The 114,864-nt window shown below is 40.0% G+C and overlaps 1 protein-coding gene across 5 annotated transcripts; it reads right to left on the bottom strand.

Annotated features, from left to right (window-relative positions):
* Positions 1-5,199: 5,199 nt before the first annotated feature.
* On the bottom strand, positions 5,200-104,416 carry ANAPC1 (anaphase promoting complex subunit 1). 5 transcript variants are annotated; one of them, XM_036262476.1, is made up of 48 exons: positions 104,207-104,416; positions 102,100-102,336; positions 100,911-101,069; positions 96,066-96,117; positions 95,742-95,842; positions 95,097-95,179; positions 93,935-94,008; positions 91,330-91,475; positions 90,929-91,149; positions 90,067-90,276; positions 87,302-87,397; positions 85,261-85,351; positions 85,104-85,169; positions 81,915-82,049; positions 78,803-78,943; positions 77,829-77,889; positions 74,697-74,884; positions 69,898-69,972; positions 68,673-68,941; positions 67,298-67,389; positions 66,428-66,576; positions 62,636-62,714; positions 62,217-62,253; positions 62,051-62,121; positions 59,491-59,669; positions 57,059-57,273; positions 53,562-53,680; positions 49,598-49,869; positions 48,031-48,265; positions 45,250-45,341; positions 43,802-43,936; positions 43,575-43,657; positions 42,629-42,707; positions 41,846-41,920; positions 36,555-36,631; positions 35,926-36,016; positions 35,769-35,822; positions 33,430-33,623; positions 28,998-29,084; positions 26,789-26,906; positions 25,613-25,690; positions 24,494-24,561; positions 22,895-23,033; positions 20,558-20,644; positions 19,122-19,217; positions 17,624-17,822; positions 6,131-6,265; positions 5,200-5,558 (listed from the first exon to the last, which is right to left on the bottom strand). In XM_036262476.1, exons 2-48 carry the CDS (start codon positions 102,310-102,312, stop codon positions 5,443-5,445), a joined length of 5,832 nt encoding a protein of 1,943 aa, XP_036118369.1. In that variant the 5' UTR covers positions 102,313-102,336; positions 104,207-104,416; the 3' UTR covers positions 5,200-5,442. The 5 variants fall into 5 exon arrangements, with proteins under 5 accessions (XP_036118369.1, XP_036118368.1, XP_036118371.1 ...); XM_036262475.1 differs by lacking the exon at positions 104,207-104,416 and adding an exon at positions 103,595-103,710; XM_036262477.1 differs by lacking the exons at positions 78,803-78,943; positions 104,207-104,416 and adding an exon at positions 103,595-103,711 and having other exon boundaries at positions 5,262-5,558.
* Between the last annotated feature and the right edge of the window lie 10,448 nt (positions 104,417-114,864).

Genomic DNA, 114,864 nt, shown 5'->3' on the forward strand with positions numbered 1-114,864 from the left:
ACGCTTCTGACTTGAGGCAGACTTGCCCAGCTTTGAGTTGCGGGCCCACCTCTGCAGCAAGCAGTAACCACCTCCCACGTGTTGAAGATTAACAGTAGCGAGATCCCCTCGCCGTGCCAGTGGAAACGCTTCGCCCTGGGTGGAGGTGTGTCAGTGGAAGGCACAGCAGCTGTGTCTCCTGCTAAGGCTCACAGCCTCCGCTGCCACCACAGGACCCGGGGAAGGTTCTGGCTCCCCTTCCCCCAAAGTGCCCCACCGCCCATGCTCACACCCCACAGCCTCCCCAATTCCACTGCCCATGCCTGACGACCTCAGGGGGTGCTCCCCTTGGCCAGAGAGGACAGGGCTGTCTGGGGCTGCGGGGTCACGAGGCAGGCAGACCGCGAGGGAGGTCCTGCGATGAGGAAAGCAGCCAGGACCCCCTTGCTGCGCAGAGACCAGTGCCTGAGGGAGGACACCAGGGACGTGGTGGAGCTGGGAGCCTGGCCGGGGCCACGCACAGCACAGTCCCAGCAGGCTCGGCACTGAGGACAGTCCTGCTGCCCCTGGACCTGGGTCCCTACAGACAGGGCTCCCCAAAACCCTCTCTCCTGGACACACTGCCCCGGCACCGAGTGTCCCCGAGGCTGGGAGTCCTCACTGGGCCCGTCGGGCTCCCTTTTCCCGGGGCAGCTCATGGCCTCCGACAGGGAGGACGGCCGCACACTCCAGCGCAGCATGTCCGCTCCTGCTGGGTGGGCGCCGGCCAGAGCTCCACAAGGGGTCCTGAAGTGGACGGGGAGTCTTCTGTGTGATGGGGCCCAAGCCTGCGTCACCCCAGGTTTGCAAAAGTGTGTGCCTCAAGAGGCCAGGGCCACCGGGATGTGAGCGGGGCCCTTCCTCCAGGTGCTCACCCCTCTGCATCCCTTTCGGATCCAGCCCAACACCCTCACCGCTGGTTTGGAGCAGGAGCACCAGCGCACCCCGAGGCTCCTGGGGGTGAGAGGGGCTGCAGCGAGCCAGGTGAGTGCAGGTGGGGGGGGCCCTGCAGGGTCCGACAGCCGCCTCTGCCCTGGGCTGGCCAGGGCTCTGAGACCTGCCGCGACAGGACGAGAACCTGTGTTCACACCGATTCCCCAGATGACATGGCTGTGGAGCCATGTGCTACGCAACACACATCCCCGTTGGCACATCACTTTCTTCCTTCCAGAAGTCTTAGAAACGCTGATCTAAGTAATAAGATCTCTGCAGGCTTTTGATCTGAGTTGAACATCTTAAACATCAATACATGAGAACACTGAGGTCACCGTTTCTGGAAAAGGGATGTGACCACGGAGGCTCCTGAAGGAGAGGAAGACAGGCTCCAGCTCGTCATCGCACCGTGTGGTTCTTCACGTGAAGCCAGCTGCCCTGAGCCGGTCCTGAAGGACACGTGTCGGGACAGAGGAGCGAGCTGGGCTCCAGGCTGTGGAAAAAGAAGGTGCTGGGGAAGGAAGCTGTGCATGGCCGTGAGGGAGCCACGGGGCCACGCTTCCACAGAGGCCATGAGGGAGCCACGGGGCCACGCTTCCACAGAGGCCGTGAGAGCGCCAAAGGGCCACACTTCCACAGAGGCCGTGAGAGAGCCAAAGGGCCACGCTTCCACAGAGGCCGTGAGAGAGCCAAAGGGCCACGCTTCCACAGAGGCCGTGAGAGAGCCAAAGGGCCACGCTTCCACAGAGGCCGTGAGAGCGCCAAAGGGCCACGCTTCCACAGAGGCCGTGAGAGAGCCAAAGGGCCACGCTTCCACAGAGGCCGTGAGGGAGTCATGAGGCCACCCATTCAAAGAACTGCCACCTCTAGAATCATACTCTTCAGAGAATGCGTTTCCCTTGGTTTAAGCTTAGGTTTTATATCTGGATTTACTTCAGGTGGGGGAGACTGTCAGTGACATGCACAGAACCCTTCCCCTGGGCACAGGTGGCGCTGGAATACTGGGCATGGAGCTGCGGCCGCACCAGGGTGTGCTGGGGGCTCACTGCCTTGGAAAGGCAGGCCAGGTGCTGATGGGAACCAGACAGTTTAGTTCATCCACAGGCTCTTCACTGAGGGCCAAGAACTACTGTTTATGTCAGGACTCTCAAAATTCCAAGGAAATAGCCTTTCAGCACAATTAAAAGCAGCAGTGATGGGGGCCCACTGGGGTGGCATGGTGACGGCCGACTTCCCAAGCTCCTTCCCCACCTGCACCATGCGGCAGGGTCTGCCTTCCCCTCTGCTCCCATCTCACGTTCTCGCTTTTCCTGTAGCTCCGGCCACCCCGCCCTCCTTCCCAGGCTCCAGGCGGCACCGGCACGAGGGCTCCGCTTCCTCAGACCTGCAGGATGAACAGTGCAGGGGGCCCAAACCACAGCAGCCCGTGGCACAACGGCCCCAACCTTCAGTAGGTGTCAGCCAGCAAAGACCCTGACCCCTAATGTCCCGAAGGGTCGGCAGTAAGGTGGAAGGGCACCCGAGGGAACCAGAGATGGAAGCAGGAGCCTCTGTGGACTAAGGACTGGCAGAGGAAGGAGGGATGGAAAGTCTGGGAAGAGGCCGGAAACATGACTGGAAGATGGCGAGGAAAAGAGGAGGCAGAGGGGAACACACAGGAGAGAGAGGGACCGCCCGTTCCACACCATCGGCATCCGGGACAGGTGTGCGGGGAGCCCTCCTGACGGCCTGCAGAGCAGCCTTGTCCAGTGGAGAGAGGCAGGAATTTCAGCCACAGGACTAACAGATGTTTGAGCCCACTTACTGGTGTGTCCATCTGAGGCTGACTGAACAGTGGGGGTGAAGGGGATAAACTGCGTGCTATTGTACGCTCTGACGTTGTAGAAATAGCCCAACTTTCAACATGGGAGAAGGAAGAGAAAAAAGGAGGGATTGTGAATGGGTGCTGGGGAAAGCGGGGGGTCCCAGGAGCCATCAACGCTGGAACCAAGATGGTGAAAGCCGAGGTTAAAAACAAAAAAAGGGTCTCGAGGGGTCCTATGAAGGTATTAATGTTTAATGTATTAAAAAAACACCAGCCATCCTAAATGCTAAGAATAACGAATACCACAAATGTTTAAGAAGCAAAGAAAACACCAAAAAAAGACCCAGTAAATATAAAAAATACACTAAATAACATAAAAATCAGGACACAATTGAGATTGGTCATATTATTTGTATTGATAAATTTAAATGTGCTATTAAAAATTTTTTAGACAGACTCGCAAAGCAAAACCCAGCTGGATGTGGTTTGTGAGAGATGACCCTGAAACCATTCGAGGTGCTAATAAAATAAGGGACAACACAGAGAAGATGCCTCAATGAAAGCAGGACTTGTGGTCTTGACAATTCAGGCTCCAAGTTCTTCAGAGACCGGAAAGGACACCGGGTGGGGTGTGGGGGGCCAAGGATCGGCCCAATGTTAAAGGTGGCCCAGGGGTCACTGCAGTGCGATTTGCTCATTTCCGTGAGGGTCTGACAGACCCAGGAGCTGGGACATGCCTCTCACCGTAAGCTATGAAGTCAGGGGTTTCCATACACAGGGTGAGAAAGTGGCCTGTTCAAGTTTGATTAGGCAGCACCCAGGGAAGTTCTGTGGGCTGAACCGTGTGTCCTGCTCAGGCCTGGCCTCTGTGCCCGAGTGGCCACAAGTTCGTGCCTTCACGCAGAGGCCAGCATCCGTCAGGAAAGTCATCTCTGAGTGTCAGTGTGCTGCGTCTTTAGTTATGTCCATCGACGGAGGCGACTGTGCATTCCCATCTGCGTAGCAGTAGAGACGGATGTGGGGAACTGTTGAGCTGGGAGCCACTGCGTGTGACAGGCACTGCTGGCACCCACCAGCGCCTGGTCCTCCTCCCCTTCGAGGACAAGTGGAGGAGTCGGCACATGAGGTGGAGCAACGTGCCTACTTCCTGCCAACAGGCTGTGACTGGAAGTGACGTGGCCACTTCTGGGCTGAAGCACTTGAAAGCCAAGGGTGTTTACCCAGCTCTTCTGTCGCTATGGCTTCAGGAAGGCTGGATGGTGAGAGCTACACTCACGATTTGTAGAGAACTGTAAGTAGCTGAAATGGATTCTGACGACCCTAGCACGCCTGCCCAAGAGCACACGGCCCAGAACAGCCTCTCTGTCCTTGCCAACTGATCACTGGGCCCAACATACAAAGACATGCTATCTCCAGACCACCAGTCTTCTACAAGGCTCCCTCTTATGAAGCCCGATTTTTGCTTTTGTTAACATTCTAATCACCATTCTCCCTCAGACATAAGAGTTTATATGTGTGCAAGTAACTCAAGTCATTCTTCAATCAGAGAAAAGCATACAAATTATACACAACTGAGTGAAGACATAGCAAGAGTTGCCAAGACACTGAGTTCTTTAAATGTCTATAACCTACCATTTCAACTTTTTCCTTCCATTTTTAGTTAGAGGAGGAGAACTAAGTACGGGGGAAGCACACTTTGCCCTCCCAGCCAGCCGCATCTCGCCCGCCGTCCCACGCAGGAGCCAGTCCCTGGGGCCGTGAGCGGTGGGACCTTGAAAGTCCAGAGCAGAACTGCCCGGCCTCTGGGTGCAAGCCCGGGACGCGCCAGCCCCCGCTGCAAAAGCAAAGGCCACGTGTATTTTTGCCAAAATCTCAATGGAAATGTTTCTATTTGTGAACACCACAGTTCCGTGTGCACAAGGGACGTGACTATAGCCTCTGCCAGTTCATGGTTCCAGTGGCCGCTCAGGAAGCACCGAGCACATGTCGCAGTCTGGACAACACGGGGCTTGCTTCTTTCTGGGCCGGAAACCACGATGCTGGAGACCCCTGTACGGGAGCGCCATCACCATCTACTCCGCAGACCTTCTCTACATCTTGGGTGGAAACAATTTCTGAAGCTGGGTCTGTAGTGTTTCCTAGTCTCTCTATTTAGAGCAGGCTTTGGGTTGGGTAATTCTTCCTTAGGATATAAACCTCCCATTTAAGGTGATCAATCACACTTTCTGGTACAAACTAATGTTAAACAGGACAACTGACCTCCTGGAAATGCTGAAGGCCTTGTTGATGCAGAAAGCTTTAAGAGCTTCTTTAAAACTTCATTTCTGAGCATAAAGTCACTTCTCTTGAATCACCACAGATGAAGGACTTTAAAAACCAACGTCCGGCCCATCCCCCACTGCTCTAGTCTCTGGAACCCCAAACGAAATCATCAAGAGTTTTGAAAACAAACCAAAAAATTTTATTTAAAAAAGTAAATTTTAACTTACTTTTATAGATCATGTGTTAATGCTGACAGCAACAGTCTGGAATATTTAAAACACTCTGATTTTAAAATACATTGAGGTCTGTGCAGCTCATTTCCTCCTGAATATATTATAAAACTCACAAACGTTTCTTTAGCTGTGTTGTTTGGTCGTGTTTTGTGCAGAAGTCAGGTTGCAGGGCAGGCTCTCCACCAGACATGGTCACAGAGCCATTGGCTGCGGGTCTCCAAGAAGCAGCGGGGCCAATCTCAGCAAAGCCCGCACTGGCACGCTCAGCTGCTTGGATCTGAACAGGAGTTCGGCGAAGCTGGTGCTCCCTGGAGAAAGGCAACAGGGGAGAGGTCACGCCTCTGGGCAGATGCAGCCCCTCAGCCTCCTGCAAGGAGCTTCGGCCACACGAGCCATCATTCCCTTTAGAAACAACTACCCAAACACAAGGTTAACTATGAATTTCCCTGATGCCCTGTGAAATATAATTTGACATAAAAACTTAAATTCACCCATTCTGTACTTCAGAAAGTGACCTATAAACAACTATATGAAACTATTTTTATTTAATTACATGTATCATTTAAATACAATGAATAAAAAACAAAATAGCTTTAATAAAAATCAGTTAAGAGAGAAGAATATGAACATTTAGTTTATTAGTATATACAGATGTTTGGGCTCTGTGAAGAAAAATCCATCCTTTTCTGAATGCAAATAAAAGTTCATATATGTGTAAAGTTTAGGTTTTTTTTTTCCCAGAGAAGGTTCCAAAAAGTAACACCCACCCATGAATGAAGACAAAAACACCCTAAAGAAAATAACTCACTAGAAACGTCTCCTACCAAGAAAGTAAACAGAGAGGGAATAATGCAATGAAGAGGGTTCAGGACTGCAGTACCTTCCAGCCCCACGGAGGGCAGGTGCCGGGGAGCTGGAACGGCGTGGTAGACCAGGAAGCAGGCCAGCATGCTCAGCTGAGACTCCTCCCAGGGCCGCCCGCTGAGATAGGCATGCACACACACATCGCCCCCAGCTGCGAGAGAAACACCCGTGAGACCTCGTACTGGCAGGCAGAAGGAATGCCTTCTTTTCCTTCTTTTTCATCAAGAGCTCAATGAGCACATACCACACACTAGGCAGGCACTATGCTCGGCATTAAGGCTATTGTGGTCAACCTACAGAGTGCCTGTCACTGCAGAGTTTAGCGTTGTGGGGACAGATCACACAAACCAAGGCATAACTGCACACTGTGAGGAGTGCTATAAAAGGGCAGTGGCACACTGCAGCTGTCTCCCCAAACACCCACTTCACCACCCTTCCCTCCGCTGTGTAGCACTTGAGGGGACCAACTTCAGCTCCAAGACTAGATTCTGATTAGTCTCGACCAGATTCTCAAACTTGAACCAGGAGAACTGATTGAAACACATGCAGAATTTCTTGAATGGGGCCAGAAAACTTGCATTTCTAACAAGTTTCCAGGTGCTGCTGGTCTGGGGACCACTTACAGACCCAGCGGTCTGGGCATCGGCAGTCCCATTCTCCCGCCGGTGACTGCCCAGGGCTAGGCAGACCTGCGCACTCACTGAAGGACATTCTCTGCCACGGGACTGACTGAGGAACATGCAGGAGTTGCAATTCAAGTCCAAAGTGTGAGATGCTGAACAACGTGTTTGCTGGAGGCGCTGGGGAACAAAATACCCGGATTCCTATGCAAAGCTCAAAGCAGCCATTCTGTTCTCCCTCTGGGCAGCACGCTGAGCTTGAGGCAGGGAGCCGCTAGACTCACTAATCCAAGTTCTTGCTTCAAGAAACTGGAAAAAGGAAAGCTTGCTTTTGGTTTATTTTGCTTTTCTTTTTCCAGTTTCTTGAAGCAAGAACTTAGTGTCTTGAGACCGTTCCTTTCAAAGTGTAAGCATTCAGTGCTACAAATTTTCCTCGCAGCACGACTCCCGCTACCAGATCTCAGAATTTGCTCTGAACCTGCAGTAATTAGACAGTGTAGTCCTGGCATAGAGACAGACAAACCGACCAATTGAGTCCAGAAACAAATTCACATTGATTATTCAGGCAACTGATTTCCAACAAAGCCCCAAAGCAATTTTATTAGTCTTTTCCACAAATGGTCCTGTCCTGAAATAACTGGACATCTATTTAAAAACAAAAAATAAAGAACCAACCGACCAAAACCTCCACTCCTACCTCATACCATATAAAAGATTAATTTGAGATGAATTATATACCTAAATATCAAAGATAAAACTGTAAATCTTTTAATAGAAAACTTTAAAAAGTGTTTATGACCTGGAGTAGGAAAAACTTCTTGGACAGCTCTGAGGAAGCAATAACCATAAAATAAACTGATAAATTAAACCTCATCAAAACTTAAAACTTCTGTTCATCTAAATCACCCTTACGAAAAAGAACAGGCAAAAAGTAGAACATATCTTCAAGCCAGCTCACGAAGAACTTGTAGCCAGAACTTGTAGAAGCTCCTACAACTCTATAACCAAGACAGCAGATTTAAAATGGGTAAAGGTTAAACTTCACAAAGGTGCATGAATGACAAAAAAAAAGCACATGAAAAAGTAGTTAACACCATGAGTCACCAGGAAAATGCAAATTAAAACTAAATGAGAAACCACTACCTTCACCAGCCTGCCTAAAATTAAACCAACTGACAACGCAAAACTGCACTGCAGCCCCTGCTGGCGGGGGCGGGAAATGGCGCAATTTGAAAAGTAAGGGACTGTAGTGATGGAGCAGGCACAGATGACAGAAGGGCTGCAGAAAGCTGGTGACTGCTGAGGCTGGAGGATGAGGCTTATTGAATTACTCTGCTTACTTGTATTATGCTTTAAATTTTCCATAATAAAATATTAAGAAGTTAATAAGACTTCTCTAAGTTCCTAACTTAAAACCCATTTTCTTTGCTCAAGTTAAAATCTAATTAACCCTGGCTGGTGTGGCTCAGTGGTTAAACATTGACCCATGCACCAAGAGGTTGCTGGTTCGATTCTTGGTCAGGGCACATGCCCAGGTTGTGGGCCAAATCCCCAGTGGGGGGCAAGCAGGAAGCAGCCAATCAATGTTCTTTCATCGATGTTTCTATCTCTCTCTTCTTCTCTCTCTAAAATCAATAAAGAAAAAAAAAAAGTTAAGTAAATCTAATCAAGAAGACATACAAATCATCTACACAATATAATAAATCCAATGCATTTTTGGATGAATGACTGGCCTGGACTACTAGTGAGTGACCTAAAAGTCCATGTAGGCATTTGTGGCTTTAAGGTACAAACATGACATTTCCATGCTGATGCATAATACGTTCTATATCTTCACTGAATTTACTGTTCTCCATCCCAAAGCCAACAGCTGTCTCTTCTGAGAGTGGAGAGTATAGCTATGAGCTCTAGAACGTGGTGGTACCTAACCAGAAAATAAACACATTTGACATCAGGGCAGCACATCTGGTGGAGGCTCAGAGCGAGGCTATAACCACCCAGTGCCCTGAAGAGCAACAGGAAGGAAGTGGTTCGGTCCTGTTCTAGAGGACGCTCTAGACACTGCCAAGGTTTCACTGCGTTCTATGAAGTCTGCAAATCAGAGATTTAGGGACATCTTTCTTAACAATAGCAAAGGTCTGCTGTAGGTACTAAAACGCCAAATTGAATAGAAACAAGAAAAATCTATAAAATAACTTGTACTTCCCCCCAAAGTGAGAAAAAAAATTGTATTTAAAAAAAAGTTTAAACTGCGTAATCTCATGAATCCCAAGAAGAAACAATAGATGGATACGGATGTTGAATATAAACACTGGGAGTCTGAAATTGCTGTTTTCCAGAAATTTGTTTCCTAGTACTACAGGTAGATAGCTCTTAACTTAATTATATTCAAACTCTTAGGTTCTTGATTACTAATATGTTCAAGAATCAAGAATTGCTATTAATGTTACTAGGCTTAATATTTACCCAAACATGTATCAGAAGCATGTGAATGAACTAAAAAGAATAAAATCAAAGAGTTGACTATTAAAATCCAACTTCGGCCATGTCACACATCAGACAGTGTTCCATGAACCAAAGGCCCCATCGGCTGTCTCGGGGAAGTGGACTCACTTCGACATGTTAGGAGTGACGTCACAACTTCCCTGCAATCAGTCAGCACTTCCATGGACAGAAAGTCACTGCTACGTGATGTCCCAGGTTCTAATGGACTCAGAGTTGGTAAAACAAGCATTCATTCAATAAGCACACACCAAGTTTTCAGTGTATGGGGGCACATACAGAAGGGGAAGAAGACAGCTGCTGGCCTGAGGGCAGTGACAGCCCTCAGAAACGAAGACAGAGGCCAGAAAGAAAACACAACTTGAGCCCTGGCCAGTTTGGCTCAGCGGTTAGAGCGCTGGCCTGCGGTCCGGAGAGACCCGGGTTCGGTTCCCGCTAAGTGCACGTACTTCGGTTGCAGTTTGTCCCTGGCCCTGGTTGGTCGTGCGGGTGGCAGCCACTCGATGTGTCCCTTCACGTCGATGTTTCTCTCTCTCCCTCCCACTCTATCTGTACAAAAAATGGAAAAATATCCTCGGGTGAGGATAAAAAAAAACACAACTTGACACTAGAGAAGGTGAAACAGATTCTTAAGTGTCAAGTGCTATTTAAACTGCTATGTACTGGAAAAAAAAAAAAAAAAAATGGCGGCGGAGTGAATGGAAGCTACACAGACCATCTCCCAGATCCAAACTGGATTTACAACGAAAATAAAGACAAATCATCAGGAAGGGGCAACCGAAAGACACCTTGGAGGACCACATAACCAGGGACACCGACTCAATCCTGGTAGGCTTACGAGGACGCGAGAGGGGGCCAGGAGCCCACGGTCCGCAGCGGCCTGGGTGGGGACCAGGGGACTCGGCTGGAAGCTGCTGCCGACTCGGCTGCGTCCAGTGACCGCGGCTGGGTCCTGTGGCTTCAGCTGAGTACTACGCCCTTGGCTGAGTCCTACGAACTCGGCTGGAAGCAGCGTCCTCGGGTTAAAAGTCCCAGGCGGCTCCATGACGCAGAGTCTGGACAGAGGCTAAATTGGTAACAGCCACTCACCTTGGGCTCTGGCAGAGGAAAGGCAGACTGGACTGGAGCTGTGTGGGGACACTCGGGATTTGGAGGGTGCTCAGAGCGTTTGCTGAGTGCAGCCACGTAGGACTGTGGTCATCTTACTCCTTCCCAGGGCCCTGGGGAGAGGCGGTGGCCCCTCCCTCGGAGATTCAACCCCACCTGGTGGCCACTGAAATGCTAATTGAGGCCCATTAACAACCAGCATCTGCACCACCCTCGGGAAATCCTCTTACACTGAGCACCTGAAAAAGTTTTTCAGTCAACTCAGGTAACTACAGGTAACCTCTACTAATACCCTCCAAGCAAAAAAAGGTAGAGTATAACTACCATTCCCTGGGCTAGCAACTCTAACCAGGAAAGCTAAGACTTGACAGTGGTGTATAAAGTGGGTCCTCCCTGCCTCATCCAAACCCAGGAGAGGGAGCCACACACAGCAGAACACCAACACCCACAGGGAAAATTTGGCAGACTCCAAAGCCCACTGTGATACCCAAAAAGGTGAAAAACAGAAACAAAAGCCAAATCAAAGAACAAGAGACCTCTACCGAAGATAAGATAAATGAGGTGCAGTTAAGCAAGTTAACAGAACTAGAATTCAGAGCCATGATCTTGAGGAGCTCAACAGGATGTGTAAGGACATGAGCACCATGAGTAAAGACATAGAAATGTTAAAAATCAACCAGTTGGAAATTAAAAACCACCAAGAAGAAATGAAGAATGACATATCAGAAATGAAAAACACATTGGAAGGTCTAAAAAGCAGAGTAGAGGAAGCTAAGGACCGGATCAATGAATTAGAAGACAGGGTAGAAAAAAATCAACCAATCAGAAAACCAAAAGGAAAAACGATTAAAACACAAGAAGACAGCTTGAGAGAACCGTGGGACAACTGGAAACGTAGTAATATTCGCATCATAGGATTCTCCGAAGAAGAAGAAAATGAGCAAGGCTTAGAGAATATATTCAAAGAAACAGTGACAGAAAATTTCCCTAATTTGGTGAAGGAAGAAGACATTCAAGTTCAAGAAGCACAGAGAGCCCCAAGTAAGAAGAACCCAAACAGGCCCACAACAAGACACATAGTAATCAAACTGCCAAAAATTAAAGACAAAGAGAGAATCCTAAAAGCAGCAAGAGAGAAGCAACAGGTTACCTACAAAGGAAACCCCATAAGGCTCTCAGCTGACTTCTCACAAGAAACACTACAGGCCAGAAGGGAATGGCATGAAGTAATCAACGTCATGAAAAACAAGGATCTGAATCCAAGACTACTCTACCCAGCAAGGCTATCATTCAAAATAGAAGGTCAAATAAAGAGCTTCCCAGACAAAAAAAGGCTAAGGGAATACATTAGCACCAAACCAGCACTGCAAGAAATGTTAAAAGGATTGCTGTAATTAGCAGGAGAAATGGGAAGAAAAACAGAACCACACTAAACAAAAATGGCAATAAATAAGTACATATCAATAATCACCTTAAATGTAAATGGATTGAATGCTCCTATAAAAAGACACAGAGCCCTGGCCAGTTTGGCTCAGCGGTTAGAGCGTCGGCCTGCGGTCCAGAGAGACCCGGGTTCGGTTCCCGCTAAGGGCGCGTACTTCGGTTGCAGTTTGTCCCCGGCCCTGGTCGGTCGTGTGGGTGGCAGCCACTCGATGTGTCCCTTCATGTCGATGTTTCTCTCTCTCTCTCCCTTCCTCTCTCTCCCTCCCACTCTATCTGTACAAAAAATGGAAAAATATCCTCGGGTGAGGATAAAAAAAAAAAAAAAAAAGACACAGAGTAGCTGATTGGATAAGAAAGCATGACTCATCTATATGTTGTTTACAAGAGACCCACCTCACAACAAAAGACTCACATAGATTGAAAGTGAAGGGATGGAAAAAAATCTTCCAAGCAAACGGAAAGGGAAAAAAAGCTGGGGTAGCAATACTTGTATCTGATAAAATAGATTTCAAAATGAAGGCCATAACTAGAGACAAAGAAGGTCACTACATAATATTGAAAGGATCTATCCAACAGGAAGATATAACCTTGATAAACATATATGCACCCAATATAGGAGAACCAAAATATATTAAAAATCTTCTGGAAGACTTCAAAGGAGAAATCGATAGCAATACAATCACAGCAGGGGACTTCAACACCCCGCTGACATCACTGGATAGATCCTCTAGACAAAAAATTAGCAAGAAAACAGAGACTCTAAATGAAGAATGAGGCCAAATGGATTTAATAGATATCTACAGAGAATTACACCTCAAAACTACAGAATTCACATTCTTCTCAAGTGCACATGGCACATTATCAAAGAAAGACCACAGGTTAGGGTACAAACGAAGTCTCTACAAGTTCAAGAAGACTGAAATCATATCAAGCATTTTCTCAGATCACAATGACATGAAACTGGAAATCAATTGCAACAAAAACATGCAAAGACATTTGAACACATGAAGGCTAAATAGCATGTTATTAAACAATGAATGGGTTACCGAGGTGATCAAGGAAGAAATTAAAAACTTCCTGGAAAGCAATAAAAATGAACACACAACACAAAATCTACGGGATACAGCAAAAGCAGTTCTGAGAGGGAAGTTTATAGCACTACAGGCATACCTCAAGAAAAAAGAAAAATTTCTAACAGACTATCTAACCTAATAACAACTTAAAGAATTAGAAAGCAAACAAAAAGATAACCCCAGAGCAGGTAGAAGGAAGGAAACAGTAAAGATCAGAGCAGAAATGACATAGAGAACAAGAACAACAAAAATACAATTTAAAGGATCAATGAAACAAAGAGCTGGTTTTTCGAAAAGATAAACAAGATTGATGGACCCTTAGCTAGACTCAACAAGAAACAAAGAGAGAGAACCGAAATACACAAAATCAGAAATAAAAGAGAAGTAACAACTGACACCACAGAAATACAAAAGATCGTTAACAACTACTATGAACAATTATATGGCAACAAATTTGGCAATCTAAGTGAAATGAATGAATTTCTAGAAACACTTAGTCTCCCAAAACTGGACCAGGAAGACATAGAAAACTTGAACAGAGCAATAACGACAGAAGAAATTGAAGATGTAATCAAGACTCTCCCAGCAAACAAAAGCCCAGGCCCGGATGGCTTCACGGGGGAGTTTTACCGAACATTCAAAGAAGAACTAATACCCATTCTCATCAAACTATTTCAAAAAATTCAAGAAGGAAGACTTCCAAACTCGTTTTATGAAGCCAGCATAATTCTAATTCCAAAACCAGAAAAAGACACTACAAAGAAAGAAAACTACAGGCCAATATCCCTGATGAACATAGATGCCAAAATCCTGAACAAAATACTAGCAAATCGGATCCAGCAATGCACCAAAAAAATTATTCACCATGACCAAGTGGGATTCATCCCAGGGATGCAAGGCTAGTACAATATTCGCAAATCAATAAACGTGATACACCACATAAATAAAATGAAGAATAAAAACCACATGATTATATCAATAGATGCCGAAATAGCCTTTGACAAAAATCCAGCATCCATTTCTGATAAAAACGCTCAGCAATGTGGGAATAGAAGGATCATATCTAGACATAATAAAGGCCATATATGAAAGACCTACGGCCAACATCATACTCAATGGGCAAAAACTAAAAGCATTTCCCTTAAGAACAGGAACAAGACAGGGATGCCCACTTTCGCCACTCTTATTTAACATAGTACTGGAAGTCTTAGCCACAGCAATCAGACATGAAGAAAAAATAAAAGGGATCCAAATTGGAAAGGAGGAAGTGAAACTGTCATTATTTGCAGATGACATGATACTATACTTAGAAAACCCCAAAGACTCCATCAAAAGTTTACTAGACTTAATAAATGAATCTGGCAAAGTAGCAGGATACAAAATTAACGTCAAGAAATCAATGGCATTCCTATACACCAATGATGAACTCACAGAAAGAGAAACTAAGAATACAATCCCATTTACCATTGCGGCAAAAAAATTAAGATACCTAGGAATAAACTTAACCAAAGAAATAAAGGACCTATTTGCAGAAAATTACAGGTCATTGAAAAAAGAAAGAGAGGAAGATATAAAAAAGTGGAAGCACATACCCTGTTCATGGATTGGGAGAATTAACATCATTAAAATGTCCATATTACCCAAAGCAATCTATAGATTCAACACAATCCCCATCAAAATACCAACAGCATACTTCACAGAATTAGAACAAGTACTTCAAAAGTTCATATGGAACCAAAAAAGACCTCGAATAGCCACAGCAATCTTGAAAAGAAAGAACAAAGTTGGAGGGATCACATTACCAGATTTCAGGTTATACTACAAGCCACTGTAATCAAAATAGCCTGGTACTGGCACAATCACAGGCATATAGACCAGTGGAACAGAACAGAGAACCCAGAAATGGACACAAGGCAATATGCTCAATTAATATCTGACAAAGGTGACAAGAGCATACAGTGGAGTAAGGACAGCCTCTTTAATAAATGGTGGTGGGAAAATTGGACAGCTACATTCAGAAAAATGAAACTAGACCATCAACTTACACCCTACACAAGAATAAACTCAAAATGGATAAAAGACTTAAATGTGACTCATGAATCCATAAAAATCCTAGAAGAAACTGTAGGCAACAAAATTTCAGACATCATACGCAGCAGAATTTTCACTGATACATCACCTAAGGCAATAGAAACAAAGGAGAAAATGAACACATGGGACTACATCAAACTCAAAAGCTTCTGCACAGCGAAAGATACAATCATCAAAACGGAAAGGCTACCAACTGTATGGGAGAGCATAATTGCCAATGATATATCAGATAAGGGGTTAATTTCCAATATATATAGAGTGCTCATACAACTCAACAAAAGGAAGACAAAGAACCCAATTTAAAAATGGGCAGAGGAACTAAATAGACACCTCTCCAAACAGGACATACAAATGGCTACGAGACTTATGAAGAAATGCTCATCATCACTAATCATCAGAGAGATGCAAATTAAAACAACAATGAGGTATCACCTCACACCTGTCAGAATGGCCACCATCAACAAATCATCAAACAACAAGTGTTGGTGAGGGTGTGGAGAAAAGGGGACACTAGTGCACTACTGGTAGGAATGCAGACTGGTGCAGCCACTGTGGAAACCGATACGGTGTTACCTCAAAAAATTAAAAATGGAACGTCCATTTGACCCAGTGATCCCACTTCTAGGAATATACCCTAAGAAGCCTGAAACACCAATCAGAAAGAATATATGTACCCCCATGTTTGTAGCAGCATTATTTACAATAGCTAAGATCTGGAAAAAGCCCAAGTGTCCATCAGTAGACGAATGGATACAAAAGCAGTGGTACATATACACAATGGAGTACTATGCAGCGGTAAGAAAGAAAGATCTCTTATCCTTTGAGACTATATGGAGGGACCTGGAAAGTATCAACCTAAGTGAAACAAGCCAAGCAGAGAAAGACAAGTATCATATGATCTCACTTATTTGTGGAATATAATGAACATAACAGTCTGAGGAATGGGGTAGTCCCAGAGACGTGGAAGTGGGGTACAGACTGACAATCCCCAGAAGAGGGGGTGGTGGGGGAGAGATAAACCACAGAACTTATATGCATGTATGCATGAACAGTGGACATGGACAACAAACTGGGGACAGGGCAGGGAGGGAAGGGGAGGGGGGAAATCAGTGCGGGGAAAGGAGAAACGTCTTAACAAAAATTAATTAAAAAAAAAAAGTCATACTTATAAAACAGACCATAGAAAAATGGTTGCCAGGGAATGGGGGTGGGAGAGGCAGTGAGGAAAATAACTGTTTGGTAAAAGGGTTTAGTAAAAGGGTACAAAGTTTGACTATAAGATGAATAAGGGCTACGGATCTAATGTATAACATGGTGCCTATAGTTGATAACACTATTGTATAATTGAAATTTGCTAAAAGAGTAGAACGTAAATGTGTTCACACAAAACGGTAATTATGTGAGGTGATGGATGTGTTAATTAACTCAATGGGGGGAATCATTTCACAATGCATATGTATATCAAATCATCATATTTTATACTTTAAATATCTTACAATTTTATTTGCCAATTATACTTCCATAAAGATAAAAAAATAAATATTATCTCTGTTTTTCATAAAAAATAATTATAGTTCACATTTATTAAGTGCTATATGCCAGGAGTGTGCTTAAAATAACACATTTAATCCTAAAAACAATCTTCTGACGGTGATTAGCTCCACTTGATAGAATAAATAATCTATTCAAAGTCACATATTGTAAGAGACAGAATTTCAACCCAGGATTTCAAGCTCAAGCCTGACTGACCAGCAGCCCTATACTGTCTTTTTGGTCCAACAAAATAAATATTTAAAATATGTATTTTTATATGCTTAGAACATTTTTCAGGAAGGAGGCACTAGAAAGTATCAAAATAGTGGGTACCTTTAAGAAGAGCACCTAGGGATTAGGTACTTTCCTTTTTTATTTTATTCTATTTTTATTGTTGTTTATTTACTGGGAGTGGGGAGGGGGGGCTAAAAATTGGCCTTCATGTAATATTGGATGCATACGAATTAATATATGTAACATCCATATATACTGAGTGGGGCAAAAGTAAACTTACAGTTATTCATATGTTAAATAATACAATAATTAAAAATATAATAATAAATATAATACAAGAATAAAACACAAATTATAAAAATAAAAAAATAAGTAAAATGCTATGTACTGCTCTGGCCAGTTTGGCTCAGCAGTTACAGCGTTGGCCTGTGGGCCAGAGACCCGGGTTCAGTTCCCACTAAGGGCGTGTACCTCGGTTGCAGTTTGTCCCCAGCCCTGGTTGGGTTGTGCGGGTGGCAGCCACTCAATGTGTCCCTTTCACGTTGGTGTTTCTCTCTCTCTCTTCTTCTTCTCTCTCCCTCCCACTCTACCTGAACAAAAAATGGAAAAATGTCCTCAGGTAAGGATTAAGAAAAAAAAAGAAAAAATGTCCTCAGGTGAGGATAAAAATAAATAAATAAATAAAATGCTATGTACATTCTCTCCAGGGTTTACAGAGCAGAGTTAAATACGTTTTTAAAGAAGTTTAAGTAGATAATCAGTCTACTTCACCTAACGGGACAGGTTATATCCACAAGCATTCTGGCTTCTGCTCAGATGTGTCTTGCTTGCCAAAGAGGACATGTTAGAACAGAAAAGCTGAGTCCCACCATTATCTTGAAAGCGCAACAGCACAGGCTCTTATACCTTGTAGCCAGTGGTCCAGGGTGTTATCGATAGAGCATTTCACAACGGGTAGGAACTCAGAGTTCATGAAGAGCCCTCGCTTCGGGTGGTTCTGCAGCCGCTCCTGATGGCTTCTGGAGCTGAAAAACTCCAGCACCAACTTTATCTGCCAGAGTTCAGAGGTCTCAGACATTTCTCTTCTTCCCAGTCTTCTTACAGCCTTGAGGAGAGAAAAGGAATACCTCTTGGGTAAAAGACACAAGGGCAAATGATGTCATTCTTGGCTCAGTGGCGCTAAGAAAAAAGGAAAACCCAATAGGTCCATAGCCAGTCACCCCTGGGAACCCCGGTGGGTACCACGACATGGCAGGGGTCAGTCCAGGGATCCCAGGGTCAGAAGGCAAAAGTAACACCTCTGATAATATTGCTCTTGGGACCCATCTGAAAAACCACCGTGGTGGCAACCAGACAGGATGTTCCTCCATAGATACCTGCCCGTGATAGCAAAGGGTAAAGGTTCAGAGCCTTAGAGGACAGCACACTCCCAGCCAGCAATGGCAAACAGCTTGTGAGCTGGCTGCTGCAGGGACAGGCGCTATGGGAAGCAGTGACAGTGTGGATGTCACGCATTGACAACCAAACACTGAAGGCATTCTGGGCCTGTGTAACACTGCCTTTTAATTACTTAGCATGGTGTGATTTTCAGGTCTGGGGGATTGTCCCCTGACTAAATGTATTTCCCACTTAGCTTTTCAGTAGGGATAATTGTGCCATTAGATGATTTCCTGTGGCTTTAGGCACTGAGTCCCATATACTTATCTGTGAATTCATTGTATCATATTCACATGAAGAGCCACTTGAAACTATAAATTCTGGACCTCATCCCAGAAATTCTGATCTAGGAGCTACAAAATGGGCTTCTAGGATCTGTATTTTTAATATTTCCCAGATAAAATTAGTCAAGTTAGAAAACTACTGGCTTAGCTTAATTGCAAATTTAGGTCTGAAAAATTAAAAAGCCTTATGTGTTACTAATAACCTAGAGAGAATAAATTGATCCAGTCCTTTAGGAAAGCTGTCAAGTCCTGCATTGGCCCTTTTAGGCTCTTTTAAAACCGCAAAACACACACACACACACACACACACGCACGCGCGATTAAAAATGAATCCCAGCTCCCTAAACTACAAGCGGTGCCGTAGGTCTCTCGCTGCCATCCGCAGGGCGCGGTTTGCTCACGTCCTGCTCACTGGCACAGTCTCCTCCACAGACTGGCTCTCAGGAAGGCCAGCGCCACCGAGGAGGAGAATGGAACCCTAGCGTAAGAGAGCCCACAAAGGGCACTGCTGTCATCATAAATGCTGAGCTTTTCTGACATGCATGGAGCTTTCAACTTTGATAAAGCTTCATTTTCTGAATTTCTAAATGCAGAGGAGAAACTACACAGATGAACACTTGGGAACCTTATCTCCCTGTGCAGGAGAAGTCTCGTCAGCAGTGAGACAGGTTCCTGAGCCACACCTGATCCATTGCTATGTACGCAGGCAGCATCTCTGGCGTCTCCTGAGTAACACACTCGTAGAGGACTGAAGAAAACAGGTCCAGAATTTCCTGTTTCTGTGAAAAAGAAGAAGCTCTTTGTAGCACATCAATGTTCAGTCCAGACTCAATTAAAGAAATAACTGCAGAGCAACTACATGGCCCATTCTTAAGCTCTGCAGTGAATGACACAAAAGGGTAAAACCACTGGCTCTTTATAAAATCACAGCACAGGCAACATTAAACATCAGTAAAAATACAACCAAAATTAAGTCCCAAGAGACAGTTAAGAATTTAAATACTGTGGAGATAACCAGATCAAGACTTGGGTTGTGCTGGCAAGGGCAGGATCCAGAAAGGGGGCCAAAGATGTAGTAGATGTACCCAAAGATGGAGTAGAAACACTGAGCAGAACAAGTCTGGGGGAAGCAGCAAAGCCATGTCCAGCTGGGGCTAAGGGCAGGCACGCGCCTTCATCAGAGCCCTGTGGCCCTGGGCACAGTGCCCAGTCTTTACTAGCTGTGATCTTGGGCATGTGACATCTCTGAGTGGCAGCTTCCTCGTCTGTAAACCCAGAATGATAAGTACCTACCTCCAGGGTGAGAATTAAATGAGAAAAATGACATTAAGTATTGATCAAAGAGTCTAACACAGGTACCTCTCCTTTTCTTGTGTTTTGCCTTACTGCTCGTCACAAGTGTTGCGTTTTTATAAACTAAAGACCTTTTCCAGCAAAAATATTACGACCCTCATCACTGCGAGACCCACATTACCACGGTAAAATCAACCTGCAAAATCTCCAAGATATGTCTGTATATAGTAGAGATTCAATAAATTAGAGGGGAAAGATTATTCCACTTTACCCTCTAAACAAGAATGTATGCTAGGCTCTATTATAATCCCATTTTTAAAATGAGGAAACTGCCTTTGAGAGGGGTTAATAATTTTCTCAAGGCCACACACTGTTAGGCAACAGGTCATCGATCCCAAATCATGGCATCCCTATATCCAGTCTCTGCCATCCACAACGATGAATTAATCAGTGATCTGGGCAACCTCTGAATCCCGAAGAGAACAGTTTTATGACCAACAGTAAGAAGGGCTATAAAATACAGAGGAAACAAAACAAAATCACATAAATACAAGAAAAGGGTTGTAAACACTGAAAATATAAATCAGTACAAGAATGGACATAAAAAAGTTATCCCCTATTAAAACTAGTGTCTTAGAAAATTTAAGTTGCTTCTTCTATCAAGGTAGGAAATTACTGAATTTGATAGTTTTAGACTATGGAAAACTATTATTGCCAAGTAAAAATCTTCCAATGTGCCTGAGGCATGTCATCAATATCAAAGACAGACAAAGGTACTGTAGCCATAATTCCAGTCTTGGGGCTGAGCAAACCATGTAATACATACCTGCCCCATGTTCACAGTAGGTTTGCAGAAATATTCAGCAAATGACAGAAGTGCTGGATCTGAAGTAAATGCTGAAATCGTTTCAGGCTAAAAAAATAAACAGCAGCAGCAAATATAAGTAAGATATAAGGATTATTTTTTTTATGCTTCAAATGGTAACTTACGCAGTAGTAAGAAATCTACCTCATTTTCTTCAATGATCCCACAAAACCCAACTTTGTACAAACTTGCTGGAGCTTCATCAACCTGTCCTCAGAAGTTATAGGAAATCAAAAGGCCAATAATAAACAGGTTTTTCTTACACAAATCACACCCCCAGAAAATCTTTCCCCTCATTCACTGACAACTGAACAGCAAACTAGATTGTTACTCAAAAGATAAAGGAAAAAATTACCACTCAAAAAAAGACAAATACTGGATGATACCACTTACGTCATCAAAATCATAGAGACAGAAAGTAGAATGGAGTTGCCAAGGGCTGGGGATGGGGCGGAGAGTGGGGAGTTACTGTTTTTTGGGAACAAAGTTTCAGTTTTGCAAGATGAAAAGAGTTCTGGAGATGATGGCCATACAATACGAATGTACTCACACTACTGACCTGTACACTTAAAAAAGGTTAATGTAATAAACTGTATTTTATCCCAATAAAAAAATAAATGAATAAATAAATAAAAGAATATCACCCAAGGTTCAAGACTGAAAATGGAATATGAATATAAGTTAGCATTTTAACATTTCCCACTAAGGTTTATATTTTACTTCTGAACTCCTAGCACAACAGAAAATTGAGATGTCTTTTAATTTTTATATATTTTTCCCATTCAAACAAGCCTCAATTTACCTATTTTCTTTACAAACTGGATAGTTTGAGATGGGCTATCATTTATATAAGAAGCAACAGTGCTACTTTAAGTTAACTTTGTCCAAAAATCCTTCAAAAGTATTTCTTAGACAACCTATCAAATACTGCCCAATAATACTCACTGATGTTAACTACATCTATTTAAACTCTGGGGACTATTATAAAGACTCAGTCGTAAGCAACTGACCTAAAATGAAATATGAGTTGAATTAAAATAAACTGCTGTTTTGCCCTGGCTGGTTTTGCTCAGTGGTTAGAGCATCGGCTTGCAGACCAGAGTCCCGGGTTTGGTTTCCGCTAAGGGCACATAACTCGGTTGCAGTTTGTCCCTGCCCCGGTTGGGGTTGTGTGGGTGGTAACCACTCAATGTGTCTCTCTAACATTGATGTTTCTCTCTCTCTCTTCCCCCCCTTCTCTCCCGCTCTATCGGAAGATAAGTGCAAAAAAAATAAACTAAACTGCAGTCTCCTCACTTGGAAAAACAAAGACTGCCACTCAGTCCTCTGCTGCCACTGAGCCAGCCAGTCTGCGTGCCGTTTCTGTTCTGTGTAACTATCCTTAGGGGTCCTGACTACTTTACAGTGCTGCTAATGTATCTCCACTAGCAACACATTTGCTCATGGAATTCCTGAAAACTGGGGTTAAATTCTGAAATTCTGACAGTAGATCATGGAACACATTTCTATTGTTAAAGCTTATGTGAGTTCTGAAATGTAGAGCAAAATATGTACTGGCCCCATGGTAATGACACTGCTTCGTACGCTCTTTAACTATCTATTCATTCCATATACTAGTCTATTAGCATTCAGATACCTGGAGGATAAAGCCAATAAAATAAGGTTGACCCTGTCATTATTTTATCTTCACCAAGATTTAAGCAACAAATGGAAGTTTAAAAATGAAACTGTTACCTTGCAAAAATATTTTTCTATTTTTGCCATGAATTAAGTAAATTTTGACAGCTGAAGACAGAGCGTCGGCCCACGGACCATAGGGTCGTGGGTTCAATTCTGGGTCAAGGGCATGTACTTGGGTTGGAGGTTTGATCCCTGACCAGGCTGGAGTCATGCGGGAGGCAACCAATTGATGTATCTCTCTCACATTGATGTTTCAACCTCCCTCCCTCCCTCCCTCCCTCCCTCCCTCCCTCCCACTTTATCTAGAAATCAATACAAAAATATCCTCAGGTGAGGATTAACAAAAATAAATAAAAAAATAAAATTATTAAACCGAATATTTCTATAGCGTGAGGAGACACTGTGACTCTCCCTGCGCTAGAGGTGAATCCCCCTCAGGGTCCCGGCGCGGGGCCCACTTCACTACGGCTGCCCCTGAAAGCAGCGCAGGCCCAGGGCCCCTCAGTCTCCACGACCCACAGCCGAGAGGGAGATCCGCCCCAATAGTGCACCATAGACATGGAGAGCTAACGGGGTGCCACTCTCCCCTCGCCTTCCGTTTTCACCAACCCACACTACCTTGAAAGCCCGAGCTTCAGAGTTCCTATTAGCAACGGTCTGGGCCAACAGACTCTGCCACCCCATTGGGTCTTCCTTGTAGGAGAGCTGGCCTGCTCTGAGCTTCACATACAACACCCCATCCTTGGAGAGGATTGACCTGAAAGGAAACCAGAATGAATTTAACATGAGGCATTATTGGCGGTTCTTTCCGGAAACGTTCATATGAGATGTAGTCTTGACCATTTTCCACTAAGATAAATGATCATTTACTGTGTCTAAAATTAAATCAGTCCCTATGATAAAGCCAAAATAAATTTGTTTTCTTTGGTGTCTAGATTCATGGAACTTGTTAAATAACAAGGCATCCTGACTGCCTACTCATGTGTGAACTTCAGAGGCAGTATTTCATCTGACATGTCCTCATGTTCCCTGAATCCCCAAGTGCTATGAGTGGGGGACACAGAGGACCCGAACAGCTACTGATTGGTGTGCAGCAGGAAGAAAACGATGCTGCAAATCTACAGACAAAACAACACAGAATACAGCTACTATATAGGTAGTTCAGAGGAAGCAGAACGTGGGATTAAACTATAAAAACTTTTGCAAGCTTGTTAAATTTTCTGGAATTATAAAGACTTAATTTACATACCACCACAGGAATAAAATTATTATATTAACATTCTCTTTTCATTAACTTAGACATGACAATTTCTACCCAAACCAATGTAACAATCTTAATTTTATTTTTTTATCCTCGGCTGAGAACATTTTTCAATATTTTGTTCAGATAGAGTGGGAGGGCCCTGGCTGGTTTTGCTTAGCAGTTAGAGCATCGGCCTGTGGTCCAGAGAGACCCAAGTTCGGTTTCCGCTAAGGGCACGTACCTCGGTTGCAGTTTGTCCCCAGCCCTGGTTGGGTCGTGTGGGAGGCAGCCACTCGATGTGTCCCTTTCATGTCGATGTTTCCCTCTCTCTCTCTCTTCCTCTCTTTCCCTCCCACTCTATCTGAACAAAAAAATAGAAAAATGTCCTCGGGTGAGAATAAAAAACAAAAAAAACAAAAACAGAGTGGGAGGGAAAAAGAGAGAGAAACATTGACGTGAAAGGGACACATTGAGTGGTTGCCATCCACATGATCCAACCAGGGCCGGGGACAAACTGCAACCGAGGTATGTGCCCTTAGTGGGAACCGAACCCAGGTCTCTCCGGACTGCAGGTCAACGCTCTAACTGCTGAGCCAAACCGGCTAGGGCATAACCTTAATTTTATAATAATGATCTAACAAGAGAATGGTAAAGAGATGTGACAGAAGTTGTCTTCTAACAAAATCAACTCAGCTGTCATCAAGTTCCCTGGTGGGCATACACATCAGCCTTATTTCCTTAAACTAAGTCATTCGTTATTTCTTCAACATACAATTCCATTACTGTCCCAACTCAAGCACTTCAAATTTCTCAAGAAATAAACATACATATTTAGGGTTTTATTTCTAAATTAAAAATTTCACTTTCTAACACAACTGTTTCAAAGATATTATCCTGGGTGAGACTGAAGGATGACAAGAATCATATACTTCTATTCACTTCACTCATACCTCTGAGAAATTTAATATACTTACTTCAAGTGCTGCGTTCCCTTGCTTAAATCTATAAGCAGTTCCCAGTACCGTGGGCCTTTAACTTTAATCTGCCGAAATAAATGTAAATATCGTCAACCCAATGCTGAAAAAGTGCTTGTCTGACAAAATGATACCCATGCTCCACAGAGGAAATAAGAATAACTGAGCTGGAAAGAGACATGGAGAGGTTAACAAGTTCCATTTCCAGACAAAGGTGCGTGTGAGTCACTGAGGCCATCTGACCTATCAGGAAAGACTTCCCGACTGCCCATGACAAGTCCTGAGGCTGGCGTTCCTGTCTCCTGCAGACACTAAGACAGCGAGGAAGCGGCAGGCACCGTGTCCAGCTGTAAATGTGGCAAGAAGCGGCCCCTGAAGTAGGCCAAGGAGATGGATGAGGATGCTAAGGCATTCAAGCAGAAGCAAAAGAGGTGAAGAAACTTGAGGAGCTAAAAGCAAAGGCTACTGGGAAGGGCCTCCTGGCCACAGGAGGAATTAAGAAATCTGGCAAACCCTGGCCAGTGTGGCTCAGTGGCTTGAGCACCATCCTGTGCACCAAAAGGTCACCAGTTTGATTCCCAGTCAGAACACATACCCAGGTTGTGTGATCCCCGGTTGAAGTGCAGGAAACAACCAATTGATGTTTCTCACACTGATGTGTCTCTCTCTCTCTAAAAACATTCAATGAAAACATTAAAAAAAAAACCTGGCAAAAAAGTGAGCTGATCCTTGTGCCTAGGGCAATGGTGATCCTTCATTCTATTTGTTTTAACATCTGGATTCCCTGTCATAACATCTGTTTCCACCTATAGCTAGAATGAAGTGCTGTCTTGGATAAACTTTTGTAATAAATAATAATAACCATGCAGTGGCTCATCCCTTTAGTTCTCACTCAGCCCTTTCGACCTTAGCTGTGAGATCAGGGTACACCCAACCTGGAATCCTGCCAAAGTGTGTTCCCCAGTCTTTGTTCTTTCCTGAACTCTGTACTGCCTGGAACTAAAGAACTCATTTGAAAACATAAAATAAAAACCAGTGACAAAACAAGGGCTTTTGTTTAGCTACCTTTCATGCTATGCTGTTCTGGTTGAATTCATCCCTAAATCATATCCAACTTACCTGCTTTAAAAGGTGGAGCTCTGGAAGAAGGGTGGGGGCCATCAGTTCTTCTTTGGTTTGCTCATACCACTGAGTGCCCTTCACAAACATAAGAGAGTCACATTCACAGTGGAGTTAGGGCAGGGATTTTCAATTGTTTTCATCTTATGGCACACATAAACTAATTACTAAAGTTCTGCAGCACACCAAAAAATATATTTTTTGCCAACCTGACAAAAAATTAAAAAATAGGTATAATTTTGATTCATTCACACCAGACGGTTATTGTTGTGTTGGCTTTTGTCACTTTTTTATTTCACAATCTAAGGGACAACAGTGCCCCTGACCACAGTCAGATATTGGATGCTCTGAAAATTTCTATGGCACACCAGTTGAAAAATCACTGGGCTAGGGGAAGCTACAAAGAAGAAACATCTCCACTCTACACTTCCTTCCCGCAGTGTGGACACAGATTGTCCAACAGCATAAAATCTTCTCTGATACTCAAGTCTCAAAGGGCTCAAGCCTACAACCTTTTCTGGGTCCGCATCACCTTCTATCATTTCGAGCCCTGCACTCCAATGAATGCCAGCTGTACTGCCAACCTGCATTTGCCAGGCCTCATGTTGTCTTCTCTGCTGGAACCATGCCCCGCCCCCTCCCACTGGATGGAGCACTTCTCTGGTCCCCCTGCATTCAGTACATACCTCCGACTAGCCCTCTATTCTTATAGTACACATGCTAGACAAGGACTATGACAGTGTCATATTTTGAATACCAGAATTTTGATACATAGAAGGCACTCAGCTGTCTTCTGAAGAAAGGATACGTCATATGTAATCTGCTCATGCCTCTAAATCAAAGACCTGTCATCAAACACAGGGCCGCAGGCTTTAAAGCAAACAAATCTCAGAACAGTCCCACCTCAGCTCATTTCCACCAGCCACACAAAGTTAACAGGGACACTTTCAAACAAGTTCTGAGGATTAAAGAGCAGTGTGATCTCTAAGATCTCAGACCCTGTAAATGAGGAGCTGAATGGCCTGCAGGTATGCGAGAACTGTGGGGGCTTCAGTTTTCATGAGGGTTCAACTCATTACTATCATTGTTTAAAGGACAACACTGTTGAAATATTTTGACCTGCAAAGATGAATGAGTGGCAATAAAATTACAAATAAATGACAAAAAAAGAGTTACCTTATAGGTAACTTCGAGGAGGGCATAGCAGGGCGTGTTTGTGTCCACATCCACAGGCACCAGCAGCCGCGGCTCCGCAGCCAGCACGTACAGGTGTCGCAGGGCCTGCAGATGATACCTGTTCACAGAAAACAGATGGGGTAGCCAGCAGGTGAGACAACAGCTCAAGCTCCACACCCTGTTGTGGCTGACAAGCTGAACCAGACAGATGCTAGCGTGCTGTCTTCCAACAACAGCTATCTTGATGGAAGATGAGGAGATCCAATTAAAGAGTCGTGGAGAACCCTGGCTGGTTTGGCTCAGCAGCTCAATCCCAGGCAAGGGCACGTGCCTGGGTTGCAGGTTTCCCCAGCCCTGACAAGCAACCAATCGATGTGTTTCTCTTAAAACTGATGTCTGTCTCTCTCTCTCTCCCACTGTCTCTAAAAAAAAAAATCATGGGGAAATTCTTTAAAAAATTATAGACATTTGAAACTTTACCTAAGAATTCTTAACTTGAGTTTTCAGTTACAAGGTTTTACAGGGTGATAAACTTTATCTAACATAAAAAATATGTGGTTATAAACTGATCACTTATAAAATCAGTTCTCAAATTTCCTTCTCAACATGGGCATCTCTTTTCACCTCCTCAGGTCTTTACTTCATTCTTTCTATTTTTCTTAAACACTGGTAGGAAGAAGGGGGAGAAATATGCCAGTTTTCCTCAGATAAAAAGCTCTTCTACAAGGATGCACGCACACACACACACACACACACACACACACACACCAAAATACAGTGAGTGAGATTATCACAATAACTTTCTTTCTGTGTATGATTTCTGAGTTTCCAAAAAAATTTTTAAAGTTTAAAATTTGTATTTTAGAATTTAAACACACAAAAAAGTTTTTACATTGTAAGATCCCAGAAAATGATAAAACTTTACGTTATTTTTAAATTTTTAGTTATAACAATACCCTCCCCTCTTCCCACCAAAATCGACCCACCTCTATAAATCTATTAGAAACAAAATCAATAACGGCCAGAAAAAAACCTGGTATTTATCAGTTACATAAAAGTTCTTAGTTCTTAACACCAAATTGCTTTGTTTAAAATAACTAAACCAACTACTACTATGACCAGTAATCTATGTGGTTCTCCATTCTATCCTAACTAATAGCTGACCATAACACAAAAGATCCTTCCTAAATTACTATATTAATTTAACAATAATGGTTTTTTAAAATAATTACATTCTTTATTTTAAATTTATTTTTGTTACAGATGTTTCTCCTTTTGCCCCCATCGACACTTGTCTATGTCCATTGGTTATGCTTATAAGCATAAGTTCTTTGGTTTATCTCTTCCCTCCTCCCCGCCCCCTCCTCGGAGGTGTGTCAGTCTGTACCCCACTTCTAATGATAATGTTGTTATGTGACAACGACATTAAAGTGTGGGCTCCAGTCAAGCCACTTTTGTAAAAGAACTTTTGTTATGGGTTACAATGCAGTTTAAAGTGATGGCTTTGCTACCACAATGAGGCTTCATCCCTGGGAGCTGCTGGGGTGCCTGCAGCTGAGCACACTGGGATGCAAGCAGCTGTTTCCTTCCCCTGCTCCAAGCGGGGGAGATCTGCCGTAGCGTCTGGGGAAACGGCAGTGTGGCGGGTGCTGTGCTCTGCAGGCAGAGTGTGGTACTGTCAGATGCTGCTATGTGTTTGAGGTTCTACTGTTCACTGCCACTTCTAAACTGACTGATATTTTTGCTGCATTTTGCTTTTCTTGTTCTTTCCAGGTCATTTACACAAAACTTCTTGGCATTCATGTAAAAGAGAGAAAAAGGAATTCATATAGACACTGACACTAATTCAGACAAATTTCTCTCTCTTGGAATTACTCATAGCACAAAACGTATCACCTTCAGCTCTTCTTGGCTACTGTCTTTTGCCTGATCAAATTTTCCCTAAAGGTAACCCAGTTGGTCTACTTCCGGATTTAGAGCAGTTCTACTGACTGAAGCACAGTGAAAGACCAACCAGTAATCAGATGTCCAAAGTTCTCTTCTGGTCTAACACTTTGTGAGAGAAACTTTTAAAAATAGCCAGAAAGATAACCTAGTTTAAGAACATAATAAAGCTAATTTGGAAATGCGTCCATGAAACCAAAACACGACCGAAGTTTCCCCGTGGACAGCTTAGGAAGATCACATGAGGCAGCATGACTGGACTCACCGGTTGTCAGTGCTGTGGGCTGGAAAGTGCGGGTAGAGAGCACAGAGCAGAGCGGCGATGGAGGAGTTTGAGGTGCTCAAAGAGTACCTGTGAGACAGATTCGGGCGGTACAGAGAGAATTAATGACACTGTTGAACTTTCGAAAATCAGGCAATCGGGGCATTTACTGTGGCAGGGCCTTGAAAACGCGTGTTAGTGCTGAGAACGCCTGACCTCTCAGTCAGCTCACAGACCATCCACAATCATGCACAGCTTAAAGCAGAAGCAGAATCCCACAATTGCTAAATTACAAAATTTGAATAAGCCAAGCTTTAACCTAAGATAGCATAGTGAGAACCATGAATGCAATCCTAGAGAGACATTTAGCAAGTCATGTATAAAGTACACCTCCTCTTCTCCAGTTTTATATATACCACTTTATAAAATTATAAACATTACTTTTAAAAATATGAGTTTTTGGGTTTTTTTTAACTGAGTATCTCAAAAGTTCTATTTCTGTGAAGCAGGAGCATTTTCTTAGAATATTTAAGTGAAAAAAGCAGAAGTTATTAAAATGTTGCAATGATTGCATAAACTATTTCTCAAATTACAAGTAGCTTTTTGTTATCAATGATACCCTCACTTTATAAAAGTCACATACTCTTAGTAAAGTAAAATCTTCCAAATTAGCCATGGCTGGTTTGGCTCAGTGGTTAGTCTCAGCCCTTAGACCGAAGGGTCATGGGTTTGACTGCCGGTCAGGGGCACGTACCTAGGTTGCAGGTTCAATTCCTGGCCCCAGTGGGAGTTGTGCAGGAGGCAACCAATAGATGTGTTTCTCTTATATCAATGTCCGCCCCCCCCCACTTCCACTCTCTCTAAAAATCAATGGAAAAACATCCTCAGATGAGGATTAACAAAAAAAAATTAAAATTAAAACCTTCTAAATTATTTTAATGTTGCTCAAATTCAGCATGGCAAACAAGGAGCTTAATCTAAAGTTTGAGTTTTTCTTACAAATATTTTGAAATTAAGATGGTACAGGACATAATATAAAACCACTGGTGAAACTACTCAATATACATATTTTATTACACACACACACAAAAACCGCCCGCCCCCCCCACCCCACCTTTTGCCCTATCTTTTCACATAGGGTGTCAAGTAAGAAATTAGCATTTATCATACACACCTATTTAATGAATTTAGGAAGAAAAGATTTCAAAATTTAAGTAAGGAAATAGTTTGACATCTGCATAAAAGAGGCCACTTTCTCTTTACCATTATGATAAAACCAAAATCCAAAGACAAACATTAGCACCAATGTTAGTTCTGATGCTGAGGGTAAGGTGTGGCTGCGCCATGAGACGCGTAAGTGCTGTCACAGAGCACGCGACACGATCAGGAACGGCCAGAGCAGAGGCAGCATGGGAGAACCCACTCCACAGGAGAGCACGGAGAGGCCTAGTATGGGATGAGGAAAGATGGAGCTGAATACGAGAATACAATTAATGTAGGGGCTTACTCTGAAAGGAAAATAGAATTTCAAAAATCATAAAACAAGAAGAATTTTTATAGTAATACTTCTTTAGCCGTTCTTAATTCTAAATAATTAAAGAAAGAACCAGTGTATAAAACCTGTTAAAAGGGCATGCAACCTTTCTGACAACCTCTGTTTCCTATGCTCTGGAAAGGCGAGTTCCAATGTCTGGTTCAGTCTTCAAGAAGAGGGCAAATAAACCTACGTGAGTTTAGAAATCGTGTCAGTGGGCCAAGGTCACATACACTGGAGCTAAGAAAATGCTGGGTGCACCACATTCACAGACTAGAAGACTCAACACTGTAACAGATTCAATGCCTCCCAAACTCATGGAGACTCAGTGTAATTCTGATCAATGTTTTATCAGGCTATTTAGTGTGAAAGTCACAAATCAATTCCAAACTGATATGGAAATGCAAAGCACCAAGAACAGAAAAACACACCACTGAGAAAGAAATCCCCGTTTGGAGGGTTTCCTCTACCGCATATCAAGACTTATTATAAAACTATGGTAGTTACGACAATGTGCTACTGGTGCAAGTGCAGAAACACAGACCCACTGAACATAAAAGCCCAGAAATAAACACGTGTATACAAACACCTGATTTATAACAAAGGTGGTTCTGCAGCAGTGGATAAAAGATAAACTTCTCAATAACAGCAGGCCATCAATGGGGGAAAAAATCCAGAAAAATCAGTTCCAGGTAGGTTTTAAATCCTAATAAAAGAAAAGCTAAAAAACATCTGGGAGACAAACAGAGAATATCTTCATTTGGGGTAGGAGGGTAAAAAAATATTTCATCAGAAGGACAAACCAGAAAATAAAAATAATAATTCTGCTCATCAAAAGACATCATTAAGAGAGTTAAAAGGTAAGCCAAAGAGTATGAGAAAACAACTACAACTGCAAAACTGACAGAGCCTCAGGATCACAATGATAAACCAATATGGGGTGGACAAATGGACAGAAACAGAAAGGAGAAGAGAGGTTGACAGGGGCTTGGGAAAGGGGAAATAGAGGAGTTATTGTTTGAATATATGAGTTTCAGTTTTGCAAAAAAAAAAAAGTGAATATACTTAATGCTACTGAACAGTACATTTACAAATACTTAAGGTGTTAACATTTTATGGTATTTTACCATAATTAAAATTTAAAAACTAAATAAACCAACATGAAAATAGGTAGCAACAGATTTGGAAATCACACGAGATTTTTACTTGGTCATTATCATTATTCAAGGAAAAGGAAATTAAAACCACGAAATACTGAGCCCTGGCCGGTTTGGCTCAGCGGTTAGAGCGTCGGCCTGCGGTCCTGAGAGACCTGGGTTCGGTTCCCGCTAAGGGCATGTACCTCGGTTGCAGTTTGTCCCCAGCCCTGGTCGGTTGTGCGGGTGGCAGCCACTCGATGTGTCCCTTCACGTTGATGTTTTTCTCTCTCTCTCTCTCTGTTCCTCTCTCTGCCCCCCACTCTACCTGAACGAAGAATGGAAAAATGTCCTCGGGTGAGGATAAAAAACAAAAAACAAAACAATAAAACCACGAAATACTGATACCAGATGGTTAAAAATTTTTTTTTTATTCTCACCCGAGGACATTTTTCCACTTTTTTGTTCAGATAGAGTAGGAGGGAGAGAGGAAGAGAGAGAACAGAGAGAGAAACATTGACGTGAAAGGGACACATCAAGTGCTGCCTCCCGCAGGACCCAACCAGGGCCGGGACAAACTGCAACCAAAGTACGCGCCCTTAGCAGGAACCGAACCCGGGTCTCTCTGGACCGCAGGCCAACACTCTAACCACTGAGCCAAACCGACCAAGGTGGATGGCTAAAATTAAGATGACTAAAAATAAGTGTTGACAAGGATGGGGAGCAACTAGAACGTCATATGGTGCTGATGGACATGTAAAATGGTACGACCCCTTGGGAGCCCTGATGGCACTGTCTACAGAAACGGAACATACCTATACACCCATGACCCGATTGCACTCATTAGATCAACCTACAACAAATTAATGCAAGTACAAGAATATTCATAACAGGATTATTGACAAAAGCCCCAAACTTGAAATACCACATGTTCACCAATAGCAGAGTAAATCAGTAACTGTGGCTACTGACTCCTGTCATACAGTGGAATTCAACAGCACTGAAATATGACCAACAAGCAACATGGATGAATCTCATAAACACAGTGTTGAGCAAAAGAAGTTACAAAAAGATACACAGTGCACAATTCCATTTGAATTTCAAAAACAGGCAAAACCAATCTAAGGTGTTAGAAAACTATTTAGAGGTTATCTTTGGGCAGAAGTCAAGTACAAGTGATTGGGAGGGGCTCAGTGGAGTGAAAACAGGTGTCCTGAGCTATAACTTGATCTACGTTATACTATTGCAGGTAGTTCACAGAGCTGTGCTACTATGATTTGTACAATTTTCTTCTGTATGTGCATTTTTATTCAATGCAGATCATTAAAAGCCAGGGAAGTCTCATAAAAGGATAAGGGGGTAAGGAATGACAGATAATGGAGAGAGAGCAAGAAGTTGAAAACTAAGAATATCCCATACAGTTTGCTGGCTGTAGTGCTCATGACCTTTACGAGAAAGCACTTTAATAAAAGGGTAAAATCCTTAAATAATGGGGGACAAGAGGCTTAGCAATGAAGTGCTGAATTCATAGTCTTCTGAGAAATGCAGTCTTGCTAAGTGTTAGAGAGAGGATGGTAACTCTAAGTAGGGCATAAGTTCATGGTTCCACAATAAGAAATAGCCCTTTTAAAGTGTACTAATGCCTCAAGATGAGCTACCAGGCAGTCACAATAGAAAATGTTCATGCATCTTCAAATTCAAAATAAGTCACTCTTATAGATCTTGCTCATGAGACCTTTCATTGAAGAAATATATATTCACTTACCTTCCTCCTCCCAAAAATAGAATTCCAAGAGCCATGTGATGGGCTAAGTGGAAGCCATAGTTCATTTCACCACCTGTTTTCATGTGCAAGAAACGACAAAGCTGCAAAACCTTTAGGTTCCCCGAGCCAGCCATGACCATGGCCAGAGACAGAAGCACCACACTCAGGCACGTTTCCAGGTTGTAAGGACCTGTCTGGAAAAACAAAAAGAAGACTGCTGTATTGCATTTCTTTATTATCAACCATCATGTTACATTTCTTTATTAACTGTTGTGTTACATGTCTTCGTTATCAAAAACAAAATTGGTTGTCATTAGACTACAAATGTTTATAACTTAAAAACCACAAAAACAAATATTTTCTCTGATTATGAAATTTAAGTTCAACATAGAAAATAAAATACAGCCAGTCCTCAAAATGTCTACCATCTTGAACAATTCAGTTCTAGACCAAGTTGTTCACAAAAAATGTCTCCATTTTGGAAAAGAACTTCAGTTCTCCACCTGACAACCCTTTCAAGCTGGGACATCAGCATGACAAAAAGGATCTCTCAGGCCACAAACAAAGGAGAGAATGCAAGTCAGCTTACTGCTAAACCTCAAGGTGCTTCCTTGTTGTTGTTAACATCTCAGGAAATTGTGCAGTGATTTTTTTGCTGGTAAAATGGATGATTAGCACAATTTTATTATTTATTTTAATATGTATGTTTCTACTGATTTTTTAGAGAGCAGGGGAGGGAGAAAGAGAAACATCAATCGGCTACCTCCTGCACTTCCCCTTACTGGGATTAAGACCACAACCTGGGCATGTGCCCGCCCTGACCACGAATTGACCTGGGACCTCAGTCCATGGGACAATGCTCAATCCACTGAACCATACTGGCCAGGCTGATTAGCACAATTTTAAATATAAAGAGGACATCAAGTGTGCTGATGTTGCTGAAGGTGTAAAAGTGCTCAGAAAACAACCATCACAGGCAACTGAAGAGGTAGAAAAACTGTTGTTGATTTGGATAAATGGAAAGCAGTTGGCCGGTAATAGCATTTCAGCATTTTGGAGGCAATGATATGTGAAAAGGAAAGATGCTGCACCCCTGGAATAAGTGTTGAAAATGATTCCTTTAAGGCTAGTGGGGAGTAGTTAGATAAAGAAAAGAAATGTTAGTTCATAGATTAAACAGTACCTTGGACATGTATATATAAAAGGTTAAAACAGAATCATTTAGGAGTCTGGAACTAATTGATTCATTCAATTTACATTATTTCTTTTTTTTTTATCCTCACCTGAGGACATTTTCCCATTTTTTGTTCAGATAGAGTGGGAGGGAGAGAGAGGGAGGAAGGGGGCGGGGGAGGGAGAGAGAGAGAGAGAGAGAGAGAGAGATCGAGATCGACGTGAAAGGGACACATCAAGTGGCTGCCACACGCACGCGCCCTTAGCAGGAACCGAACCCGGTTCTCTCTGGACTGCAGGCCGATGCTCTAACCACTGAACAAACTGGCCAGGGCAATTTTTACATTATTTCTAATGGGAAAAAATGATTCCGTTTTCGAACAAATCACTTCTCAAACAGCCTTTCGGAACAAATTAAGTTCGAGAACTGAGGTTCCACTGTATCAAAAAGGTAATAACAATCACTTGGAACAGTAACACCAAAAGAGAACTCCTGTAAATATTTTGCCTTTTTTCTCCCTTTCAAAGCTTTTCCTGTATTTATATACATATTGTTTCAAAAATAATTGAGACATTACTATACATAACATTTTTAACCTTTTAAAATATATTATAAGCAATCTCACTCATAAAAATTCTTTTAGAACACAATATTGAGAGCTCCATTGTATAACAAGGTACAAATGTACCATAATCAAACTTATTTAACTACTTTTAGACTTTGATGTTTCCAATTTTCTCATATTATAAACAATGTTGCATAAATCTGTGTGGTTTTTAGCAGGAAATAAAATCTTGCAGTCTTCCTGCCACCAGAGCAGCAATGCCTCAAAAACAATTACATCTTTACTAAATACTAATTTTTTAAAAGGCAATTACCAATATTCAGTACTGAGGCAGAATGGGAGACAGTATGACAATCCATGAAGGATATGGCTTTTCTTATTTATTCTCTTGTCACAAGAATTAGAAACCTTAAGGGTAATGATATTCTCACCTAAATAATATCCCAGAACAAAAACACAAGGATAAGCCAAAACTTCAAATCTCCCATTCTAAATTCAAACAAACCGAAAAGATTAACAACATAAAAGTAACTGAATTATTAGTGAATGTTCTTTGAGTTTAATTTTATTCCCAAGAAGGCTCAACATAAAAAGACTTACCACAGAAGCATTGGGTGCAGACAAATAGGTCATAAAATCTTTTGCAAACTTATGCTGGAAAAAAAAAATTAAAGTTAAGAGGAAGCATATTAAGACTTTGTGCAAAAAAAAAAAAAAAAAAAAAAACCAGAACAGAATAAACTAAGCTATTGCTTACCAAACAGTTAAATGCTGATAAGTTTTCTGAGCCAGCAAATCGAAAACCCAGGGACAAACAGGCTCCTGCAATTATGTAGACATGTGCTTGCCTAGAGACAGATTACAAGAAATTTACTATTGTCATTATTCTGCCTGGATATTTATTATATCATCTTGGGATAAAAATTATAACTATTCCTGTCTCTAAACCAGTTTCTATTCTTCTGAGGATGCTTAATTGTGCCTCTACTCAATCAGCAGGCTCCTGTGCCATTTTCTGCAGCACAAACACCATGTGGTCCTTACTGATAAAATGTGCCTCTTGCCTGGCATGTTTCATGTGCAGGAAAAGAAAATAATTTTAGAAAACACTGCAGTGTTTTTAATGGAAAGGATAAAAGAGGAATATGTACAAGTTAAATCTCCAATATTGGTTTTTGAGGGCAAGAGAGCTAGACACTTCAGAGACCTAAACAAAAGCAAACAAAAAATTCATCTTTCTGAAAATCAAATCAGCAATGGTTAGAAACGCAGGGATTCAGAATTACTCATAAGTCAAGGGCAGTACTGCTCTTATAGAGTACTTTCCCATTATTTATCTGACAGATGCTAGGATAGCTCACTTGTATTCCACATTTCATAACTTACGACAGAGTTTCCAGATTCAAATCCTCTGAACAAGGCAATTCAATTTCACTGAGAGAGATACTATTTTCTCTTATAATCTGTGAATATACAAACCAAGAATACCTGAACATTAATATTCAAGTTATAAATATTTAATGATCTGAAAAATAACATACTGCTTTTCATGGCCAAGTTTATATTAAACAAGCTTTGCCAAACCATTTCATTCATTCAAAGACCTATATTTTAATCACATCCATGCAACCCAATTTCAAATCCAAGATGGCCCAATGAGAACAATAACTGAATAGGACTGAATGAACATAACTAGAAGACTTAAGCATATTCTGAATCACAAGCAGAGTAATAGCATTTTGCACCAGGGAGCTGAAATGAAGGATGGTAGCTGTCGAGGAGAGTTGGGGCAGGGGTGCAGGGAAGCAGTGGGAAGGAGGAAAACTTGCTGGGAGAGAACTCCACTCAGACACATACACATCTGCGTCATGGGACGTTTCTAGCACTAGGCGTAACGGAGGTGAGGTTAGTCACTAGATTAATTACCCAAGTTAAACTGAAATGTCAATGTGTTAATCTGTAACTACTATGTAGAAACACATCTCTTTCCTTTTAGTATAGGTACTGAACAAAGATTTATTTCAAAAGCAACAACAACAACAACAAAACAGAATTATCTAGCTTTAACAACCAAAAAGAGATCTGATCTGCTTTACTTAAAAAATACAAATAAAGAGAAGGTAAAAATGGCAACGGAGTGAATGGAAGCTACACAGACCATCTCCCAGGACCAAACTGGAATTACAACTAAAATAAAGACAAATTATCAGGAAAAAACAACTGAAAAGCAGCTGGAGAGAATCCGTATAACCAGGGACAAAAAGAGGACCCCAGATCGAGCCTGGTAAGAACTGGGGAGGCGTGAGAGGGTGGGTTGGGGGCCCATGAATAGCAGCTGAGGGCTGCTTAGGCTGTGGGCAGTTTCCTTGGGATTAAAATCCCAAACCTGCTCCACAGCGAAGAGTGCCGGGACAGAGCACTCAATTAGCTACAGCCACTCACCTTGGGCTCCAGCAGAGGGAGGGCAAAATAAGCCAATCAGAGAAAGACAAATACCACATGATATCACTTATTTGTGGAATATAATGAACAAAATAAGCTGATGAACAAAACTGACCCAGAGACATAGAAAGGAGTATGGTTCAGACTGACTAACCACAGAGGAGGAGGGAGGGGGAGGGATGAGATAAAGCAAAGAAAGTATATGCATGTATGCATAGCGACGGACATAGACAACAATCCTGGAGGTGGGGGGGGGATTGGGAGGAGTGTGTCTAGGGGGGAAAAAGGAGAAACATCTGTAACAAAAATAATTTAATTAATAAAATTTTTAAAAATACAAATAAAAAAGAAAAAGCTACATGTTTTCTAAACATATGAAAGCAAGTACACAAAACAGAGGAACTCTGATGATTTATTCTTATCATTCTTTTTAGAAGACTGCTCAGGAGTATAACATTTCAGGGTGCTTTCTATGATAAAACAATAAATCTTCAGAAATCACATATGACACAATCTTCTTATGTATTAAATATCACCAAATCAAAAAATTCCATCTACCTTTTTTTCTTTGATAATCTCAATAAGGTAAGCAATTAAGTTGGCTGTGTAATATAAACTGATAACTATGTCTACTATTCTTCCTCTCCAGTCTTTATTTTTAATTTTTAATGCTATTTCTTCAGAAATTGAGTGACATTCTGAAAAACTGATATAATGCCAAAGTGAGTAATATATATTTATGGATAACCTGGTTATAACATTCACATAAATTAAAAGTGTTTAACTACAATATCATACAGGAATGAAATGTTTCTATTTTGACAGCAGGCATTTGTAAACTCTTTTTGTCTTCAAAAGGAGCTTGAAGGCCTAGGTTTGAATCCCACAGAGCCACACACTAGCCCTGTGACCACAGGCAAGTTTCCTGACTGTTCTATGCCTTCCCTGTAAAATGAGCATAATAGGGGTTCCTACCTTCTAGGTTTCTGTGAGAACTAGAAGACTTAGTACACTCAAAGCTTTTACAATAAATGCCTAGCACTTGGTATGTCCTTTATAAGTGATAGCTATTATCATTGCTGATCGGAACCACCCTTATCATAATACCACATTGATCATAAACCATTTAAAAGGATCACTGAGAACCTAGGTTGTAAATAACTGTATGGGGAGGGGAACCCTCTTCGATCTGGACCTTGTCACCTTTCCTACGGTTTCCTGAAGGTGAGGCACAAAGGAAGTTAATAAGCCCACCACATCCACTGCCCAGTAAAAACCTCAAGATCTGAAGTCCTACAGCTAAGTTTCAGTTTGACCCCACCCCTTACTAGCCCAGTGATTTTGGACCAGTCTGTCCTCTTTCAATGTAACAATAATGTACTGAACTCTAGCCACTGTGTACTAGTTGCTAAAAAGAAAAGGATAGAAAAGAAACAGTAGCTGACTTTGTTCACAGTAATAAGGATGCAGACATTCAGAAAAGAGCTCACACGGGGGATAACACTTAAACAATGTACAACACAGCACTGTGCCAGACAGGCGGAATAAAGTCTTTTTGAAAAAAAAATGACAGTAAGGTATACCTAATATATTTATTGTTATAACTACTTACTTAACTAATATATGCATTAAATGCTGCAGGTTAAAAAGGTCGATATACAAGTGTCAATTTCATATTTTGTATCAATTTAATTGTATAGCAGCAAGCAACTGGAAAACAAAATTCTACAGAAAGATTCCACTTACTGTATACTAAAATAATATAAAATAGGAATAAACTCATTAAAAACTGTTCAAGACCCTTACCTTTCTGAGAGAAATTTAAAATGGCCTCAAAAAATGAAGAGATTCTATATTCTTGGATTACAAGACAATATTTAGCTATCTATTCTCCATACATATTTATCTACAGATTTAACACAATTTCCATTATAATCCACCAGATTTTTATATCGATACTGATGAGATGATTCTCAATTTTATATGGAAATGCAAAAGACCTAGAGTATTCAAAGAAATCACAAAAAAGAACAAAAATGGCAGCCATGTACTATTTGACTACAGGACTTACTATAAAGCAAGGGTAATGAAGAGTATGATAGTAGCACAAGGACTGACAAATGGATTAAAGGAACAGAATACAGAGCACAAAATAAACCCACACTTGCGTGCTCATCTCACTTTTGCCAAAAGAGCCACAGGAATTAAATAGAAAAAAGGTGTTTTCAACAAATGATGTTAGTATAATCTAATATCCATATTTAAAAAACAAAAACCTCAATGCCTACTTCACGTCATAAACAAAATTGCTCTGAGTTGGATGCCGTAATTATACACAAAAGCTATAATACTGGAGCATTTAGAAAAATAGAACAAGAAAAAAAAACACAAGAGAATATCTCCAGGACTTGGAGTTAGACAAGTATTTTTTTCATAGGACACAAAACACAATAACCATAAGATAAAAAACTGATAAACTAGTCATGATCAAACTTTGATAGCAAAAATATTACTAAGAAAACAGGCAAACCACAGACCGGGAGGAATATTTGCAAAACATGTATCTGAGAAAGAATAGGCTTCCAGAATATATTAAAAATTCTAGCAATTCTATAATAAAAAGACAAAAATACAATTTTTTTTTTTCCTAAATGGGCAAGAGATAGGGAACAGATGCTTCACACAAAAGGATATATGAGGGAACAATTAGCAAATGAAAAGTTCCCTTGTCATCACTCAGCAGGGAAATACAACGGAAACTATATACTAAATATCATTACATATTTACCAGCATAACTAAAATTAAAAAGACTAGCACTACCAAATATGGTGAGATGTGTAGCACCATCATTTTCAAACACTGTTGGCCAAAGTGTAAAATGGTACAAACTCTGGGAAAAGACTCACCAGTTCTTATAAAACCAAATACATCACCTACTCTATGCCTCAGTAATTCCAATCCTAAATATTTACTCAAAAGAAATTAAAACGTAAGTGCAGAAAAACATTTGTATAAGAATATTTATGGTAGCTTGATTCCTAATGGCTAAAACCTGGAACCAGTCCAGGTGCCCAACAAAAAGAGAATGGAAAAAGAAACTGGTGTATTCACACAATGAAATATGTCCTAGTTAACAATAAGTGGGATGAACCATTAACATCTCATAATCATGCCGAGTGAAAGAAGTCTTATACAAAGGGTTTACACTATATGTGATTTCATTAATATAAAGTTCTACATCAGGCAAACTAGTTTATTCTGGAAAAACATCAGAAAATTGGTTGCCTTGGGGGAGCGGGGAATTGAACAGACGGAGTGGGTAGGGGAAGGAAGGAACTGCTGGTGATTTTGATGGAGGTTTGTTTCCATAAACATATACATTAGTCAAATCTTATCAAGCAGTATACTTAAGATCTGTGCATTTCACTGCATATAAATTTTATCTTAAAAGGGAAAGAATGTAAATAAACACTGAATTCTAGTTATTGATACACATACTAAAATATTTAGGGAGAAGTATAAGTAGTCTGCATCTAACTGAAATATATTTAAAAAACGATGGATTGGATGGAGGAAAAATAGACAGATATGTGATTAAACAAGTTTATACAGTAAAATACTAATTGTAGAATCTAACTGGTGATATGGGTGTTTCTATAAAGTTTTCAACCTTTCTTTAGTCTGAACTTTTTCTTATTCAAATATTAGGAGAAATACACTTAAGCTTTCCCAAGGATAAACAGACTTATTTTATAAATAAAATGGAACTGACACCACCAGAAATGGACTGTTGATTAAAGGGCAATATTTATTCATAATATTTGATTTAGAGTTTTTATGTAGTCTGCTTATTTGTAACTATTTGGCTTACTGGATAAATGTGCCAAAAAGTAATTAAAATAATTTATTATATAAAAGATTTAAAGTGTCACAAAGTAATATAGCATCTTAGGTAAATGTGTACCTTATTAGGGTAAAAATGAGGAAAATAATTTTTTAGGGTACTTTGGTATATTTTTTAAAAACTACAATTCCTTGGGACCTTAGGCCAGAAAGAAAAGTTAATCTATGATAAGTACACAATCTTAAAAAGAAAGTTCCTATGTTTTCAAGAGATACTATAATCATCAATATTGCCTTCCTACGAAGTATTTTATAGAATTTTGGAATAGCCCACAAGAAATCATATTTTTATACCATTAAAGACATAACAATATTTATCATATGTACTTACTTGAGGAACATTGCTATCAACCCACTTGGAATTTGGTAAAATATCATCCCACAAAATGAGGCATCGAGCAAGTGTCTTTAAAATGTAATACAGATAAAATTAATTAGAGCAGGCAAAGTTCACAGATTTTATAAACAATGATAATGTTAAACAGAATAATTTAGAATCAGTTCCCAAATGATGGTAAATATGAAAACTAAAATAAGTATATAGTATCAACTTAAGCCAATCATTAAAGTAAACTGAAAATTTAGATTTTAACACAAAAAAGCTACAATTGAGTTGACTGTCATCAAAATTTGGAGAAGCCGGAGAGGCTGTTTTAAAACTTTTCTATAAAAGAAAAAAAAAAAAATCATGGCCCTGTCTACAAAATTTCAAGGCTTTCATAGGCTGAAAACAGACAAGTTTAAACATTATAGAGGGAATAATTTAGGTAATTATGTCAAAAAGTTACTGTCATTAATTATACCCTTAATAGTAATACTATACCCTTACTAAACCTGAAAGCATTCATGAAGCCGTAGTCACTTGCTGCTTCACAGGAGACTTTAAATAATAATGTGATAAGCTGAAATGTTAACTCCAAGTATTACATGTCAATGTGGCTGCTTTTCCAGCATTCCTACAGCTAAATATGGGGAACTTCAAAAGAACACTACCAATTACATGTACACGATGAATTAACAGTAATAGGTTCATTTGAAGAAACGTACATTTGCAACTAAACCTGAGAACCACATAGACTCCTCAATTGGAATGAAAAAGTGCTAAGTACAGTACCCTAAGCAAGAGAAACTCTGGTTTCACAAAGTCCAGCAAATACATGGTGTCAGGAGCTCGAAGCCAATCGGCAATGGACCTGTTAGTGGAAGATATCAATAAGCACACTGCTCAGGAAGAGGCAAAATAATCAAGAAGCCCAAGATAGATTTCGCATTTCTTACCACTCCATCCACTGTCCTAGTTTCTTTGCATACATAGTACTTTACACCCTCAAGCACAACATTTATTACATATGTCTTATAATAACATAAGCTCCATGAGGGCAGATGTCTAGTTTTGTCTTGTTCCAGTGCCAAGAAAGCACTGACATACACATTCATCCAAATAGTAGACGAACAAATAAATGCCTGTTCTTATCCACTTTGTTAATTTTGCAAACATTCACTTTTTCTAAGAGGAAGAATTTACAGTACTGGAAAATTTCTTGAACCTCAAGATATTTTTTAAATTGAAAGACTTAAACAAGGTTTAATATCCCCTCCCCAACTTACATTTCTATGACAAAGGTCTATTTTTAAGTGCCAGCACTAATCATAGGGATTAGAAAGATGGAGTTGTCACTAGGAAAGCTTGAGCTAAGTAGAAACCATTTTTATAAACAGGAACAAAGAACAGAATAATGCTAAGTATTTCTGGCTTCACCAGTCTCACAATGACATACAAAATTAGTGAAAAGCAATTTGGGCATGATTTTGATTGTCAGGGACAGCAACTAGAAAACAGATATGAATGAAAATTGGCAATTATATTGTCAAATATCATTAAAATAGCAATATTTATTATTTCTAGATTAAAATCTATATAATCAATACTACCTGAGAGAATTAAAATCAGGTTGATCTAGCAGATGTGAAATAAACATAATAAGATACTTTAGTTTTACTACTGAGGTTAGAAAGGAAGTCACACTGTCTGGACAGGGGTGGGGTCAGAGACACAGTACCTGTTATTGGTTTTTAAGTAAATCATAGCCAAAGCAAGAGTTGCACCTGGACAAGTTACATCCACATTTATGGTATCTCCTTCCTATCAAAATAAAAGTATATTCATGTAAAAGAGTTGTGAATTATTATAAAATTCTTCTGAATACTAGCCTATACTTAAAATTAACATATTTATAAAAGGTGGTATAAAAACTACTTTTAAGTTATTGCTCTGATTTGGACTTACTTTGATTTGATAACTTGGAGATTTATGTTTCTCCCTGTGCATTCCTGCTTGGAAGCGCCTGTGACCTCCAACCATGTACTGATAAAGCTGCTCAGGCACATTGAGGTCAGACATACCTATCAAATTACTGCCATGCTGGAAAATTAAATAACAGACATGTGAAAGGAAATCTTAGGAAATAAGGTCCACAACACATACCCGTAAAAAACAAAAGAATGAACTAACTTCAAAGTAGGGTATTATGGATTCTTTATTCAATTAAAATAACTATTATTCATGAGTTAATATTCAATTTATTAATAATTCACATTAAAACTACAATATTTCTATGTTGAAGTTAATACTTTCATATCACAAAATACATAAAGGCTTCAAATACAGTTAACTGCACTAACAGTCAAAGAAAATGTTAAGTGTGTAAATGAAACCTGAACTATGAGCATCTGAATTGTTTCATTATGCCTATGACCATATGAGCAACAATAACTAAAATAATAAAAACAACTTATTGAAGACTTACTCTGTTCCAGGTACTATTGTGTGTATAACACTGATTAACTTACTTAATATGACAATTCTATGAAATAGCTACTGTTTTATAGGTGAGGAAAGTGAAGCACAAAGAGTGAAGCCCCAGGTGACAGAGCTAGCCAGGCAGGGCTGGATATGACACGAGGCAACTGGGCTCCCTGATCTATGGAGCTGCTTCACCACTAGACAATAATGTAGTTAAATGATAGGACTCACTGGTCAGGAGAACTCAGGTCCAATTCCCATTATAAAGCTTTTCCATTGAATCGTCTGCCTCTTTAGTTCATGTGTAAATGTGAAGAGCCAAACACCTAGCCATCAACTTGCTTTGTATAATCTACTTTCAGTATAACAATGTATTGGTGGCTCTTCAAGGAACCCACATTCCAGCTGACAGTTACTGAATGAAAGACTTCTGATAATTCTATACCATGCCTGATGGATGGGGTTAAAAATAGGTCAACACAGTACTAACTTCTGTCACAAGCAAACACTACTGTGGCAACATTCTACCAGGCCAGTGAACCACCAGGGGGCCAAGAAAAGGCTATGATTTCTCTCTAGCAACTATTACGGACTCTTCAAGTTCCTCATCGTATACACATTTTTCACTATTTCCTGTTTGTTTGGACTGTAATTCCTTCATTTTATGTCTTAAAATCTTTTTGAGAAACCTCATTCCCTTAGTTCATTCATGAATACTTCCATCTAAACCAGGGAAAATAAACCTGAAAGCCCCACTCTTCGCTACAATTTCTCTCCATTTCCAAACCTAACACTTTGAAAAACATCCAGAAAGAGCTAAGAATCGGTTTAAATCAAGTCACAGTACAGCAGGCCAGTATTCAGAGTCTCGTGTCAAGATTATTCTTCTCAGCACAGAGGTCATCACTGAAGCCTAGGCAGACTGTGCTTACCCCCAAACAGACCATGCCCAGGGCCAAGCCAGCAGCTAAAGAGTAGGACTCTCTGTCGGTGCAGTACTCCATTTCAGGACCAGGGGGCCGTCCTGTGAAAGAGGAAATAACGTGGTTCAAGCCGGCCTTATACAACCTTAATTCATAATTGTTTTAGAGTTAGCTTCCTAGTAAGCTGCATAAGAACTATGGATTCAATGTAAGCCCATTCAGAAAGATATGACATTAGCACAAATGGTGTCCACATCTGTTCACTACAAAATAAACTCCAAAATGATTCTTTTAATTTTCTAATTTGAAAGCAATAACTTTAAAACACTATGAAACTTTGGGTTTGATTTTTGTTGTTAATCCTCACCTCAGGATATTTCCCCATTGATTTCCAGATAGATTGGAAGGGAGAGAGGGGGAGAGAGAAACATCGATGTAAGAGACACATCGACTGGCTGCCTCCCACATGACTCCCACTGGGGCTGGGGACCAAACCTGAAACCCAGGTACGTGCCCTTGACCGGGAATTGAACCCGTGGCCCTTTGGTCTGCAGGCTGATGCTCTAACTGCTGAGCCATACTGGCCAGGGCTAGGTTTGATTTTTAAAAGTTACTAAGAAATATAAAAAAAAATTTTTTAAGGGAGGAGTGCTCAAAAACAGTCTCAATTTTTAATCTCTTATATTTTGTTTTTGCTTTATTATTTTGAAATCCATTCATCAAATGTGGTTAAAACATTTTCAAATACTGATAATGAACAGGATGGACTCTTCCTATAAGTTCTGAAGCACATTAAATACTTTGTTTCCAGACACTTATTTTGAATCTATATAATAATGGGCTGCCCTACTATGGTAGAATTTCTTTGTACTGATCCTAAAAGCTTGACTAGATGCAAAATTTATACTTTTAAAAAGCACCACATAACACTAACTCTACCCTTTAAAGCAGCAAAATGTATTATATATAAAGATCTATCCCTCCAAAAAAAAATTCATATTCCTAGGATTTTATCTTCGGGAAAAAAAATGCAATTAAAAAAAAGAAATATTACACAAAAGTAATCAGTATAATGCTTATGCATAATAGCAAAGAATTAGAAACAACCTGAAAATAAGAAAATAATTAGGCAATTTATAGACTATCAACTCAGTGATATTAAACAATACAAAACCAATTTTTGAAAACATTTATGACAACGATATATGAAAAGGGCAGTATAAAAATACTATGTGCATTTGACAGTATGTAATTATATTAGAGAGCACATGCATAACAATCCAGATTAAATCCTCTATTTATAATATGAAAGAGTGTGTTATGGCTGTATGATATATGGTGGTATCATCAGATACCATTATAATATAGGCACAGAATGTAAATCACCTCGTGGGTAAACAAATTTTCAAGGCCAGTCTTCAGTATCTTTTAAATAAGTGTTTCCCAGACCAACTTATGCTGTTATATATTTTGGTAACAGGAAAATTTCAGTTTTCAGAATAATTTATTTCATCACTGTAACAGACTAAACTGTTCCAATACTTCATGTCCCCACAGTGACAGTACATACACACCCACACTCTCAACAGGGTCTCACAGTGGACATGTGACTGGCTCTGGCCTGGGATCTCAGCTGGCACAATGTTAAGTCAAGGCCTGAACTGTGCTTCCATCATTTGGTTCTCCCTATGCCTTCTTTTGTCACCATATAAGCAGCATACCCTCCCACCTGGGCCCCAGAAAAGGCACCTGGAGCAGAGCTGGAGCAGCAGTCCCACAGGCCTGCAGCCAGAAGCAGAGATACCCAGGCCAATTGTGTAGCTATTTGTTACATAGCAGTACTGTGGCAACAGCTGACTGTTACAATCATTCTAGAGAATAAAGTATCTTCAACAATATATCCTCAAATATCTGTAGAAAAGATCCTGAATAGGATAGAACAAGACATGTAAGTATGTATCTAAACTACTGCCCATACTAACAATGCCAATAGCATCTCCACTGGTCAGGAAAAGATGACAACACAGAAAAAGCATTTCATCAACATACCCATGAACATGTAGAGGAGGAAAGCAGGAGTCTATCACTTCCATTCTCTTGGAAGCACTTTTGTTCAACAGAATAAACACTGTTTTTTTGGGACCAAAATCATCAACTTGGAGTTTTAAGTGCAGATCACTGCTAGACATACATTGCCTGGCAGAGACCCCACGGGGCAGGACAAAAGCAGGTTCACATGTGATTGAGATCTCAGGCCACGTCATTAATAAGATCACTGGAACTCAATACGGAGCTGGGGAATTAAAAATGAAGACTAGCCCTGGCTAGTTTTTCTCAGTGGTTAAAGCATTGGCCTGCAGACCAAAGAGTTGCAGATTCGATTCTGGTCAAGGGCACGTACCTTGGTTGCAGTTTGGTCCCCGGCCCTGGTCGGGATCATGCAGGAGACAACCAACTGATGTGTCTATCTCACATCGATGGTGTTCTCTCTCTCTCTCTCTCTCTCTCCTCCTCTCTCCCTTCCACCCACTCTATCTGAAGATAAAGGAAAAAATATCCTCAGGTGATGATTTAAAAAATAAATAAATAAAAATGCAGATTAATAACCTGCACAGTAATACCAGCCTTGGAAAACATAACATGTAGTTTTTTTTTTAGTAGGAAGATCATTCTATCCTCACATCAGCTACTATTTTTTCCTTAATTTTAATAATTTTACTATCATTCTTACTTTGGTTCCTATGGAGTAGAAAATGTATGCTAATAAAGACAGCACTATTGATGCCATACCTATTTCAGCCAGCAGGACTTCCGCAGTATGTCTGTGAGCTGTCCCTTGATATACAAGGCCAATGCCGACCACGGCAGCCACCTGGACGTTGTGAGGAACATCAAGTTCTGTGGACGTTGGGGGTAAGAGGGCAGGAATGTGGATGCTAAGCAGCCGTGTAATGGACATATCCATGGTGCCCAGTTTAGCAGCAGAAACACCAAGGAGGAGTCCAATGCTTGTCATTTCATGACCCTAAGATAGAAAGGAGGCAGAAACAAGTTACCACCAAAACAGATACAAAGTTTTAAATAAAATACTGCCTACCAGTACTTTCAATAAGTGCTTTTATGTGACAGGCACAGTGAGAGGAACCAAGAATACAACAGCAAACTACACAGACAAAGTCTTTGTCCTAATGAAGCTAGGGCCCCCTAATGGGGAAAAAAATGTCAAATTAAAAACATTCCAATATATTATTAAAAAGTAATGCATTGAAAAAGAACAAAGTAGTATGAAAGAGTATTTTAAAGGTACCTAATTTACATTAGGAGGGGCTGAGGAATTACTAGAAATATCTAAAAAAGTAAAATCCACAATAGGACCTGAAGGATTAGTACAAATTAGCCAGGAAAGTGGCAGAAAGGGGGCTACTCAACTTCAGAAAGGGAACAAGAATGTCAGGCAAGAGAACATATAAATGGCTGAGGTGATTCAGAAATAAAACCTCATACTGATGATCAAGTGACAAGGGTGCTGAGACAAGCCAATGGGAAAAGAACACTTTTTTCAAAACACAGCACTGTGATAATGAGAGCCACATGACAAAGAATAAAGTTGCACCCCTTCCTTATACATGAAAGTTACTGTAAATGGATCAGAGAACTCAATAGAGGAGCTAAAACTAAACTCTTACAAGAAAACATAGGTGTAAATCTTTATGACCTTGAATTAACCAATGACACCAAAAGCATAGCAACCAAGGCAAAATGGGTGAACTGGACTTCGTCAAAATTAAAAACTTTTGTGTTTCAAAGACACCATCAGAAAGTGAAAAAACAACTGGAAGAATGGAAGAAAAATGTGCAAATCTTTTATCTGTTAATGGACTACTATCCAGAATATATAAAGAATACAACTCAAAGCCTGCTGGTGTGGCTCAGTGGATTGAGCAATGTTCCATGGACTGAGAGGTTCCCACTCCCTCCCTCACCTTCACTCTCTCTAAAAATCAATGGAAAAAAAATTCCTCAGGTGAGGACTAATGAAAAACTAAAAATAAAAAAATAGTTAGTCCCCATGGTTGGAGTGGGGAGCAAGAGGAGAGTGGTACAAAGTAAGGCTGGAGAACTGAGTAGGATCACTTAGGCTTCTAAATGTACATTCAGAGCAACGGAAGACCATTACATAGTTTTGACCAGGGAAGGGATATATTCCAATTTACACTTTAGAAAAGATTACTCTGCCTGCTATAAGAAGAATGAATTTACAGATATAAGAATAAAGAAGAGCAAATAGAAGCATTAGCAGTTACTGCAACAGCCCAGGTGAAGCACAGTCCCAGGAGTTGGGAGCATGAGTCCTCACCTTGGTCAGGTAGTCATGGATGTTGAGAGTAGCCAGCTTAGTGAGGTGCCCATTCAGGCCCAGGGCCATGAGGAAGCCAGCATACTCATTGGCTAACTCAGCATGCTTGGGCTTATTGTAAACAATCCAGGCTGAGTCGATCTGGGAGGCTGGGGCTATCTTTAGGCCAGCAGCAACACCATTATGAAAACTGGCCCAGCTTGTCATGTTGGGAGGCACATCAATGTTTCCACTGTTAAGGTCAACTGTTGTGTTCCGAGGAGGGGCACGCCCTATTTCAGGAAAACACATTTAAAACTGAGAGAATAGAAATTTACAAAATCAAAATTATTAAATTTAAATTTTTGAGAACAGACATTGCTTTTTCTACATTTGAAATCCTTAATAATATTAGGTTACCATGAGTACTGAACTTTTATATATGAGTCAAACTTGATGCAAGGTGGAAAAACCTTAATTGCTAAAAATAATTCATTGTTCTTTTTGCTAAAATACATGGGGCTATAAGATAATTGATACCACTTTACTTTATACAGATCTGATCAGCATACTCATTGCTTTAAAATCTTTCTTTTAAATAGAAGGAAGCTTATTAAAAAATAAAGACGAGCATCACAGTTAAACCACATGAACAATAAATTCCAACACTGGTTGGTGACACTGACGTTAATTCTAAATATGCCACATCATATTTTTCTCAGGACATAAAGTGAAAATGACATTTTAAAAAGAAACAAAGACTTTTACAAATTTGCTCTACCTTTTATCTATATGTCTCTCTCTATATGCAATATAGATATCTAATTATATGCTATTGTTAACAACACCAAATTCATTCATATACAGTGCTATAAAAAGCATGATTTTATAGACTTGAGTAACCAAGTGAAACATAAGAGAACTCACTAAATGAGTGGTCAACGTATTTAAGAGCAATGTAAATTCAATGGTTATGGTGTTCTTTAATTCCCTGAGTCTGGTTTTGACCTACCCTATGTATAGGCAAATTTTCTTTTTATATTTTTAATATTCTGTATTAGGTCATCATGAATGTTTAAAATAACGATTCTAAATATTGTATAAACTTACACAGTTTACTAGAGGTTTGAAAACACGGTTTTAAAGGACTTCTGGAAGTTATGTAAAATAAGTTTTAAATAGATGCATAATGTCTTACTTGGAGTTTATGTACATGTATACATACAGAGACACCAACACAAAGTAAAATATACGACTTTACCATTCAATTTTTGTACCTAAAAGCTGATTCAAATGTTGGTGTATGACAGCACTACAATGGGTTACAAGTTCAATGGTTTACAATTATACTCTTATTACTTTCTCAAAAAAAGGTACAGAGATTAATAATAAAAAACAAGTAAACTTACCAGAACAGCAATTCATCATAGACATAACACATAATATTTGCACACAAAATAAAATAAAAGGCAAATGGTAAAGCAATAAGAATTCAATGTATTCTTCAATAAGAATAACAACATACAAAAGTACCATAGGACTATCAGTGTGAGAGTTAAGGGACTACTTTTAAAAAATATTTTTTTTCTGCCCAGCTGGTGTGGCTTAGTGGATTGAGCATCGTCCTATGAACTGAGAGGTCCCAGTTCGATTATCGGTCATGGCACATGTCTGGGTTGTGGGCTCAATCCCCAGTGTGGGGCATGCAGGGGTGGCCAATTGAGGTTTCTCTCTCGGATCTATGTGTTTTTCTCTCTCTCTCTTAAAAAAAAAAAAAATCAATTATTTATATATATATATATATATATAAAATTTTTTTGCCCCTATATTAATTTATTATTAAATAAAGATTTTTTTCTTAGGAGGCACCCACCAGAATGGCTAAAAGAATAGAAGTTTGGATTAATGTCATAAACACATTTTAAATCATACCAATTTAACTAAATGTATTTTTTAAAAAAGAAGGCAATGATTCATGTATTTACTTAACACCCAAGTATCACCACCCAGATTTAATCCATCTTAACATTTGCTAATTCTGCAGGAGATTCTTTTCTAATCCAAGCTTTTTCTATGAAAATCTTAAAATAGTTGAAAGACTTATAAAATAAACACCTATATATCATGCCCTGCATCAAGATTCAATAACTGTTCAGATTTTGCCATAGTTGTTTTATCTCTGAGAGAACAGGTAAAAGAGTGAAGGTCACTCTGCTTCCTGTGCCTATCAATAAAACAACAGCTCCAGACCAGGTGTGGTATTGGAGATGAGAGTGGGTTCTTTATCCATCTGGTCTCATTTTCTGCACATTGTTGAAAGCACAGTTCTCTACAAATCTGATGGGGACCCTGGATTTTTAAAATCATGTAACTTGAAATATGCATTTAAAAAAATTTTTTTTCCTTTATTGATTTTAGAGAGAAAGTGAGAGGGAAAGAGAGAAACATCGATGACAGAGAACACTGACTGGCCACCTCCTGCATACCCCCCACTGGGGATTGGGCCCACAACCTGGGCATATGTCCTGACCGGGAATCGAACTGGTGACCTCTCGGTGCATAGGTTGACGTTCAACCACTGAGCCACACCAGCTGGACTTGAAATATACATTTTATACAAATCTCATAAAACCACAGGCACTATGCTTTAAGGAACTTTCAAATGATAATTTTGATGGTTCATGATTGTCACCTGTAGAACACATTCAAACTAGTATCAGGTGAATGGGCACTCTAAAACCCATTATAATCAATAACACTGGGAAAGGAGCAATCTCGTATCTGGCAGAAGTAAAAGTTCATGCATCCAATCAGAAGGGCAATGTGACAATTTGCTGAACCAGAGCCTTAAAATCTTGCTGTCCAGGAGTTCTACTTCTAAGCAATTCCTTAAAAAGTAAGACAAATACACCCTAACATATATTTATAATAGCAAAAAACAGTAATTTCCAATAATACCAGGTTGTTTATATAAATTATATTCCATAACATGAAATAATCAAGAAAAATAAAAATAAAGTTGATTAAAAATATTTGTATAGCCTGCAGGTGTGGCTCAGTGGTTGGGTGTCAACCCATGCACCAAGAGGTCACTGGTTCGATTCCTAGTCAGGGCACATGCCCAGATTTTGGGCCAATCCCTAGTGGGGGACATGCAGGAGGCAGCTGATTAATGTTCTCTCTCATCGATGTTTCTCTCCCGCTGCCCCCACTCCCTTCCTCTCTCTCTAAAAATCAATAATTATGTTTTTAAAAATGTGTATTCAATACTTACATACATAGATACATATACACAACTGTATACATATATATGCTAAATACAGAAGGATGCTCACTATACAGTAAATTTTTAAAATAATTTCTAACAGAGTTAAATTTTCTGATAATTAAACAAATATAGAATTATAGAGTAGAGAAATAAAAGTTGGAAACGTGTACACCACAATGTGAACTCTAGCAAGTGGGACTACTGAAAAGTAAACATATTTTGTTTTTGTACAAGGATCATATATTCATAAGACATAAGACATTTTTAAGACTAAGTATTTTTACATATTATACTTTAAGATTACTTAAAGTTCAGTAATCTTACTGAACATTTTATGAACTTCAAAAAGTTCAAAAATTGAACTTTTTGGGCGCCAATACTTGGGTGAGTGTTAAATAAATACATAAATCACTGTCTTTTTAAAAACATATATTTAGTTAAATTTGCATGATTTAAAATGTGTTTATGACATCAATCCAATGTTACCTTTAACAATAATATCTTTCCAAACTTTCCAAAGTGCCTTCTGTATCTTAAAATGGTCTCATTAAAAACAAAAATTGGTCATGGACTACATTCCACTTCCCTCAATGTTTAGTCTGATTTGCTATTTGAGCAGCGACAACCACTAGAGCAGCTATTAACAATAGGTAAAACCACTGGGGATAAAAAGAGCATTTTTATTTCCTTTCTCACTGAGCCCAGAATGCAACATACCAGTCAAATTCAACTTAGGAATAGGCAATGGTTCCGTTGGAACAGGATGGTATGAAAACAAGGTAAACATCCCTCGTCCTACTGGAAGAGCCATAGTTCGCTGGCACAACTGGAGCAATCTAAAATACAAATTAAAGCCAACATATGAAAAAATTTTAAGCAAAAAAACTGAAGTGCAATCTGTAGGCAAGTATTTCAAAAGCAGGTGTGGTGTGTAAGATAAAGTGACATCCAGGAGATCCATACAAAGATGTGGATGAATCATCCAAACATGGTTATTCTCACTTTATTGCTCTCTCTCCACTCAGACACTCTAAGGGGAGACCTAATTCCTTTCTTTTATTTCCTATGTGCTTTGGAAAAAAACCAGCTGGGGTAGCCCAGCCAGACTGGCTCAGTTGGTTGAGAGTCATCCTGTGTACCGGAAGGTTGTCTCTGTCTATCTCTCTCTCAGCATGTCTCCTTGGGTAAGGATTGAAAGGAAAAAACAAAAACAAAAAACTCTAAACCAAGCCAACTCTCCCCAGGTATCCAAAATGAGAACCCTAAAGTTCTACTCTACCTGTTGCTAACCCTCTCATAGGAAAACAGTATACTCTGGGTTTCCTCATGGTGTTATTTTCCGTCTAGCTGCCCTCAACCATCTGGGTTCCTCCTCACATCCTTTTCACCAATGGCGATTCAGAAGTGCCATATCTGTGGCCTGTACACAAGGAAGGAAAGGAAGGCCCTACACTGAAGGTGAGTGGATTTCATGGTGTCTCCAGGGAAAACATAGAATCAGTTTCCCTTATATGACACCTAGGACTTATAGGAATGATAGACAGCATTATGTATCAGTGATGTTCAAGGTTTAAATGGCTTCTATGGGTTACTTGTTTCTACATTAAAATAAATCACAATTTGATTTTGTTAAAACAAAACAAAATCAAATTGTGAAAGAAGGGGCATTATAACCAGGAATCACTTAACACAGTTATATCTGAAGACACACAAATATCCCTTTGGAGGCTAACATTTTCTCTGCAGACAAAGCTATTCACAACATGCTCTCTCCCTAACTAAACACACTCACAGCTGCTTTTCTGGTTCACTGGTGAGGAAAATTTTGGTCTCCTAAGATTCTCTGGGAACGCTGCCTCACATTAATTTAGAATCCTGGAAATTCAAGGCCAGAAGGCAACATCCCATAGCATTTCTTTAGCAGAAATCTTACATACATTCCGCATTATTATAATGAAAACAATACTGTATCCTTTCCATTTATGATGCTAATGATTACAAGATGCATCGCTATTTCATTAAGGTACTAGGAAAGAAAAAACATCGCCATTTAAACTACACCACCTACTGACTCAAAGACATTCTGATTTCAGAGATAGAAAAATGTTAACAAAAATGAGCACCACAAAATGATGTTTGTTCATAATGACTGACTTCACTGAACTTCACTATGCACTGGGCAGAGTTCCCAGCATTACGTAGCAATAATTCACTTGATACACAGAACAACTATGTGAGCTTACGAATGCTACACTCATGCCTCTTCTTATAGAGGCACCAACGGAGGCAGCAGGAGGTTAAGTGATCCAAAGTCACCAGCAGATATTGGCCAGGCATAGCTCAGAGTCCATGCTATATACTATGCTCTCACTTGTCTCTGTCACTCCATTTCCTCACTTATAGTGACTAACAGTTGGGTCCATATGGGGAGGAAACAGAGATAGGGAGATTATAACTGACTCAGACCTTCAGCAGCCTGAGGCTAAGTGTGGATGGTCCTTCCCTAGGAGTAGTAAGTACCACAGTAAGTAAAGAAAAGAGAAAACAGTGGTAGAGATGACAGGTAGTGGAGACCAGACAGATAAAAGAACTGAAGAAAATTTAAAAATCTAAATTGAACTATCAACAAAACAAAAAGACAATCTACTGAATGGGAGAAGATATTTGCCAATGGTACATCTGATGAGCAGTTAATATCCAAAATTTATAAAAAACTCATACAATTCAACACCAAAAAAACACAATTAAAAAATGAACAGAGGGCCTGATTAGACACTTCTCCAAAGAGGACATACAGATGGTCAATAGACATGAAAAGATGCTCAAGGTCCCTAATCAATACAGAAACGCAAATTAAAACCACAATGAGATAGCACTTCACACCTGTCAGAATGACTATCATCAAATCAACAAACAGGTGTTGGTAAGGATATGGAAAAAAGGGAAACCCGTGCACTGTCAGTGGGAATTTGAACTGGTGCAGCCACTGTGGAAAGCAGTATGAAAGTTCACCAAAAAATTAAAAGTAGAACTATCTTCTGACCCAGCAATCACATCTGGGTATATAGCCAAAGAAACCCAAAACACTAATTAAAAAAGACACATGCTCCCCTATGTTCACTGCAGCGTTATTTCCAGTAGCCAAGATATGGAAGTAGCCCAAGTGTCTATCAGTAGATGATTAGATAAAGATGTGGTACATATACACAATGGAATATTACGCAGCCATAAAAAAGAATGAAATCTTGTCATTTGTGACAACATGGATAGGCCTAGACAGTATTATGCTAAATGAAATAAGTCAGACAAAGACAAATACCATATAATTTCAGTTATATGTGGAATCTGAAGAACAGAATAAACAAAACAGAATCAGATACAGAAAACAAACTGACGGTAGCCAGAGGAGAGGGGGTGGGGGTTGGGTGGAAAAGGTGAAGGAATTAAGGAGTATAAACTGGTGGTTACAAAATGGTCACAGGGATGTAAAGTACAGCACAGGAAATATAGTCAATAATATTGTAACTATTTATGGTGCCAGGTGGGTGCTAGAATTATTGAGGGAATCACTTCGTAAATTATGCAGATGTTTAACCACTATGCTATATATCTGAAACTAATATAAAATAAATTGAATTTCAACTGTAATTGAAGAAAAAAAAATTAAGTTGAATTATCCCAAGGTAACAACTCTAGAAGGTCAGCCATGTTACACTGATTACTATTGAATCTTACAATTTATCAAGGGATAAATGAGGATTAGTGATGTAATAAAGAACATAAGTTTTAGAGAGTGGCAAAGAGAAGGCTTATACAGTATTACCTAGCACTATTAGAATTTCTAACGGAAGCAAGAAAAAAATACTAGTATAAGTTTAAATTACACTAAAAACAAAATAATACAAAAAAATTCAAAATATTTTCCTGATCAAGAAACCCAAGAATGAGTTTAGTGTTTTCCTTTATAATTTATAAATTCTTAAGGTAACTAAGAGCAAAATGGTTTTAGGTTCACTTTTTCTAAATAGCAGACAGCTATATTTCATGAGGAGGAGAGTCTGAAATACAACACCTTATTAAATGCCAAAATATATTTAAAACATATAGATTATTAAGCTTGGATAAATACTTAAAATACATACTTTTAACTTTAAAGTATCTTTTTTCACATTTTAGTGTTAAAGTACACACACACACAGACACAAAACCATTACCTGTTTTCCTTTTCCTCAATGAACTCGTGGTCACTGAGCTCAGGGTACTGCACCACATTAACACGGACGGGATGTGCACTTTGAAGGAGCCTCCGCACATCTTGCACCCTTAAATCTTCACTCCATATGAGTGACATAACCTCCTGATTCATGTCGTTCATGCCATCATCTTCCTCCTCAGTCTCTGTTCCTGAAGGAACATCTGATGAGAGCACCTGAGTAACAGACTTGGTTGTAGTGACAATTTACAAACCAGTCAACGCACACTGACTGACATGAGCACGTCCAGGATGACACATCTGTCCATCAACCCAGAGAACTATGTATTCGAGAGCAGGCTGTCCGGGATTCCCTATTGGTACAGGACTCTAACACAGAACTCTCTTTTACAGCACAATTAGATTGCCCACTCAATATTCTTTATTGAGCCAAGAGAAAAAGTTTAAATTTAAGATGAGTCAGGAGGAGGATTCTTTTGGAAGAAAGGGTCTGAATAAATTGAAAAAATCTGAACATATCCTAACATTTTGAAAAGGAAACACATATCATAAGTGAAATATGACTCCTCCCCCTTTATTACTTAAGAACCCACGCTAATTTAAATATTATCTTTCATTAGTATAAGCAGAAAAGAAAAACATGAGGAATATGCACCAAGGGTTGGAGGAAGCTGAGGAATACTTTCTTCCTTTAGTGCTTTAAATACAATGGATCATGGCTGTTTTTCACTTTTGTTTATAAGTATGTTCCAGATAATAATGTCTTAAAAGGGAAGGGACTGAATGTAACAAAACAAATGAAAAGGGTTCATTCCTTGATGATCATTCTGTCCTCATAAGCTCAGCATGTGCTTAAACATGAGCCTTCCCAGTCTAAGTAATTCAGACTTCAACAAAGATGTGAATAGCATGAAATCTCCTTTTATCTCATAACTCTTTACATTATTTTAACAAAAGATTAACTCCTAGTTAAAATGATATCGAGTTTCACAATATTTAATATGGAAACATTAACAAGAAAAATAAATAATGGCAGATATGACTAAATAATCCCTTTTATTTAGTTCATAAAAATTCAATATGGTTCCTATGAAACACCTAATTTTAAAAAGAAACTGTATTCTGATGGGTGAGTCAGCTATATAGATCCAAAGGGCTGATAAACTGCATTCAGATGAGTTATACAACATAGCAGTAAATAACAGAACTACATGACTTTAGACAGAATTACTGAAAGAGACAATTAAATACAGGTGAATGATTATCAATGCCATTTGCTTTCAGTGCGAACGATGTTACACTGCTCTCGCTCTAGTACATGAAAGAGGTCTAACTGCTAAAGCCTATCTTGGTCAAGGAAAGGATAACCATATCATTAACAACAACAAAAATTGGTTTTTTGTTTAAAATAAGACAAACACTAATTCAACTAAGAGATGTTATGTAAGTGCAGACTGAACAGCGATACCTAGTCGGGTCCTGCTAGAGACTCGATACCCATACAAACAGATTCTGACACAGATCCATGAGGCAACACTAATGTCAGAAATAAATTTTGATACAGGTTCTGAAGCACCAGTAGCTAAGACCTGATGTGGGTTATAAACAGTTACAATGTGTTGATTACTATCAGTTGGTTCCAAGGCTAATGAGAGATGAACTGAATCTGCACTGTTGCCAGGAGTGGGATTATCCCCGAACCCTCTATGCTCACGGTACTGCAGCACTACCATTTATGTTTTTAAAGTTAACTTGAAGTCCTGAAGTTTTAAAAGTTCCATTTTTGTTTTTAAAAGTGGCTAATTTTAAAAGAAATAATTAGAGAGTAATGATGTAGTTCACTTTCTACTTGTAGGTTCTTAGAATCCATTCTTTAAAAAACAGACTTAAACACTGATAGACAGTATTCAGAAGGGGTAACATTACGACACCTTTTAAACAACTTAGTGCCCCCCCATCCTTTTCCTGGGGCTTCAGTTTTATGTGATTAAACAGATATATTTATACCATTCAAAGGTAAAATTCAAGAAAGCCAACCTATCCGAAATATATGAAAGAGAAAATAGTTATATGTTAACAATTCAAATTCAGGATCTATGTGCTCTCCCTTTTCCCACATAACAATTACAAATCAGTTAACTACCAATACAGTACAAGCAGGGAATCAGTCATGGTAGTTGCTCTACTGATGAGCACTTGTCCTGACTCAAGGTGAAGAAAGGCCCAGGAAAGATGAAGCATTCCATAATCTCCTCTTCCCATGCTTAATTTACAATTAATAACATCTGTCCAATTATAAATGCTATCTGGCACATAACGTAAAAAACAGTGTGATATACACTCTTGCAGAAAGACTTAAGGAAATGAAGACATTTCTACTTTGATGTTACTATGGCTAAAACTGAACCCTGAACTTTCTGGGTTGACACTCACAGATTTCCCTTTGGGTAAGTTTCCTTCACAGGCCTGCTTGGACAGGTCCTGACGTCCAATCAAGAGACAAACAGCCTCTGGCCAGTCTGCAGCAGGCTGCTCACGACAGTGATAAATTGCATCTCTGATGGGAAGAGCAATTCCAAACGGAAGAGTTTCCAAGTCTCTTAAAGTGAAACCTAATGGTGAAAGGAAGGGAGAACATTTTTTATTTAGATTTGCTACTCTCCAAATAACCCTGACTAAAGATAGCAAACATCTATCCTGACAAGAAAGAAATTCACTTTATTTATCAAATTGCCAGGCTCATGTCTTGATATCAGGGATTAATATTTCTTTACAAAAACACCAGAAAACCTTAAGGAAAAGACAATACACTGGGAAAACCACAAAGGACTATAAGTGATCAGGGAAATACAAACTAAAACCACTAGAAAACAGAAGTTCCCACTTGCTTGACAAACAGATACTGAAGTCAATCAATACCAAGTGTTGGCAACTATGCAGAACAACAATGATTCTCGACCAGATGGTGGTGGTGTGTACCAGTACAACCACACTGGAAAACACCTGGCATGCACAGAAAGATAGGTCCACCTCTATGGTCCAACAGTAGCCATACAGAAAGCTATGCACATGTGCACCAGGACACAAGTATTAACACATTCGTTAGCAATGTTGTTTCACTATGGCAAAAAAAAAGAGGGGGACGGAAGGAAACAGCCAATTGCTATCATCAACAGAATGGATATGCTTACACACATTCAAACAATGAAATAGATAGCCATGAAAATGAATGACCGCCTGGCCAGTGTGGCTCAGTGGATTGAGGGTTGTCCCATGGACTGAGAGGTCCCAGCTGGACTCCTGGTCAGGGCACGTGCCCGGGTTTTGGACTTGATCCCCAGTAGGGGGTGTGCAGGGGGCAGTAGATAGATGTATCAATGTATCTCTCTCACATTGATGTTTCTCTCTCTCTCCTTCCTCTCTCTCTAAAAAATCAATAAAAACATACAAAAAAAAGAAAACAAATGATGTACTGCTACATGAGTCAACATAGATGATCTTTAAATACTGAGTGAAGAAAATAACAGAAACACATTTATATTTATGCCCAAAGTTTAAAAATGTAAAACATTAAGCAATATATAAAGATGATAAAACTACAAAAAATATGAGAAAAGGAATGGAAAATTTAGGTAGGGCAGTAGTTACCTCTAGTGGTAGGGTATATGGGAGGACATCATGCAGTAGTAAACACCCAATGGCCTTTGACCACACTGGCAATGTTTTATTTCTAATGATGGGTGACCAGTACATCAATATTAATTTTATTGTTATTCTCTAAACATTTCATACATTCTTTTGTATGTATGCCACATTTCATTAAAAAATTTTTTTCAATCTTCATGTTAATTTTATTTTTCCTAAAATAATTTTCTAAATTTTATAAATTATATATTATTTATTAATATAGAAAGTTGATTAAGGTAAAAATGTTTCCTTATATGAGAATAACACTTTTATTAACTATTATGTAATATATATAGATGGAACTCAGCCTAGGTATCCTATTTATAATACTAATGACAATTATTGTGATTTTCAAGGGTGCATACCAAAAAGAACAATAAAAAATGAAGACATTTAAAAGTCTTCAAGAATTCAGAAACATCCTATAATATTTATTAGAGCATTACTTTCTAACAGAAAAATCCTCATTTTTTTATATCTTTCATATCAGTAAGTTGATTTTCTTTTTTTTTAGGTCTTTATTTTTGTAAAAAACTTCTTTAGTACTTTATGTTTGAAACCTAGGAGCACAGAATTAGAATTAGAGAATAGAAAACTCTCTTCTTCCCCCTCCACCAATGAATCTTCGTCTTGGTGCCTCAAGTCCCTGGCCTATACCCGTCTGAAGCACACCTGCAATGCTCATAGTATTACTTTTAGGTTTTGCCAGAAATACTCCCATCTGATATCTGAGTATGACAATGGCTTCAGTTAGGTGTGCAGTGACTGGTGCTCTCCATTCCAAGGCCGAGAGATCAAAAGCTGGTGTCGTGTGAAAGTTGAGGCTGTCAGGGAAAGGAAGTGTGGCTCAATAGGCCCCCAACTCTGTGGGACCCTCATACTGACCCTCTCCTCATGCATCCCAGGCCTAGCTTGCTTTGAGGAAACAGGGCTTTGTGAGAACGGAGTGTCCAGAGAAAACAAGGGGTTCTCACTAACATTTCAATGAACATAAAAAGTAAAGACAACCTGCCCTGGCTGGTTTGGCTCAGCGGTTAGAGCATCGGCCTGCGGTCCAGAGAGACCCGGGTTTGTTCCTGCTGAGGGCATGTACCTTGGTTGCAGTTTGTCCCCGGCCCTGGTTGGGTTGTGCAGGTAGCAACCACTCAATGTGTCCCTTTCACGTTGATGTTTCTCTCTCTCTCTCCCCCTCCCACTCTATCTTTTTTTAAAGTTTTTTTTTTTTTTTTCCCTCCCATTCTATCTGAGCAAAAAATGGAAAAATGTCCTCGGGTGAGGATTAAAATAAAAGTAAAGACAACCTTACCTACATTAGCCATCCAAACAACTAATCTTTCAGCTAGACTAGAAACTGATGGAGAATGCTTGAAACTAAACCTGTGAGAAAACAAAACACAGTTATTAAATAGAAGAGTGACACATAATCATGTTTTATATTTTTAGTATAAAAGCACAATCTGAATAAAAGTCACCTGTTTTCTTCTTGTTCTGCTTGTGACTTTTGGGGGGCTACAAGGTAACAAAAGGAAACTTTATTGTGATAGTCTTCCTGGTAAAGAAAATACATAACATGCGGCAAAAAATTGGAAATAAAGCTTTGTTAAACAACAACTCCTAAAAATAATAAAACAAGCAGGCTGGAAAGTAGTTTCCCTGAAGCTAAAATAGTCCTTCTTAGGCACACTAAAAATATGAAGTTTGTTGGATTTTAAGTTACCCTGGCCTCTAAAATTCAGTTGTGGAGTTAGACCAGAACAGGTAAGATGCACCCTCTTAAAGAACACAAGGTGTGGTCTCTAAAGCAAGCACTTAAGAAATGTTTTTTCATTTCAACTCTGACATCAACATTTATAAAATTTCATTCATGAAGCCTAACATTACACTGACTTACCTGGAGTTATTCTTGATAAATAGTGTGAGGGTTCATCAGAAACAGAGCTTTCATCACCCAGAATGTAGAGCGCAATACTCTGCACAAGGAGAAAAGGAACATCTTTGTTGAATGACTAGGGTATTGCTACATACAGGAAAATTCATCCATTTTAGGTGTACAGCTCTGTTTTGACTAACGTTACACAAGCACATAACCACCATCACAATCATAATACAGAACACTCCTCACCCCAGAAAGGTCCACGGTGCCCTTTGTGGTCCATCTGCTCCTCCCTACACCAGCACAGGAGACAACTCGTGTGTGTTCTGTCCCTGCAGTTTGCCTCTTCTACAGTGCCATGTAAATGGAACCATAAATGTATAATCTTCTGTCCCACTTCGTGAGTGTGCCTTGGAGATCCATCCATATTAACCACATCTATCGGGAGTTTGTTTCTTTCTACTGCTGAGCAGTATTCCACTATACAGATGTTTCAACTTTGTTCATCTGTTCATTAATGGATAGACATCTGGGTTGTTTCCAATTAGGTGAACCCTAACCCTCTGACCTCCGACCCTGACCCGAATGCTTCTCCCACTTCTGCCTTCAAGGTTTTCATCTGAATATCTGTCCCAACACCAATATCTGTACCTGCAACAGCATTTTCTTTTTTTTTAAAGAAAGAAGTAGCACGATTTCACTGGAATTTTAGTACAAAGCTGGGGGATCTTATTTCTATTTATTTTTACACCCTCACCTGAGGATATTTTTCCATTTGTCTTCAGATAGAGAGGAAGGGAGGGAGGGAGGGAGAGACAGAGAAAAACATCGATGCGACAGACACATTGACTGGTCACCTCCCACACAGAGCCACAACCGAGATATGTGCCCTTGACCGGAATCGAAGCCATGACGCTTTCGTCTGCAGGCCGACACTCTAACCGCTGAGCCAAACCAGTCAGGGCAAAGCTGGGAGATCTTAAAATTCTATATACCAAACCAATACAAGCACATCAAATGATATATTCTTAAATCTAGTTGACATCATATCTAACAAAGAAAAGTTATAATGTGACTATAAGTCAAATAATATAATTTAGGCTGAAGGCTGAAGAACTTTGGCATATCCATAACACTCTGGCTCCCCTTTGGCTAGATGTACACTGGGTCTACCCCACTGGGCAAGGCCAATATACTTGGTGGTTTCACTTAAACGCTTCCACACCAGCAGCAAGGAATACAAAAGTTCTGGCATTAAGCTGCTGCGAATACACTGTGAATATATTTAATGCCTCTGAATTGTACACTGAATAAAATGGTCAAAATAATAAATATTATGTTAGGTTATTGCATCGTCATTTTTTTTATAAAGCAGAATCACTGTTCTGCATGTCAGAGCCACAGGGGTTCTGAAGCCTTCCTCAACATGAAGGAAAGCAGAAGGCAGAGTAAAGGAAAGATGGGTGGAATCCACTGACATGTGGGAAAGGGGACAAAAGCATACGGTTCTCCTGTAAACCTGGGAAGGACCCTCTCTCTGGAAGGGTCCATAAAGGACCTGTGAGCAGGCTGCTCCAGGGCAGGGCAACTGAGAGACAGGTACTTAAAAAACTTTCACCTTTCCAGACACCCTTTGGTTCTACTTGAAGGTTTGACCGTGGATATGTACTAACTATTCAAAATGAACTAATTTTTAACAATGAATAATGATGTATTTCTCTTGGGGGCAGAGGGGATTCAAGTAGGATTTGGGAAGCTAGAGCCAGGTGGCTGGCTAAAAAATTTAAATAAAAAAGCAAAGGAACTAAAATAGTTAAAATATTGAAAAAGGGTTAATCCAATGAGCCCCACTTCTAAGAATATATCCTAAGAAGCCTAAAACACCAATCAGAGAGAATATATGTACCCTATGTTCATAGCAGCACTATTTACAATTGCTGAGATGTGGAAACAGCCCAAGTGTCCATCAATAGATGAGTGGATAAAAAAAGCTGTGGTACATATACACAATGAAATACTATGCAGCTATTAGAAAGAAAGATCTCTTATCCTTTGAAGACGACATGGAGGGACCTGGAGGGACCTGGAGAGTATTATGCTAAGCTAAGTAAGCCAATCAGAGAAAAACAAATATCACATGAGCTCACTTATTTGTGGAATATAATGAAAAAAATAAGCTGATGAAGAAAATAGGCCCAGAGACATAGACAGGAGTACGGTTCAGATTGGCAAACCTCAGAGGAGGGGAGCAGAGTGGAGGGAAGAGATAAACCAAAGAACTTATATTCATGTATGCATAAGGGGGGGGGGTAGGATCGGGAGGAGGGTTTCTAGGGGGTAAAAGGAGAAACATCTGTAACAAAAATAAATTAATTAATAAAAAAATAAATAATACTCTTTTTCTAAAGAAAGAAAGAAAAAGAACGGTTAATGGAAAGAGTCACAGTAACCAGTTTCAAGACTTATTTATAAAGCTACAGTAATCAAGGCTGTGTGGACTGCAACATAGATCAATGGACTAGATTAAAAGGCCCAGAAATGGATCCACAAGAATGTGGTCAACTGATTTTTGACAAAACTGTAAAAGCAACAACGAAACAATAGTCTTTTCAACAAATGGTGTTAAAAGATATGGACATCCAAATTGAATAAGAACCTCAACCTAAACCTCACATCTTATAAAAAAATGAACAAAACAGATCATAGCTCTAAATGTAAAACATACATCTTAAAACTTCTACAAGGAAACAGGGAGAAAATCTTAAGTCCTGAAGTTAAACAATGAATTCTTAGACATGACACCAAAAGCACTATCCATTAAAAAAAACAACAAAAACAGACAAGCTGGGGTTCATCAAAAATAAATATTTTGGCCCTGGACGGTTTGGCTCAGTAGTTATTAGGGCATGGGCCCTCAGACTGAAGGGTTGCAGGTTTGATTCCCAGTCAAGGGCAGGTACCTGGGTTACAGGATTAATCCCCAGCCCCAGTTGGGGGTTGTGCAGGAGGCAGCCAATAGATATGCCTCTCTCACATCGATGTTTGTTTCTCTCTCTCTCTGTCTCTCTCTCTCCCTCCCTCCCTCCCTTCCACTCTATCTAAAAAATCAATGGAAAAATATCCTTGGGTGAGGATTAACAAAAAAATTAAACATTTTTATTCTGCAAAATAAACATTAAGAGGATGATGAGACATGACACGCTATAAACCAGGAGAAAATATTTTCAATCCATGTATCTAGAATGCTCAAAATATCACTAGCCATTAAGGAAATTCAAATGAAAACCAAATGAGATATCACTACACATCTATCAGAAAGGCAAACATTAAAATTCACAGCAGCAGTAAACACTGACAAAAACACAGGGAAACTGGAATGCTTATACACTGATGGGAAAATGTAAAATGGTACAGCCACTCTGAAAAACAGTTTACAGTTTCTTAGAAACTAAATATAGACTGCCTATATATGATCATCAATCCCACCTCTGGGTATCTACCATAGAGAAATGACAACTTTTGTCCACACAGAAACTTGGACTTGAGATTATAGCAGCTATATCATACTGCTGATACAGGGAACACCTGCATGAATCTCAAAAGCATAAAAGAATTTGTGTCGGGAGGGAGGGGGTCTGTTCTGTATCCTTGTTACAGTGGTGATTACATAAATCTACACGTTTGCTGGAATTCACAGAACTGTACACCAAATTTTTAAAAAGTTAATTTTACTGTGTGATAATTTTTAAAACCGTATTTTAAAAGAAAAAGAGAAAAACAAACAAGTCAGGCAACACTATGAGTACCTACCAAAACTACAAGTCGGCTTCTTTCACAGATGCCTGGGAGGTAAGGGTAGGGGGGCACTGCTTCACCCTTCAGACAAGAACTCACCCACTGGTAAATACTTGGTGGCTCAGAAGTAAAAAATGATGGATGATGCATAAACCCTGTTTGACCTTTAGAATTAGATAGATGTTTATAAACATACAAGAATACATTAAGACAATGTTATTTCATTCTAAAGGAAAAACGTTTTCAAATGACAGATACTGTTAATGAATCAGAATATTTTTCCATATTTTCCAAAATGCTCCATGTTTTCTGTCACAGTAAATAAGCTGATTACGTTATAATATGTAGAATTTGAGTGACTACGGTTTTATCCCATACTGGATGGAAATTCAGCAGATTTTGGTGCTCAAAGCATATAAAGAATCTAACCAAAATTTTCTGCCCTAACAGGAAAGGTGAGAAAACAGAAGAGAAAGCCAGGCTTACTCTCTGTGCTAACAACTGGGCCCCAATCCTGAGTCCCTTTAGCTCAGGGTCTAAGACATGAACATGTTCCAATATGGCAACCACTAGCCCCACACAACTACTGAGCACTTGAAATGTGTGGCCAGTGCACTCTTCAACATCATTAACTTGAATGACAAGCACAGGTCTCAGACACAGCATCCTTGGCAGTGGAAGCTCTCCAAGCAACTCAGAACCTTAAGGATGGGTATAATTTCCCCCACACACTGAGAAAGTTATGGCTTACTGCAAATCAGAGATCAAGCACAAACTAAAAACTGCTTGGTGGAAAGGCTCTGCCCCGACTTGAGATAATGTAAGAAAAATACAAGCAAATATAACTACACTGTTCACAAAATCTTTAACGACACGGATGCCTACCTTGATCAATTGTGCACACCTGTCCAGTAGTTCTGACACGGGTTGGGTAATCTCTGTAGTAATGATCTAAGTAAGGCTCCAATTTTAAGTCCCTAAAACAACAAAAACATATAAAATAGAAATAACAAGGAAGGTATTACACAACATTTCCCCTGAACAGAGTTAGGATTCATCAAACTTTTCAATGTAAAAACTTACTTATGAGAAAGGATAATCAAAACTAGAGACTGTTAATTTTATTTCTGGACTTTCCAGTGCCCAATATGATAAATGCAACCACACCTCCTCTTGCCAGACAAACTTTGTGGAGGTAAAACTACTGTGAAAACACTGTGGTCTAGTTTCTCCTCCATTACTTATTAGCTGTGTGATCTTCAGCAAATCATCTCCTGAACCTCAATATTTTCTTCCAGAAAATGGGGAAACACCAGTTAACTTACTGTGAAGTTTTAGAATTAAGTAAGATGTGTGAAAAATATCTTATAAAATATAAAACATTATACAAATGTTACTTATTTCAGAGAGCCCATAATTAGGGTTTGGAAATCATTTCATTACAAAAGAATTTTCATGATAGTAATGATTTGTCCTAAGAGAAATGGACCAACAATTAAAACTGCTGTGTCTCAGAAAACAATTTCAGTATCTCAAGGACAAGCACAGAAATTAGAAAAGGTGCTGTAATCTTGACTCAGATGTTGACATTTTGATTCCATTCAACTTTTTTTTTTATCATCAAGGGTCACAAACATCACCCTTGGGCTTAAACACCCAAATGTGACCTTTAGAATTCAGTGTCAAACACAGGGTGCTCGCAAAGCTGTTAAAGTGCATTACAAGAACAATCTGAATGTTGACCTACCAGGAACCTGGGAAGACAGGGATGACCACAGATGGCAACAACCCACAGCACAGCAGAGAGCCCACAGCTAGCCAAGAGTCATGTTCTTGGAAACACATGCGAACTGGTTTTTTCATCACTAAACAGGAATCATGATCCCTACCATGTTTGACAATTTATGTAGCTAAACTTTGATTCTGTGAACTGTAAGTGCCATTTGAATGCAGGTATTGTTACAGAACAGCAGGTACTGTTCTAGAACTTCCACCACAATGCAGCCAGTTGTCTTGTCAACATGGAATGCTCAGCAGGTCACCCCCACTGATCTTAGGACAAAACTAGCAACCCTGCCATGACCCATAGGCCCCTACATAACCATTATCTTCAAATAGTTCTATGGTTTATAAACAATTCCCTGTATTTTTATAAAGGTTGATTTCAGATATTTATTACAAGGTTCCTCTATAACATCCATGGCTAAGACTGAGTCTCCTAAGCACTCCCGGGAGTTTTCATTCTACAGAGAGTATTTACCTTGCCAACTGAACAAGCAGGTCAACAAGTGAATGAATTCCTTCCCCCATCAGAGTATTCAATTTAAGCTCCTCATAGACAAGGTGAAGGACAAAGAACATTGCAGGTATGTGAGAAAAGAGAAGTGTAGAAGAGTCCAGGCTGAGATTCTGTGACACGTCCTCATCCTTCATCTGAGAAACTTCCAGAGGACTCAGACATAAAGATTTATTCAAAAGGTGAGACTCAACCTTCTGGTGGTAGTCTGAATTCAGTAAATATTCCCAATCCTGAGAAGAAGAAAAGATAGTAATTTTTATTTTATTTATTTTTTCCTTTATTGATTTTAGAGAGAAAGTGAGAGGGAGAGAGAGATGGGAACATCAATGAGAGTGAACACTGATTGGCCATCTCCTGCATGCCCCCATTGGGGATCAGGCCCACAACCTGGACATGTGTCCTGACCAGGAATCGAACCGGCGACCTCTTGGTGCATGGGTTGACGCTCAACCACTAGCCACACTGGCCGGACAAGATATTAATTTTTAAATCATGCCTCCTTATAATGTCGTCATTAAAAAATTCAATTAAAGCAATTCAAGTTCCAATTTCACATTAAGTTAGAATAAGAATAATGCTGAAAAATAAAAATTAGCTAAGTGATTTTTGTAACATTCTAAATCCTCTGCTTTGTTGTCCTTTCAACAGTCTCAGAGCATCTTCCCCAGGAGGAGATGTGCCTCTTCCTCCCACCCGGACACCTGCAGGCCACTCAGGGTCATTAGCTGTATCTCAGGGAAAAGGAAGCTCAAGGAGAGGGAGACAAGGAATGGGGAAAGGCCAGTCAACAGAGGAGTCAGAACACACAACATTTATCAATTAAGTTCAGCATCTCATATGGATGCAGGTTGTGGTACCCCAAAACAATTACAATAACAACATCAAAGATAACTGACCACAGATCACCATAACAAGTGTAATAATAATGAAAAGGTTTGAAATACTGCAAGATTTATCAAAATGTGACACAGAGACATGAGTGAGCAAAGATGTTGGAAAAAATGGCACCGATAAACCTATTCAATGAAGGGTTGCCACAGACCTTCAATTCTGAAAAAACGCAGTATCTGTGAAGCGCAATACAACAGGTACACCTGTATACACAAATCAGTAGAAATACCACAGAAATGGGAGACTAGTAAAAGTATCTCCAAGTCAATTTACATCAGCAAGGAATAATACTTACCTCATCAGATCCTGTCTCAGAAGGCCTTGCTTTTTTGGGTGCAATTACTGGGGAGAGTGATCCTTCAAAATCAAACTGGAAGATAACCCCAAAAGAGAAGACAAAAATCAGATAAAGTTGTCACTGTCAACTGATCAACTAAAAAGATTCACAAATCAGTTCCACCAACTATAGAAAATGAGTGATCAAAACTCATTCTTTTGCCTGGAAAAACATGGTACAAATACCTTTCTTCTAGGACCCCTGTGAAGAGTAACTGAAACCATGTATGTAAAACACCTAGCACAGTGCCGGCGCTTATAGACACTACAACAGGAGTTTCCTTTCCTCCTCCACCTCTCTGATGACCCGCATCTTCACTCCTTTAGAACAAGGACCATGAGCCATAACCAAATATGCCATGTCTCAAAGAATCAACCCAATGTTAGCCACATGCCAGAATGAAGCAGGCAGTTATTTAGAGTCTGTCTACAGTGGACAGTCTAACAATTCTATGGCAGAGACCGGTGGTTCCTTTTTAAAACCTGGGTTCTCCTGCTTCTCCTGGACCCACAGCCAGGCTGCATATTCCTGCCTCCCTCAGAGTTAGGTGGGGTCGTGTGGGCGTGACTCTGAATGAAAAGGATGTCACCAACCACTTCAAGGCTCAGTTTATGGATACAGCAACCATGACTGTTGCTGTATCCGGGCACTTGAACCCTGAACCTGACTAGATGGAGACAGCCATGAGGCCATCTTGGAAGCCTCAAGTTGAAGATGGCACATGCTCCATCAACCTGGGTCCCTAAAAACTGTGTGTGGCCTGTTTTCTGCTAAGAACTATCCTATGAGCAAGGCACATTTTTATTGCATGTGAGTCATTATGTCTTTTGAGGCCTTTCAGATATAGTAGTTAGCCTAGCCTAACTAATAAGTTACATAAGAGCAACTTTCTGAAAGTTCACTTACTCAATTTCTTCTGGCATAACCTTTGCCATCTCTGTTATTTCTCATGATCACCTCATCAATCATAACTCTAAAAAGGGCAATCCTGTTTTCTTATATTCTATAAAGCCTATGTATATTTATTTATCAATTAATTTCATTCCCCTAAAAGTTGATTTCTAAATAAGAACTAAATGTAGGTAGTGATACAGTAATTTTAAAACTGAATAATGTTTAAAGCTGATCAAGAGAAAAGGCTTTCTTTCTTATGAAGCATTCAAATGAAACACAGCCCATCTCACAAACAATATTATCAAAAAAACAAAACTGGCAGAACTAAAATCAAAGCAACAGATGACATAATAGTTATAGCTTACCTAAAATTTCAACCAAAATACAGGATAGGGCAAAAGTAAGTTTACAGTTGCTTTTATGGAAAATAACTAAAAAATAATAATACAAGAATAAGCTTTCACATATTCACAACCATATAGCACGCAAACACACACAAGCATGCACGCTCACGCACACGTGCATGCACACACACACACACACACACACACACACAGTGCCTAACTAAGTCCCACAGTCAGAATGTCCCTGCTATTGTTCCCAGAGTCACAGGACCTGAAACTATGGGAACAAACGGCACACATCCCCCTTTGTGGCATATACAGATCTGCTTTATTTTCACTATTTTAATAATTCACAAGTCAGCCAACCCTGTTCTATATTCCTGTGCATCTCTGACCTCCATCTACCATCACCTATATGCAAAGTATTTATCTACCTGCCTTCCCCTGAGCCTGTCAATGCCATGAGAGGAACTCTCTTGCCTAATGCATGTCTGAAAAGCCTGGCATCATGTCTGGCCCACTGCAGGGGCCCAGTATCTATCAAATGAAAATATGAGCATCCCAAGACCATCAAAAGTTGGCCCCAAATGCAACCATTCACAGAATGTAAAAACCAGAGAAAAACATCATCTGATCCAGTGTTCTCATTTACCACATCAGTAAATTAAGGAAGGTCCAAAGAAAGGCCAAAAATCACATAACTATTCATTGGCAGAAATTTTGGACTCCCTATTTTCCATCCCATTCTTTAAATGACAACACAAGAAAACAAACAAAAGAAGAGGATAAAGCTGAACAAAGCAAATTAAAACAATCAGACAATGAGGACTGTCACATCCTGAGCTCTGGAAGGACAAAAGATAAAAAGGATTGAACTATAGCCTCATAAAATGAATGTCAAAGCAACCTGGGCTCAGAACTGACTCCCCCGGTCCCTCCTTTGGGACTACCACACAATAAACAGGCCAGAGAGCCATGTCCTTCTTCACGAAAGAAAACACAGTGGGTGCTCGGCTCTCCCTCAGCACACAAACACGAGGGCACTGGTTCTCTGCTGGGGAGTGGAGCTCAGTGATCTGTGTTCATCAACAAGTTCAAGGACAGTAACACAAACACTACAAAAAGCTGAAGTGGACTTGATTTTTCTCAAGAAAACTGCAGATTTTTCTCTCATGCTACGATAGACACAAACTATTAAAATTATCTCATTCAGCCCTGGCCAGTTTGGCTCAGCGGTTGCAGCGTCAGCCTGCGGTACAGAGAGACCCGGGTTCGGTTCCGGCTAAGGGCGCGTACTTCGGTTGCAGTTTGTCCCCGGCCCTGGTTGGTCGTGCGGGTGGCAGCCACTCGATGTGTCCCTTCACGTCGATGTTTCTCTCTCTCTCTCCCTTCCTCTCTCTCCCTCCCACTCTATCTGTACAAAAAATGGAAAAATATCCTCGGGTGAGGATAAAAAAAAAAAAAAAAAATTATCTCATTCAGACTTGGAAAGGGCATTTATTCAACAAACGTTCACTGAGCATCTCCCTATGCCAGGCCCTGTGTAGGTCCCCGAGATAGTGAAAAAAACTAAAAAGCCCTGCCTACATAGAACTGACATTCCAGTGGGAGGAGGAGAGGCACACAAACAAAATAAGTAAAATATGTAGCATGTTATATTTAATTTGTGCTAAGAGAAAAATAAATCAGGTAAAGGAGATAAGTATGGAGGAGGAGGGAATTCTACTTAGAATGGACAGGGCAGACTACGCTGAAGTGACATCTGAACAAGACCTAAACTTATCTCCTCCGGGGGCAGGCCTCTGGCCTCTACTCAGCAGGATGGGAAGGCGCTGGAGGGTTCTGAGCAGGAGTGACATGACCTAACCTTATGCGACAGAATTACTTTGGTCACTGGGCTGAGAACAGACTGAAACAAGCAAGAACATGTAATGCAAGTCAAAAAATAAAAACTATACATGACCAATGAGAATCTGGAAAAACCACTCCCATTTACTCACACAGAAGTAAGAGAAAACTTCTCACTAAATCGGCAAAGGTTCGCCACACCACCAATCATCAGTGTGGTGAAATAGGCCTTTTAAATGATGCTATTGAGCCCTGGCTGGTTTGGGTCAGTGGTTAGAGAGTCAGCCTGTGGACCAGAGAGACCCGGGTTCGGTTCCTGCTAAGGGCATGTACCTCACTTACAGTTTGTTCCCGACCCCAGTTGGGGTCGTGTGGGTGGCAACTACTAGATGTGTCTCTCACATGGATGTTTCTCTCTCTGTCTTCCTCCTTCTCCCTCCCACTCTATCTGAGATAAATGCAAATGTCCTTGGGAGAGGATAAAAAAAGTTAATAAATAAATAAATGATGCTAGTGAGAATGTCAACTGGAAACCCTTTTCTGAACATTATTTGACCTAGTAATCCCTCTTCTAAGGTTATGTTTTAGAAAATGACGAGACATTTAAAAATGTGTATGTAAAAGAATGTTTGCAAATCACTCAGAAGAGAACAAAAAAAAATGTTCATGTATTAGCTATCGGTCAGGTATGATTAAAACCACATGGTAGCCTTTTGATGATGATGATGAAATAAGGGTTTTATTTGAAGGATGTTTTAAAATATGTGAAGTTTTCACTGACATCATGTTTACTGAAAGGCAATAACAAAAATGTTTCGAGTGGCCATCTCTGTGCAGTGTTATTTTCCTCTTCTGAATTCCTTCATTTTGAAACTTTTCCTCAGTTAAGTATGTATCCTTTCATAATGAAGAACAAATGATCTCTATAAGGGATTTGCGAGTACTAAACTACAATGTACAGATGGGGACAGCTGAGTTTCCTGGACATGGAGTGATTTCTGCAGAGTGACCCAGGCAAAGCTGTCTGGAGTGAGCTCCAGAGCCGAGAGGAAATCAAGATGAAGGCAGGCCCTCGCTGATTTTGTAAATAACTGTGAAGGGCCTCCTAGTGAAGTGTCTGGGGCAGGAGATGAGGCACACGACGTTCCATCCATCCTCAAAAGAGTAGACACTCAGGCTAAAGCGCTTTCAATCCTTCTCAAATCAAACCCTCCCTCTCACAGACCAAGCAATTTGTGTGAAAGAGCCTGGGCTTCAGAAGGACACCGAGCCATGAGTCAGCACACTCAGTCTAGGCCCAGGTTTGAGCACATCTCCAGTCTGTGATTTCTTTGTGATTCAGTTTCTTCATCAATAAAAACAAGACTGTCACCACTAATCCTAGCATAAATTGCAGTCATTTTAGAAAGATAAAGTGAAAAATTGTCAAACATGGTTTGCCATGTTATAAAAATGCAGTAATAAATAGTAGTAAAATGTTATTAAATATGAAATGATATCCGACTTATAATTTAGATACAGTAAGCCTTAGTATTATTCCATTTTGTTGAATAAGATACATCTGTTAGAAAACTGATCTGCTATATACTCTGAAGGCTGTATTACTATTTATGCTAACATTACATTGATAACACAGAATAATTCAGAAGAAAAACAACTGGATGTACTTACATTTCTTGTCCACGCTAAGCGGTCTGTGTTATAACCCATCATGTTCATGAGACAAGTCACAAATAAATTCCACTCTGAGTGATAGCTGGGTCCCCCTGGAGCACTGTGGACACTGTACCACTTGACCAGCATCTGAACAGCTATTTCTTTGGGCAGGATAAACTTGATTGCTTGCAAACATGTTTGTACTGTTAAAAGCAAAGATGACTTTTAGTACGCTTCCTATGCATGCATTTCTCCTCCCCTTTTAATATGAAAGTTTTGGAACTACAATGAATATGTAAAGGCCAGTTACTGTACATAGAGAACTGTCATTAAAGAGCCACAGGGCCCTGGCCAGTGTGCTCAGTGGTTAGTGTCAGCCCGGTCACCAAAGGGTCTCGGTTCTGATTCCCAGTCAGATTGCAAGTTCAATCCCCAGGCCCAGTCAGAGCACCAGGAGCGGCCAACCAATCGATGCGTCTCTCTCAGGTCAATGTTTCTCTCTCTCTCTCTCTCCCCCTTCCTTCCTCCCTCCCTTCCACTCTCTCTAAAAATCAACTGAAAAACTAAAATATCCGCAGGTGAGAATTAACAACAACAACAAAAGAGCCAACAGATGCCTAACCCATCACTGGAAAGCTAAAGTCCACAGGATTTGCAAGAGGTCTCAGAGCAGCTTTCCAGTCATTCATTTTGGATCAGAAATAAGGTAACTTAACCTGAGACAGAAATGATTGACATCCACTGCCCCAGCAGTTATTAACAGCTCCCCATTTCAGCCTTGAATATTCCTATTTTGGATAATTAATTAAAAGTCATTCTATCAAAACATAATTTCTACACAAATAAATTCATATGAAATATTGGTCTGACACTTCAGTACACATGTACTAGTCAAAGTTTGCCTCCTCAGCTAGCAGGAGAGAGGTTCTCCACAAGTGAACATTCCCGTTAACCAAAGCTTTGCAATGCTGAATGGTCCTACAGCATCCAGAGTCTGAAATATTTTCCGGGCTGTCTCAGCCCCTTCAATACCACGTTTCTCTTAATGATTCAATGTCATTGTATGAGCGTCATGCTCTGCTGTCCTTCAGTGACACCTTCAGGCGGCAAGGGTTGCTGCTGTGAAGGGCCTGGGTCTGCTTTTACTAGTAAATGGCCCCAAAGAGCAATGTGCTTGTATTCTCCTGTAGTCTCTGTAGAGGATTCTTCCCTTCACACTGTCAGTGTCACGGGGCCCGTCCTTTTTCTCATCAATTTGCTACGTGCATGCACACACAAAGGTTGGAATCAAATGAAATAAATATCAGGAAAACAATCAACCAAATCTATCACAGCTGAATCCAAACTAAGTATAAACCAAATACGGCCCGAGGAGCTGAGCAGCACTTTATAAATAAAGTAGAAAAAGTTCTATTTGGCTGTGAGAGAGTATGATTTCATTTTGGTTTTAATTATTTTCTTTAATCTATTAGTTTCTGTATATTTTGATTAGGCTTATTCTTCTAGGTACATGACCTTGTGATTACTGACTAAATACCTTTCAGAAAACCAAGGTTATCGCTATACCAACTCAGAGTATCATTTATCACACCAATGAAAGGTATTTCCTACAATGAAAAAGCCATTCTGGCCTACTTATCAAACTCCAGAAATCACACAATCTGCCAGTGCTTTGCTGTGCAGTTAGATTGTAAAACTGATAGATGTCATATATTGTCTTTTGCCACATAGGCATTCTTAGAATTATGTTTGTTGGCAAGTCCTTTCAATTCTAGTTTTATTATTCTATGCTCAGAAGTATTTTCTACATAGGATTTTCCAAACTACATTTCAGTAATAATTCAAACAGGCTCCAACTGCATTAAAACACCGGGTTGTATTTTTAATATCATATTTTTATTCAATTAAGGCAATTATGTTCATGTCTCAATTGCTCTAACAACTGGGCAACTTTGGATTAAAACCATCAAGTGTGCCAAAACTATTTTAGTTGCTTAGGCTTCCTTGTTTCTCAGACTTTCTTGCAAGAGGCAGGCTGGTGTGCTGTACTCGCACTGCATGGAATCTTCAACATAGGCAAAGGCAAAGAAACAGAACTACACATCCTTCGAGTCTGGCCCAGCCTCACAGTACAGCAAACCCTTGACTTTGCAGACGTCGACTGAATGAACAAAATTTAATGGACAAAATTTCTGGTCCATATGTCATATGTGAAAATTAACACTCTGTTAATTTTGAAATGCTTTTAACCAAGACTTGCTTATAATTAAATTAACAGCTTATATTTTTTGTTGTTGATTCACTGTCATTTTTAACAAATTTTAATGAACAGGCCTTATGTTAGAAAAGACATTATAGTAATTGTGCCAACATAAATAATTACATATCTACAACTATAGTCTACATATTTAAATCCAAGAGTCACTGCTAATAAACAACGTGCGGGGAACAATTAGCAAGTGATCACACTGCATTGTAAGTGGTAAGTGGTTCTATTGTCATGTGGCGTGACTTTCTGCAAGTTTTTTAAAATATATATTTTTAATGATTTTAGAGAGAGAGGAAAAAGAAACATCGATGTGAGAGCAAGATATCGAACGGCTACCTCTTGCACGCCCTCTACTAGGGATTGAGCCTATAACCCAGGCATGTGCCCTGATCAGGAATCAAACCAACAACCTCTCAGTATATAGGACGACGCTCAACCACCTGAGCCACACTGGCCAGGGCGTATTCAGTATAAATTTAAAATTATTGTAATACATATATAAAACTTTTCTCTGAAGTTAAACTTTTCATACAGACATAATTTTTAAAAGTATAGAAATGTATCTACATAAGTAAAAACAGGTGAACTAATTTGTCAATTTTTTAACATCCACATTTGGAAAACCTATTTTATGATATAACAGACCCCCCTCGCCCGAATTAGTCCATCACATCCAGGTTTTACTGTGCACACGAAGAGGACGTTGCAGAGGGCTCCTGGTTCTTCACAGCTTCTCTACAAAGAAAAAATCGCCATCCCATGGCTTCAAAACAGCAAAAATTTTAAAAGCCCAATTACTAACACAAATTAGCCATGACTCCAGATCTTACAAATCAAACTAAGACTACAGAGAATTCAGGCTTGCTCCTCAATCATACCTAATTCAGATGTGGCGATTTCAGGAAGAGTGATCCTCACCATGGAGCCATTACTCAGCTCCTAGAAAAAGAAGAGAACAGACCAGAGTAAATCAACAGAACCTGTGCATCTAAGTCTCTGAATGCTTAACAGTACCTGATGCTTTGCAAGATTTTTGCCTGTCAAAGCAAAATTCAATGAAATAAACAACATTTTTCAAGCAGAAGTGAATACTGCCAAAATTCAGAAACTGTAAATGTGTGTAATTGTAAAACACTTCCAAAAATTCTAATTTCTTAAATAAAATTAGTAATTGTATAGTGCATTAAAAGGTGACAAATGCTGTGAAGAAAAATAAAGCATTCTTTTTTTTTTTTAATTTATTTTTTTTTATCCTCACCCGAGGATATTTTTCCATTTTTTGTACAGATAGAGTGGGAGGGAGAGAGAGGAAGGGAGAGAGAGAGAGAGAGAAACATCGATGTGAAGGGACACATCGAGTGGCTGCCACCCGCATGACCAACCAGGGCTGGGGACAAACTGCAACCGAAGTACGTGCCCTTAGCGGGAACCAAACCCGGGTCTCTCCGGACCGCAGGCCAACGCTCTAACCGCTGAGCCAAACTGGCCAGGGCAAGCATTCTTAAAATTAAACAAATAATTTTCATTTCTAACAAAGTTTCTAATTTTCATGTAGACACTAAGAGTCATCATCACTAAAAAAAGGAGACTAACTTCTAAGGAAAAGACAAAAATCATGACAAAGTTCAACTTATTGAACAAGCTTATTTAATAAACTTTTAATAATATAAAAACTTTTAAAAAGTTAAACAGATTTACTTCAAAGTAAAATAACATCACAAAAAATTTTAAACATCACGAGAAATGTTTACTTTCGTTTTTCAGACATATTCTGGATTCTGACAAATTTGAAATGACAGCCATCTCTCTTAGAAATCCACCTAATCTACGTAATTAATGTACATATACTTACTAGCGTCACTCTGTTACGGACAGGGTCTCTTATAGAATGAATGTAAGTTCCAAGCTGTTGGAAAGTACAATCCTCATTATAGATAGAATCATGGAGTTTTGAAGAATCCCTTAGTTCTGGAACTGGGGACAACAGAACCACCTACAAAAAGTCATAAATACAACCCATATCAAGCTTTTTGACTGATTGATTGATTTGTTAGAGAGGAAAGGAGAGAGAGATAGAAACATGGACAGGAGAGAGATACATCAATCAGCTGCCTCCTGCACACCTCCTACTGGGGATCAAGCCCACAACCCGGGAATTTGCCCTGACTGGGAATCGAACCGGGACCTCTCAATCCATGGGAAGACGCTCAATCCACTGAGCTACACCGGCCAGGCCATACAAATTATTTTTTGAGATGTGAAGGAGAAGCTTTATTTCCTTTTGCATATAGTCTAAAAACTGTACATAATGATTTACAATCATTCTGCTCTTGGCAGGATGACGGGAGACAGGGTTTGCAAGAATGGCAGGGCTAGAGGAAGAGAAGGCAGCAATACTCTGGGCAACCTTACAGGGCTAGAGATGTAGACTATAATGTGAGGAAGGCAGGGCAGACATGACTGGAGAGTCCAAGACGCCAGAGAAAATGGAGAACAACGAGAAAGCAAAGAACTGAGACAGCTACTTAGTGATGCTTCCCCTACAGGTAAATGTCCCTTCTGAAAATGGAGAACAACATTTTTTCCTCAACTGTAGATGTGCAAAGAAAAATGTTGAATAATCTTAGTCACTAATTACATGCAGATGCTTCCTATTTTAAATCTAGTCCTAACCACCAACCTTTTTGTATTCCTTAACTCAATTTACAGGAAATTTCTAAGTGACTACCTTGTCAATGATGAGAGCCAATCCAGCATAAGGTGTACTTATAATATTACAGTTTCTACCCCAACGGCTATCCAAAAACTGAGCTCCACTGATCCTGAATCTACATCTAGCTGCAGTCTCCCAGAGGAGTGGGAAAGCCATCAGCCCATGTGTTAGACTGGGCTGTGATCTGATGGCTACCATGAATAAAGACACTAACCATTCCTAAGTTTATGGAATTCTAAGAAAGCTGGGAACCGTCTTATGTTATAAAAGAAATTCTTCTAAATCACACAAAACTCTGATAGTATTTCTATACCTCCCCTTCCATGAGTTCTGCAAGTGTATGACAGAAAGGAAATAGCTCAACACTGCATGCGTTTAAAAAAATAATACTCAGTGAGTAGCAAAAGAAAAAGATAGATAAATTGGACTTCTTCCAAATTAAAAACTTTTGTTCATCAAAGAACATAAAAATGAAAACAAAAAAATGTATAATACTCAGGGCCTAGACATTATCCAACATATGTCCCAGCACCAATCTTCACTTTGAGCTGCTCCTAAGCAGCTGCACTCAGATATCTCTCAAACACAGCCAGCTTTTCCCTAGGCTTCTTAACCTGGGAGACACAGGATCCACCCAGGTTGCTCAGAGAACTCTAGCCTGTACCCCCAGCACAGCACACATTCAACCAGCTGACAAATGCTGTCTTTTCTACCTCTCCAGGCCTCTCATGTCACTCCCCTCCTTCCCAATGTACTGCCCTAGCTCAAGGCTCTTCGCACCTCTATTTTTTAAAATATTTTTTCTTTATTGATTCTAGAGAGAGAATAAGGGAGAGGGAGAGAGAGATAGACACATGGATGAGAAAGAACACTGATGGCGACCTCCTGCATGCCTTCCACTGGAGAATGGGCCCACCTGGACATGTGCCCTGATCGGAAATCGAACTGGCAACCTCTTGGTGCATGGGTCGACACTCAACCACTGAGCCACACTGGCCGGGCTGCATTTCTTAAATTAACATGGACAATACCACTTGGGATCTAACTGGACTATCTTCAATCCCAAGATAAACTTACCTAAAACACAGATCCCAACATTCATAACTCCATTCTCAAAAACATGTAATGCTTTAGTGACTACATTGCAAATAAATACCACCTTTGTATCCTTTCTTTTTCTAAGAGAATATAATAAGAGTGCAAATCCCAGCACAACCACTTATTAGCTATAAGACCTGAGACAAGTAACCTCCTTGTATCTCTATGTACTCATTTGTAAAACAGGGATTAGTATCTTCCCCATGAAGCTGGTCTAAGAAATAAGTTAATACATACAAAACACTTAGAACAATGTCTAGCACACAGAAAACACTCAGAAACAGGTTATCATGAGGATGCTGCCTCACCCAACAGGCTTCTTGTAATTTCATGAGCATGTGTTCATTCCACCCCCAAGCATGTTGAGTCGTACCTTGGGCACTGAGGAGATGATAACATGCACACAGGTGTTTTTGTACTCTCCTGCCTCCATGCCTGTGCCCTGTGAGTCTCCTTCCTAAATGCCCCTTCCTACCTACAGACATCCCACTTATCCTCATGATTCAACCCTAGTCAAATGGGCCTCTCCCAAGATGAGCTTTGGTTCTGCCACATCGACCCATTGGGATGTATCCTCCTATCAGTAAATCTCTCATGGGACATTTTATTTGTCATTCATAAGTCTTAATAGTGTACCTTAAGTATAACTTCTTAGGCAGACTCTACATCTGTTCCACCCAAGTGAATGGTGAGATCCCTAGACGGAAAAGAATGCCCTACTTATCTCTGTAGCACCTTCCACATCGCATGGGAGGTCAGTGCATGTTGACTGAATCCTTTGTGCTTGAAAACATGTACATTCTACAGGTATTAGCTAAACTTCCAATTCTGTCATTTAAAAAATAAATAAATAAAAAGATATTTGTGGAAAGAATATTTGACCAAACCTCTGTAAAACACAATACAATTTTTTTTTAAATAATTTTTCTTTATTGATTTTAGAGAGAAAAGAAGGGGGAGGGAAAGAGACAGAGACATTGATGAGAGAGAGTATCGACTGGCCCCAAGTGGGATTGGGTCCACAGCTCCGGCATGTGCTTTGACCAGGAATTGAACCAGGGACCACTTAGTGCATGGGTCAACGCTCAACCATTGAGCTACACCAGTGGGGTTAAAACACTTAATTTTTGGTAAAACCTAATTCCTTTCTCACCTCATCCAAGGATCCAAGCAATTTACTCAGAGGTGTAGGGGTGCTGACGCTGTCGAGTGGAGTACTGGGCCGAGGCATCGCATTGGACATTGTCAGGGAAGGAGCTGGCAGTCCAGGAATAAAAACCTTTCCCACCTTCAAGCAATAAAAAGATGTAAAAAAAAAAAAAAAATTATATATATATTTCAAATTTTATGATCACCATACTAAAATTTTTTGAAAATTAGTATTTTATCTTATTTTTATTTTTATTTTTTTGTGGTACGTGCTAGCAGGAACCAAACCTGGGACTCTCTGGTCCGCAGGCTGATGCTTAACTGCTGAGCCAAACTGGCCAGGAATGAAAATTAGTATTTTAGTAATGCATCAAATTCCACCATCCAGCTACAAATGTCTTGGTATAATCTGTCTCGATCTGAGTCCTTCTCTTCACTACTGAGAACTTTTTTTTCTTTTACAGGAAAGGGGAGGAAATACTCAAAACTAAAGAGAAACTTTAACAATATACATATTTATGTCAATGTATTTCCCAAAAGCTAATAAAATTACAAAAGTTGCCCAAATAAAATACACAGGATTAAAAAACAAACAAAATGACAATGAAAACTAATGCATATAGGGTGGAACAAAGGTACATTTACAGTTGTGAGGACACAACGCAGTTTATTCTTGTGTTATTACTTATTAATTATTGTATTATTTTCCATATGAACAACTGTAAACCTACTTTTGCCCCACCGTGTATACATATATAGCTTTTAAAAAGCTATCAGAGACCTCCAGCTACTGAAAACATTAAGCACGCACATTCTATGCTATGCTTCCCACTAATTACTACAACAATATACTGCACGAAATTTAGAATCCAACACAAGATTCTGAAAGGTGAGGAAAGAAAATTGACTGGCTAGGGACCTGAGACCCAGGAATGAGCTATGATGAATTTCTTAGGTTTCTGTTTTTGTTTCTTAAACTCCTTACATAACCAGGCTTTGTGCTCATGAGAGGCCTGCAACACAGAAATGCCCACGGGGCAGACCAAAATGGGCCCCACAAAAACCTTCCTCTTTCTGGCCAAAGTGCTGGGAAAAGAGTGACCAGGAAGGACAAAAAACATTTTCACCACACCTGCCCCACTCCAGGCAACACTAGGAAACAGCCATGGGCTCAGTGGCCTCCTTCCTCATCAAGAGGTCTGGTCTGCACACTCCCTTTCCACTTGTGAGGACTAAGTGAGCCCTCCCCCGGCAGAGGCTGTGGTCCAGGCCTACCTTACCGTAACTTAGGAGGCAGCCCCTCCCCCTCCCGGGGGTGTGCAGCTGCTGTGCAGGCAGGAGCACTGGCTTTCATCCCTGCTCTGCAGTAGGGCAGCATATCTCTCCCCTTCCCTCCTGCACTCATTCCTCCCCCACCCTGTAGTAACAAGGCAGTAACTCCTCTCTGTCCCATCTAGGGGGTGAGGGGAGAAATGGATGGTGGAAATAGAGAAAAGGACTTTCTAAATATGTGTATGCACATGAAATGCTGGACAGGCTTGACTGACCAACAATGACATAGTAAAATATCTGAGAACCAAACACTACTCTGAAACACCACTCAGGTCTCAGACTGGCCTCTGGGTTGCACAGAAGTTGAGGTACAATCTTATTATGGGAGCAGACAAAAATATAGGCTCAAAAAATACTGCTCTCCCTGAGCAAAAGGTCAGGAAAGGAATAGCCTGAGAGAGAAACCTTTTGGACAATAACCAACCTACTCCAGACAAACACCATGCAGAAACTGGGGCCTACCTCTTAGCCCTGTCAGCAAAACCAAGCAGGGCGCCTAGATTTCTATTCTCACCTGGCTGTAAATAAGGCACCGATTTGGGGGGCGGGGGCAAAAAACAAATAATATTGTGGGTTAGGAGGAATGTAAAAAGCGTTCAGAATTCTCATCCACTGTTGGAAGCCAAGAGTAGGGGGAGATGATGTAAACTGGTACAATCTACACTTTAGAAAACAATTTGGCACTGCACAGCCAAGGTGAATATTCATATACTCTAGAAGCTAGGGGATATATATAAGGATTTTTTAAATACGTTTTTACTGATTTTTTAGAGAGAGGAAGAGAGAAAGAGAAAGAAATATCAATGTGAGAAAGAAACATCGATCTTTTGTCTCCTGCATGCCCCTCACCAGGGATCGAGCCCACAACCCGGGCATGTGCCCTGACCAGGAATCGAACTGGGACCTCTCAGTCCATGGGATGACGCTCAATCCACTGAACCACACTGGCCAGGCTATAAGGATTTTTTTAAACTGTTGTTTACTAGAAAAATAGCAGAAATAACACAAACCACTTTAGTGTCTGGTAAAACGGTAAAGGTTTTGGTATCAGCATACAATGGAATACCATGTGACAGTAAATGAGGAAATGAGCTACACCTTGAGGTGAATAAATCTAAAAATAGTACAATGTTGAGCAAAATAATTAAGTTAGAGAAGAATATATGCCATGGGTCCTTTACATAAAAGTTAAAAATAAGAAAAACTAAACAATTCATACTTTAGTGATAAATACATAATTGTAAACAACAAGTAATAAAACAAAGGACTGATGTATTGCAAGTCAGGACAGTGTGTATCTGGGGGAGTCAGGGAGATGCAGATACAATGAGGAAAGAATCCTCAGGAGACAAATGATACTGGCAGCACCCTATTTCTTAACCTGGGTCGAGCTTACATGGATGTTCTCATTATTCTTCAAACGGTGTGTATGTAAATTTCATAATTTAAATTTGTGAAATTTACATTATTCATACATACATTTCACAACTGATCAAAGATCCCGCCAACATAGTACACAGTTAATATAATGAAAACATTACAAAAAATTTCAGACTCAACAAAGCAATCCATATATCAATTTCAAAACTACATTCTTTGTAACACTTCCACGTAATTTTTTCCAAAAATAATCTACCTATACTCATCAAAGGTTCCCCATCTGTGCTGGGCTCCCAGTGCCCATCCATCTCCTGTGAGTCCTAGATCTCCAACTTAGGACTAACCTAAATTGGAGACTTCATTTCCAACTCTTAGAAAGATCAGGAGGTAACAAATATTAAATATCAAACCAAAGCAACATTACAAACTCCTACCTAAGGAGGCAGCCCTACGAAAGCACAACCGGCTGCTGCTGACTCACCCGAACCACTCCCGTGTACAGCACCAGGTTTCCACTGCTTTCCAAGACCAACATGGTGTCTATCTTCTACAAAAAGGACACAAATTTTATTTTCCAATCTGTGCAAATTATGAAGCATAATGATTTTCAATTTCTCAAGAAAAGTGCCTGCGTTTACCTCCACAGGTGCTGCGTCCTTTGCCTGTATGTTGGTGACAGAGCCGAAGATGAGCTGGGTTTTATCATTACTCTCTTGAAACTTTACACAGCTAAAGATCAAATTTTTAAAAACACAAAGTATTAACACATGCAACAACCTGTACTGATCTCCAGGATTTTATGCTGACTGCAAAAGCCCATCTCAAAAGGTTTCATACTATAGCATTCCACGTATATAACATCTTTAAATGACAAGATTATAAAGATGGAGAACAGATTAGTGGTTGTCGGGGGTTAGGGAAGGGGGTGGAAGTGGTGTCTGTGACTATGAGAAGAAGCATGAGGGAGATCTTTGAGATATTAGAGAAGTTCTGTACCTTGATTGTGGAGCCTGCACAAATCTACACAGGAGAAAACTTCCTGGAATCACACGCACACACCCCCACACACACCCATGTAAAACTGATGAAACTTGAATAAGGTCTGTGAAGTATACTGATGTCAACTTCTTAGTTTTGATCATGTACTAAAGCTATGTAAGATATTATTACCTCTGAGCAAAGAGTATAGGGTACACGGGATCCCTCTACTATTTTGCAACTTCCAGTGATTTCTAATTATTTCAAAATAAATTGATTAATAAAAGGGCAAAAGACATGAATACACATTTCACCTGAAAAGATAAGTAGCTAATAAGCACATGAGAAGATGCTCAACATTATAAGTCATGAAGGAAATGTTAATTAAAACCACTTCACACCCACTAAAATAGCTACAATCACAGAGACTGACAATACCCAATCTTGTTAAAGAGAAACTAGAACCCTCAAATGTGGCTGGTGGAAATGTAAAATTGTTCAGCCTATTTGGAAACAGTCTAGCAATTCCTAAAAATTTAAGTTAAAAATGAATTTCTCATTCAACCCAACCATTTCACTCCTAAGTATCTACCCAAGGAAAAAAAAATCACATATGTCAACACAAAGACTTTAGCTCCAAAGTCCACAGTGCCAAAACTCACAAGGGTCAAACAGTGGAAAGAGCCCGGCCAGTGTGGCTCAGTGGATTGAGTATCATCCCATGGACTGAGAGGTCCCAGTTCAGTTCCAGGGCAGCACAACTCTGCATCTGTACCGTGGATGCACATGCCTGGGTTGCGGGCTCCATTCCCAGTAGGGGGCGTGCAGGAGGCAGCCGATCCATGTTTCTCCCTCACACTGATGTTTCTATTTCTCTCTCTTCCTTTCTCAAAAAAAACCAAAAACAAACAAACAAAAAACAATAATAATTTTTTTTTTAAAGTGGAAAGAGACCAAATGTCCATCAACTGTTCAGGGATGACCCGCACATGGTGCATCTGCACAATGGACTGAGAGGTCCCGGCTTGATTCTTGGTCTGGGCACATGCCCAGGTCGTAGGTTCGATCCCTGGTGGAAGCTGTGCAGGAGGCAACTGATCGATGTTTCTTTCTCACATTGAGATTTCTCTCTCTCTCTCCCTTCCCCTCTCTCTAAAAAATCAGGACAAACATATTTTTAAAAAGTAGAAAGAGACCAAATGTCCATCAACCGTTGAGGGATGACCCACACATGGTGCATCTGTACCATGGATGACTACATGTGAGGAACACAGCACTCACACGAGTGATGACATGGTGGGGCCTGGCAAACACTATGCTAAGTGAAAGAAGCTAGCCACAAAAACTGCATTTTGTATGATTCTATAAAATGTCAGAAAAGGCAAATCCACAAAGACCAAAAGCCTACAGAGCAGTTGCCTGAGGTTGGGAACAGAAATGAGACTGACTATAAATCATGCACAAGAGATCTTCCTAAGATGAGTAAAATTTTAAAATGGATTGTGGTGATGGCAGCACAACTCTGTAAATTTACTAAAAATAATTTAACTGTACACTTAAACATGTCAACTTTATGGTATATAAATTTTTACAACAAAGCTACAAAGGAAGGAAGAAGGGAAGGAGGGAGGGAGGGAGGGAGGGAGGAAGAAAGAGCAGCCCTACATTTATTTACCCAAATCAATGGGAATATGCACTTACCGTAACTGGAGCTGGGACTCCACTAAAAAGCACAAGAACTTCTGCCCACATAAGTCAGATGTAATGAACACTTTTGAGGCCTGAGAGTTTTTCTCTCTGCAATAGATACATTAATGAAGTAATTGTCAGCATTGGTTCAAATATCTACCACGGTAACTATTAAAAGTCTTTGAAAATATTCTGCAAGAAACCTAAAAACTACATAGGCCGAGCAATAACCTTGAAGACTGAAAACGCTTCTAGAATTTGAATTTCATGATGCCTGAGATTCCTTTCAGCTATTTGATTCCTGAGTCCACTCCACAGCTTTTTTGGGGGGAAATCACAATAAATTTAATCAATATCAATGAACTTTTTACTTCCATAGTATGCAATTCACCTACTGATAACATAATGCAGATTTGAATTCCTATCCCAAGGACCAAAGGGGTCAGACATTTCATAACATGCCCTCTCCTACCTCTCTTCTCTCTCATATTAGGTTCTATTGCCTCACTCTTCTTCAATCCGTACCTCTAACTGCCAAAGATTTCTCCAGAGTGATGCAGAAGACCAGAAATCTGTAAAACAGGGATCTGCAATATATTCAGCTTACCAATAAGGTCTTTCAAGGTAGGAAAGGAACTTATTTTATATGAGGACCAAAACAGAGAAGCTACTTACTTCAATGCTGTCGGTCCATCTTCCCTTTCCCCCACCCCTTCTAAGAGCATGCACCTGCCTTCTGCCTCACAGCCAGAGGCTGTAAGGCCTGCGCTCAACCCTGCCTGTGTCTGATAAACACCACCTTCTTCCTCCCCAGGCTAATACTCCACCTGTGCTCCTGGCTGGTTCCCTGACCATTGTCATTTCCTCTCCCCTGCTTTCCGTTTTGGGTATGCTCCTTAAAACCTACTCTCTCATATCAAGATAAAAGTCAAAATATGAAGATGGACTATTAAATGATATGAAGGACTTACTGTTAATTGGCTGGGTATAACAGTGGTATTGTGGTTGGGTAAGGAAATGTCCTTACTTTTTAGAGAGACACTGAAATATTTATTCATGAAGATAAATTTTCTTCAAGTAGGTCAGCATGAACAAAACTCTCCCCTGACCCAGAGCCTCCATCTGGCTGGTTGTGTATCCTCACTGCCATTCAAAGGTAATCTCCTTAACAGTCTCTATGTCTATGTTCACGTCCTCGGCCCATTTACTTTCTCTATCCCACTTCAGTCCACGCCCTGCTCCCCAAGTGTCCGGACCTCACTGTCCTGCAGGAAGCTCCTCTGTGAGCTCACCTCTTAGGCCACACTCACCAGCCCCAGGCAATTCTGGCACTTTCTCTGTGAAAGGCCCTTTTCTTGAGCTCCATGACATTTCCTTCCTGCTGAATCTCCTGCCTAACCTCTCTTGCTTTGTCTCTGAACTTGGTCTCTTTCCTCTTTTCACCCCTAAAATTTTAAGTTCCCAAGACTTCAGTCCCTAGTCCTCTTCTGACTCTACACCATCAGGTTCTAACTGTACTGAGGTCACAGACACTGAGACTCTAATGAATGTGAAAACTCTCTCCTTGGAAAGCCTACACACTACACATACACACAATTACCATGCAGAGTTCCAGAGGGTTACAAGACCCGCTGCAAACACAAGCTCGTCCACAGGCCATCCAGAAACCTGACCCCTAAACTATACTCCTTAAATTCTGACCACCTCTTTCGCCTTCATCACCATTTATAGGTCCACAAATCCAAAGTTTTCTGCTCTGCTCTTTACCCCCTGTTTAGCCCCACATATAAAGCACGTCTCACAGCTCTCACCGAAGGGGAACGGCCCTACAGGGCGATCTTCCTCTCTCAGCCCTCTCTTTCCCCTGGCACAGCAGAGCAAGCGCATCTGGACTTCCCAGAACACACCACGGACTAGTCCTTCTGAACTTCTGTTCTGATGCCCTTGACCATGGTGCCTTCTCCCTCTTTCCAGCACCCTACCAGCAGAACAGGCAGTGTCTGTGTCACCATTCTGTGTCTCTTTTTGAGGACAGGGACAGTGTAATTTGCCGGTTAACCACAGCCACTAGGATTGGCTGAATTAATGAATAGATAATTAGAGAACATAAAAGGAGAAAAGACCCACGGGATGGAGATCTGAACTATATTTCCCAAAAAGAGCACCTGGCACTCAACTAACATTAAAAAAAAAAAACACTCTTTTTTTTTTTTTTGTCTTGTTTTGTTAATCCTTAGTCAAGGATATTTTCTCCATTGATTTTTAGAGAGTGGAAGGGGGTGGGAGTGAAGAAATACTGATGTGAGAGAGACACACCTATCAATTGCCTCCTGCACATGCCCCAACTGGGGCCAGGGACAAAACCCCAACCTAGGTATGTGCCCTTGACTGAGAATCGAACCCGTGACCCTTCAAAGCACGGGTCAACACTCCAACCACTGAGCCCCACTGGCCAGGGCAAGAAAACACCTTAAAAAGTGTTATAAAATCCCAAGTTTCCTAATCTACAGAAATTAGTTGCTTCTCCCTATACCATCAAACACCTCAAATCTAAGGGATTATTACTAAATTAAAAAATAACAAATGACAATATTTTATGATCACTTTAATATTGTTAATGTCCTCTGATAAAAGACAGATGGCCTTAATACATGTCTATGTATTTTTATAAGTATTAATAACTGAATATACTAAAAGTAAGTTTAAGCAAAATACCAAGTAGCTTCTAAAACTCTTAGCAACGTTTTTCTTTGAATATAAAAATATGTGCTCCAAACCTTGTATTAGTAATCGCTTCTGTCCATAAATGGTCAATACAAAGTTCAGGAACAATTGGCTCTGTTTCTGGTGCAAGAAAAGAGCCACTGGGATTACTGTCTGGGGAATGAGAAATACTGTGTCTCCTTGGAGATTGAGCATGGCTGGAAATGTTGAACCTCTGCACCCCCGTGAAAGAGTGCACTCCCAAGGCCGGGGAATGGGCACGACTGCAAGACAAACAGGAGAGGGGACGTCACAACCACAGCGCAGGATGTCACACACCTTCCCCACTTCTGGGTATGGACAGCATTCATGGCACAGCCCCAGACAGAAAACAATATCTTAAGAAAGGAGTAATTACTTCATGTTAATGTGTTTTATTATATTCTGAAGATTTCCAATTCTTCTTAGACCCCCTTCTTTCAAAACTGAAAATCAGTTCTTTTTTTCTCCCTCAAAAAATGGTTTACTTCATTCAAAAGGTCTAAACTATGCTCCTGTATACTAACATAGGCATGCCAACAAAACTGTATTCCTATATCAATAGATAGATAATAGCTAAAAAGACAGACAACCAAAAAGAAAAGAAAAATTAATGCAAATTAAGACAAAATAGTATCAAAATACTTCTGCAAACTGCTGCCATGAGAGAACCAATTCTATGACGTGCACAGGCAGCCTCCAAAGAGGACTCGTTAAAAAGAGGTAACATAGCAAAACTGGTAACACAACTGGAATAATGGCTGTCTTCCCCAAAAACTACCCAAGGACTGGCAAGAGAAATTTTAAATCCTTCAAAACCAAGAAAGTTTTGAGAAAGCTATCTTACTCTGGGGCTGTCTTACTAAAACACGGAAGCGCCCCACACCGGAGCCCCACCTCAGAGCAGCCATGTTGGAGATGGAAGGAGAACGGGAGTGCAGACTGGGCGAGGAGGTGGAGCGACTCTGACTGTGGATGGAGGAGTAATTCTGGAAAGGCGAGGCCACAGGGGAATCTCCTTTGGACAGGCTTCTGAGGTTTGCTGTGAGGGAGCTACTGGGGGCCGCGATCTGAGGAGTTCCCCCCTGCTCAGAGAATTTTAAAACAGCACTCTCTTCCTTAAGTCAAAATGAGAAGGGAGGAAAAAAATAATAATTACATAAAAAGGGTAAATTCCTTGTGAGAACTCAGGGTAGATTTGCATTATTAAGAACACAATCTTTCTTTTCCCTGTGAAGCTCAATCTATTTCACAAAAACAGGCAAAGGTTTTCAGCATAAACTACCCTTCATCCTTACCTCTGCTTTGACTCTCCGGAGAACCCACACAGAATGCAGACTCTGAACAGTGTCATAGGTCATTACAATGGAGGGGTCAGTGCTAAGAAAAACAATTTTCATTGCATGATCTACAACGTATTGCACCCGTGATGAACCAAAAAGACCTTTAAAGACAAAATAGAAATAATCAGGTTTTGAACAATGGACTTTACAAAACTGTTCTTTATAAAAAGACTTCTTGCAATTCCTAAAGATCAAGAGAAAACGAGCCAATTAAAGCACAAAAATCCGTGAACATATTAATTAACCCTGATTTGTTAATGAATTTACTTTGGGCATCAAAGTCCTCAGAATACATTAAAGATGAGAGTGTTACCAGTTTCAGTCTCACACACTTGGAATTAAAAGGTGAAGATTTGTGCTGACCCACCATTAAATTCACCACCACAGCCGAAAGGTCCACGACTCTTTGGATAACCACCTCATTCGTCGATTTTAATCTCCTATTCTGCCAAGTTTGACTTCCTTACTGGTTCTCTCCTGCACGCGGTCTGTCCTGTGACCACCCACACAGTGCTGAACAGCACACTGGCTTCTGCTTTACTATTATCCATGCAAAGCCAGGCTATGCTAGTGAGTTCAGTTTCCGATTCGATCTCTATGGTACCATGAAGTGACTTCCCTGTCCCTGTTTGACAATGTCCTATATGATCCCCTCTCAGTTAACTTAGAAAATAAAAAGACACAATTATTTTATAAAACTAAGTACTTTATTTAAAAAAAACCACTCATAATCCCACCATTTCAGAATAGCCACCATTAATACACCAGGTGGTATACCTTCTAGCTTTTTCTCCTATGTATATACATCCACTTCTTATGTTTTTACAAAATCAAAATCCATTTGTACTGTTTTATATCCTGCTTAATTATTATGAATAAGTAATTCCTGAGGTAATTAAATGTTATTCAAAACCATGATCAATAATGGCCACATACAATTCAATCACAGGTGCCAACATGTTTATTTAGGTTGTCTGCAACTGTTACCAGTATAATATAGGATTATACAGACCAAAGAGTAACTACTTCAGGCTTTGTGGATCACATATTTACTCTGTTGCATAATCTTTTTTTCTAAACTCTTTAAAAAGGTAAAAACTATTCTTAGCTTTTAAGCCTTAGGCTATGGCTTGCCAAGCCCTAATACAGGAGATAAACAACTCAGTGAATATGTACTGTATTTGGGATAAAGTCCTAAAAGTAAGAATAAAACAAATTTTTTTTAGTTTTCCATCCTTGCCAGTCACAATTACCTATCATGTATGTTTGGTCACATTAAAAATTTTAAAATATGCAACCAGAAATACCTGTAGATTAAGAGTTCTGAGCCCAAGCAAATCAGGTTATTATGAGTAGGAAAAACGAAATATTAAAATTTACAAAGTAGGCCTAAGAATCTCTATTTTTTTCTTCAAAATAAAAATAAATATCCCTGGCCAGTTTGGCTCAGCGGTTAGAGCGTCAGCCTGTGGTCCAGAGATGCAGGTTTGGTTCAGCTAAGGGCATGGACCTTGGTTGCAGTTTGTCCCTGGCCCTGGTTGGGTCATGCGGGTAGTGACCACTCGATGTGTCCCTTTCATGTCGATGTTTCTCTCTCTCTCTTTCTCCCTCCCACTCTATCTGAACAAAAAATGGAAAAACGCCCTCGGGTGAGGATTAAAAAAATAAATAAATAAATAAATAGCCCTTGGCCTAGCCAGTTTGGCTCAGCAGTTAGAGTGTTGGCCGTCAGACTAAAGGGCCATGGGTTCAATTCTCAGTCAAGGGCATATACTTGGGTTGCAGGTTCAATCCCCAGCCCTGACACCTTGTCAGGGTCATGTGGAGACAACCAATCAATGTGTCTCTCTCACATTGATGTTTCTTTCTTACTCTCTCTCTCCCCCTCCCTACCACTCTATCTAAAAATAAAAGGAAAAATATCCTCGGGTGAGGATTAACAAAATAAACAAACAAACAAACAATTTTAGTTCATCTAAGTATTATTCATTTACTTATTAATCACTGAGGAACAGGGTCTTCTACAGGTAGGTCAGCAAACCTATCAGTAATCTTGATCAATTTATAGGCTCTATTTTTAAGAAAAGAATAACTGTTAAAACTGTTAATACCATAGTATTCAAGTAGTTCTTACTTTTTAAATCCTCACCCGAGGATATTTTTCCATTTATTTTCAGATAGAGTGAGGGAGAGGGGGGGAAGAGATAGAGACAGAGAAACATCGCTGTGAGAGAGACACATTGATTGGTTACCTCCCACACAACCCCAAACAGGGCCAGGAGTGAACCACAACCAAGGTATGTGCCCTTGACCGGAAATGAACCCATAACTCTTTGCTCTGTGAGCTGACACTCTAACCGTTGAGCCAAAAAGGTCAGGGCAAGCAGTTCTTACTTTAACATAAACTAGTTTCATAATTAAAAAGTTATTTTGTAAAGTGCTTAAGTTATATTATTTTTATGAAACAAGTCAAATTTTTATAAGCACCTACATTTTCTCCCCACCCCCACATACAAAAATAAAAGGAGCTATGTAAAAGAATGTCTAAAAATACACTTACTTCCAGATTTATAAACAAGTGGTGTTATTTCATCTAGTGGATGCAGCATGCTGAACATAGTAGGTAAAGGTTCTCTAGTAATAAACAAATAATCAATCATCAATACAAGATAACTCCATCTGTGCACAAATTTTGCACCTTCCTTGCAAAGAAATATCTTCTCCAGATTACATACCCTCTCATAAAAAAAAAAAAAAAAGCCCTATAAACTCTCTACATACTGTTTTTCAAAGTCTCTTCTATTTCATTCCTAGAAGTCCCTCTTATGAAAGAGTCTACGCATACACACACTGAGGGAAATCAATACAGGCAAGGGACCATCTGCAAACAGCACTCATAACATTACAGAACCAATGGGGGTAATGGGCATAACATAGTCTGTTTTGTTTTTGTTTTTTGTAACCTCTCTTAGCATCAGTGTGTCTTTGGAAGTTAAGAAATTCTGTCTCCTACACCTATTTACACAGGAGTTCACTTAAAAAATAAAAACCTCCATGTAAAATTAAAGAGGCTGCATGTTTTTAAGGAGTGATTAAAAAAAGGGGTGGGGGGAGATAGGCCTTCTATCTAAACTCTGAAAGAGGTTAAAATTTGTAAGCAATTTTTTAAAAACATAATATGTACTACTTGTACCACACTGTGGTAAGGAATTGTATGTCCCTGACCTTCACTGAGCTCATAACTGATTCCAGAGATAGGTAAACACACAATCAATGAGCACCTACCGTTTCTTGCACTTCTAAAGTATATTAAGCCCTGTGTCGCAGGTTATACACATTAGCTCATTTAATCCTGCATAAATCCTAAGATGTAAAAGATAGTATGTCTGTAACAAATAATGAAATGAAAGCCAAGAAAACTCTGATGATTTGCCCAAAGAAACACAATGAAAAATGGCAGAGCTAAAAATTAAGTATTGTTATCTTTAAACCATATACGTTTGCTCGATTTTACAACTTGGTTGAGGGGTAGCTGTCGGTGATTCAGTACCAAGTGAAAAGTAGAATTCACAAGTATGCAACACTGAGATGAGAGAAAATGGCATAGATCTACACTGTTACTATGTAAATTATCATCATCCCAAACTCTTAGGGAAACAATTTCACCTCAGAACCAACATAAAAAAATCCAAATAATATTTTGAACTGAGTAAACTAGATACCTGGGTGGACCTGGAGGTATCTCATGTGAAGAACTGCTTCGTTCAAACAACAATCCGTATTTGGTGGGCCAAACATTTGCAACCTTCCAGGTAAACGGATGGGAAAAACAGAAGTAAAAGAAACTACTCTTTATAACATGTTTTCAGAAAACAAGATAGAATATTAGATGTTCTTCCAATTTAATAAGAGCTTTACAATATTTAACTGTATTTTTTTAAAATAATTCTAATAAGCAAGTATAAGACAAAATCAAGTCTAAGGAAAAATTTAATCTAAATTTCCTGCCAGCAAATATCAGCACCAAAGTGAGAATGTGATAAAATTTTAACATTAGCACTAGGCATTAAAAAGATGATAAAGAGGAAAAAGACGAATGCTGTCATATGCTTACTATAACCAAAATTATTTCCTATGTATCACTTCAACTGAAAAACTCAGAAAAGACTCCATAATTCACTCCACTAAATTACTTTCTTTGCAAAGAATGAAAAAAATGGTAAGCCATTAAAGCTGCTAAATTTTATTTTGAGTAAAAATAACATCCTTGATAACTATAAGACATGAGAGTAGCAATACTTCTGAAATCAATTAATTCAAGCATATTTTCCAACCAAACACAAAAACATGCAAACACTCAAGTTTACCTGAAAAGGTAAAGAAGCTATGTAATCCTTTCCTTCTATGCTATGCATGTTGATACATGAGCTTTGCAATATACATATACATTTTTCTACTTCAGCATTACCTGCAAGAAAGAATATAACAAGATGTATGCTCCCCCCACAAAAAATCCCAACAATCACAAATTATAATTCCCAATAACAGAAATTCTTAATAAACAATATAAAAATGCTTAGGAAAAAGCACTATTATTAGTGGCTACTTCTTCTGAACAAACAACAACAAAAAAACAATGAGATACACATTTGGAATCAAAAAGTGCAATAAAACTTCAAAAAGAAACTTACTGTAGGCTTTTTCAGACTTATCCTGTGATATAATGAAGTCACACCACAAAGCCTAAAATTAAAACAAAATGCTTACCAAAGAAAATTGTATTGAAATAATAACCTATAAACTAAAAGTATCTAATAATTATGACATCTACATAACAACTGTCTCATCAGCTCAACACATACAACATGGGAACAAAAAAAAGAATAAGATAAAATTAGACTAATTAATAATAAATACTATAATAAAAGATAAACTATGTGTGCAGATATATTTTATAAAAAGGGAAGACAAAAATAAAAAATATCTACCAGACAGAAGCCTTGCCACAAGCGACCTCAAACAGCGGCTCAACCTGTCTTATACTGTATGTCCTACATAAAACTGAAGATTATCAGAAGAGCTATTTATAATCTCCACACTTACTTAATGATTTTATCATTCTTAGACATTCCTAAATTCACTTTAGAAAAATCTTTAGAAAAACTAACATTTCCCTTTCCCCTTACAAAACATAAACTAGGAAACAACACTCAATTTCTCACTGGCACACCTATCACTTACTGAGATTACTTAATGGCAATTTATGGGGTTGTTTTCAACTGTGGTAAAACATACATAACATAAAATTTACCACTTTAATCATTTTGAGGTGTAGAAATTCAGTGGCATTAAGACATTCACGACGCTGTGCAATCTCTTTGCTATCCATTTCCAGAACTTTTCCACGATCCCAAACAGAAACTGCCAATTCAACAAGAACACCATTTCTCCCTCCCCCAGCTTCCATTCTACTTGCTGTCTTTATGAATTTGCCTATTCAAAGCTAAGTACCTCATGAAGGTGGAATCATACAGTACTTGTATGTTATGTCTGGCATAATGTCCTCAAGGTTCACCTCGGTGTAGCATGCCAGAATTTCCTTCCTTCTAAAGGCTGAATATTTCATTATAGGCATATATCACATATTGTTTATCCAGTCATCTCTCCGTACACACTTGGGTCGTTTCCAATTTTGAATATTGTGAATAATGCTACTAGGAACACTGGCGTTCAACTATCGGAGTCCCTGCTTTCAATTCTTTTGTGTCTATACCCACAAGGGGACTTGCTGGATCATATGGTGATCCTAGGTTTAACTTTCTGAGGAACAGCCAAACTGTTTTCCACAGTGGCGTTTTTTACTTTGCCACCAGCAATGCACAGGGTTCCAATGTTTAAACATCCTAATCAACATCTGTTATTTTTTCCATTTTTTATATAACAGCCATCCCAGCAGATATGAAGTGGTATCTCATAGTGGTTTTGATTTGCATTTGCCTAATGATTAATGATGCTGAGCATTGTTTCATGTGTTCATTGGCCATGTGCGTATCTTCTTTAGAGAAATGTCCATTCAAGCCCTCTGCCTGGTTTTAAACTGAATTGTTTGTTCTGTTGTTGAGTTTAGGAAAAACCAGCACTGAAGCTGCACTCCCATCTGAAACATCCAAAATCTAGTCTGTACCTATTACTGTCTCAGCTTCCTTTTATGAAATCCCATCCTTCCAGTCTCTGAAAATGAATGTTAATTTCACCCTCTCCTTTACTCCCAATGTCTCAGACATGGCTAACCCCTTGCACATTCCCTCAGCTCTGTCTCTCACCTGTCTTCTCTCTTCACAGAGCCAATCTTTTTCCCTGCGCTATCACAGAATAGTATCCCTGACAACATTGTCTCTACTCTCCAGCCAGTCCTACAAATTGCCACCAAAATAATATCTTCTTGAAATACAAAACTGAAGATGTACTTTTTATTTTAATGTCCTTGGCAGGCTCCTTCTGCATACAGTTTAAAATCCAGGTTCCCAGGCACATACAAGGCCCTTCAGTCTGGATCCACTCAGCACTAGCAAGCTTCTCTCCACACCCAAACCCTGTGTACATCCACTCTGAACTGAGAAAACAGCATGTTTTTCCATAACTCTTTGGCTGTGATTGCCTCTGCCTGGTATGCTCTTCTTTTCCCAACTTCCAGTTCACACAGCAACTTCTTTGAGAAATCCTCCCTTCAGAGCTCAGTCCCCCTGGCTCTCACCACACTGTGGACACACAGCTAATACATGGCACTTTCATTTATCTGAATACAGTATTTTAATTACTGTTCATTTGTTCATCTTTCAACAGTATGAGCTCTTCAATGGCAGACACCGAACACCCATTTTTATCACCTTAGCACCCAGCACACTTAGAAACAGTGACACTAAATACTTGCAGAATGAAGGAAGGGATAAACTAAATCTAAGGCACATACACCTGATATTGTTTCTTAACCAAAATAAAAAATTATCTTTCTCCATATTAGCAAGAAGACTAAATAACAATATGTTTTCCAGACCAAAAGGAAATTACAAATCTTATCGTTCTACTTACATTCCATCTTAAGGTGAAGGAGACAAGAGAAAAGACACAATACATCTAACTGCACATCCATGGAATCTAGTAAACAGGCAATCATTCCTTGGAGAACTTAAGATGGAAACATAAAAGCAAAGAACTACTTGGATGTCATCATGCCACTTTTCATGTCTACACTAACCATATGGTTACATGGGGGGAAATTATCATCAAAATGATCACTGGCTTCAACACTCCTGGACAGAAATGATTTTTATACATGCCCTCAAGTTTAGGAATAATTCAGTTTATCCTTCCCAATATATTGTTTGAAGAATACAATGTTCATCAGGAAACACTTAATGGGGGAAAAAACAAAAAACAAAAAAGCAGTGTCCAGGTACCAAGATTTCAGTGTTTATCAATAAGAAACTTAAAATTAATCAGTCTTGAAATCTCTTGACAATAGCCCAACAATTCAACTACTATAAATGTATTCCTTTATCCCCCAACTTTTTATTCTAAAAATTTTCAGTAAGAAAAGCTGAAATAGTACAGTGAATACCTGTTTCACCTAAATCTAACAGTTGTTAACATTCTGCCGTATCTGCTTGTGTGTGTGCATGTGGGGATTTGGGTTGGGAGCGCTAACTACCTGAAAACTGCCATCGTGACACTCTGCCCTACACACTTCACGCATTTCCCAAACACAAAGATTTTCTCCTATACACCGTAAAATCATCGCGTTGCCTAAGAAAAAAATTTTCTAACATCACCTAATATTTAGTCCATTTACAACTTTTTTCAAATTTTCCCAAAAACATCATTTTTAGCCAATTTTCTAGAACCAGGATTCAAAGTTCATTCAACAAGGTGCAAAATACACTGCATTTGGTGATGTCCCTTTAGTCTCTTGTAATCTAGCATAGGCCCCACCTTTTTTTCTCTATGCCTGACTCTTTAAAGCAGCGGTTCTCAACCTGTGGGTTGCCTAAGACACAACAGTAGCAAAATTACAGTTATGAAGTAGCAACAAAAATAATTTTATGGTTGGGGATCACCACAACATGAGGAACTGTATTAAAGGGTCGCAGCATTAGGAAGGTTGAGAACCACTGCTTTAAAGAGATCAGAATGTAGAGTGTCCCATATTCTGGATTTGTCTAATTGTTCCTCATAGCGGTTTTTTCTTTACCTTTTTTTATTTTTTTTATCCTCACCTGAGGACATTTTCCCATTTTTATTCAGATAGAGTGGGAAGGAGAGAGAGAAAGAGAAACATCGATGTGAAAGGGACACATCGAGTGGCTGCCACCCGCACGACCCAACCAGGGCCAGGGACAAACTGCAACCGAGGTACGTGCCCTTAGCGGGAACTGAACCTGGATCCCTCTGGACCACAGGCCGATGCTCTAACTGCTGAGCTAAACCAGCCAGGGCTTTACCTTTTTTTTTAATAGAAAATTTCAAACATATACAAAGTAAGCAGAGTAATATAGTGAATCCCCATCAGCCAGCTTCATAATTATCAACTTCTGGCTGTTCTTATTTAATGTGTACCTCAACCCATTCTTTAACTCATGACATTTTACAAATTGACCCTCTAGCCCCATATTTCCTATAACTGGAAGTTAGGTCTACATATTCATGTCAAATATTTTGGGGAAGAAAACTGAGTAGATGATATCATATCTCCCTGCTGCATGACAGCGGTAAGTATATAAAAGTCCTCTGTCCCTTATTAGTGATGGTAAATCCACCATGCTGTTGAGATGGAGGACAACACGCAGCTTCAAAGTAGAGATACATTTTTTTCTTCACTTTGGATGACACCTGGTGCCATGCTAACACTTTTCACCCAATAGCATTCCTATCCATTTACCATCCTTGTCTGAATCAGAGATTACACGGAGGGTACAGAATGATGATTTTTCTAACCCTACCATTCCTCCTGTATTTAATAGCTGGTATTCTTCTTTAAATGGAAAAACAAAAACAAAAAACCTTTTAATGAAGGATTTTCCTTAATTCTGTCCCTTTAATTACTAATTTTTAGAATAGAGTTAGGTGTAATGGCCAAATGCAATGAGAACAAATTCGATTTTTTTCATCTCCCTTGGACCTGAGCATTACTATGAAACTGATTTTTATTTATTCAACATTTTGCAATCAAATATAATCATGTGTTAATATATTCTTGTACCCTTAATGTCTTATAAATTTTTATTGACAATAACAAATTGAATTACTTGAGTGTTTAAACATTACCATTAAATTGACAAACAGTGTAAAAAATGATGCTATAGAAAATAAATTAAAATTTTATTTCCCTACCATTATCTTCACTACATGTTAAAATGTACAAAGCTACTGGGATCATTATACACTATTTTTATCATTTCTGTTAAATTTTAAAGCAAAAACTTTGTATTTAAAAAAAGTATTCAACAGTCAATCAAACATTAAAATTCAAATCAACTCACCTGTTGAACAGGACTATCCACTGTAAAGGCTTTATAAACAGCCAGTGCCTGGCTTTTACTTCCTCTGCTCCAGATCACCATGTTTCCAGCCACATAGAGTTCCTCGTCATAATCCACTTCCCCAATTTCGCTTCCACCTTTCCTTAACTGCCAGCTTTCCTTAAAAATTTACACATGTAAGACAACTTCAAGTGCTGTTTTTATTTATTTTTCAAGATTATAGAGCAAGAGTTATTAATTAAAATTGAACAGCCATCCAGATACAAGTCTCCTACTCTCTCTTTGTCTGTGGAGTAAGATTTAGTCCAAGCCCAACTCTTAGGTTTGGTGCCACTGATTAACAGGGGGTGGGGGAATGAGTATGTCTAGCATATCTTATAGGATTTCATAAATGAGAATTTACTCAAGAATTCTGTTATATTACCATATTATGCTGCCAAAAATATAAACAAAAAATATACATTACCTATACATCCAAAAAGTAAACCAACATTCTTGGGAGACTAAAAAGACATATTAAGCATATGGGGGGTGATGCAGAGGGGGCAGTGAGGGGCACATGGGACACTGGGGGGCTTATCCACCATACAGATTTCCCTGTTTTACAACTGCATATACATTCACCTTCCTGCCCTTGTCCCAGCCATCAAAATGTACAGGGCAGACAAAGGTTTAAACTTCTAACTACACACACTTTCCCTCTCTGAAATTTTTGCATCTCAAAAGGGATATAAAAATGGAATTAAGATGAGAAAGACTGTTTAACATGTACTTATTTCTCATTACCCTGCTGAAAAACTAGTACTGTATCTTCTTATGTGGCATTTCTTATCTCCTCTAGAAACATGTAAATTTTTAGCAGCAGGGGACCATTTCTAATCTACTACCTAATCACCAAATAACATGAAATCTGGTCCCCACATACTAAGTGAAGAAAAAGAGGTTTTAAATGGACCATAATCATAGTAACTCTCATTATAAATCCATGAGATCTATGTCTAAATAAACAGCCATGACACTACAATACAAAAAGGTCATTATTTTTAGCCTTAATAAAAATGACCAAATCTTAGCCTTTGCCCTAGAAGTAGCATCATATTCCTTTCTCAGTTGCATCTGGGAAGTCTTAAATTACAAATAGATCGCATCTCTCTACGTTTCAAAAACAAACAGAGAATCATAATACAACCTTCTGTTTTTCGTGGATTGTAACCTCCTGCAGGGATCCCACCAAGCCAGCAGCACCATCAGACGACCATAACTCAGAGGCTGGTTGCAGCTGCCGAAGCTGAAGGTTCAAAGCATTAGGGTGGTGTTTGCAGTGGTCTCTACCAAAAGGAACAAATTCCTGCAAATCCCCAGCTGCAATCATTGTTGCCCTTTCTTCATAGAAGTTCGACATGGGTTTCAGATATCAACATTATTTCTGTATGAATTCAAACACATTCTGGTCAGCTGTCAGAGTCAAAATCAGAAGAAAATGATCATAAAAGTTTACAGAAGAATCATTAATCCTTAGATGAGCGTCACACAATCCTATTACACTATTGGTTGTAAGTGTACAAGCAACGATAGCAACAAAGGGTATTCTAGATCTGACTCTTTCAGGTAATTACAGTTTTCATTTTATAGTTACCTTATACTATCATTACATAATTAACATTAAAGCTACATTTTACTTGCAGATTAATCAATAGACAATACTGTAGGAAACCACTGAGTTCAGACATACATTTATGTCCCACAACACCTACCTATGTTTCCTACTACTACTACACACTAATTGTTCCACACTTCACATTTAAGAATTTTGACAAGTTTTACTTTATAATAAATGGCTCTCAACATTTAAGGACATTTCTGTTCAGATGCTGAAACCTCATTTGAAAAGCACACCTAACAGATCACTGACATATTGAAATAAAACAAACAAAACCCACATATTACTCTAATTCATCAAAAGCTGAACTACTTACTGCTTTAAGAGACTATCAAATGTCATCAGTAATTTTGAGCCTCAATCTACCTAAACATATAACCAAAATCAATTCCAATTTCTGGTCCAAACCTCAAAGACCAAGGCATAAGTAAAATAACTCTGGCAATGGGACAGTCATGCTTGTTTGCAAATTTGAGAATCCTAGCTTTGAATTAACATACTCTATTACAGTTCAGCTTATAACTACAAAGAAGTGGATGAACTGTGGGTGGAAACATGCCCCCTACTTCCAAAACATTTCTACGAACAGAAACTGAGAGCCAAATTCTGACACGGTATAATGTGGCATATGAGGTGGATGCCAGTTCCGCTCCGAGACAACAACCATGGCATCACAGTTAAGTTGCAATCCTCAAATACAGAAATCAAAACAAATGTTCATGTCAGCACTATGGACAATCTTTAAAAACAGTGTTTGAAATGGCATTCACAATGAAAAGAGTTTACTTAATTCGGCTTTGCTTCTCTCCTCTGAGATCTTTTTGCCACCAGCAGCTTTCTTGGCTGCAGTATCTCAAAACCTCTGGTTCCCATGCAGCTCCTCTAGAGTTGAGGTTATTTCTGCTGTGAATTACATGTTATTCCTGAGATAACTGTCACCAACAAGCCACTTTCCTCCTGAGAACTCAGTATTGAGAACACTTAAACTGGGGACATGACTGAGATAGCGCCTTATAAAACTTACAAGAAAACAACACAATTCAGCTGGTCTTCCTATATTCTAGTCAACAGGACAACCAACTTCTTAAGACTCTGAGAGAAAATTACAAGATCATTAATGACAGAATTAATCACAGTGCAATGATCATTTCGTGCTGGTTAAGGCAATATACTTAATTCGTGTACAGCCACAAACCTGTGTTGACACTTACCAGGAGCAACATCTAACAAGGACTGCATGAACAGATGGGCTACAAACCGAGACATCAGCGTGCCTGGGAACGAGGACTACCTGCCAGCGGTAACGCCAAGCTGGGTCAAGAGGAACCCCCAATGCCCAGAGAGGGCACCCTGAGCTGAGGCTCTGCAAAGCGCAGAGCTTCCTCGGCCCCTCCGGGGGTCGGAGAGAACCACGGGTGAGAGCCTGGGCCTCAGACACCCTGGGGGAGGGGAGGGCCCATCGGCAGCCGCGGCAGCACACGGACACCGCGCAGCTCGGGAAGGAGGCGCGGCGCGCTGCCCACGGGACACGCCGCCAGGGCTCCGGGCCCGCCCTCGGTCCCGCGCCGCCGGCCTCGCGGAGGTGCGGGGTCAGGGCACACGTGGCGACCCCCAGCGCCGCCGGCCGGGCCCCTACCTGAGTAACTCGGGACGCGTCAGGCGCGGCGAGCCCGGCTGCGCCCCCAGGGCAACAGCAGAGTCGTTCACGGGGACTCCTCCGCCGCTGCAACTTTTCATTCCCTCTCCTTCCCCTACTCCTGAGGAAGAGCGAGCAGCAGCTGAGGACAGCAGGGGCATAGGCTTCCTCGCTCAGATAAGGCGCTCAAATGGAGGCGTCCATCTTGGCTTCCCGTCCTGCTTTGCGCAGGGTCAGGGGGCGGGGCCTGAGAGACTGGGTCTTCCGGAGGCGCGCAGCCTGGCTCCCGGCGTCTGCGCGTGGGGCTCGGGGAGGGTGCTGGAGTCGACTCGGCTGGGCAGCACCTCCGCCCCGCCGCAGCGCCCCGCCCAGCAGTAGGACCAAGTCGGCTAGCGTCTGTATCGTAACAGGACCCTCCCGGCGCCCACATCTCCGGGTCAGGCCACTACGAGCCTGAACTGCCTCCTGACTCCCGCTAATTGTGCTGACTCCCACCCCCAAGGAGATGCACCTGCGTCCAGGTTTGGGGGAAGTGGGGCGGCCTGCTGATTTTCTCTCTTTGCTAGTGTGCTGTGACCCTGTAGGGCCTGACCCTTTGAAAAGTTGAGGGAAATAGGGAGGCGCTCACAAAAACATTGTGTGCAGTTTCTGAGCGCCAGAGACACACCCCCAGGTGATTCCTAGACCTGGGTTAAAAACCCCAGCTTCGCCCTGCCCTCCTTCTCCGTGTTTAACTGTACAATATCACACTTACGGAAAGTAGAAAACTTCCCTGCGCTCTAATCTCCCATTGCTGAAATCTCTAGGTTAAAAATATCGATAGAGCCCTGGCTGGGTGGCTCGGTTGGAGCATCCTCCCATACACCAAAAAGGTTGCGAGTTCCATTGCGTCAGGGCACATACCTAGGTTGTGGGTTCAACCCCTAGCCAGGGGGCAACCGGTCAGTGTTTCTCTCTCTCTGTGTCTCTCATCAATAAACATATCCTCAGCTGAGGATTAAATATATATATAGTCATTTATCTGAAACCAAACCTAACTGCACTGGCCTGAGGATACAGGGGGAAATTTTGATCCATGGAACAAGGCAGGAAGGAGCCATTTAGGTCTCATTTCTTCTCCCTCAGGTGCATTGCTCTGAGGCATGGTTTCTCCGCACAGCCTGTCAGATGCCCTGTGTGACTGGGTGGGCACACCGGCCGCAGTCCACTGAGATTCTGGCAGCCTGTGGTGCAGTGCCAGTGCGGGACTTCTCATCCTCCCTGCTTCCCCCCGTCCCCTCATGCTCTCTACCTGGGGCTAAAGCATCAGCATTCATCAGACTTGACCCCAGCTATGGTTTCTAGGGAACCCGGCAGCACAAACCACAAAGAGTGTCTTATGCTGCTAATCGTCCCACCTGTGAGGCAGCATCGCTGACAAGGTCACCCAGCTCTCCCTCCTGGTGTTCCCCTGTCTGCCCATAAACCCGCTGTGGCCTCAGCCAAGGATGTGCTCTGTAAGGACACCAGGTCTATGCCGACAGTTCCCTCCAGACTTCCCAAAGACCCCATCCTCAGGTGCCAGAGCAGCGCTGCCATCCCAGCAGAACGTGTCACCCTGCCCCCGGCAGCACTCTGGTGTCACTGACAGCCCTGCCTGGACTCTAGATCTGACAAAGCCTCTTACAAGAACAAATCCTTCGGCTTCTGCCACGACCCACTCTGCTCATGGGGGTTCAAAGCTCACATCCAGTGGTTTCAGAGAACAGTCATCTCCTGTTTTCTCCATCCCCCTCCCATTCTCTTCTGCTGTCAAGTGAGTCATCCGTTTCCTCAGAGCACAGAAGCCCTGGCATGGACTCCCGCAGACCACCAACTCACTGATTTTCTGCTGTGTCCTGCAAACAGGGGTCCCTGAGGTTGCATCTTGGATACAGACACAGTTATGTCCGATACTATAACACAGACCTCTTTGGTTGATAACTCATCCCAGTTGTTAGCAAAACTCTCCAGATATAATTGATATGCGAAAAAAATGTGAATAGATCAAATCCCTATTTCTCACTTTTCTGTTTGTTAATCCTCACCCTAGGATATTTTTTCCACTGATTTTTTTTTTAGAGAGAGAGAGAAACGATGTGAGAGAGAGATATTGATTGGTTGCCTTCCGCATGCACCCCAACCAGGGCCAGGGATCAAGCCTGCAACCCAGGTACGTGCCCTTGATCAGGAACCTGCGACCTTTCTGTGTGTTGGCCAAACGCTCTAACCACTGAACCACATGGGCCAAGGCACTTTTAATGTACATATAACAAAATATATAATCCTTTGCATTAGTAGCTATTGCTACATAACAATATCACCACAAATTTCATGGTTTAAAATGACAGATTTATTATGTCACAGTTTTTGTGGGTCAGGAGTCTTGGCCTAGATGGGTCGTCTTCTTAGTGTCTAAGGCGGCTGCAACCAGGGCATTGCTTGGGATTGTGGGCTCATCATAGGTTATGCTGGGGCCAGTTCTGCATCTGGGCTCACACAGAATTCAATTTCTTTTGGTTATAGGTCTAAGGGTATCAGTATTTTTCTGGCTGTAAGCAAAGGCTGCCCTCAGCATGGCGAGAGCACCCACTGTTCCTTGCCACATGGGTTCCCCAACATCATAAAAGCATACAAGGCAAAAAGGCGATAGAGAGAGTCTACTAGTAAGAAGTCAGTCACAATCCACAATTATCTAATTTCAATAGTGACATCCCAAGACACATTCAAGGAGGGGATTACACAGGAAGCAGAGACCATTGAGGGCCATCTCAGAAGCAGCTGATTACAGTTTCCAATAACCATCTGATAAATGTAAATTCTTAAACTACTCATTTTAACCAAGAGAGTGAACTGTGGAACAGGTTTCCTCTCCTCTGAAACATTGGCTCTGCGTCCCCTCAGCCCTTCCTTTCTGGGCCTTCACAGGGCCCACGGCTGCCTCTCTGCCAGACCGCACAGGGCCCTACAGGTAAAAAGTGATAGAAGATGGAGCCAACTGGAGATCATAAAAAATTAAGTATAACATCATCAATGTGCACATCTGTTACTCGGCCAGGAGGTATGGGCACACAGTAAGAAAAGATCATTCACATGGCAAAATTCCAGCTTTACCAACTCTCTAGGAACCATTGGGCAGTAATTTCCCATCTACCATGGACAGCAATACCCTAGTATTTGCTTGATGCTTTTAATCTTTGGGGGCATATGAGCATATATGTCATTTTAAATTTGGTGAATTAAAGTAAAATTTAAAACATTAAAAATCCTATTGCCAGGACCCTGTCCCCTTCTTCACCCCAAGCAATCAAAACCAGCGCTTTTGATTGAATACTGCCATCTAGAGGCAATGAATGTAAACACCTTGCTCTATGCCACAACCAGGAACCAGAGAATTGGATGGAACTGGGCGGGGCGAACCACATGGGAGAGAACAGAGCCAAATGCTTTCTTTCAGCCAACTCTCTGCCTGGCGTGAGTGGGTAAAAAGAAGCTCTCTTCTGTTCCACCTCTAACTGTAAACCTCAGTCACCTAGGCTGGGCGAGTGGCCACCTCCTCCGTGAAGCCTTGCCTGTGTCTCCTGAGTCCCCACTCTGTGTGCTCAGCCAGGCCTGTGCTTGCTGCCTTAGAGCACTCCTCAGTGGGGCTGTGTCTGTCTGTCTGTCCCTGTCCCTCTGCTACTCAGACTATGAGATCCTGAGGGCACAGGTCTTGTTTCATGGCTAGAACCTGGTCTGGTGCATAATATATAATTACTTATGAATTATATTATATATGATATATAATTTATGGAATAAAAATGAGTAAGTGGCAAAGTAAATGTCAGTCACTTTAATAATGTCAGCTCCAAGAGAATGAGACACCTACTCTTATTAAATCATTTTCTTCTCTCTTCTTCAAAAGAAAACTTTAATATTATAAATTGAAATTACATTTGTGAGAAGAACAAAACTAGACCAATAAGGTTTATTAAATGCTTGTGAGATAGTGTGGCTTTGAGAACCTATATTTGGTGAACTGAGAGGTTAACAATACAACCAGCAGGGCACATTGTTTGTCTAACAATTACGAAAGTCCCTATATGTTTTCCAGGGCTTGTCAGTCGGCCAGTCTGTAAATAGGTCAACTCCTGCATTTGCTTCTATAGATGAGGGTTTCTACTCCTATTTTTTTGAGGGATATCATGGTAAGTTTTATAAAGCATATATAACATTGAACTTTAAATTTCAAGAATGAGTTACATTTGGATTCTTTCACTGCCTTTTATTGTATTATGATTATGCAAATTGACTTTAAAAAAACGAGTTTATCAAAGAGTCTAATTTTTCACATGTAACAAAAAATGTTCCCATATGACCATCTTTTTTTTTTTTTTGGTTTGGTTGTTAATCCTCACCTGAGTGTATTTTTTCCACTGATTTTTAGAGATAGTGGAAGGGAGGGGAGGAGGGAGGGAGGGTGGGAGGGAGGGAGAGAAAGAGAGAGAGAGAGAGAAATATCGATGTGAGAGAGACACATCTATTGGTTGCCTATGGAATGCATCCCAACCAGGGCTGGTGATCGAACCTACAACCCAGGTACATGCCCTTGACCGGGAATCAAACCCTCGATCCTTTGATGCACATCCACCAGGGCAACAATCTTTTCTCTTTTTTTTTATATTAAATATTATTTTGTATTAGTTGCAGGTGTACAGCATAGTGGTTAGACAATCACATACTTTACAAAGTGTTCCCCTTGATATTTCAAGTGCTCCCCAGCACCATATATAATTATTACAATATTACTGACAATACTCTTTATGCTGTATTTTACATGCCTGTGACTATTTTGTAACTACCAATTTGTACCACTTAATCCCTTCGCCTTTTTCACTCACCCCCCCCCCTCTGGCAACCATATGTCTGTTTTCTGCAACTGAGTCTGTTTCCATTTTGTTTATTTGTTTATTTTGTTCTTTAGATTCCATGTATAAGTGGGATCATATGGCATTTGTCTTTCTATGTCTGACTTATTTCACTTAGCATAATACCCTCTAGATATATCCATGCTGTTACAAATGGTAAAATTTCATTCTTTTTTATGGTTGAGTAATATTCCATTGTATATATATGTACCACTTCTTTGTTATCCACTTGTCTATTGATGGGCACTTGGGTTGCTTTTATATCTTGCTGTTGTAAATAATGCTACAATGAACACAGAGGTGCATATATTCTTTCAAATTAGTTTTTGGAGTTTATTTGGATATCTACCCAGAATTGGAATTGTTGGGTCATAAGGCAGTTCCAATTTAAATTTTTTGAGGACCCTCCATACCATTTTCCATAGTGGCTGCACCAAACTGCGTTCCCACCAACAGTGCATGAGAGTCCCCTTTTCTCCACATCCTCACTAACACTTGTCTGTTGATTTATTGATGATAGCCATTCTGACTGGTGTAAGGTAAGATCTCATTGTGGTTTGAATTTGCATTTATCTAGTGACTAGTGCAGTTGAACATCTTTTCATATGTCTATTGGCATCTGTATGTCTTCTTGGGAGAAGAGTCTATTTAGGTCCTCTGCCCATTTTTTCAGTTAGATTGTTTTTTTGGTCTTGAGTTTTATAAGTTCTTTATAAACTTTAGATATTAACCCCTTTTTGGGTGGCCGCTGGCAAATATATTCTCCCATTCATTAGGTTATCTTTTCATTTGTTGATGGATTCCTGTGCTGTGCAAAACCTTTTTAGTTTCATGTAGTGCCATTTGTTTACTTTTTCTTTTGTTTCCCTTGACCAAGGAGATATATCTTATATATCATATATGTCATATATGGCATATTATGTTGCGGTGTGTTGCCTTTATTCCCATTTTGCTGTATTTATCATAAATGGGTGCTGTATTTTGTCAAATGGTTATCTGTATCTATTGATATGATCATGTGATTTTTTTTTTAAATCCTCACCTGAGGATATTTTTCTATTTATCTTCAGTTAGAGTGGGAGGGAGAGAGAGATAAACATCGACTGGTTGCCTCCTGCACCACCCCGATCAAGGCCAGGGATGAACTGCAATGGAGGTACGTGCCCTTGGCCGGAATCGAACCCGCTACTCATTGGTCCACAGGCTGCCACTCTAACTGCCAAGCCAAACCAACCAGGGCATGATCATGTGATTTTTATCCTTCATTTTGTTTATAGCTTTATCACATTGATATATTTGCAGATATAGAACCAACCTTGCATCCCAGGGAAAAAAATTCACTGTTTCGAGGTACATGATCTTTTTAATGTATTGCTGAATTTGGTTTGCTTATATTTTGTTAAGGATTTTAGCATTTATGTTCATCGGGGATATTGGCCTGTAATTTTCTTTCTTTGTAATGTCTTTATCTGGTTTTGGAATCAGAATAATGCTGTCCTCATAAAATGAGTTTGGGAGTTTTCTCTCCTTTTGAATTTTTGGAATAGTTCAAGAAGGAGAGGTGTTAATTCTTTGGTGTTTGGTAAAATTCACCTGTAAAGCCATTTGGTCCAGGATTTTTGTTTGTTGGGAGTTCTTTGATTTCTGTTTCAAATTTGTTGGTTATAATTGGTTTGTTTCAATTTTCTGGTCCTTCTTGATTCAGCATTGGAAGAGTGTATGTTTCTATAAATTTATCCATTTATTCCAGATTGTTTAATTTGTTGGCATATAATTATTCATAGTATTTTCTTATATTCTTCTCTATTTCTGTGGTGTCAGCTGTCACTTCTCTTTGTTCTGATTTTATTTATTTGGGTCCTTCATTTTTCTTGATGAGTCTGGTTAAAGGTTAATGAATTCTTTTTATCTTTTTGAAAAAGCAGCTCTTGGTTTTATTGATCTTTTTTATTGTTATTTAAGACTCGATTTTGTTTATTTCCATTCTGATCTTATTTCCTTCCTTTTACTGACTTTGGGCTTTGCTGTTCTTCCTTTTCTAGTTCCTTTAGGTGTAAAGTTAGATTGTTGATTTGAGATTTTTCCACTTTGAGTTTTCTTCTTAGGACTGCTTTGTTGTGTCCCATAGATTATGGATCATTATGTTTTTGCTTTCATTTGTCTCAAGGTATCATTTGATTTCTAAATTGATCTTATTGTTAACCCATTCATTGTTTGGTAGCATGTTACTTAGCCTCCACCTGTGTGTGTTTTTCAGTTTTTTTCTTATAATGGATATCTAGTTCCATACTATTGTGATTGAAAAAAATACTTAATGTGATATCAAACATATGATGAGGAACTGAATTGTCTGACTTCAGAGCACGGGTTGGAGGGGCAGCTTTCTCCCAGATGGGAATACTGGCAGAAGCCAAGGTTCCTTTGTTTAGCCCTCCCACTACCCAGCCTACATATGCAGGCAGGCACTATATCTGAGTCTCTATCAACCTAGCTAATACTGTTCACCCCACCCTGGTGATTCCCTGAGACCCCACCCCACCCACTTTCCATACTAATGGCTTGTTTTGGTTCATGCATTATACTTTTCTAAAATCTCTCAAAGGTTCACAAACCCCAAACAAGCAGCATCTAGGCTCGACATGTCCCACACCTACTGTTAAGCAGCTCCAAGCCTGGTACTAGTGGCAGCCAGCCTCAGTTTGAAGATTAGCCTCCCTTAGGAACCTCTAAGCCCAGCACTGGTGTTAACCATCTGCAAATCACACTGCTGCTCATACCAAGTAGGACAGCAGCAGCTGACCTTGGCCTGCACTAGAGCTCCTCCCAAGAAGCTCCAAACCAACTCACCTGTGCCAGCTTCAGACCTTACCAGTGCACCACCAACCACCTCCACAAATGACACAACTAAAGGGAAGACTTAGCAGGCACCAGAGCCCTGCTAAAGCAAATCCTGCTCCGTAGGGTCAGCCCCTGCACAACAGCTCCTCCACTGTAGTCCTCACAACCAATCAGCCTGAGGATCAGTCCCCTCATTGAGGTGCCAACAGCAATCAAGGGTCACCTACAACAGGAGGACACACACGTGGGACACTCCTGGTGGCACCTGGACCAGGTGACCAAGGAGACTATGCTACTGGGCCCAAAAGGACACCTACTACATTAGTCTACATTCTACCAAGATTAGGAGACATAGCAGCTCTACCTAATACACAGGCACAAACACAGGGAGGCAGCCAAAATGAGGGACAAGAAACATGTCCCAAATGAAAGAAAAGAGCAAAACTGCAGAAAAATAATTAAAAATATGAAGCAAGCAATCTACTAGATGCTGAGTTCAAAGCACTGGTTATAAGGATGCCCAAAGAACTTGGTTGAGAACTTAAACAAAGAGATAGGAACCATAAAAATGGAGTTAGAAAACATAAAAAGGAACCAGTCAGAAATGAAGAATACATTAGAGGGAATCAATAATAGATTAGATAAAGCAGAGGATCAAATCAACTATTTGGAAGATAAGGTACCAGAAAACACCATAACAGCAAAAAGAAAATATAATTTAAAAAAATGAGTATGGTTTAAGAGGCTTCTGGGACAATATGAAGTGTACCAACATTTATATCATAAGGTTACCATAAGGAGAAGAAAGAGAACAAGGAATTGAAAACCTATTTGAAGAAATAATGATGGGAAACTTCCTTAGGTGAAGGAAATAGACACACAAGCCCAGGAAGCATAGAGAATCCCAGACAAGATGAACTCAAAGAAGCCCACACCAAGATACATCATGATTACAATACCAAAAGTAAAAGACAAAGAGAATCTTAAAAGCAGCAAGAGGAAAGCAGTTTGTTATCTACAAGGGAGCTCTCATAAGACTGTCAGCTGATTTCTCAACAGAAACTTTTCAGGCCAGAAGGGACTGGCATGAAATATTCAAAATGATGAAAAGCAAGAACCTACAACCAAGATTACTCTTCTCAGCAAAGCTATCATTTAGAATTGAAGAACAGATTAAGACAAGAAGTTATAGAAGTTCATCACCACCAAACCAGTATTACAAGAAATGTTAAGCACACTTCAAGAAGAGGATGAGGAAGAAGGAAACATAAATATGAAAATAAAGTAACAATAACTGAATATCTATCAACACTTACTTTAAGTAAATGAATTAAATGCTCCAATCAAAAGACACAGGGTGGCTGAATGGATAAGAAAGCGAGATCCTTACATATGCTCACTACAAGAGAGTCTCTTTGATTGAAAGACACACTGGGGTTAATGGCATGGAAAAAATAGTTCAATGTAATGGAAACAAAAAAACAATCTCGGGTAGCAATGTTTTTATCAGACAAAATAGACTTTAAAACAAAGGCTATAACAAGAGATAAGGACTCAGCAATTCTACTTCTGTGTATTTATCAGAAGAAACCCAGAACACTGATTTGAAAAGACATCTGCATCTATATATTCATTGCAGCATTATTTACAGTAGCCAAGATATGGAAGCAACCAGAGTGTCCATCAATATGTGAATGGATAAATATGAAATGGTACATATATAAAATGGAATATTACTCAGCCATAAAAAAGAATGAAATCTCATCATCTGTAACCACATGGATGGACTTAGAGGGTATAATGCTAAGTGAAATAAATCAGGCAGAGAAAACCAAATACCATATGATTTTACTTAAATGTAAAATCTAAAAAACAAAGTAAACAAAGAAACAAAAATGAAAAACAAACTCATAGATACAGAGAACATGTTGATGGTTGCCAGTTGGAAGGCAGATTGGGGTCTGGGTGAAAAAGGTGAAGGGATTAAGAAGTACAAACTGGTAGTTACAGAATAGTCACGGGGATATAAAGTATAAGATACTGACTATAGTCAATAATACTGTAATAACTATATATGATGTCAAATGGATACTAAATTTATCAGGGTGATCACTTCATAAGTTTTATAAATGTCTAATCACTGTAGTGTACATCTGAAACTAATATAATAATATATGTCAACTATAATTAAAAAATAAAAATTATTTTTGAAAAAAAATTCTGGATGTTTGAAATTATTGGAAAGTAAATCTGTTAGAAACAACTGTGTCAATATCAGGCCAGAAAAGCAGAGAAGACATCAAACTTTGTTATAGAGGCCAGGCCCCGTGCAGACTCAGTTCACCCAGAGTGGTGAAGCTAATGGCCCTTGTAGCAGTCCGCATGTTATTAAGAAGCACTGTGGGAAGGTTATATTAATAGCCACTGTCTTGGGTGTTGTGAATGACCTGGCATGTTGTAGACACAGTGGGATTTTTAATTCAAATTTTCCACATCACTCCACCAAAACACCATTAGAACTAATAAACAAATTCAGTAAATTTGCAGGATACAAAATCAACATACAAAAATCAGTTGTGTTTCTATACACTAATAACAAGCCAGCAGAAAGAAAAATTAAGAAAACACTCCCATTTACAATGGAATCAAAAAGAACAAAATAATTAGAAATACATTTAACCAAGGACGTAAAAGACTTGTGTGATAAAAACTATAAGGCATGGCCCTGGCCTGTTTGGCTCAGCGGTTAGAGCGTCGGCCTACGGACCAGAGAGACCCGGGTTCGGTTCCCGCTAAGGGCACGTACCTCGGTTGCAGTTTGTCCCCAGCCCTGGTTGGGTTGTGTGGGTGGCAACCATTCGATGTGTCCCTTTCACGTCGATGTTTCTCTCTCTC

Source organism: Molossus molossus, unplaced genomic scaffold, assembly GCF_014108415.1.
Source record: "Molossus molossus isolate mMolMol1 unplaced genomic scaffold, mMolMol1.p scaffold_m16_p_15, whole genome shotgun sequence".
Taxonomy (NCBI): Eukaryota; Metazoa; Chordata; class Mammalia; order Chiroptera; family Molossidae; genus Molossus; species Molossus molossus.

Coding starts and splice junctions, on each gene's coding strand:
- ANAPC1 (XM_036262476.1), bottom strand. CDS start 102,312: ATGTCGAACTTCTATGAAGAAAGGGCAACAATGATTGCAGCTGGGGAT. Junction 74,885..77,828: donor AATCGCCACATCTGAATTAG/GTATGATTGAGG, acceptor TGCTTTTAACAG/TACAAACATGTTTGCAAGCA. Junction 20,645..22,894: donor CTGAAGCTCGGGCTTTCAAG/GTAGTGTGGGTT, acceptor TTATTTTTTTAG/CCTGAAACGATTTCAGCATT.